Source organism: Suncus etruscus, chromosome 1 (assembly GCF_024139225.1).
Source record: "Suncus etruscus isolate mSunEtr1 chromosome 1, mSunEtr1.pri.cur, whole genome shotgun sequence".
Classification (NCBI taxonomy): Eukaryota; Metazoa; Chordata; class Mammalia; order Eulipotyphla; family Soricidae; genus Suncus; species Suncus etruscus.
Window position 1 is genome coordinate 191,124,100 of NC_064848.1, and position 127,465 is coordinate 191,251,564.

Here is a 127,465-nt window from a genome sequence, read left to right on the forward strand (position 1 = left end):
CTCCTAAGAACCACCAAGATTTTTATGTTTTTATAGTTTCAACTGATTTCTCAGTCACTCAGGAATTTGCTGCAGCTATACTTAATCTGTCCATTCTCATTCTGCCCCCCATTCCGGTGGTGTGGTAAGGTAAATTCCAGGATCAGCCTCAAGATAAGGACCTGGGGGCAGCCAACTTCATTACCAGAGTCCAGACACGGACTTGTCTCCCTGCCCTGGGGGAATTAGGTGGCTATGCTCTCAGTCAGAGTGAAGTTCTACCTTGAGTCTACTGCCTATCATGACTGAGCTTACTTAGCCTCTGGGTAGTTGATCTTTAAAATTATTTGTTCTTAGTCCAAGGTTAGGCTAGCAGTGGTTGTAATTCCTGGCATTTACTTTAGGGAACTGGCTATTCTCTAGGCCTAGTCTTTTTACCTCAAAACTGCAGCCTGCACTTAGGCTCACAGCAAGACCAGGTTTATATAGTAGTTAACTTCCTTAATCAAGCAGAATACAGAAAGTCAAAGAAATGTTATTTCTAATATGATAACATAGCACCCAGCATCCCCTTTTAGTTGTTTATGAGTGATTATACTCATTTAGGCATAGTGTATGCCCAGTTTCCTGGGCCTGCAACCCCTCGGACTGTTATCAGCTGGACAGTATTAACTCTATCCTTCACAAAAGCTACTAATTTGTTCAAAATGCATGGACCAACGTCAAAATAAGCAAAAGCAAAGCTAAAGGACCAACTAAGGTGGGAATTGAGGCAGTGAGCCAAGGGGACTTGTTAAACCACTCCTAAAATCAATGTTATTGTGTCTCCCATTCTCTCTTCCTTTTAGCCAAGTTTTCCTTGAGTTTGGCTATAGATTCCTGCACTACCCCAGTGTAGTTGGTATAATAGCAGCACTCTTCTCCTAAGACTGTACAAAGCTCCACTTGATGCTTAAAGACTAGATCTAAGCACCTCCTATTCTGCACCACCACCTCTTTTTAACACTTACACCTAAGTGGGAGGGGATCTTGTAGAGCATTACCAGAAACCCCAACTAAATCATGTAAGTCAAAGTTTAGGGGAGAGATTCCAAGGGTGACAGTTTGACCCACAAAATCCCCATCCACTGTCTGGATATGAGGGTGTTCAATCTTGCCGGTCATCCTCATCCTGCAGGGGGGTCCTTCCTATTCAGGCTGTGACTCCATGGAGAAAAGAAAGGAGGCTCCTGCTGCTTCTTCAGTCCTGCAACTTAACATCTGTTTGGGTGGAGAGAACAACATAGATCCCTAAAATTCAGTTGCCCTTCCTCTACTGGGTCAGGGAGAGATGAATAATGCCTCCTACGCCTGGTGCTAATATTTTACCCTTAAAATTACCAACGGAAGTCATAATTCTTTTTTTTTTTTTTTGGTTTTTGGGCCACACCCGGTAACGCTCAGGGGTTACTCCTGGCTATGTGCTCAGAAGTTGCTCCTGGCTTGGGGGACCATATGGGACACCGGGGGATCGAACCGCGGTCCGTCCAAAGCTAGCACAGGCAAGGCAGGCACCTTACCTTTAGCGCCACCGCCCGGCCCCGGAAGTCATAATTCTTGCTCTTTTCTTTATACCATCCATCCTCTTTAAATGTCTGGTTAATTCTTGCTACTTGCTACCTCTGGGATAGATAGGCATGATGTAATTTTCAATTGAAGTCAATGGCCTTTGCTCATTGAATTCCCATGGCCCTTCTTTTGCCCTTATTGCCCTGGAAGCTTTTCTGATTACCTTCCTGTTCCATATTTTCCCTAGAAATCTCATCACCTTAGATGTAGGTCCATCTTCTGTAACTTCTTCAGGCGGGCAAAGGACTACGGTCTCTACCTAAGAAGGGGTAAAATCTCATGGTACCTTAGCTCCAAATGAGCAATTAACTGGTTTAACTCTGCAATTTCAACACTTGAAAAGGATCAGATTAATTAGACAGGGGAATATTACTTAAACCAATCAGGTCCTGGAACAGAAAATGTTCCTCCCTATCCTTGTTTTCTTTAATGATAATACAGAAGGTAAACAACAGAAGCCAAAGCATCATAGATTTCTACCTATTCCTCGAACATTTACAGCTTCCAGTTCTTTATTACCTGGTCTATTACAACCAGTAGGGCCCGGAGAGATAGCACAGCGGTGTTTGCCTTGCAAGCAGCCGATCCAGGACCAAAGGTGGTTGGTTCGAATCCCAGTGTCCCATATGGTCCCCCCGTGCCTGCCAGGAGCTATTTCTGAGCAGACAGCCAGGAGTAACCCCTGAGCACCGCCGGGTGTGGCCCAAAAAACAAAAACAAACAAACAAAAAAAAAACAACCAGTAAGCACACTTACACATAGGTTATCCAAGAGGAGTGGGCTTTAAGTTAAGCCCACTAGAATACATTTAATTCAATCAACTACAGAAAAATAGTTTTTCTCTCCACCTTCACCTTGAACTTTGCCAGATAGCTGAATAATCCTGGCTTTTTCCTTTGCATAAACACAGCACTATTGGAGAAATCTCCATTTTGAGGCACCATATTACTTACAGAGAATTTCTGGGGACTGGAAAAAGACAGAGCAGGTGATTTACCACTACAGGCATCAATACTTACATGCCACATCAGGGTTCCCCAGGCTTGGCTGGTGCAAAGATGAGGTCTAGGAGGCAAAGGTCAGATCAACATGGTGAGCCAGAGGTGTCCCTGGTTCTCTCACCCTCTGTAGGAGTTTCCTAAGCCTGCCCCACCTCTTTTGAAGAGTTGGGAGACTCTTGGAGTCTTGGAGCCTGCCCCCCACAAGGGTTGGGAGAGGTTCTGACCTCGGGAAATTTTCTCAATGGTGAGGGAGCAGGGACCAGGCTGGCAGGCATAGATCTTAAACACTCCTAGCTGATCACTGATTTCCTAGGCCAGTCTGCCTTTATAGTCCCCCTAAGGTTAGCAGAGTACTTATGACAGTACCAATTTTTACTGGACCTTTTTCTGTCATTCAACCTCAAGCTCTTTCAACTCTGTTTCGTGAAGAGAGGGCTCTGGATTCTGAGATTTCCTGTCTGCATGAGGAATGATCCCATTACACAGAAAAAAATTACCTGCCTTTGTTTATGCAAAGCAACATAGGGCCAACAAAAATACTGAAGGCGCTAAGAAGAGAGAAAAAGCAAATCCTTCTCAATTTTACAGAACACTCTAAACAATCCTGAGACTATTTGATTAATGTCTAGGAGATTTTTCCACAGTAAGATTTCCTACAATTAGGGGCCGGGTGGTGGCGCTAGAGGTAAGGTGCCTGCCTTCCCTGCGCTAGCCTTGGATGGACCGAGGTTCGATCCCCCGGCGTCCCATACCAGGAGCAACTTCTGAGCGCATAGCCAGGAGTAACCCCTGAGCATCACCAGGTGTGGCCCAAAAACCAAAAAAAAAAAAGATTTCCTACAATTTTATAGATCTAATTTTCTAAACCACGACCATATTCATAAAGCTCTTTGTGGTACACTTATCAATAACCTTGTCAAAAATAATAAAAAAAATATATGGTCAGAGTGGTGGCACAAATGGTAGGGCGTTTGCCTTGCTATGTGCTAACCTAGGATGAACTACAGTTCGATCCCCAGGCGTCCTATATGGTCCTTCAAGCCAGGAGCAATTTCTGAGCACATAGCCAGGAGTAACCCCCGAGTTTCACCAGGTTGGCCCAAAAACCAAAAAAATAAATAAATCTGGCAAGCGGTATTTCAATTAGATTATTTTGAATTTAGAAATAGTGATATAGGGCCCGGAGAGATAGCACAGAGGCATTTGCCTCGCAAGCAGCCGATCCAGGACCAATGGTGGTTGGTTTGAATCCCGGTGTCCCATATGTTCCCCCGTGCCTGCCAGGAGCTATTTCTGAGCAGACAGCCAGGAGTAACCCCTGAGAAACGCCGAGTGTGGCTCAAAAACAAAAACAAAAACAAAAACAAAAAAGAAATAGTGATATAGGAGCCAGAGAGATAGCATGGAGGTAAGGCGTTTGCCTTTCATGCAGAAGTCATCAGTTTGAATCCCGGCGTCCCATATGGTCCCCCTGCCTGCCAGGAGCAATTTCTGAGCCTGGAACCAGGAATAACCCCTGAGCACTGCCAGGTGTGACCCAAAAACCACACACACACACACACACACACACACACACACACACACACACACACACACAGAAATAGTGATATCATAGTTTCTTTCCTTAGTTCACATACTTCAAACCTTCTGCACATTCCTTTATAACTTTCCTCTCACTAACTGACCACACTCTCACAGAATTCCCTTCCTTTTCCCCCAACATTCACAAATGCATTATCTTTTTGTTGTTGTTCTTGGGTCACACCAGGCAGTGCTCAGGGGTTACTCCTGGCTCTGCGATCAGAAATTGCTCCTGGCTGGCTTGGGGGACCATACGGGATGCTGGGATTTGAACTGCCATCTGTTGTGAATTGGCTGCAACAAGTCCATTATTCTTTTGCATAAATCACACACCTGTATTTCTAACCTTCTCTTTTTCATCTTCTGAGAGAAGATGCCAGAGTAATAGCACAGCAGTAAACCATTTGCCTTGCAAGCAGATGACCTGGGACAGACCTGGGTTTGATCTCTGGCATCTTATATGGTCTCCTGTGCCCACCAGAAGTGATATCTTTTTTGTTTGTTTGTTTTTGAGTCACACCTGGCAGCACTCAGGGTTACTCCTGGCTCTATGCTCAGAAATCGCTCCTGGCAGGCTCGGGGGACCATATGGGATGCCGGGATTCGAACCACTGTCCTTCTGCATGCAAGGCAAACGCTTTACCTCCATGCTATGTCTCCGGCTCCCGGGAGCAATTTCTGAGCAAAAAGCCAGGAGTAACTCCTGAGCGCCACCAGGTGTGGCCCCAAAATATAGATAGATAGATAGATAGATAGATAGATAGATAGATAGATAGATAGATAGATAGATAGATAGATAGATAGATAGATAGATAGATAGATAAATTTCTACAGGGGCTGGAACATTTGCCTTGCATGCGGCCAACACAGAACGGATCCCAGTTCAAATCCCGGCAACCCTCAAACCTGCCAGGAGTGACTTCTGAGAACAGAGCCAGGAGGAACCCATGAGCACTGCCAGGTATGGCCCCAAAACCAAAATAAATAAATAAATATATTCCAACAGTAAATAGATATATAATTTTTTGGTATTGGGGGGATCTTGAGGTCACACACAGTGGCCCTCAGGGGTTACTCCTGGCTCTGCACTCAGAAATTCACTCCTGGCAGGTGTGGGGACCATATGGGATGTCAGGAATCGAACCCAGCTTCATTCCAGGTCAGCAGCATGCAAGGCAAATGCCCTACTGCTGTGCTATTGCTCCAGCCCCTGTAATAATTTCTTAAATTTCCAATTATCAAACACAAAAACTGTGAATATAATTATTGAAGGTGACAAAAATTGACTCAAGAGATAAACAAATGTCCCTACTTTTGAAGACCTTAAGTTAATAATTTATGGGGCCAGTGAGGTGGCGCTAGAGATAAGGTGTCTGCCTTCCAAGCACTTGCCAAGGAAGGACCTTGGTTTGATCTCCCGGTGTCCCAATATGGTCCTCCCAAGCCAGGGGCAATTTCTGAGCGCTTAACCAGGAGTAACCCCTGAGCATCAAACGGTGTGGCCCCAAAAACCAAAAAAAAAAAAAAAAAAAAAAGTTAATAATTTGTAAATTAGCAAAAATCCTATTTCTTTCCTTTTAAGTTAAATGCAGCCCATCTTAAATAGCCCAAAACTAATGAGTATTTTTTTAATTCATTTAAGTCACATTTTAAAAGAAAAACTTCTAGTTAAAACACTGAACCAAAATCAATAAATTTAGAAGTTATGGCCTCTTAGTGTAAGGAGGTCGCTTCTTGCACTGACTATAAATATAAATGAGAGGCTTTGATCTGCAAATACTTCTAAACAAGTAATACAATTAAAATTTAGTGTTTGCTAATAAAAATCCAAAATAGTAAACCCTGAGCATCACCAGGTGTGGCCCCAACAACAACAACAACAAAAAAACAATTACTAGGGCCGGAGTGATGGCACAGTGGTAGGGCATTTGCCTTACATGCGGCTGACCTGGGATGGACCATGGATGATCCCCTGGCATCCCATATGTTCCCCCAAGCAATTAGCAATTTCTTAGCGAAGAGCCAGGAGTAGTCCCTGAGCGGAACCGGGGTGGCCCATAAACAAACAAACAAACAAAAACTATTACAGGGGCTGTAGAGAGTACAACAGCGGACCCAGGACAATTCGATTCCTGGCATTCCAAATGGTTCACGGAGCCTGCCAAGAGCGATTTCTGAGTGCAGAGCCAAAAGTAGCCCCTAAACACCGCTGAGTGTGGCCCATAAACAAACAAACAAACAAACAAACCAAAAAAAAAAAAACAATTACTAAGTTACCTAGACTTCACAAGATTAATCACTGAATTTAAGCAAAGGAGAAATAGGTAATGTGCAATAGTTCTTAAATTAACATATCAAAAATAACAAGTGCTTCTCAAATCTAAGCATTATATTAGTTGTAAATCTTCAAAAAAGATGAAATAAGAAATAATTTTATTCTAATTTTAAAAAGTCTGCATTTTAGGGGCCAGAGAGACAGCATAAAGGTAGGGTGTTTGCCTTGCATGCAGAAGAATGGTGGTTTGAATCCTGGCATCCCATATGGTCCCCTGAGCCTGCCAGGAGCGATTTCTGAGCGTAGAACCAGGAGTAACCCCTGAGTACTGCTGGGTGTGACCCAAACCCACCCCCAAAAGTCTGCATTTTATCCAGATACTCAATTTTTAATCTCCTTTCTTCAATTAGAAAACAAATTGCTAGACTTAACTTACATCTGACAGGACCAAATTGTCTTATTTTTGTTTTTGTTTTTGGTTTGGTTTGAATTTTTTTGGGTTGTGTTTGTTTTTTTTTTATTTTGGGGTTACACCCGGCAGCGCTCAGGGGTTACTCCTGGCTCTATGCTCAGAAATTGCTCCTGGCAGGCTCAGGGGACCATATGGGATGTCGGGATTTGAACCACCATCCTTCTGCATGCAAGGCAAATGCCTTACCTCCATACTCTCTCTGGCCCCTTTTGTATATGGTATTTTTTTTTCCCAAATTGTCCTTTGATAGCATTTTTTTTGGGGGGTCACACCCGGCAGTGCTCAGGGATTACTCCTGGCTATCTGCTCAGAAATAGCCCCTGGCAGGCACACGGGACCATCTGGGATGCCAGGATTCGAACCAACCACCTTAGGTCCTGGATCAGCTGCTTGCAAGGCAAATGCCACTGTGCTATTTCTCCGGCCCCTCAGATAGCATTTTTAATATTATTATGACCTATTGATATTTTCACACTTTATAAGACTATCTTATGACCAATATTAATACCTGGTGACAAAATTAAGTTACCTAATTTAACTATTTGTCTAAATTAAACAAATTTAGCTACCTAAACAATATCATACACTTTAAAATTTTAATAACATTGTTTACAAAGTTAACCACAATGATTTGCAACATTTTCCACCAAATTCTTCATTCATAGAAACCTCTAAAGTCAGGGGCCAGAGCGATGGTGCAAGTGGTAGGTCATTTGCTTGCATATGCTAACCTAGGACGGACCAGGGTTTGATCCCACCCCCCCCCCCCCGTGTCCCATATAGTCCCCCAAGCCAGGAACGATTTCTGAGCGCATAGCCAGGAGTAGCCCCTGAGAGTCACCGGGTGTGTTACCGAGTGTGGCCCAAAAACAAAACAAGAAAGAGGGCCCGGAGAGATAGCACAGTGGCATTTGCCTTGCAAGCAGCCGATCCAGGACCAAAGGTGGTTGGTTCGAATCCCGGTGTCCCATATGGTCCCCTGTGCCTGCCAGGAGCTATTTCTGAGCAGACAGCCAGGAGTAACCCCTGAGCACTGCTGGGTGTGGCCCAAAAACCAAAAAAAATAATATAAAATAAAATAAAAATTTTCCCCTTGGACTCCCAGACATTAACAAAACAAAGACATTGTCCTCCCTTAGCCAAATCTCTCCTTTGATACTCTGATATATAAAGGACCCACCTGAATCATTCTATCCTACCCTGCCCAGGTGGAGTTTGTTTTGGGAGTATAGACAATCAACTCTCTGAGGGGAAGGGGGTTCGCTGGGAGAGTTTCCTTTTTCAGATAAACTCCAATAGAAAATTTAGAAAGACCTTAATTTTTATCTCTTTCTTTTCTCTCTCCAGCCAATTTAAACCAAAAATAAATAGGCAAGGCAAAGAGTGACCAGGCTGTTAACTTCCATGATCTTTTCGATTCCATCCTCGACCTCTCTATATACACATTCAGAGAACTTCATCTTCCCCTGCCCTCCTCAACCAAGCATGACAGGAAAGCCACTGAGATTGGTTGCAAAGTCTAGACTTTCTCCAGGACAAATTTAGGTCCTGATGCCATTGAGAAAAATCTGGAGTTTATGATCCTCCCCATTGCTCTCTGCCCTGTTTCTAGTAGAGCAATAACATAAGACTTGCAAATACAAATATACACGCAAAGTCAACATAACACCAACCTTAATGTGGGGGTCATTCTCCCTAGAACTTCTCTCAATGTTCTGACCAGACAAGACAAAGAATAACAAACACAAAAACAGAGTGATGGAGCTTTCACTGGGAGTTAAATCCATGAGGGCACACATCGCACCCAAACCTACATCTCACCCCCAGCGCCGGACACCAAGACAGACACTGGAACCCATAGTGGGACTCAAACCCATGAAATTCCCTGGTGGGACTCAAACCCACATATTACCCCCTGCTCTGGACACAGAGACAGACACACACAGACAGAAGACAGATACAGATCCCACACCAACAACAAAACAAGTTCTCATTCTCACAGGACTTTCTAGCACCCTCCGGCTGGTCCACGCCAACACTCTCACAGGGACAACGCTGTGCTCATTCACAACATCTGATTCACCATATTCAGACATCCCCAACAGATGGTTGACCAGATTTATCAGATTCAGAATGATCCTTAACAGCTAGCCACCCAAATGGCATCCACTGGGACACTGCTGTGATTCCTGATTGGGGACATTTCCTACGACTTCCAGAAGTGGAGTTCCAGGGCCACAACCCTTTCTCTCCACCACAGATGAGAATGCTAAACTAGAACCAGATACTCAGATGAGGACCCATTGTCAGAGACTGCCAGACACCAAACCCTGATATGGAATTCTGCAGGACAAGCTACTTGGTGTGGCCTGAATACATAACCTAGGCATTAGCTATTAACTAGCCCAAGAGCTCAAAGAAATGCTGCAACATCCTATCAGACACACATTCCAGGAAGCGTGAGACATCTTTGAAGCTTTACTTTCTTCGGGTGAAAATCGTTCCTGTGTAAAGATAGCATACAAAGTTTATTCACAGGATGCTCCCTGTGGAGACTGTCTGTAATGCTGGCTGTTCCATTTTGCTTCCTCTCCACCCCCTGTTTAATCGTGCTTAAAAGAGCCTGTACCCTTCAACAAAGCGAGGCCTTGATAAGATACTTTACATGGTCTTCGTCTCTCTTTCCCCCTATTCTCTTTACAGGCTGGGGCCCCTCTATACACCCACGGTATAACAGAGTCCTGCAGGACGGGACAACCCATGTCTTCCTTAATGGATGTGACTAATCGTCCTTCCACAGCTAAGTTTCCTGAAACCTTGCTACCACTACTGTCTGTTCCTCTTGGGAGCCTATCCCGGACAAGACCCTAAAATGTTAAGCCCAGTCTCAGCTTTATTCTAAAAGGAACAGAGGGCACACAGTTATGCAGGTCACATAGCAAGGTTTATTGAGACAGCACGCTAGGGACCAAAATCAGCACTGACACTGTATATTAGGCATTCGAGCTTTTTATATGTTTCAACCAATTACTCAGTCACTCAGGAATTTGCTACAGCTACACAGTTAATCTATCCATTCCCATTCCACCACCACCCCATTCCGGTGGTGTGGTAAAGTAAATTCCACCACCAGACTCAAGATAAGCACCTTATTGGGATAGCCAATGTTATTACCTAAGTCCAGACACAGACTTGTCTCCCTGCCCAGGGAATTAGGTGGCTATGCTCTAAGTCAGAGGTTAAATCTACCTTGAGTCTACTGCCTATCCTGACTGAGTTTACTTAGCCTCTGAACAATTGATCTTTAAAATTATTTGTCTTTAGTCCAAGGTTTGGCTAGCATTGGTTGTAATTCCTGGCATTTACCTTAAGAGAACTGACTAGGGGCCGGGAAGGTGGCGCTATAGGTAAGGTGTCTGCCTTGCAAGCGCTAGCGTAGGACGGACCGCGGTTCGAGGACCGCGGTTCAATCCCCCGGTGTCCCATATGGTCCCCCCAAGCCAGGGGCGATTTCTGAGCACATAGCCAGGAGTAACCCCTGAGCGTCAAACGGGTGTGGCCCAAAAACCAAAAAAAAAAAAAAAAAAAGAGAACTGACTAAATGACTGTTCTCTGGGTCGAGTCTTTATTTTTGGGGCAGGGGAGGGTGGTCCATACTCAGCAGGGCTCAAGGTAATCCTGGCTCTGTGCTCAAAAATAGCTCCTGGCAGGCACAGGGAGCCATATGGGATGCTGGGATCAGAATAACTATCCATCCTGAGTCAGCTGCATGCAAGGCAAACGCCACACCACTGTGCTATCTCTCTGGCCCCTGGGCCTAGTCTTTTCACCTCACTTTAAACTAAGTGAGCACTTAGGCTCATAGCAAGACCAGGTTTACAGTAGTTAACTTCCTTAAGTAAGCAGAATATGGAAAGCCAAAGCAATGTTATTTCTAATATGACAACATAGCACCCAACAGGACAAAGGTGCATAGGAAACTGACTACAGACAAAATCGATTTTCTCAGGCAATGGTGATGAGGTGGCTAAATTTTCAAAGATTATAAAAAAGAACTTCCACCATGCATGGATTGCTCCATTCATAAAAATAAATTCAAATTGATAACATTTCTGAAATTAAAAATGTTAAAATTTTTAAAGAAAAATTTAGGGGTATTTTTGTTTGTTGGTTTGTTTGTGTTAGGGTCACATCTCTCTCTGCTCAGGGCTTACATTTAGGAAACATTCTTAGCTGACTGGGGGGTGAGGCAGGGGGAGACCCACATATACTGACAAGGGTTGAACCTGGGTCAGATGTTTGCGACGCAAATGCCTTAACTACTTGCTATCTTTATAGTTCCAAAAGAAACTTTTAGGAGCCAGAGAGATAGCATAGCAGTAGGCCATGTGCCTTGCATGCAGAAGGATGGTGGTTCAAATCCCGGCATCCCATTTGTCCCCTGAGCCTGCGATTTCTGATCATAGAGCCAGGAGTAACCCCTGAGCGCTGCTGGGTGTGACCCAAAACAAAACAAAACAAAAACAGAAGAAACTTATAGAACTTTTAGGGGAGACAGTGAAATATTCACCACCTCAGGTTAGATTTAAAAAATTGTATATGGGTCTGTACAGTGGGTAGGACACTTGCCTTGCACTTGGTCAACCTGGGTTCAATCCCCAGCATTCCATATAGTCCCCAACCACATCTAGGAGTAACTCCTGAGTACAGAAGCAGAAGTAACCCCTGACCATCATGAGGTTTGATGAAGAAAATAAAAAATAAAGAATTTGAATATATAAAATCAAAAGCACACAGAAGAATAAAAGAATAAACTGTACTTCATCACTTTAATTTCTGCTCTCGGAAAGACAACAAGGATATAACAAGGCAGATCAGGAGAAAATAGTTGCAAGTCCTTTGAGAATCTAATCCTTGGGGCTGGAGAGATAGCACAGCGGCTATAAGGACATAAAGTGGTTGGTTTGAATCCTGGCATCCCATATGGTCTCCTGTGCCTCCCAGGAGCTATTTCTTTTTTTTGGGGGGGGGGCCCACACCCGGCAGTGCTCAGGGGTGACTCCTGGCTGTCTGCTCAGAAATAGCTCCTGGCAGGCACGGGGGACCATATGGGACACTGGGATTCGAACCAACCACCTTTGGTCCTGGATCGGCTGCTTGCAAGGCAAACACCGCTGTGCTATCTCTCCGGGCCCATCAGGAGCTATTTCTGAGCAGATAGCCAGGAGTAACCCCTGAGCACTGCCGGGCGTGGCCCAACAACCCACCTGGCTGGGGAGATGCCCAAAGGGCAGAGCAATTGCTCTGCATGCCTGGGTTTAATTTCTAGCACTGCCTGGACCCACCAGCACTAAGACAGAAGTGGCAAAAGACAGAACAAAAATCAAACAATATGTTTTATGGCTATCAGGGTGAACACAGATTGCCAAAGGGACAAATAAACACATAAGTAGTTGATCAACATCACTACACAAATCTAAGTCCAGAGGAACTGCTGCCCAAGTTGCTGGGACATTTCACACAGAAGATCCTGACCTCAATAGCCAAGAGGACAAGCATTGGGACAGGATGATAGCACAGCAGGTCCGGCACTTGTCATTCATGTGACAATGTGAGTTTGATCCCTGATCCCCCAACTCGTCCCCATATGGTCCCCCAAATTCACCAGGAGTAATCCCTGGGCATCACCATGCGTGGTCCAAAGTAAACCCTAAAAAATGAAAAACAGGGCCTGGAGAGATGGCACAGCAGCGTTTGCCTTGCAAGCATGGACCAAAGGTGGTTGGTTTGAATCCCGGTGTCCCATATAGTCCCCCGTGCCTGCCAGGAGCTATTTCTGAGCAGACAGCCAGGAGTAACCCCTGAGCACCGCCGGTGTGGCCCAAAAAAAAAAGAAAAAAAAGAAAAGAAAAAGAAAAAAAAAACAAAGGTTGTATTCTGAGATTACAGTGTCAGAGCCCATCTGTGGAAGGGAGACCCTGGAAGGATCTTTCACAGGGACTATAGATCCTGAATTCAAATTGGCAGTGTTTCAGAAACCTATACAACTCACAACTGTGTGAGCAGAGAAATAACACAGAGTAAAGGGCTTGCCTTACACACAGACACCCCTAGTTCTATCACTGGCATCACATATGGTCCCCAAACCCACCAGGAGTGATCCCTGAGCATAGAGACAGTTAGTTGTAAGCCTGAAAACCACTAGCTCTGACTCATAAACAAACAAAAAAAAACCTTAAAACTGTCCTAAAATACCATTTAAAGCTCATACTATAGTGAATTATTGATTGATTGATTTTGGTTTTGTTTTGGGGCCATACCTAGCAGTGCTCAGGGCTTTCTTCTAGCTCTTGCTCAGGGATCACTCCTGGAGGAACTTGAATCCAGTTTGATTATGTGTGAGTCAAATGCCCTACTGCTATACTATCTCTTCAGCCCCACAGTGAATTAATTATTTTTTTTGTTTTGTTTTGTTTTTGGGGGGGTCACACCCTGCAGCGCTCAGGATTTACTTCTGGCTCTATTCTCAGAAATTGCTCCTGGAAAGCTTGGGGGACCATATGGGATGCTGGGATTCGAACCATTAACCTTCAGCATGCAAGGCAAATGCCTTACCTCCATGCTATCTCTCCGGCCCCTCAGTGAATTAATTTTAACAATGGACAATTACCATCTCTGAAATGCTTATAGCTGTGCCCAACAAATATCAACCTTCTCAAAGGTGGTCCCTAGAAGAACCCCTGAATTTCCCCTGCCACAGCCCCCCACTACAAGACCTGGGAGAAACCCCATGGCTTAAACACGAGGTAACATTGAGGCTATGCTGTGATGACACCTCCCAGAGTCATCTCCTACTGGTGTCCCCAGACAGTTATATGCAGCAGGAGGGAAGCCACAGGAAGATTTGAGGGAGATCTGCAAAAATAATCCCAAGGGGGTAAACTCAGGGAGATGAGGAGCCCCTAAATCTGGGGGGGCACTTGGAAGTGTGACCCCAAAAAAGCAAGGAGGAGTGAGTCCTGCGTGAGCCCTGCTCAGCCCCTCGGCCCCTCCGTGGGGCAGCATGAGCAAATCCTCTCCGAGTTTCATCAACTGTGAAAAGTGGATCATAAAAGTGTCTGTAAAGGGTGATGAGGATTTAATGATGATTTCTGTAAGATTGGTGCGGGGCTGGCTCCCCGTAAGTGCCCTATAAAATGCTATATTTGGGGCACTGTTTACAATAGGGAGCCTGGCAGGACACACGCGAAGTAAACAGCAGCTTCCTTTTATAGTGGGAGGTTCCACCCCATTTCATTTCATTTTATTTAGTTAGTGAGTTATGGTTCTGGGGATCAAACCCAGGGCTTCACACACTCTCCCTTATAGCCACAGCCAGGCCTGGCCCCAACATTTATGGGGAAAAATTTCCCAAATTATAGTGAGCTGGGAAGACTGTTCAGTGAGAACTGCTAATAAAATTTAGGGGGCTGGGGCCGGGAAGGTGGCGCTAGAGATAAGGTGTCTGCCTTGTAAGCGCTACCAAGGAACGGACCGCGGTTCGATCCCCCGGCGTCCCATATGGTCCCCCCAAGCCAGGGGCGATTTCTGAGCACATAGCCAGGAGTAACCCCTGAGCGTCAAACGGGTGTGGCCCAAAAACCAAAAAAAAAAAAAAAAATTTAGGGGGCTTTCTCTTGCTTTTTGCTTAGCCACAGTATGTATCTGGAGAGAGGTTAAAGCTATAGTCAGCGGTGCTTAGTATATGTACTTTAGACTAAATGCTAAGGACTCCTAGAAGTGCTCAGGGGACCATATGGGATATCAGGGATCAACCCAGGGTCATCTGGCAAAGTGAAGCAAGCACCTTACCTGCTGTCCCATCTCTCCAGCCATTCATATTTTTCTTTTTTTTCTTTTTTTTTTTTTTTTGGTTTTTGGGCCACACCCGGTAACGCTCAGGGGTTACTCCTGGCTATGCGCTCAGAAGTTGCTCCTGGCTTGGGGGACCATATGGGACACTGGGGGATCGAACCGCAGTCCGTCCAAGGCTAGCGCAGGCAAGGCAGGCACCTTACCTTTAGCGCCACCGCCCGGCCCCCTATTCATATTTTTCTAAGACAGATACATGCCAGCCACTTGGGTAATAAAAAATAGGGGAAAGAGGAACTAGAGTAATAATTCAGCAGTAGGGAATTTGCCTTGCATGCAGCTAACCCGGGACAGGCCCGAGTTCGAACCCTGTATCCCTTATGGTCCCCAGAGCCTGCCAGGAGCGATTTCTGAGCACAGAGCCAGGAGTAATCCCTGAGCACTTCCAGATGTGGCCCCCAAAACAAACAAACAAAAACAAAATAAAACAAAAGAATAGGGGAAGAAAGAGAGAATAGAAATTAAACAGGACAGGACCAAGTTGGGGAGATGGCTCAGAAACTTGGCATGTGGGCCCAGAGAGATAGCACAGCAGTGTTTGCCTTGCAAGCAGCCGATCCAGGACCAAAGGTGGTTGGTTCAAATCCCGGTGTCCCATATGGTCCCCTGTGCCTGCCAGGAGCTATTTCTGAGCAGACAGCCAGGAGTAACCCCTGAGCACCACCGGGTGTGGCCCAAAAACCAAAAAAAAAAAAAAAAGAAAGAAACTTTGCATGCAAGTTGGCTGGGTTTGACCATAGACACAAATGGTCCCCAGCACCATGAGGAGTGATCCCTGAACACCCAGCTAGGGGTAGTCACTGAGAACCAACACATAAGTCACTACTGTCTCCCCCCCCCAAAAAAAAAAAGTATACAGGAGAGAACAGAATAGAGCCCCATGTCCAGAGTCACTGTCTCCACGGCTGGCCTTGACTTTGCCACCAGCTTAGAGCGAGCACTACTGAAACATTTCTGCTCCACATAAAGTAGAAGCATTTCTAACGAACACTGAGGTATTTGCTCTCTCGGCGTCTGCTCTCCACAGAATATCAGAACAGCTGGGGCCAGGACCAGAGAGATAGCATGGAGGTAATGCGTTTGCCTTGCATGCAGAAGGTCAATGGTTCTAATCTCGGCATCCCATGTGGTCTCCCGAGCCTGCCAGGAGCAATTTCTGAGCACAGAGCCAGGAGTAATCCCTGAGTACTGCCGGGTGTGACCCAAAAACCAACCAAACAAAAAAAAATAAAAACAGCTGGGGCCAAGCACTGAGCTAAAGTCCAAGCACTAGTTTGCTTACAGCTCCCCTACCAGCCCTGTCATTTCCTCCTAGCAATCTCCATGGTTTCTGACTCCATCCTTCCTGCACACATGGACACCCAGGAGTCTGGAGCCCAATATTCCTGATCTAACTCTCACAGGCATATCTTAGCTGTATGACTTCAGGAACATTGCCTGTTCTCTCTGAGCCTCACTATGAAGAGAGAATAATAAAGTCCACATTACAGGTTCCTTTTGGCAACCAAATCCTGGCTCTCTTCTTCCAAACTATCATCTTTGTAACCCAGTGCTTGGTACCATGGGGCTGGGATAGTCCCCCATCCCTCACTTCGAAAATATTCTTCGTCCTCTCCTTCTCACTGCCTCCTATACCTCCCTGCTTCTCTGCACCCACTGTCTCCTTTTCCGACTTACTTTCCTCACCTCCTCTTCCACACAGTACTTCTTCCAAGTCTTTCTGCCCCCACGGTCTCCACTTCCCTTACCCAATCCCACATTGGGCTCATCCTGCAATCTGTCCTGGGGAGCCCCTGTTGGTGCCTGCACTCTGTGTCCCTGGGGAGGGTGATGAAGCATGTAGACTCTCAGACTCAATCACTGTTAATTCTTTTTTTTTTTTTTTTTTTGGTTTTTGGGCCATACCCTGTGAGGCTCAGGGGTTACTCCTGGCTATACGCTCAGAAGTTGCTCCTGGCTTCTTGGGGGACCATATGGGACGCCGGGGGATCGAACCGCGGTCCGTCCTAGGTTAGCGCAGGCAAGGCAGGCACCTTACCTCCAGCGCCACCGCCCGGCCCCATCAATCACTGTTAATTCTTTTGTCCCCTGGGCTGACTGGGAAAGCCATCACGATGAAAGGGACAGACAGGCAAGGCCTGAATCCACCACCTACCCTCCTGGTACCTCTTGGGATGCACAAGGTCTGAGCCAACTGCATAAAACAAGACCCAGGGTCTCTCCTCCACCCCCTTCAACATTCACAGGCTACAGAGGGACCCTGCCCCCTGGACCACCATCCTGGTGATAGTTCCCACCCAGTTCCCAGGCATGGCAGGCTGCCAAGGTGCCAGCCTCCCTACTATGTATCCTACTGTGTCCCTGTCTGTGTCCCTACTGTGAAACTCTCCTCCAAAGCCATCCTGGTGCCCTGCAGAGCCCAGCATGGAAGTCTGAAAACATCCCAGAGTCTGAGGAGCCTGAAGCTTCCTGCCTCCCCTCACTCCCACCACTGATGGGGACTTTCCCTACATCAGGGGTGGTGAACAAGTTCGACACAAAGAGCCAAAATTTTAAACTGTGAGAGTCAGAGAGCCACACCACACAGTGACTTGCCAAAACAGACAAATACTCACACAAAAGCATATAATTTTAACAATAATCTATGAAACACATATTGTATTTTGCCATTTTGAGTGAAGGTCAAAATCCTGCAGAGATGGTGAGGGTGTGCTGCATCCTCCACACTAAGAACTAACGGCAACTTGGGACCCAACATGTGACACATGGGTCCCCCCGCTCGCTTGCCCGTGCAGTTGTTTCCGCGGGATGGGAAACGGGATGACGCAGCCTGGAATATGGCGGGACTACGCGCTTGGAGATCTCTCCTCAGAGGTCCCTCCTCAGAAGCAGCAGAACAAAAGCCAAACTTGGCAGAGAGCTACAGTATACAAAATAATGATAAGAGTCAAAGAGCCGCATTCATTTTGGCCGGGAGCCGCACGCGTGTTCGACACCCCTGCCCTAGATTAAGCATTATCAGAGACCCTGGTGGGTGTATGGGATCCATGAATTCCTGAAAATGGAAAAATTAGAGACTAGCAAACCTGTTTGTCCTAAGAATCTAGCCCGCACTCACCCAGCTCACCTATGGGGAGAACCTGTGGCATAGGGCTGGGTCAGACACCCCATACACCTAGTGATCTAGGCCTCAGATACAAGACCCAGGAGCTTTCTACAGTTCCATAGATGTGGCTGTTGGTAAGATACACACATGTGTGCACACACAAACACACACACCCCTCCCACGGTTTGCATTTACTCTTAAAGGTAACCAAAAGTGGGAGCTGTTGCTGTCTTCGGGACCACATCCTCCCCAACATAACCCTCACACTCTAGAAATGGACACTCCTTTCCCCCCTAGGCAGTGAATACCCTGTACTCTGAGTGCCCTTGTTCCTAAATTTAGGTGAACAAAGATCTGTGATGCAAAGACATGGGCCAACTTCAAGGGAAGGGAGGGAGGGAGGGAGGGCTTGCAGTTCCTAAAGGCAGCTAGCTGATCATCCACTGGGCTGGCCCTGGGCCAGCAGTAAGGCGTGCTCTTTGGCTCATACTGGTAGTCCCCAATATCTCTTATCCAATTCTTCCTTAACCAGATAACCCCTGACTTCACTGGCACCTGGCCATCCAATGGCAGTCTCCAGCCTGCCTTACAATGAGCCGATCAATACATAGTTCAGTCTTGGTCAATGTATTGCAAATGGAGGTGAATTTATAATTTCTAGGACGTGTCCTAAAGGCACTCGAAGACAATATAACGGTCCAGTTTATTCTGCTTCTTCCTCTTTCCCGTTTGCTGGAGGAAGACCAAATGGCTGGAGCCCAAGCAGCCACTTTGGATTCTGATACAAGAGACACCTTAGATATTTAGTCTCTGAAGATTCACTATAACATCACCCTAGGCTGTCAGCCTTTAAGCTTTGGGCCTGAGAGAATAAACCCTGGATGAATGAGTCAGTGGGGAGTTATTTTTCCAAGCACTTCCCTGAGGGACTGGCTGGGAATAAATAAAAGGGAATGTCCAGGACCTTGTGGAGAAATTGTCACCAGCTTGCACTCACTGTGAATCATGTGGAATAGCAGCGCTGGCACCTGGCAGAAATAGCAAGGGGCCAACTGCAGTCTCTGCTAACTTGCTAGAAAGGCAGTTCATGGGCTGAGCCTGGTGGGGTTCTGGGCTGGGATCTGGGCCTAACCCTGGCTGGTCTGTGCTTGGAGGCCTCCTGGTGCATCCAGGGGTTCACTGGTCTCATCTAAGACACCTGCTTCCCCCAGCCAAACTCCAGTAAGGTGGAGGGGAAGGGCAGGCCCCAAATCTATGCTTTCGAAAGCATGTTGGTGTCCTGAAGGGAGGCGGACGTGGAAAGTAGAGTCCAGCGGTGCTTGAGGCAGTTCAGGGAGAAAGAAAGCAGTGCTGGTGTGTGTGGGGGTGGGAAACCTTCCAGACCCCGCTTCACACAACTCCCACCTCTGGGGCCTGAGCGATAGCACGCAGCCAGCCCAGGACGAACCTGGGTTGGATCCCTGGCATCCCATATGGTCCCGGAGCCTGCTAGGAGCAATTTCTGATAGCAGAGCCAGTAGTCACCATCAGGTGTGGCCCCCAAAACAAAAAAAAAAAAAACACAAACAAACAGCTCCCACCTCTAGGTGGACACCAGCAGCCCTGGTTTCTGGACCCAGAGAAAAGGGGTGTGCTTCAAGGGGAAGAGGTGAGGGCTGCCTGGAAGCAGGGCTAGATCCCGGGGGCCTGTCTAGAGTCTTTGCTGCATAGGAGAGCTATATTCTGGGGGCGCACACGTCCAGGAACAGCCCCTCAAAACGGAGCACCCACTGGTCACCCCCTAAGAACTCAGGGACCCAGTTCCCCCTCACTGACCCTCAACACTCAGCCCTGCACCATTGTGCTCGCTTCCTGCACCCACACCCCCGCACCCCTCCCTGTCCACACATTTCCTCCTCCCACCCCACACGCCGCCCCCGGCGGGTGGGGGTGTCTCCCCAACCTAGGGAGCAAGCCTGGGCTGTTTGCACAGCTAAGTGGTGTCTGTGTACCAAGCGCGTCTCCAGGCTAGGCAAACACGGTGCCCCCATTAGCGCGCCCCGGAACCGGGCTGAAACCGCTGATAAGGGCCGGAGGGAGCCGGGAACAGCACACCCCGCGGGTGAACAGAAATGATGCTGCCCAAGACCCCCAGGAAGCCGGCGCCCTCGGCTGTCTTCAACGGTGGGAGCTGGAGAGCTTATGGGGCCTCGACCAGTCTCCTTTTTGGGGCCTCACCAGGGCGAGCCTGTTACTATCCTTGGGGTTCATTGGGGTTCTGGTAATGGGCCCGGGAGGCAACGATGATCCTATTTCACCGAGAGATTAACTGATTATTAGATCGTGTTGATAGATGATAGATAGATAGATAGATAGATAGATAGATAGATAGATAGATAGATAGATAGATAGATAGATAGATAGATAGATAGATAGATAGATTTTAGTTTGGGGCTACACCCGGTGACACTCAGGGGTCACTCCTAACTATGCACTCAGAAATCGCTCCTGGCTTGGGGGACCATATGGGACGCCAGGAATCGAACCCAGGTTCGTCCTGGATCAGCCGCGTGCAAGGCAATCGCCCTACCGCTGTGCTATCCCTCTGGCCACTGTTAGCTCTTGTATATTGAATGATTATTGAACGATTATTAACTCTTGCATATCATTATCTCATGCAGATTATGCTCATGCACTGTCCGACCCACTGTGTCTGCTCCTAAGAGTCCAAGAGTCGAGCCTCCTGGGTTGATCCACGAAGAAACCAAGGCACAGTGAAGAGGCCAGCTCCCATCTTGTCATATTCTCTGGCACTTCTGCACCTGCCAGCTGCAGGTGGGGTGGGAGTGGGGAGGGGTGTCACGTGGTTGGAATTGATTGTCTGGCGTCTAACTCAATAATTTTTTTTTTGTTTTGTTTTTGGGCCACACCCAGCATTGCTCAGGGGTTACTCCTGGCTGTCTGCTCAGAAATAGCTCCTGGCAGGCACGGGGGACCATATGGGACACCGGGATTCGAACCAACCACCTTTGGTCCTGGATCGGCTGCTTGCAAGGCAAACGCCGCTGTGCTATCTCTCCGGGCCCTAACTCAATAATTTAATCTCTGAACGATTTTGTTCTTAAATTCTGTCTAACCACATGACATGATGGAACCAGACGTGGTTGTGTGTTTCTTCCCAACTTGTGGGAAAGTTACAGGAAATTTTTTTGGGGGGGTTCATACCTGGAGATATTCAGGGGTTACTCCTGGATCTGCACTCAGGATCACTCCTGGTGGGCTTAGGAGACCATATGGGAAGCCGGGGATGGAACCTAGGTTGACTGCATGCAAGGCAAACACCCTAACCGCTGTGCTATCTTTCCATGAAAGGTATCATGAAAAAGGAAAGGTCGGGCTGGAGAGATAGCATGGAGGTGGGCCCAGAGAGATATCACAGCCGTGTTTACCTTGCAAACAGCCGACCCAGGACCTAAGGTGATTGATTCGAACCCCAGTGTCCCATATGGTCCCCCCTGCCTGCCAGGGGCTATTTCTGAGCAGATAGCTAGGAGTAACCCCTGAACACCGCCGGGTGTGGCCCAAAACCAAAACCAAAAAAAAAAAAAAAGAGATAGCATGGAGGTAAGGCATTTGCCTTTCATGAAGAAGGGTGGTGGTTCAAATCCTGGCATCCCATATGGTCCCCCGAGCATAGAGCCATGAGTAACCCCTGAGCCCTGCTGGGTGTGAACCAAAAACCCATCTGCTTCCAGGCCTACATAACACAAACTGGGTTTTGAATCCCAACTCAGGGGCCGGAACCCTAACACAGCAGTAGGGTGTTTGCCTTGGATTTGATCCCCGGCATCCCATATCCTGAACCAGCCAGGAGTGATTGCAGAACGAAGACTCAGAAAGAATCTCTGAGCACCACTGGGTGTGGCCCAAAACCAAACCAAAACAACAACAACAACAAATAGAGGGGCTGGAGAGATAGCATGGAGGTAGGGTGTGTCTTGCATGCAAAAGGACTCCATGTGGTCCCCTGAGCCTGCCAGGAGCGACTTCTGAGCGTAGAGCCAGGAGTAACCCCTGAGCACTGCCGAGTGTAACCCTCCCAAAAAAATAACCCCAAAAAACAAACAAAACAAAAAAAGAATCCCAGATTGACAGAGCACATACTTCATGTCCACTACCCAGTGTTTCATACTGAACTCCCAGAGCTGTCTCCAGGGTCTCTGCTTCTAGCTCCCTTCTATAGCTAAGAAAACTGGGGCTCAGAGAAGGTAAGCAACTGGCCCCGGGTCATAAAGTAGAGAAATAGCAACCCCAGGCCCAATCTTGCCTGGCCAAAACTATATCCTCTCAGTCATTCTCATGAAGCTTGATGCCAAAACATTCCTTAGGAGCTGAAGCAGGTAGGGTACTAACTTTGCACATGACCAATCTGGGTTTGATTCCGGGCACCATACATAGTTCCCCAAACCCCTCCAGAAGTGATCCCTGAGCACAGAGCCAGGAGTAAGCCCTGAGCACCACTGGTATGGTCCCTAAAGAAAACAAAACAAAACAAAAACATTCTTTGGGGCTCCCTTCTTGGGGTCAGCACAGATGGAGTGATTGTGGCCTGAAGCCTGTCTCCCCACCAAGGCCCCAGCCCCGTTCATCATACCAGGTGCCTCCCCGGCCAACCAGGCCTCCCTCTGCCCCACTTGCTCTAGGTTAATTACTCTCCAACCATCTGTAATGAACTTTGCAGAACCCCTGAGACAGGAAATTCATCGGGAGCAGCTGCCTCCACACTCAGCTGTTCCTCACCCCCACGCCCGGTCCCTTTGGGCCCAGACACCCACACTCACCAACAGGGACCTCTGGGGGATGAGCAGACCCAACCCTTTTTTCTTGCCTCCTCCCAGTGGATGACAAGACCGGGGGCTGCCAGGTGCCAGTCCCTGCTCCAAGCACAGGAAATATGAACGGGAGCAAGACCAGGGGCCGCTTTTAGGAACACAGACCCAGAGAAACAAAGGGACAGAGGATCCAGCAGATGGCACAGGGGCAGGGGTACATACACTGATCCCCAGGAGCCCTCAGCACTGCCTAGTGGCCCTGATACTCAGAAGTGGCCCCAGAAACCCTGAGCATTGCGTGAGAGTGTCAATCACCCCCCCCCCACACACACACACACAGAGAACACCCAAAGGTACAGAGATAAAATTATTTGCAAGCAGTTCAGAGAGTGATGGAGGGGTGATGCAGGGAAAAAGTTCGCCCCTCCTCTGGGATCCTCACTGCAGCCTCCCTGGAGCTTCTGCTGTCATTTGGGGGCTTCAAAGACACCCCACTATTAGCTAAGCAACTGCAGTGGGGGAGATCATGCAGACAGCAGAGCCCCAGTGGTCCTATGCTTGGAAGGAGCTTGCACAGTCTTCCCTTTCTGTTCTTTCTCTACTGAGGCCCCTTCCCTTCACCTCCTCACCAATCACCCAAATAACCTGAGGTAAGTCAAAGAGATAAATGTAAAAAAATAGCCTGAACCCATGGAAAGAGGATGAAAAAAGAACGTTTTGATCTTGGGGCCAGAGCAATAACACAGTGGGTAGGTCATTTGCCTTGCACAAGTCTGCCCAAGTTCAACCCCTGGCATCCCATGTGCCCCCCAAACACTTCCAGGAATGATCCCTGAGCACAGAGCTAGGAGTAACCTCAGAGCACCACAGAGTATGGCCCTCCCAAAAAACTGAATGTTCTGATCTCCTGAGCTAAGAGATCTTTGCCCGTGAGCAAAAGTACTGCAAGGTCACAAGGCAAAAAGAGTCAGAAGGACCCATGGGGTGAGATGCACTGACCTCTCCAGCCTAGCTTTAGAGATAATATTGTTCCTTTGCCACTTTTCCCCCTTACTTCTCACTGAGCTGACACTAATGAGAGTTCTTCAATATTTCAATTCTTCCACCTTCTATCAAGTCCAGAAAAAATCAAGCTGATTTGGGGCTGGAGAGACATAGTACAGTGGGTAGGGCACTCGCCTGGCACACACAGACGTGGGTTCGATCTCTGGCATCCCATATGGTTTCCTGAGCACTGCCAGGAGTGATTCTTTTTATTTTATTTTAGTTTAGTGTTTAGTTTTTGAGTCACATCCGGCAGCACTCAGGGGCTACTCCTGGCTCTACGCTCAGAATTCGCCCTCGGCAGGCTTCGGGGACCACATGGGATGCCGGGATTCAAACCACCGTCCTTCTGCATGCAAGGCAAACACCCTACCTCCAGGCTATCTCTCCGGCCCAGGAGTGATTCTTGAGTGCAGAACCAGGAGTAACCTCTGAGCATTGCCGGGTGTGGCCTCAAAACAAAAATAAGCCAAACAAAACAACCCAAAACTGAGTTGATTTCTATTTCAATCCCCACAGTTAGATGCACCTGAAAATCCTTTGTCTATATGGAGTGAGGGTTTGGGTCACACCCAACAGTGCTCAGGGCTCATTCCTGGGTCACTCCTAATGGTGCTCAGGGGACCATATGTGGTGGGTGGACACTGCGTCTCATGAACATACCATACCCACTGGGAAGACCAAAGCCCTTCCTCCAACTCTTGACCCCCGACGAAACCCCCCACTCCTCCCAATGCTTTTGCCCCTGATGTCGTCAGCTTCAGCTTCACTCCCTTAGCCCAGGCTGGATTTTCAGGGAAAGGGGATTGGGTGTCAGATCCAAAAAAGGCGCGAGATTAGGGAGGTTCTGGAGGGATTTGGGGTGGCCAGGATCCCGGGGAAGGAGTCATAAACCTGGGCCCACAGGGACTGGAGTGGATTCCCAGATTCGCCATCTCAGGCACGAACAGAAAGAACCCTGATTTTTTGCAGGCGTGCATTTCGCAGGCAGCCAGGATTCCAGGTCCTCGAACCTTGTGGCCGGGCATCTGTCTCCCCCTTGTGGCAACAGTGTGTAATGACAGTTTCTGCGCAGGCAGAGAAGGATGGAGGCGCCCTTTGGTTTGGTCGGGTTGGGTTGGGTTGGGTTGGGTTGGGTTGGGTTGGTTTTGGGGCCACACCTGGTAACTCTCAAGGGTTAGTCCTGGCTCTGCGCTTAGAAATCGCTCCTGGCTGGGGACCATATGGGACATGGAAATCGAACCCAGGTCCGTCCTGGGTCAGCTGCATGCAAGAAGGAGGCGCTCTTGAGGGATGTAGCCCTGCACTGGTGTTTCCTAAATCCAGAGATAGATTATTTATTTATTCATCCTGAGGAATCTTACTGTGTTGGGGTCCAGAGTCGAAGGACGAGACCACGCAATTGAAACAAAGCAAAGTTTTATTTCAGGCTATACCACACCCCAAGCTGACCAGCCAGGCCACCTCCCACAGTAGGTGACCCCCCGCTCCAATACACACGTTTATATAGGGTTTTGCACAAAAGGCTACTTCATTATGTCATTCTTGAAACTGGCTGACTAATGTTCAGAGAACTTTCCACAGTTCCTGCTATCTTAGCCCTAACAAGGAATCTGCCAGGTGTCCCGGAGGTGGTGTTTATGGTTTCTTTTTGTTTTTGGCTTTTGGGTCACACCCAGCAGTGCTCAGGGGTTACTCCTGGCTCTACACTCAGAAATTGCTCCTGGCAGGCTTGGGGGAATGATATGGGATGCCGGGATTCGAACCCCCATCCTTCTGCATGCAAGGCAAACACCTCACCTCCATGCTATCTCTCCGGCCCCGGTGTTTATGGTTTCTAACAGTCTTGAGAGACCTGAGAGTTAGTAAATGAAAACAAGCCTTGAAGCAGGAAATGAAACCTTTAATATTTGGTGACTTGGTGTCACTTGGTGACACTTGGGACTTGGAGTACCTTCTGCTCTAGGCTCCACGCCTGTACGCCTTCTTTCCACAATATTCCACCAACATCTCCTCTTAACACATGCACACATTAACATGAACCACATTCAGTTTTAGGAATTGACCTTTTCTGGTGGGGGGCCATACCTGGTGATGCTCAGGGGCTACTCCTGGCTCTAAGTTCAGAAATCGCTCCTGGCAGGCACAGGGGACCATATGGGATACTGGAATTTGAACCACCATCTTTCTGCATGCAAAGCAAAAGCCTTACCTCCAGCCTCAGGAACTGACCTTTTAAACACAGAATCCAAAAGGAGTTCAACAGGCTGGTTGCAGGCTTTGCACACGGAGGTCCTGGTTCAATCTCTGGCATCACAGTACTACAAAGAGGAACAGGAGCACAGAGCCCAGAGCAGCCTAATGTGCCCAACGCAAAAACTAAATACCTGCTCTACTCCTCATCCCTACATGTGCCAACACTCACATGAGTATAGAGATACCACATCTATACTCAGGAAAATTTCCATGGGGTCCCTCAGACATACATACCTCCTAGATCACAGACCACACCTCATCATCTCACACCATGTTGAACAGCCTAAAACAAAAAGGTATCCCTTAGGTTTATAATCTTTGGGAACTCGGTTCCTCCCTCGCTTCCCTGCTAATAACCTCAGAAAGATCTCTGCTCTCTCCCAGGTGGTACCAGGTCTGTATTTCTCTCTTAAGTCCCTAATAAACTGGGCCTTTTAGCAAACCCGGCGACGGCCACCTGAAAAGGGGGCTCGGGTGCCCCCTGCTGGACAGGAGCGCGTGGAACACTCGAGTTTTCTTTCCTTTGGGGCCTCACACTCACCCGTTTAGGGGCGGGAGTTGCTTTTATTTTTTCTTTTATTCCAGGGCAATGTGTGGGCCACACCTGACTGTCCTCGGGGATCACTCCTAGAAGGGTTTAGGGGTCCTTATACAGGTCCCAGGAATGCAACTCGGGTCCACTGAGTTATATGCAATCGCCTTACTTATCCGGGTTCTCTCTCCAGCCTCTGCTTTGGTTCCTGCTCTGGCTTCACTTAACCTCCTCCCCTCCTCCTTTTTCTTGATGTTGTTGTTGTGATGACCTTAGCTATGGTGCTCACCGGATTGTAGTTCAAGTGCTCGCAACCATGGCCGGGGTCTCACCTAGGTCCGCACGACTTTAGTTGTGATGTTTCCATGTATGCTCACCAGGGGTGGCACACTCTGACTCGAGCACAGGTTGTGGTTGTGCCAGCAAGTCACACTTTTGGCCCAAGTGCTTCTTTTATTGACAGGAAAAGGAGGGTTAGGCCACACCCAGGGGTCCTTAGGGGTGACACCTCGGTCTGCACTTAGAATTACTCCTGCCGGGCTTGGCGCATATGTGTGGTACTGAGGATTGAACCCTGTTCAACAGAGTGCAAGGAAGCGTCCTACCCACTGTACTATCTCTCAGGCCCCCCTGAGCTTCTTTAATAGTTTTGATGCTCACCAGAGTCACACTCCTTTTTCTGTGGTGCTAACCTGGCTACAGTACTTCTGGAAATTGCTGTCAGTTCAAAGAGGAATAGACAGAGGAGCATCCAAAGTGAGCAACGTAGAGGGAGCCAAGGGGTTCAACTCGTGAACACACGGCTTGCAAAGCAGACTTCTAAGTCCCTGCACTGTTTTCTCCCAGTCCGGAAAATTCAAAATTCACATATCAAGGGACTTTTTTCGTCCACCTTGTCCTGAGCATTTGTGGCGTGTTTAATGTTTTACCTGTTCGTGCCTTGGAGGAAAAATATCTCCAGCAGAAGAAAATTGGTTTTCATTGAGTGTTTACACTAGACACTTGCACAGGTGGGAACTGACATTTCTTTTGTTTTGAAAATGTCCAAGAGCCAAAATAACTCAGTTGGGAGAGTGTCAGACTGAAGATCTAAAAGTCCCTGGTTCGGTCCCAGGTTCTAGTACAACAGGGAGGAGCTGGAGCAATACAGCACGGACTTATACATAGCTGACTGAATTCAATACTCAGCATCCTTGATGGCCTCCCAAACAGTCAGGAGTGTTTCCTAAGTACAGAGCCAGAAGTAACCTCTGAGCATAGCCAGATGTGGCCCAAAAAACAAACAAATAAAAATGTCCAAGAAAGCAAATGAGTAGAGAGAGGATGTAATGTATCTCCTCCCCATCCAGCTCCCTAACTCATGGGAAGCTGCATGGCATCTGTTCTCAACCCATTCCTCCCCTCCAGGGTCACTTTGCAGTAAATTCAATACACATTTTTTTTTCTTTTTGGGCCACACCCGGGGGCACACAGGGGTAACTCCTGGCTCTGTGCTCAAAAATCATTCCTGGCAGGCTCGGTGGACCATGTGGGATGCTGCCAGGGATTGAACCTGCATCTGTCCCAGGTAGGCCTGGGACATGCAAGGCAAACGCCCTAATCACTGTGCCCAAGACCCTTTTATTTTATTTATTTATTTATTTATTTATTTATTTATTTATTTTGGTTTTTGGGTCACACCCGGCAATGCTCAGGAGTTACTCCTGACTCAAAGCTCAGAAATCACTCCTGACAGGCTTGGGGGACCATATGGGACACAGGGATTCCAACCAATGACCTTCTGCATGAAAGGCAAAGGCTTTACCTCCATGCTATCTCTCTGACCCCTAGACCCTTTTATTTTATTGTCTACATTTATGTTAAAAAGATATAGAATCCGGGGCCAGAAAGGGCTGGAGAGATAGCATGGAGGTAGCATGTTTGCTTTGCATGCAGTAGGATGGTGGTTCAAATCCCGGCATCCCATATGGTCCCCCGAGCCTGCCAGGAACTATTTCTGAACGTAGAGCCAAGAGAAACCCCTGAACACCCAAAAACCAAAAAATAAAAAAATAAATAAAATAAAAATAAATTAAAAAAATATATAGAATCCAGTGTATGGACTTATAGTCAGATAATACACTTGCCTTGAACATGACAATTTCTGGCACCCTATTTGGCATCCCCCTTGTTGCAAATCAGCCCTTGATGGGGTTGACTGATGGAGGGATGAAGGATGAGGTCTTTCCCCTCCAGCTCGGAGCACACGTCTGCCACCCTGTTCATCCAGTGGTTCTGAGGTAAAGCGGTGGGTAAACAGTTAGCAGACAGTCAGGCTTGTGAAAATATTAGCTTTATTCGGTGGACAAGACTGAAGCCCAAAACCTCAGCATCAGTTCCAGCCAAAAAGCCCCTCGCCTTCTACAGACCCTTGCTTTTATCTCCAAGAATCAGGTACCACCCAATGGTGGGAGCAGAATCAGGTACCACCCTAGGGTGGGAGCAAAATGCCTGGTCACACCCTAGGGTAGGGCACAATCACCGATCAGGGTAGGGTCAGTAACATAATAATCCCATTGAAATGTTCACATATACAACACCCCTCTCCCCAGTACCAGCAGGAGTAATCCCTGAGTACAGAGATAACAGTAAGCCCCGAACACTGCCAGGTGTGGTTACCTTAAAAAAAAAAAAAAACCTGGGGCCCGGAGAGACAGCACAGCGGCGTTTGCCTTGCAAGCAGCCAATCCAGGACCAAAGGTGGTTGGTTCGAATCCCGGCATCCCATATGGTCCCCAGTGCCTGCCAGGAGCTATTTCTGAGCAGACAGCCAGGAGTAACCCCTGAGCACCGCTGGGTGTGACCCAAACACCCCCCCCCCAAAAAAAGAAAAACCTGAAAAAAAATCAGAAATTCTGCTGGAGAGATAGTACAGCAGGTAGTACTGTACTGTACTGTACTGTACTGCTCGGTCAACCTGGGTTTGATGGCCGGTACCACATTTGGTCCCCCGAGCACCAACAATAGTGATCTCTGAGCACAGAGTTAGGAGGAAGCCCTGAGTATTGCCAGGTGTGGCCCAAACACCCCCTGCTATGAAATTGGTGACACCCAAGGGTGAGGAGGGCGACTTTCTCTGGTGCAGAGAGAGATGGAAGTCGGGGCTCCCGCCCTTTGGGCCTCTCCCAGAGTTTATCTCCTTTGATTGCCTTTTCTCTCTCTTCCCTTCCCCAAGACAATTGTCATTGAAGTCACAGACAATAATTCTCCTGGTTTCCTCCTCCTTTCTCTTTTTTCAGGGAGAGAATTGGGTAATCTCTGGCTGTACTTGAGGTTCACTCCTGGTGAAGCTTATGGGACCATATGCAGTGTCGATGCTGGAAATCAAACCAGGGTCAGCCATGTGCAAGGCAAGTAACTTAACTCCTGTACTATCTCTCCAGCTCCAATTTTCTCATTTCTTGCAACTTTTCACCTCTTCCAGTTCCTCCTCTTTACCTTCTTGGAGCATCTGAGAATTGAGGCCTGGCTGTCACACCAATTTCTCTCTCCTGAGTCCTATCTAGTTTTCTGAGTTACATTCCATTGCTTAGATGATAACACTATTTTTTTAAATTATTTTTTATTTATATTTTGGTTCTTGGGCCACACCCAGTGGCACTCAGGGGTTACTCCTGGCTCTGGTGCTCAGAAATTGCTCCTGGCAGGTTTACTGGACCATATAGGATGCTAGGGATCAAACCGGAGTCTATCTGGGGTTGGCCGCATGCAAGGCAAATGCCCTACTGTTGTGCTATCATTCAGGCCCCAATAACTCTACATATTTTGGGGGGTCACATCGGCAGTGCTTAGAGGTTACTCCTTGCTCTATGCTCAGAAATCCCTCCTGGCAGGCTCAGGGGACCATATGGGATGCCAGGATTCGAACCACCATCCTTCTGCATGCAAGGCAAAGGCTTTACCTCCATGCTATCACTCCAGCCCCTCAATAACTCTATTTTTTAAAATTTATCTTAGCCCTGTCTTTTCTTTTTGTTTTGGGGACAAACCTGCCAGTGTTGGAGTGGGGTAGGGGCTACTCTAGACTCAGCACTTGGGGCACCAAGCAGTGCTGGGGATTGAATTTGGTGCTCATATGCAAAACCTACGTTTCAGTCCTTTGAGCTTTCTCCCCAGTTTTTGAGCTCAGTCTCTGGCTGTCCACGGGGACACTCAGACCTTAAAAAGAGATGGAGAAGTCATCTGAACCAGACCACCAGCCCCTTCTCCCACTTCCCACAGTGGAATCTACTTCAATCTTTTCCATCTCAGCCCAAAGGCACTAGGTTTCCTGTTTGTTCTGTTCTCAAAGTCATGACCACCCACATTTCTCTCCCTCCATTCCTTCCCCCTCCTTTCCTTCCTTCTTTCCTCCCTCTGTCTCTCCTCCCTCCCTTCCTTCCTTCTTTCCTCATTCCCTCCCTCCCTCCTTCCTTTCCTTTCCTTCCTTCCATTCTCAACTTTTCTTTCTTTCTCTCTCTTTTTCTTACTTTTTGGGTCACACCCAGAAGTGTTTAGTGCTGAGGGATCACCCCAGCAGTGCTCAGGGGAACATGAGGATATATCTGGAGGGGACACAACACTAGAGCAAACATCTGTGATAAGTCACACCCAGCCCACATTGACATTTGGTTGCCAGTGGCTGTAGAGCCAGGATGGCTGCATCAGCATTTTCAGGGCGATCAGCCTGTCTGCACATGTGAGCAAGTGGGGAGAGGTCCTCTGAGTCCAGGAAGAGTGGGCTGGTCTCAGGATGGGGGCTGCTATCTGTTTCTAATCCCCTCTCATATAGTGCATGTGAATAAAGGTCTGTGTGTACCATGTCTCCTCATCAAAGTATCTCTGTGGCTGTCAGTGACAATATCAGGTGTGTGTTTGTGTGTGTGTGTGTGTGTGTGTGTGTGTGTGTGTGTGTCCCTGCATCAAAGTATCTCTGTGGCTGTCAGTGGCAATATCAGGTGTGTGAGTTTGTGTGTGTGTTCCTGCTCTATGTCTATCACTTTATGTGTTTCCACCAGAGCTTCTATAGTGTGCACAGTTTTGAATGCAAGTATGCTTGCATACCTGTGTCACACATTTCTCCCTGCATACATTCTGCACAACCATTTCTGCATAGCTGTCTCTGCACACTCATTTCCCTGCACACCTGTCTCTTACATCACTTTCCTCACACTTGACTGCACACTTTCTCTCCTCACACTGTCTCTGCACACCTACCTGTGTGCCAGGGCAGCTCAGCAAATGTATGTCTCCACTTGTCTGTCTCCCCTCACATGCTGTGACTGTGACTGTCAGGTCCAACCTGGCCCCTCACTTTCCTAGGTCACTGTCACCTCTGGCCCACCTAGAGCAAGTAGCACTCAAAAAGCCACCAATGGCTGGAAAACTTTGGTCTTTCACAGCAGCTCCTGAGTGCTTGGGACTGAGGGACGCCCCTGCTATGGGGAAGCCTATGGGGGTGTGGGGGTGAAAGGCTGGGCTGCTTCTGTGACACCACACCCCAGGCCTGGGGAGAAGCCAGTGACTAGGACAGGTGGGTAATAGGCTGGTCTGGAGAACAAAGCGAAAATTCAAGCTAGAAACCAGACACATGGATGCTGACCCCAGACACCTAGACTTGTTGCCAGAGAGCGGGCCCTGATCCTGGTGATGGTGGCCACACAGTGGCCCCAGGGTCACAGGCCTGGAGTTAATCATCTACTACGGGGTATCCCTGGGCCCATTGGTTGTGTGGGGCCACGGCCCTCTGGGCTGGAACCCAAAAGAGTGGGCTGAGCTGGCTGTGGGACAAACCCTGTGCTCAGAGGGTCAGCTGAGAGGAAAGGCTGGGTCGGAGGGGTCTGCTCCCAGGGGTGAGGCCTTCCTGATTCACCAGGAAGGGTACTGGGGTCAGAAGGAGAGAAGAGGCCCCAGCAAACAGAACACCAGAGCAAAGGTGCCACTGGAATGAGAATCAGCAGCTGGGGGAGGTGGGAGCACTTGGATGAGGAGCTGAAGAGTTGGGGGCAGCAGCTAGGGAGAAAACAATAGACATCATGCTCCAAGGGCTGTAGAGAGTGAGGGTGCAGGAGCAAAGAGGGAAGAAAAAGAAGGGAAGGTTCTGTGGGGGCAGCAATGGAGCCCCAGCTTTACTCCTTGCAGGAACCCAGATTGCTCAGAAGGCATGAAACCCTGACCCTAGCGAGGAGGCCCCCAAACCCAAACCAAATGTACAACCACTGATAACAAACCTTAATTTTTTCACTTGAAGAAAGCGGGAGATCAAAACCAGCTGGTGGGCATGAACTGAGAGACTGAGGGAAGCGCTTGGCTCAGTCAGAACCTGGCGCCCAACAGTGCCTGTTACTTACCGGGGGAGTATCACAGGGTCCTGCTGGGATCAAGGCAGGGCAGCGCTGACGCCCCCGCACTTGGTGATGTTCTATGAGTGACACTGGCCAGCTGGATGACAGCAACTGTCCTGTTTTTTTATTAGGGGTCAAAGCCGATGATGTTCAGAGATTACTCCTAGCTCTGCAATCAGTCCGGTGGTGCTTGGGAGACCTTACGAGATGCCAGGGATCGAACCCAGGTCAGCTATGTGTGAGGCTAGTGCCCTACCCACTGTACTATCTCCATTTGGCCCCCCAACTGTTCTGGTTTTGTTTTTAATGTTTTATTCTGTGTGTACACGTGTGTGTAGGAGGTTTGGGATCTATACCTAGAGGTTTTTTTTTTTTTTTTGGGGGGGGGGACTTTTGGGACCACACCCTGTGACTCTAAGAGGTTTTTTGTTGTTGTTTTTTTTTTTTTTTTTTTGGTTTTTTTTTTTTTTTTTTTTTTGGTTTTTGGGCCACACCCGGCGGTGCTCAGGGGTTACTCCTGGCTGTCTGCTCAGAAATAGCTCCTGGCAGGCACGGGGGACCATATGGGACACGGGGATTCGAACCAACCACCTTTGGTCCTGGATCGCCTGCTTGCAAGGCAAACGCCACTGTGCAATCTCTCCAGGCCCTGAAGGTCATTTCTTTTTTTTTTTTTTTTTTTTTTTTGGGTCACACCCGGCATTGCTCAGGGGTTACTCCTGGCTGTCTGCTCAGAAATAGCTCCTGGCAGGCACAGGGGACCATATGGGACACCGGGATTCGAACCAACCACCTTTGGTCCTGGATGGGCTGCTTGCAAGGCAAACGCCGCTGTGCTATCTCTCCGGGCCCGACTCTAAGAGGTTACTCCTGGGTATATGCTCAGAAATTGCTCCTGGCTTAGGGGACCACATGGGACGCTGGGGATAGAACTGCGGTCTGTCTTAGGTCAGCCACGTGCAAGGCAAAAGCCCTACCACTGTGATATCGCTCTGGCCCCTACATCTAGAGATTTTTGTGGACTACTCCTGGCTCTATGCTGGTTTCACTCCTTGCAGTGCTTGCAGTGCTAGAGATGGAACCCAGGCCTCCTGCAATCAAAGCTCAGGAGGCATGTGCTCAATTCACTGTACTGTGCTGTTGCTTTAATTGGGGTTATGGGCCACACCTGGCAGTGCTCAGGGGTTACTCCTGGCTCTGCACTCAGGAAGCACTCCTGGCAGATTTAGAGAACCATATGGTATGCTGGAAATTGAACCAATGTGCTGTACTATACTCTGGCCCCTAATTCTTTATTCTTTTTTTTTTTTTTTTTTTTTTTTTTTTGGTTTTTGGGCCACACCCGGTGACGCTCAGGGGTTACTCCTGGCTATGCGCTCAGAAGTCGCTCCTGGCTTGGGGGACCATATGGGACACCGGGGGATCGAACCGCGGTCCGTCCAAGGTTAGCGCAGGCAAGGCAGGCACCTTACCTTTAGCGCCACCGCCCGGCCCCTAATTCTTTATTCTTTTTTTTTTTTTTTTTTTTTTTTTTTTTTTTTTTTTTTTTTGGTTTTTGGGCCACACCCGTTTGACGCTCAGGGGTTACTCCTGGCTATGTGCTCAGAAATCGCCCCTGGCTTGGGGGGACCATATGGGACGCCGGGGGATCGAACCGTGGTCCTTCCTTGGCTAGCGCTTGCAAGGCAGACACCTTACCTCCAGCGCCACCTACCCGGCCCCTAATTCTTTATTCTTAAGGCTTTCTTCTGTTTATAGCAACTGCTACAGACTTATCTACAGCCCCAAAGGAATAAAATTTTATCAAAAGAAAGATGAGAAGGAAGGAAGGGAGGAAGGAAGAACAGATAAAGGAAGTGAAGGAAAGAAGGAAGTAGAGAGAAGGAAGGAAGGAAAGAAGGAGGAAAGAAGAAAACAAAAAAGTGGAAAAGAAAGAAAGAAAAAGAAAGAAAGAAAGAAAGAAAGAAAGAAAGAAAGAAAGAAAGAAAGAAAGAAAGAGAGAGAGAGAGAAAGAAAGAAAGAAAGAAAGAAAGAAAGAAAGAAAGAAAGAAAGAAAGAAAGAAAGAAAGAAAGAAAGAAAGAAAGAAAGAAAGAAAGAAAGAAAGAAAGAAAGAAAGAAAGAAAGAAAGAAAGAAAGAAAGAAAAAGAAAAAAGAAAAACCTTTGAATCCCAATATGATGATTTGATGCACAAAGGGGAGGAGTTGAGGACAGAGGTTCAAATCCCAGTTCCTGATGACAGGAAGTCACATGGGTGTCTCAGTGGGCAGGGGTCAACTGTTGGCCAAGAAGCAATGGGAGCCGTCCCGGGATCCCCAGAGCAGTACTTGGGTGATCTGCCCCCTACCCCCCAAAATAAAGACATGATTAGAGACTAGGCCAAAATTCTCCAGGAGCTGATCCTCGAGGCCCCCATCTTCTCTGCTCCAAGTGAACTCCCCACCCAGTCGCGGGAGGGCGGGCTCATTAACCTCCCTTTCTTGCGTCCCCAACCCCCTGCAGGCACCTCCCTCAGTCCTGGCACCTCAACTCTCTGCCTCGCCCCTTGTTAGACTCCATTCGATCACCGGAGCCCCAAGGAGAGACCCCAAAGAGAAGCCCCTCCGGGAGGCGGCCTCGAACTTGGGACCCCAGGAGCCTGGGCCCGCTGCAAATCCGGCTCTGAGCTCCCAGCAAGATCGGACCAGCCCCCCGACGTCGCCCTGAGCCTCTGCAAACGCACCCCGGGCGGCTCAGCACCCCCCCCCCAGCCGTCGCCCCGCCCCGGGCCCGCCCCACCCCGCCCCAGGTCGGGTTAAGAGCCCCCCCAGAGCCGGGAGACCCAGACGCTCACCGGTGGGGGGGCGAGCCGCCTCGTTGTTATGGCGACGGCCCGGTTGGCCCGGGCCCTGCGGGCCACCGCTGCGGGCAGCGGGGGGCTGCGTGGTCCCCGGGGCGCCGGGGTCCCCCGGAGGCTGAGCGGCAGCGCGCGGGGCGCCAGCCCGGGCCGGAGGCTCAGCACCGCCTGGGCGCCGGCTCAGCCCGCTCCCGAGGAGGCCGAGGGCGCCGAGGACCGCACCCCCTCGCCGCCCGCCGCCCAGGAGCCGTCCAGGACGCCCGCGCCCGCGCCCACGGGGCCCCCCGAGTCCCCCGCGGCGCCCGCCGGCCGCTCGCTCGTGCAGAGGGACATCCAGGCCTTCCTGAACCAGTGCGGGGCCAGCCCCGGGGAGGCGCGCCACTGGCTCTCGCAGTTCCAGACCTGCCACCACCCGTCGGACAGGCCCTTCGCCGTCATCGAGGTGAGTGGGGCAGCGAGCAGATTTGGGGGGCACGGCGGGATCCGCTGCCCCCGGCGACCAGGAAAGGCCACCCCGGGATGGAGCACGCCAGGGCCTCTCCAAGGCGCGGCCTACCCGATCGAGGACTCTGGGGGAGCTCCGAGAGAAGCCCCCCGCCCAGCAGGGGCTTATCTGGGGGTTCAGACGGCCAGTGGGGAGCCCGGGCAGGAGCCTCCGGCCAGCGTCCCTCCCCTCCCCCCAGGTGTCCCAGAGTCCAAGGTCGCTGGGCGAGGGAGAGGCGGAGGGAGGCACGTTCCACGGGTGTGCGATAAGGGGCATGGCAAGACCCAACGGGGCAAAGGGCGGCGCAGGTGGGCGCCAGAGGCCAGGAACCCGGTGTGACACCCCTGGGCCTGGGCCGGTGTGGGGCTTTCAGGCCAGGAGGGCCAAGATGCGCGGGTAGGGCCGAGTGGGCGCCTGGGGGAGCGGGTCACGACCCTCCCCGACACGCCTGGGTGTCTGCCCAGGTGGAGGAGGACGTGCTCAAGACCCCCGAGGACGTGGCCACCCTGGCCTTCGCGCTCGCCTTCCTGCAGCGCATGGACATGAAGCCGCTGGTGGTCCTGGGCCTGCCGGCTCCCACGGCGCCCTCGGGCTGTCTGTCCTTCTGGGAGGCCAAGGCGCAGCTGGCCCAGAGCTGCAAGGTGCTGGTGGACGCGCTGCGGCACAATGCAGCCCCGGCCGTGCCCTTCTTTGGCGGGGGGTCCGTGCTGAGTGCCGCCGAGCCAGCGCCGCATGCCAGGTCAGTGCAACCGCCCCGCTGGCCCCGATGATGCCCCGATGATGTCGCACGCCTGGAGCGGACGTTCACGAGCACCTCTCCCTGGTTCCCAGCTACGGCGGCATTGTGGCGGTGGAGACCGACCTGCTGCAGTGGTGCCTGGAGTCCGGCAGCGTCCCCATCCTGTGCCCCATCGGGGAGACGGCCGCGCGCCGCTCCGTGCTCCTGGACTCGACGGAGGTGACCGCGTCGCTGGCGAAGGCGCTGCAACCCACCAAAATCATCTTCCTCAACACTACCGGCGGCCTGCGCGACAGCAGTGACACGGTGTGCCCCGGAGTAGAGCCCGCGGGTGGGGTCAGGAATGAGCATCAGAAAGACACTCAGGGCATGGAGTAGGGCGTTTGCCTTGCATGCAGAAGGTCATTGGTTCGAATCCCGGCGTCCCATATGGTCCCCTAAGCCTGCCAGGAGCGATTTCTGAGCATAGAGCCAGGAGGAACCCTTGAGCACTGCCGGGTGTGATCCAAAATCAAACAATAAAAGAAAAAGACACTAAATCCGTGGCACCCCATGAAAGGAAGGGAAAAGGGATGAGCGAGAAGAAGGGTCCGGGGATGGGCAAGGGCCCAACCGAGGCTTGGCTCACCCCCTTTGCCACCCCCTTTGGCAGGTCCTGAGTAAAGTGAACCTGCCGGGTGACCTGGACCTGGTGACCAATGCCGAGTGGATGAGCACCAAGGAGAGGCAGCAGATGCGGCTCATCGTGGATGTGCTCAGCCGCCTGCCCCACCACGCCTCGGCCGTCATCACGGCGGCCAGCTCGCTGCTCACTGAGCTCTTCAGTAACAAGGGTGAGGGTGTCCACATCTGGGTTTGCGTGGACAGGAGAGACGGTCTCCCCGCCGAGCCAGGAGCCTTTGGGGGGATGGATGCCACAGCCCTGGGCCCTTACTCTTGCCCAAACCTGGAGGGAGAGCAGGGAGCAGCCAAGAGGAGGTGGACTGGTGGGCGGGGCTGTGAGAAATGGTGGGCGTGGCCTGCAGCTGGGCGGGCCTATAGCCGAGAGATTTTGCTGATTGGCTAGACTAGGAGAGGTGGGCGGGGCCAGGCCACAGGATTTCGGGCGATAGGCGGGAATAAAGGAAATAGGTAGGATTACAGTTTGGGCACAAACTCAGCCTAAGCATCACTTTGAAAGAGGGTCATTACACAAATCTATATGGGCCGTCTTTTCTTTCTTCGTTCCTTTGTTCTCTCTCTGCGTCTGTCTCTCTCTCTCACCCTTTCAGAGGTGCTCAGGATTGACTCCGAGCTCTGAGCTCGGGTAGACTATGTGGGATCAGGTCAAACCAAGCTTCCTATCCAGTGTACTACTGTTCTGCCCCAAGTGAACCATCTTTATATATGTGTATATATACACATTGTCCCCCACCCTTTCTGGAACCCTCACCCAGCTGCATTTGGGCCAGAGTGGATGCGAGTGGGCTTTGGGCTAAGCTTTGGAGCCAGCCGTTTTTCCATGCCCGTAGGCTCAGGGACCCTGTTCAAGAACGCTGAGCGGATGCTGCGAGTGCACAGCCTGGACAGCCTGGACCAGCACCGCCTGGTGACCCTGGTGAATACCAGCTTCGGCAAGAAGCTCCGGGACGACTACTTGGCCTCGCTGCGCCACCGGCTGCACTCCATCTACTTCTCCGAGGGGTGAGCTGCTTGCCCAGGGGACTGAGGGACAGAGGAGGGGCAGGTTGGACCCGAAAGCGGTACAAGCCTGCCTCGCCTCTCCCCCCCTCCCCCCACCCCGAGACAGATACAACGCAGCCGCCATCCTGACCGTGGAGCCGGTCCTGGGAGGCACCCCATATCTGGACAAGTTTGTGGTGAGCTCCAGCCGCCAGGGCCAAGGCTCGGGGCAGATGCTGTGGGAATGCCTTCGCAGGGACCTGCAGACGCTTTTCTGGCGCTCCAGGGTCACCAACCCCATCAACCCGTGGTATGTCCAGCTTTCTCTCCTATTCGGCCCTTGTCCACCCACCAAGGAGGCTGTTTCCCCTTTATCAACTCTGCCCCCAACACCGGGGAAGGTCTTTTTTTTTTTTTTTTTTTTGGTTTTTGGGCCACACCCGGCAACGCTCAGGGGTTACTCCTGGCTATGTGCTCAGAAGTCGCTCCTGGCTTGGGGGACCATATGGGACACCGGAGGATCGAACCGCGGTCCGTCCAAGGCTAGCGCAGGCAAGGCAGGCACCTTACCTTTAGCGCCACCGCCCGGCCCGGAAAGTCTTTTTTGTAGTGTAGAACACATGTAGAGGACATGAGATGTCCACAGCCACACATCACACCCTGCCCTACTAGGACCCCAGGGGGCAGTGACTACTTGATGCAGGGCACCCAGCCCCTTCCTAGGCTATAGGATGCCCGTTTCCTGTCTTTATATTACTTCCTTCTCTCCTGCTCTGTGGGCACCCAGAAGTGAATCAGGCCCCCTCCCAGGCCAGATCCAAGACCATCCTCAAGCTGACCTTAGTTGTATGCCTTGGGTAAGCTTCCTCTCTTCAGCTAACGACTTGCTGCAGAGAATCAGCCATCAGCACCAGCCCCAGCAGGATTCCGACTAGTGAGCCTTGCCTGAACCCCCGAACTCCCACGTGTTTTTACCTCCAGGTACTTCAAGCATAGCGATGGCAGCTTCTCCAACAAGCAGTGGATCTTCTTCTGGTTTGGCCTATCTGATATCCGGGACTCCTATGAACTGGTCAACCATGCCAAAGGGTTGCCAGACTCCTTCTGCAAGCCAGCTTCTGACCCAGGCAGCTGACCCTCACCCCCAGCCCTGCATATCCTGGGACAGCAGGAGGGATTGAAAGCCATGTCTGATGGAGGCTGTGGCAACTGGTTACACCAGGCGTGCTGAGTGTCTGGAGGAGGCAGCCCTGCTCTGCTCCACCCAGAGGAGAGTACCCAAGTGGAGAACCCAGGAAAGGGGCCCACCCAAACCCACGTGTCCAAAGCCATGACTCTTGGCCTTCAGTTTCTAGTCTAGGGAATGGCTGGGTGAGAAGGGCCCCATTCCTGTGGCCTCTGTGCGATTTTGATGCTTCCTGGCAGTCAGCTTGATAGTCCATCTCTTGTTTTATATCCCAATGAGTCTTACAACTTCTCAGGAGGCTTTGATTAAAAGCTGAAAACCTGTCTAAGAGTCAGCTCACCCTTGGAGGAAATTACCAGCGCCCCTGGGAGCAACATCTCAAGGACTGGGAACCCAGGAACTTGAAAACAGAGGTGCCCAGTAATACAATCTTCCCCTTTGGGAGTCCCTCCCCTTATGCTAGGAGACACTTTGCAACCCACAGTTTTTTTTTGTTTTTGGTTTTGGTTTTTGGTTGTTTGGCCACACCCGGCAGTGCTCAGGGGTTACTCCTGGCTGTCTGTTCAGAAATAGCTCCTGGCAGGCACAGGGGACCATATGGGACACCGGTATTCGAAACAACCACCTTTGGTCCTGGATTGGCTGCTTGCAAGGCAAATGCCGCTGTGCTATCTCTCCAGGCCCAACAATCCACAGTTCTTAACAGCATTCCCAATGCCTTCTCAGGGAGGCTCAGAATCATAGCTAGTTTTGGCCATTCCCCCAAAGTTCTCCCTTGGACTTCTAGTTCAGTCGTTGTGGGAGTGGCACCTGAGATCCAAAGTCGGACATCTCCAACATTTCCAACCCCACAGTGTGACAGGCACTAGACTGGCTGATGGGGCTACTTTCTGGGGAGGTGCGAAGGGGCCCTAGGAGCTGTTGATATTTCTCTTGGGAGAGGGGTAATATCAGGGATACAGCTGGATGGTAGCTACAGACAGGTGTGACCTGGACCCCAGCTCTGTGGTTAAGAGCCAGTTGCTTCCATTCGCTGAGCCTCCACTTGTTCCTTTGTCAAATATTTAACATTTGATAACTCAACCTCAAAGTAGGCAAAGTTCATTCTCTCCTTCTAGCTGCCCTTATCAGAGGTCTTTCTAGTATCCCAAAAGAACTGATACAGTGAGAGGTCAAAGGCTCAGACTCCAGGGAGAACTGGAAGATTCTGGAAGAGAGCCCAGGAACGGTGGGACAATCACATAAGGACTAAGGAGAGGTCTATGATGGTTTCCTGGATCAAAAACAGTCAATGACCCATTGTCTTGTGGGGAAAACAAAGACGCAAAGCCAAATATCTATATAAAATGTTTATTTTCAGAAAACTGTGTGGTCTGGTGTTTGGGGGCACTCACCCCACCAGGATAACCGAAGAACTGAAAATGGTGCCTACAAAGCCAGGAAGCTGGCCACTGGCTGCCCCACCCCTGCGTATCCCAGATCACACTGGGGCCTGCCCTGCTCACAGGGTAGGAGGCAGCAAGTGCTGTGGCTGCTCCTGGCATACCCTGAGAACCTACATGATGTGTACAGACCCTCCCCCAATGGTCCAATCACTCCTCCCAAGCCTAAGTAAGCCACGAGTCAACACACACACTCACTGTTCTGTCCTCCAGAAGCACTGCGGAGCCTGGATGCAGCTTTTAGGGTCAAAGGGGAGGTTTCACATGGGCTCTCTTCTGCTTCTCAGTCCTCTATGCTGTTTCCCTCTCAGCAACCCACCCTTATGCTCCCTTACTCCCGTCTCAGGAACCGGAAACCTAGGGGAAACACCGGCCACAGCTCTCCTCCTAGTAAACAGAAGAGAACCTGTAAGGTTTCATCACCAGGACTCCTACCCAGCCACAGTCATAGGGAGAGCTCTGCCTCATAGCAACTCTAGCAAACATACAGTAGCACACAGACAGTATCAAACATACAGTCTCCCTCTCCCTCTCTCTCACACAAACACATACAGGGATCAATCAACAGCCAAAGCATAAATAACCAGCAACTAGACCAGCGAGGAGGCAGGCACAGAACCTCAGAGACTCCCTGCACCCATCTTAGCTTCTTGCCCTGCAACTCAGCCATCTGTGGCCAGGATGATAGCAGCCCCGAAGATGCCCACGTTCTCTCCCAGGAGTTTCATCTGGTTCCAGAATTCCACACGCCGGGTGTTGTGCCAGTACGCAACATTGCCATCAATAAGCAGCATGACCGGGGGCAGCAGGATGGCCAGGATCTGGGCAGCCAGGGTCACGTAGTAGCCCGAGAGGAAAGCCAGGGCCAGGACGCCGTAGAGCACGAAGAAGAGCTGGATCGTCAGCTCCCCTCCAGGGAGGTGGTTCAGGTAGGCCAGTCGGTCCTCCTTGCTGTGCTGCAGTGAGTAGGCCTGGAAACACAGTGTCTTAGGCTCTCCCTCGGGCCGAGGGGCCTCTCTGGGCTTCTCCCCTTGGGCACAGCACTTGCAAGGCAGGTCTGCAGGCGGCCTCTGACCCCCCTCAGACTCAGGACTCCTGAAAGCAGAGCTAGGGCACTTCATGAAGTCACAATCTAAGGGCTCAGAGGAGGTGTGTCTATGGCCAAACTGGGGCTCCCACTTCTGAATACAGAACCCCACACACGAAGATGGTGCCCAGGAACTCACTGAGGCCATGTGCCTTGGGACATAGGCCTCTCCTACTACTGGGAGGGGGTCAGTCTCAAGAACTCCATGCAGCAGAGTCCTAGCAGGAACCTAAAGCCCCAAACCTCTCCTGTGATTCCTTCCACAGTCCCCTGAGGCTACAGCCATGAGAGAAGCAGTCCCTCGTGTTCTCCTGGTGCTCGGGCTTGGAGGCAGGAAATTGAGAACCACATGCAAGTAAGCCTTGTCCTGTTTGTGTTCTGCCAGTCTCAGGCTTTCAGTGCCCTCCCAAATAAGCATCACCCCCTTGGTGGTCCCCCAACCTACCACGCAGATGAGGTAGATGCCAAGGAACACCTGGCCGGTGGACTGCAGGGAGCGGCTGCGGGGTTTCCGGCGGTACAGCTCCCCAGCACCGCTGGCCAACACCAGGAAGCCACCAATGATGGCTACGGTGCGCGAGTACATACGGACCTAGGCCAAGGCAAGGGGACCTGGTCAGGGCTGCAGCCACTGCCCTGTTTCTGTCTGGGCTCCACACCCAGCCCATTTCCCTCAACAAGCCCACTTCCTTGCATGGGGTCTTAAAGCTGAGACAAAGATAGCCATCAGAAAAGGGCATGATACAGAAGAGCCCTCTGCACCCCTGTATTTATTGCAACACTATCACAATAGAATCAACAGAATCTGGAAATAACCCAAGTGCCCAAAACCAGATGAATGGATAAAGAAATGGTGGTACACAATGGAATACTATGCAGCTGTTAGGAAAAATGAAGTAACAATATTTGATTATACATGGACAGATATGGAGATTATGCTGAGACAAATGAGTCAGAGAGAGAGAGAGATATAGAATAATTGCATTTATTTGTGATATAAAAAAAATAGTATGGTCGGGGCCGGAGAGATAGCACAGCAGTAGGGTGTTTGCCTTGGAAGCCGCTGGCCCAGGATCAACATTGGTTTGAATCCCGGTGTCCCATATGGTCCCCAGAGCCTGCCAGGAGTGATTTCTGAGCACAGAGCCAGGTGTAACCCTTGAGCACCACCGGGTATGACCCAAAAACCAAATAAATAAATTTAAAAAAAAAGGTATAGGTTCATCTCCTTGGGGGATGGCCCTGCTATCCAGTCTGGGGCCTTTGTTGGATTAAAGTATTAAACCTTACAAAAAAAAAAAGTATGGTGGGGCCAGTGAGGTGGCGCTAGAGGTAAGGTGTCTGCCTTACAAGCATTAGCCAAGGAAGAACTGCGGTTCGAATCCCCTGGTGTCTCATCTGGTCCCCCCAAGCCAGGGGCAATTTCTGAGCGCTTAGCCAGGAGTAACCCCTGAGCATCAAATGGGTGTGGCCCCAAAAAAACAAAAAAAACAAAACAAAAGTATGGTAATAATATCCCAAAGATAATAGAGTCAAGGACCAGGAGGATCATTCTATGGTCCACAAATTGTGGAGGAGTGCAGTTAGGGCATAGAAGGGACCAGTATGGCAATTATAGTTGGAAATGATCACTCTGGACAAGAGCTTAGTGCTGTGGGGCTGGAGAGATAGCATGGAAGTAGGGCATTTGCCTTGCATGCAGAAGGATGGTGATCCGGTCCTGTCCCTCCCCCACCCCCAACCTGCCAGGGGCGATTTCTGAGCATAGAGCCAGGAGTAACCCCTGAGCACTACAGGGTGTGACCCAGAAAAACAAAAACAAAAAATAATTGGGTGCTGAAAGGAGATAAAGTGATATGCATGATACCCCTTCAGTAACAATACTGCAGACTAGTGTCTATGGGTTAGAGTGATAGCACAGCGGTAGGGCATTTGCTTTGCACGCAACTCCAGTATCACATATGATCCCCTAAGCCTGCCAGGAGCAATTTCTGAGTACAGAGCCAGGAGTAACCCCTGAGTGCTGCCAGGTGTGGCCCCAAAACAAAACAAAACAGGTGTCTAAAAGAAAAAAAAGAGGGGGGCCCGGAGAGATAGCACACCAGCGTTTGCCTTGCAAGCAGCTGATCCAGGACCAACGGTGGTTGGTTCGAATCCCGGTGTCCCATATGGTCCCCCGTGCCTGCCAGGAGCTACTTCTGAGCAGACAGCCAGGAGTAACCCCTGAGCACCTCCGGGTGTGGCCCAAAAACCAAAAAAAAAAAAAAAAAGAAAAAAAGAGGGGCCGAGCGGTGGCGCTGAAGGTAAGGTGCCTGCCTTGCCTGCGCTAGCCTTGGACGGACCGCGGTTCGATCCCCCGGCGTCCCATATGGTCCCCCAAGAAGCCAGGAGCAACTTCTGAGCGCATAGCCAGGAGTAACCCCTGAGCGTCACAGGGTGTGGCCCAAAAACCAAAAAAAAAGAAAAAGAAAAAAAGAAAGAGAGAGAAAAGAAGAAAAACGTTTGTTACAGAGATAAGCAGAGGCAAAGATTGGATGGAACTGGGGGCCTTAGCTCGAAATTGAATCTCAATCAAACTGAAACTCAATCACAACTTTGTATATCTCATAGTGATTCAATTAAATAATTTATTTTAAAAAATAGAACAAAAGGACATGGTGAATTCAGAGTCATTGTATACTGTACATCAGGAAAATGTTTGCCTTGCACTTGTGGACCTAGTTTAGATCCCTGGCATCCCATATGGACCACGAAGCACAACCAGAAGTAATTCCTGAGTACAAAATGAAAAATAACTAGAACTAGGAGTTTCTTTCAAAAAGAAGAAAAGAAAAAAGGCCACGGACAAGGAGATAGCTAAAAGGCCAAAGCACATGCTTTGCAAAGCAAAGGTCCCAGTCCCTATCCCCAACACTGACTTTCTCTAGTGCCACTGGGAACAAGCAGCATCTCACCACCTGGACAAAACTGAACTAGTTACTCTGCCTTCTGCTCCAAGGCTATCCAGGAGAGCCCCATAAGGATTCGTGGAGAAGTGCTTCCCCCTCAAAAACAAAAGTAGAAATTTCATCAGACTGGAGTGCAAGTTTTGCATACAGAAGCCCTAGGTTCAATCCTTGGCACTCCAGGGTACCTCAAATACTGTCAGGAGCAACTCTTAGGATGCGCTGCCCCTTCCCCCTAAAAAAGGAAAAAGATTTAAAAAAAAAAAAAAAAAAACTCCATGGGGCCCGGAGCGGTGGTGCCAAGTGGTAAGGCGTCTGCCTTGCCCGTGCTAGCCTAGGACGAACTGCAGTTCGATCCCTTGGCATCCCATATGGTCCCCCAAGCCAGGAGCAATTTCTGAGCACATAGCCAGGAATAAGCATCACCGGGTATGGCCGAGAAACACCAAAACACAAAACAAAACAGTTCATGATCCTACAGGAAGTAAAGATCACATCCCAAATAGCAAAGTTGTCCTCTGCAAGCACAGGTTTGCAAAGATCCAGTCCCCTGTTCCAAAACGGTACAAACCCATCCCTACGGGTCTGGGCCGAGTTCGGAGCCTTGCAGTGGGGGCACAATTTCAAGTATTTCTTGGCTCCACAAAGCTAAATGTGACAAAACCGGAGGCCACAAGGTCCGCTAGGCTATTCTCCCCTAGAGTCTGAGATCACGAAACTAAAAAAAAAAGGTTTCAAACTTAAGGTCTGGACCCAAAGTTTGGTTTGAACAGTGACAGATCTCTGATCTTATTTTATTTTTTTAACTTCTAGGCCTCAGTTTCCACATTCTGAAAAGGATTTGCATTGAAGAGCTTTCCTTCCAGAGTTGGCCTGTACTCATCCCCACAAGCGTGGGCTTAATTGCATTTTCGCCCAACCCCATCCCCCGGGTCAGGACAGGAGTCCGAGATCATGAAACTAAAGGTTTCAAACTAAAGGTTCTGGACCCAGAGTTTGGTTTGAACAGGGGTGGATCTTTGATTATTTTTCCTTTACTTCTAGATCTCAGTTTCCACATTCTGAAAAGAAGGGTTTGCACGGAAGAGCTTTCCTTCCATGCTTGGCCTGTACTCGTCCCCACAAACTTGGGCATTGTTACATTTGCCCCCTATCCCCATCCCAAGGGGTCAGGGCAGGCCAGGCCACCTGCACGCCACCCCGAGGCCTTGCGCGCTCACCTTGAGCCAATCCCCGTAGTGGACGTAGCCCCCGACGTAGGCGGCGTAGGTGCTGATGGCCAGCTGCAGGGCGGCCCCCAGCGCAAACCAGCGGCGCTTCACCCCGAAAGACATGAAGCTGGCGCACAGCACGGCCGCCCCGATGTCGAAGTACAGGTAGGGCACCGGGATGTCGGGCTTCCTGCGAGCAAGGACGAGGAGAAGCCACGCGGGTGGGTGTCTGGGGGTGGGGGGCGGGCACGACTCCCACCCTGCAACCCGAGCAGGGGCAGCCCCTTGGGGGGCAGGCGCTGCCCATTGAGCCTGCAGGCCACCCGCGCCCAGGGCTCCCTCCCCTGCCCACCGGTCCGACCTCGCCGCGGGGCCCACTCACCTGCGCGCCTCGGCCCGCTCGGCGTACAGCATGAGCTGGCTGAAGCAGTCCCAGAAGGGGCAGCGCGTGAGCAACGCCGCCCCCGCCTGCATGAGGAGCTGCAGCATCCAGCGCCGCGAGCCCAGCTTGGACGCCATCTTGGCCTCCGCCCCGCCCCGCCGGACCCGGCGCCGGAAGAAGCGCGCCACTTCCGGCCCCTCCCGCACTCGCTGCCGTCGGGAAACCAGCGCCGCTGCTCTCCAGTTCCGGACTTGGCGAGGCGTGATGCGTGCGTGCTCGCTCACGGCCGGTTTCTTGTGGCCTGGGAACTCTGCACCGCGGTAGGGTAGGGTAGGCCGCTTTGCCTTGCACGCCGCAGACTCGGGTCCGATCTTGAGCACTTCGTATGGCATTTCGAGTGAGTCCCGCCGGGAGTGAGCCTTGAGCACAGCAAGATGTGCCCCCTGCACCTCCCCTCTTGCACATGGACACTTAAGGGCCCCAGTTCTATAATTGCCTTTTTTTTTTTACACCCCCCCCCCCATAATTGCTCTTAAAAACTTAAAGGAACAGTGGGTTTAGGTCATCACCTTGAACATCATACTGATGCAAACTAGTCCTTGGATGCTTGAATAGGTTCAAACCTGAAATTGGGTTACATACTTTCCAAAACACATCTGAGATGTGGGGGGACACTGGCTGCTACCTCGTTCAAGAGTTATTGGGAGGTTTAGCCGAGACAGTGTTGTTAGTAACAAGGGTTAAAGAAATTATACAATACACACTTCTCCCTTACACAGGAATTCGGTTTAAATTCTTCTGGTTAAGCCACCTGCAATGGGATAGCACCAATTTCTCCAGCAGGACACTTCCCTTCGCTCAGATTACCACCATCTTTGCTTGCAGCAGCCTTCCAGCTGGTCTCTCGGGCTCTCCTTTGGCTTCTTCCAATTTAATCTGCCCCCACCCACTTTGGGGGGAAGACCACAACCAGCTGAGCTCAAGATTTACTCCAGGCTCTAGGAGCAGGGATCACTCTTGCAGGGACTTGGGTAACCATATCAGATGCTGCTAAGCCCCCCCCCCCTCCTTTTATTTTATTGTTTTGGCGCAAGAACCAGCGATGCCCAGGAGTCACTCCTGGCAGGGATTGCGACCCATATCAGATACCAAGAATTGGACTCAGGTTAGCAGCGTACAAGGCAAGCACCCTACCAACGGTAAGAGCACCCTAAGTACTCTAGCCCGAAGCCCCTTTTAAGAAACATTATCATATCAGGGACCCCTCCCTTTGAACCACATAGCACACTGATTAGTTCTGATACTTTTATTAGTGACTACTTTGCCCTCATTAGACTGACAGCTCCAGCTGGGTCCAGACTTCTGGTCTCTGTTCACTCAGTTCTTCAGTGACTGGTAAACAGGATGCATCTGAGGATGGTGGAGACTGTGTCACAGCTCAGGAGTACAGGGTGTGGGTCATCTTGTCATGAGACTTGGGTCCCATCCCCATACGGTGTGACTAGTGAAAAGATATGACTTGGCTACTATGTCTTGCTCATGGTAGATGCTCGGTAACTGTAACGAAGAGGCAGCAGCTCTAGGCTTCAGGGGGTGGGGGTGTTGCCACCACCGCCACTGCCACTTTGGGACCCACTCCCAGCACTGCAACATGCAGATTCAGTGTCCTTATTGGAACAGACTACAACAAGCACTTCCCTGATCATTTCCATCAGGAAGTGTTTTTCCAGCTCACCTTGCTGACCCCAAAATCAGGTATGCCTGTATGATCACACATTTATAGGCCAGCAGTAATCCTTGAGCAGAGCTAAGAATAAGTCCTGAGCGCTGCTGGTGTGACTTCAAAACCAAACAATTTGCTTTTCTGAAAGTGACCAGGATCAATTCTGGGCATATCCAAAAGAATGAGAGGGCATTATAGCCACATAAATGAAAAAAATGGGAACTTGGACTATGAAAGTGTTCTGGCATTGAGGAAATCTCCACATAGAATGAGAAAAACTGCCCAATAGGTGTGGGAGATGCTTGAAGAGCTGTAGTGGCTTCATCCCTGGCTTTCATCCTGCTACCACACTCCTGGGAGTGACCCCCAAATATCATCCCAGCAATCTTCCCAATCACTAGGTATGAACCCACCTTTTGAATATCCCTGCATTAGTGGAATTTAGGGGTTTGGCTCAGTGGTGGGAGTGCCTATCTTGGGATTTGGGGCTGAAGATCCATCCCAGGTGCCACCCCATACCATAAACATAATCCCCATTGTACTACAGTTGTGAGGTCTCTTGGGATCAGGATCTAGTGTGCAGCACCACTTTGTTTTCCAATCGTGGCTTATTTTTTATAAAGTGAATAATGAAATGAAAATTTTATTATGGGGGGGGTACTTTTAAGCCACACCCAGCAGTGCTCAGGGCTTACTCCTGGCTCTGTGCTCAGAAATCACTCCTGGCAGGCTCTGGACCATATGGAATGCAGGGGGGCAGAACCTGGGTCCATCCTGGGTCGGCCGTGTGCAAGGCAAACACACCCTACCGCTGTGCTATAGCTCCAGCCCCTCCAATGTGTTCCATTCCCCTCTCCTCACCTATTTTCAGCCTCACTCAACAGGACAAGACACACAGCCACTAGGAACTATGGGCAGGCAAAGGAATGGTACCATTTCCCTTAGTCCCAACCCACGGAAACACTGCTGCTCTCCACCAGCACCCTCTCCTGATTTAGCCACCAATCCCTCCATCACCGCCTAAACAAAAGGCAGATCAGGGTGAGGGAAGCCTCTCTGGGCTTCGCCCTTTCCACTTTTACACATGTCCTTTTCCTCAAAGGGGTCCAGGTGAGTCAAGAGACTAGGTGACTGCACCTCCCAATTCCTCTCACAAGTGCCCGGACAGTTGAGCCCTCAGACTTCTTGTGAAGAACATTTCCTTTTTCTCCTTCGTCTGCTCTCAGCTGCCTTCAATTCTTTAGGTAGCACCCCTCACCCACCTCTCCAGAGGCCTCCCTAGTTCTGGAGCCCCATCTGCACTTACACTTTTGACATCCAAACTGCCCATGACAGCCAGTACAGCAGTCATCTTAGTAGGTTGTCATCTTAGTAGGTTGCATGGTAGTGCATGGTAGGTTGGCCCAACTGACCATATGCAAATGCCCTAATCAGTCCTGACGGTCACTGTGTCATGCGCTGTGTCACATGGTGAGCAGCAGTCTCCAGACCACTGTCCGGATGCCCACCACACTTTGAACTTCAGGCTCTGCAGCTGATTGCCTATAAGGTGCATCCAGCTTGCTGTCATTTGTCATTTGTTGAGAGAGGGACTGGCATTGTGATTAGGGCTGCTGTTCTTTGCCAATAAGAACTAGCACAGACAGTAAAGTCCCCCAAGCCCTGCTGGGCCCCGTAGCATTGGTTTCGACTCAGGTGAACTGCTCTGGGTTCCCAGGGCCCTCAGGCACCCAGGTTACTGAGCTGGTAGTGAGGTCCAGGTGAGCCCAGAGTGGCTGAAAAGTCCAAGGCTCGGCAGGTCAGCTGGTTCTGGCTGAGGCCCAGCTGCTCCAGGAAGCCTGTGCCCCCAGGCAACCCACTAACTAGATCCCGAAGGGCACTAGCAGTAGCACTGCAGTCCCCAGGTTCCCACAGAAAAAGGGGGGGAGCCACTTGCAGGAGGCGGAGGTGCTCTGGCTCAGCTCCCACAGGCAAGTAACTGCAAGGCGCCTACACTGGCTGCATCAGACCTGGACAAGTAGTGTGTATGCTGCCAGCAAGAGGGAGGCTGTAGCTATCCTCTGCAGAGTGGTGGGGTGGCACTGGGCTTTGCAGCAGGCACTCAGGAGCGGAGACCACCTTGTCTTGGCTGTACTGGAGAAACAAGTCAGTCCCCACTCAGGGGGTCCCCAAGACTTGTCCTCAAGGACACTTTACCCCTCACAACTGTAGCTACTTCTGGAAAAGCCACAGAAGCCTGACACACACACACCCATTGCCACCACTCTCCTGTCTAGATTTTTGGGCCACACCTAGTAGTACTTGGAAGGGTGGGTAGCTGCTGACCTTTAAACCCTCCAGGTCCCTACTCTCTCCCACAGTCCCAGGAGACAAGGAAGGGATGCAGTCAGACCAAGCTGGAGTATATGAGAACCCTCTGGAAAGCACATCCTCAGAGCAGCAGAGCTCTAGGAAAGCCAGAGCCAGAGGTATGGGACATGTGAGGAAAAGTCCAGGAATTGGTGAACAGACAGGGAAACAAACCTGGCCTGAATAGGTGACTCCACAACTCTATCTGTTGGGATGGCAGGCAGCTGAAGCCCTGCTGAAGTCTATCCTAGAATGGGCAAAAGCCAATGTCACAGTCTTCCCCCCTCGCCCTACCAGAAATTTAAATCACCCGCACATCCCCACGACCATCACATAGTCTAAGAACTCCTACTCTGGTCCTCACAAGACCCTCGTTCTAAATCCTCCACTCAGGTCTCCTAGGAAGAAGCACCCTGCACCAGAAAAGGTTGTTCAGGAACCAGGGTGTGGGGACCTAGGAGGCCAAACAAGTTCCTTTCTCTTTAGGCTCCCACGGGAGTTTGCTGGCCCTCCCCAGGACTCTCGGGAGAGTGATGGTGACATTAAGGAGAGTTGCCAAGGGCCAGACTCTCATTAAAGCTTTCCTCAATCCTCAGCTGAGACTCACTTCGGAGGCCAAGAAACTGATGGAAGCTGCAGACTCACGCTGCTGATTTGTAACAGCACAGCCAGACCCCCAAACCCAAGTCCGCTCTGCTCTAACCATGGAGACACAGAGCCCCCAGACATGTCCTACTCTGTGCCACAGAACATCCCTTCCAGATGTCATGGTCAGGAGCTGGAGCAATAGCACAGTGGGGAGGACATTCACTCTGCATCAGCTGACCTGGGTTCGATATCTGGCATCCCAAATGGCCCTCCAAGCCTGCCAGGAGTGATTCCTGAGCAGAGTTAGGAGTAACCCAAATACCACTGGTCACAGCCCCAGAAAAAGCAAACAAACAGAAGTCATGATCAGATCAGAGCAACAAGACAGTAGGTAGAGTGCTTGCCCCGCATGTGGCTAACTAACCTGGGTTGGACCCCTGGTCCCCCAGTACTACGACACATGATTTCTGGGTGCAGAGCCAGGAGAAAGCCCTGAGCCCAGACATGTGTGCCCCTTCACCCCCAGAAAAAGTCATGAACTATGAATAGATGTCTTTCTCAGAAAAGGAGCAGCAGGTAAGCCAGTATGAATCTAGGATACGAACGAATCCACACCTTTGGTTGATCCCACTTGAGCTCCACTGAATTCAATCAATTGGTTGGAGTGCATCAAGCAGGAGAAAGCTCACCGCCAATGATCCTGGAGAAAATACTACAGCAGAAGGTTGTTACAACCTTCAGCTCAAGGCGCCAACTCATTTATTTCTTTGTTTCCAGGCCACAGCTGGCAGTATTCTGCTCCCAGAATACTTAGGGGTTACTCTAAGGGTAATGGAAATGGCTATGGCAGGAAATGCAGTGCCAGTCCAAAATGCAAGCAAGCCCTTTAACCATAGTCCTGTCTTTCCATCCCTCAAAGTTCCACTTTCCAAAGATGACAAGACTTGTAAATGTTTGGTCTAAGAAAAGTTAATAAAATATACTATTGGTTTACCAAACTCATATAAAGATACTTGTAACATGATACCCTCTGAGTGCCCTTGAGTTCCACTAATACCAAGATTTCCAAAGATCTTTATTTCCTTTTTTTTTTTTTTTCTTTTGGTTTTTGGGTCACATCCAGTGATGCTCAGAGGTTACTCCTGGCTTTGCACTCAGGAATTCCTCCTGGCAGTGCTTGGGAGACCGCATGGGATGCTGGAATCAAACATGGGTTGGATGTTTGCGAGACAAACGCCTTACCTGCGGTTCTATTGCTCCAGTCCCCTTTATTTACCTTTTTGACTGTTACTGGTGTGCTTTGGGAAAAAGGAGCAGCGGGCAGCAGACTTGAGTCACAGCTCTCTTCCACAGCTGAGCTGCTGCTTGAACACAAAGAGACACAAGGCAGCTATCACATGTCTCAGCCACAGCAGTGAGGTTGCTGTTATGAAAGTGTTCAAGCAGGACAGTCTGTGCTGGGTGCTAGTGTGGGGATATGAACAGGGAGATGGAGGCAACCCACAGGGACCCAAGCATCCTTGGCATTTCTGAATTCCAGGGTTTCTGCTGAGCTTCAAGGACACCTCTCACCAGGAGCATCCTGTCCTCACACACAGTGCTGGGATAACGAGACAGCACAGCATTCCTCTAGCCAGCACTAAGGTGTAGGTACCAGAAACCTCTGAACTCAAATGGGAGAGTTCCCTGCTGCATCAACAGAAATGTCTATTCTTACCATCTATAAAACAGACACACACACCCCAAGTTAACTCCAACCACCCCCCTACTGTGTCTGCATCAGTCTACCTGACTCACACAAACATCAGGTTCCCATTCCACTTTAAACACGACAATTTATGCCTCTAAGAGGTACTCAGTAATCTCACAGGGCCTTCTTCACCTCCCTACCAAATCTCAACTTGCCTGTAATTCAACCACCCTCTCCCCTGGCCTCTTTATCATGCCAGAAAGGATGCCCCTATCTAAGGCCAAAACATTTTCTGTGACCGAGGATCTCACCTTCTTCCTAAAGTTCCCAAGATAGGCAACCCTCGAGTCCAGCTCAGTGCTCTCCACCCAACTCCAATTTTTTTTTTTAACTGCCCATTGATCAGCCCCCTTTCACATTCTCATGGCCAAGACAGGAGCAGTGCTGGAGAGCACAGCAGATATGAGAGCTTGCCTTGCATTCAACCAACCCTGATTCAATCCCCAGCGATGCACTAGGTTCCCCCCAAGAGTGGCTCTTGAGGGGCCGGAGAGATAGCATGGAGGTAAGGCGTTTGCCTTTCATGCAGGAGGTCATTGGTTCGAATCCCGGCATCCCATATGGTCCCCCGTGCCTGCCAGGAACAATTTCTGAGCCTGGAGCCAGGAATAATCCCTGAGCACTGCCGGGTGTGACCCAAAAAAAAAAAAAAAAAAAAAGAGTGGCCCTTGAGCACAGAGCCAGAATAAGCCCTAATAATAACAACTAGGTAAGACCCTAGAATAACACAAAACTCTACCTTCAGTCTTCCATCAAATAACTAGAAACTAAAGATATACAAAAAAGAAAGAAAAGAGAGAGAAAGGAAGGGAGGGAGGGAGGGAGGGAGAGAGGGAGGGAGGGAGGGAGGGAGGGAGGAAGGAAGGAAGGAAGGAAGGAAGGAAGGAAGGAAGGAAGGAAGGAAGGAAGGAAGGAAGGAAGGAAGGAAGGAAGGAAGGAAGGAAGGAAGGAGAAAGATACATAAAAATGGAGCAGGAACTGGAAAAATAGAGCAGGTATGACACTTGCCTTGTAGGTCAACTCAGGTTCAATCCTGGAACCAGATATGGTCCCTCAAGCGCTGCACAGATGTGGCCCCCAAATAAAATCAACAACAAAAGCAAAGTATCCTTGCTTTGGACTCAGAATCCCTTTAGACCATTAAGGATAAACTTAAATATATCACCATAATGCAAGCCAGATATATATGCCACAGGGTGACTGACATAGCAAATCAGAGTAACTTCACACTCTGTCCAGGAGGTTTCGTAAGTGACTCTGGAAAAAGACATAGTGGTTAGGAGAAAGTGGTGCTGAAAGGTGGTTAAAGTCTTATGTATGAAATCCTATGAACAACAATACTATATAAACCACAGAGCCAAAGTTTGTATATAAAAAAAAGTGCTTCTTGGGGCTAGAGAGATACACAGCAGTAGGGCATTTGCCTTGCACGCAGATAGATGGTGGTTCGAATCTCAGAATTCCACATGGTCCGGAGCCTGCCAGGGGCAATTTCTGAGTGCAGAGCCAGAAGTAACCCCTGAGCGCTGCTGGGTGTGACTCACAAACAAAACAAAAAAGTGCTTCTTGGACCTGGGTGACAGCATAGCAGTAGGGTGTTTATCTTGCTTGCAGCTGCTGACCGAGACAGACCCAGTTTCAATCCCCGACACTCCATATAGTTCCCCAAGTCTTCGAGGAGCAATTTCTGAGCACGAAGCCAGGAGTAACTCCTAGGCGCTGCTGGGTGTGGGACCCCTCCCAAAAAAGTGCTTCTTGGAGAAGCAGACTGGTGGGAAGCAAAAAGGGATAGGAGACTGATAGAGAACAGTGGGCACTGGTGAAGAGACTGGTGTTGAAACATTGTATACCTGAAACCTAATCATAAATGACTACATATAAAAAATGCTTCTAATTAAAAAAGACATATGGTCTAAGATTAGATAGCTCAAAGACTTTGCACACTGCAGGCCCAGGTTCCATTCGTGTATTGCATGGTCCCTGACCACCACCAGCAGACCCCCGGTCTGCCAAGTGTTCCCTATCCCAACCCCCGAGCTGGGGTGACAGTAGAGCAGGTCCCTGACATCGATATGGTCCCCCAAGCACCACAAAAGTAATTCCTAATTCAGAGACAGGAGTAACTCCTGATCATTGCCCAGTATGTCTTAAAATTTTTTTTGTTGGGGCATTAGAGGTAAGGCATCTGCCTGGCAAGTGCTAGCCTAGGACAGCGGTTTGATCCTCAGGCAACCCAAATGGTCCCCCAAGCCAGAAGCGATTTCTGAGCGCATAGCCAGGAGTAACCCCTGAGTGTCAATGGGTGTGGCCCAAAAAACAAAAAAAAAAAAAAAGAATTTTTTTTTTGTTTAGGGGCCAGAGAGATAGCACAGAGGTAGGGTGTTTGCCTTGAACACAGCCTATCCAGGACTGACAGTGGTTCGAATCCAGGCATTCCCTCAACCCTGCCAGGGGCAATTTCTGAGCGCAGAGCCAGGAGTAATCGGCATGTGTAACACCCCCCAAATTTTGTTTTTAAAGAAAGAGAAGGGAGAATGGCTCAGTTGGAAAGTAATCTTAGCCCAGTCCAATCTCTAAGATAACAACTAGAGTGCTTTGTGAATTCACAATGTCCACGGAAATACAATGCTGCGCATCGTGAAAAGCACTCAACTGCCAGGGTAAATAAGTGTCAGAAAGGACCTTCAGGACACGAAAAACATACACCATATTTTGAGGATTAGAAGATGACTTCTTGGGGCCGGGCGGTGGCGCTGGAGGTAAGGTGCCTGCCTTACCTGCGCTAGCCTAAGGAGACGGACCGCGGTTCGATCCCCCGGCGTCCCATATGGTCCCCCAAGCCAGGAGCGACTTCTGAGCGCATAGCCAGGAGTAACCCCTGAGCGTTACCGGGTGTGGCCCAAAAACCAAAAAAAAAAAAAAGAAGATGACTTCTTTTCTAGTTTTCCTGTCAGGAGTCGTGTGGCTTTATGGTATGAAATAAACTCATCTCAAAGTTCATCCAGCACACAGTGTGAAATGAGGCCCAATATATGAACACAGATTTACTGTCAATTCACTGTGTATAGCGGTTTACACCAAACTGCATGGACATTTCAATACCAGGAAACCAGCAACGGATGCAGCTCTGTAGTGGAGCGAGAAAGAGAGAGCAAGAGAGACCAGAAAATGCAGACAATGGGCCTGAGAAGATAGCATGAAGTTAGGGCATTTGCCTTGCATGCAGAAGGACGGTGGTTCGAATCCCAGCATCCCATATGGTTCCCCGAGCCTGCCAGGAACAATTTCTGAGCATAAAGCCAGGAGTAACCCCTGAGCGCTGCCAGTGTGACCCAAAAGCCAAAAAAAATAAAAAAATAAAAAAACAGACAAATGTTTACTGGCTATGGGGCATATAAAAGTGGGGGGGGGGGATCCATGGGGTCAGAAACAGCAAAGCGGCATGGTTTTTGCCTTGCATTGCAACCAACCCAACCCGGGTTCGATTCCCAGCATCTTATATGGTCCCCCAAGCTTGTCACGAGCAACTTCTGAGCACACAGCCAGGAGTAACCCCTGAGCACAGCCAGGAGTGGCCCAACCCCCCCAAATGTGAGGGGATATAAAAGTGTGTATGCATGTGTGTATGGTATATGTGAATTCAGACAAGTGGTTACTGTGTGTGAGGCATATGAATATGTGTATAAAAGAGTGACTCCCAGGGGCCGGAGCAGTGGTGCAAGGGGTAAGGTGTCTGCCTTGTCCACGCTAGCCTAGGACAGACTGCAGTTCAATCCCCCAGCATCCCATATGGTCCCCCAAGCCAGGAGTATTTCTGAGCACATAGCCAGGAGTAACCCCTGACCGTCGTCAGGTATGCCCCCCCCCCCAAAAAAAAAAAGAATGACCCCCAGCTAGGATACACTGAAAAACTTCTCGTCTATGTGCATACAATTCTCTGCTCACATTAGTTTTCATTTCTGGCCACACTCAGTAGTGCTCAGGGGTGGTGTCAGGGACCAATCCTTAGCCACTATTCATTTCCAATTAATGTTTTTTCAGCTTAGGGACTATTTCTGCATTCTCAATACCACTCTACAGCACACCACCTTGTTCTACTCAAAACTGAGCAAACAAAAGTGAACAGTCCAGAGCTGGAGAGTCAGCACAGTGGTAGGGCATTTGCCTTGCAAGCGGTAGACCCAGGACTGATAGTTTCGAATCCTGGCATCCCATACGGTCCCCATGCCTGTCAGGAGCAATTTCTGAGCACAGAGCCAGGGGTAACCCCTGAGTGCCACCAGGTGTGGCCCAAAAACCAAAAAAAAAAAAAAAGTGGGCAGTCCACATGCTAACTATCTGGAAAATCACAGGACATTATTTCAGAGGGAATAAGAGTGGGATTTGTCCCACACCAGGCAGTGTTCAACCTCAGCTCAGTGCCTGTAGTAGCTCAGGTAGTGTTTAGCAGAGACCCTGCAATGCCAGGGATCAAACCTGGAGACCCCAAATGCAGAGCATATGCTCCAGTCCTTTTTTTTTTTTTTTTTTTTTGGTTTTTGGGCCACACCCATTTGACGCTCAGGGGTTACTACTGGCTATGCGCTCAGAAATCGCCCCTGGCTTGGGGGGACCAAACCGAGGTCCGTCCTACGCTAGCGCTTGCAAGGCAGACACCTTACCTCTAGCACCACCTTCCCGGCCCCATGCTCCAGTCCGTAAGGCATCTCCCAAGCCCATTAACAGATGAGGTCTCAGGCTCTGTTTTAGCTCAGCAATGAAGCTCCCAACAAGTCATTTAGTCCTAGTGTTGAGCCCTAGAGGCTCAACTAAAACACATGATATGTAAAAATGGAAGACATTCCTCAGAAGCCCCAGAGAAGAGGACGGAGTGAGGGCTATGAGAATCTGAGAGGTCGAGGCTGTCTGCTTGAATACTGTTAGACTTGAAGACTCAAAGCTGGCCTGAGGTAAATCTTATTTGCAACACCCTAAGAACCAAATAAGGTGCTAGGGATTGAACCCAGGTTGGCTGCATGCTAGGCAAGTGCCCTACCTGCTGTATCGTCAGGGTGAGAGGTGTGTTTTGGGGCCACCCCCAACATTATTGGGGGGACTACCTGTAAAGCCAGAGCTCTTGTATGGAAAGCAAAAGGTCAAGGCCTCTAATTTATCTCCAAAGCTCTTAGCAACAGTGCACTTGCCTTACATGGAAGAGGCCCTTGGTTACAACAAAAATCAAAACCAAATCCTTTGTTCCGATACACATACATTATTTCAAACACTACAGTTAAGATTCATGTGGCCAAACTGAATTGATTGCCAGCATCCCATATGGCCCCCCAAGTATCACCAAACGTGATTCCTGAGTGTTAAGCCACAAAAAACACCTCATTGTCAGGTGTCCAGAGAGGGGCAGGGGTTAAGGCACTTGCTTTGCATGCAGTCAACTTCTTGGTGCCCAGCATGATATTCAGTCACCCCAGCAATGGTTTGGGAGCAGTCTCTGAGCACTGCCAAATGCGGTTTTTCCCTCTCCCCAAAAAAAATTAAATAAAAGATAAAGTCACTGAACTGAAAGGCACCTCTGGGGACAACTGTAGAAAAGAGCCAGAGCCAAAGCACCTCCAAGAGCACCCTTAAACAGAGCCAGGAGCAGCCCCTGAGCACCACTGGGCATCCCCTCCCCCCCTAAAAAAAGTGTAGTTAAACTACAAAATCCAAGGCTTTAGAACAATACAAGTAGGGTGCTTGCCTTGCACACAGCTGGCTTGGGTTTGATTCCTGGCATCCTGTGTAGTTCCCAGAACCTCATCAGGAGTAATTTCTGAGCACAGAGCCAGGAGTAACCCCAGAGCACTGCCGGGTGTGGTCCCAAAACAAACATAAAAACATAAAAAATGGGAGAGTGAGGGGCTGAGTTCAAACTTGGGCATCATGTGTCCGCCTCCAGCACTGTCAGTGGCGCTCTGGGGGCTCCCAGCTCAGCATGAATCAGCTGGCCCAGTATAGGTTCAGTGGGTCCCAATACTACTTGGGAACTACCCCCTCCCTCACCCCACAAAATAGTGGGCTTCTGTTTTCTTTCCATCCCAGACCAAGAGATTAACTGGGAAGGAAGAGAGATTCCAGGATCATTCCCTGGCTAGCTCAGTCCCCCCACAGGACTTCTTGGCACTGTATATGGGAATGAATTCTTAGGGGCAGAAGGAGACAGATTGGCACAAGGAAGGAAGGAGAGACTCTAAAGGCAAGGGTCAAACCAAATACAAGCATTTCAGACCCCCTTCCCCTGGGGTCTCTACAGCACGCACAAACCCAAGACATGAGTGATGGTTAAAAAAATTTGGGTTTTATTGTTTTTGCTAAACAATACTAAAAAAAAAAAAATTTCAATTTGAAGGCAGGGCTTGAATTATTTAATTTTGATCCATTTATTTAATTAAAAAAAAGAAAGGAAGGGGAAAGAGATCATGGCCAAAAAAAAAAATGTGTAGTTAACCCCCACTTTACCCCCAAGCTCAAGCTGATCCCGTGAGCATCCCCCAAAGCCCACTCAGTGCCAGACAAACAGTGGCACTCTGCCCCATGGCACTGCCCTGCAGGCATAGGAACAACAGGTGCCAAATCTCGGTGGGTTACTCACACCTGACAGACTAGTAGGCTGAAAGCCAGAAAAATCTTTCCAGGTTCTGTCCATCAGCTGAGCACATACAAACTGTCATAAGTTTGTAAGATTTAAGGGGGAGGGGATCATGAAAGGAGTTTGGCAGAAGAGAAATTATAGGGCACCCAAGTTTTCTCCTGGGCCAGAAGCTCTGAATACCAACTTTGAGGCTCGGGTTCGTGTAGTCCAAGTTTCTTCAGAAAGAAAATCACCCCTCATGGAGGATGTGATATGTGCCCTCCAAACATCTCTCCCTGCAGAGGGCAGAGGACCAGGGGGCAACGGGACTCCCAACTTGGGAGACAGGGAGTGGCAAGGAGGGGCTTCTAGTACCATCAAGTAAGACAAAAGGCAGAAAAGGGAATCCTGAGGCTTTGGCTGATGTGAGGCTTGTACACACCGATTCCAACACCATCAGGAACTCTCCCAGCCGAGTCCCATCGCACACACAAAGTGCTGCAGGAGATTCTTGGTGGGAACCAAGTTAAGCTGCCAGGCGAAGGGCGCTGGGGAGGGCAACTTTTTTTACTTTCAGAGGAATGAATTGGGAAGAACGGCCATGATCTAGTTAAAAAGAGACCTGCAAGAAGCAGAAAATATTTAGAGAACATTTTAATATATATTTTCATATATATATTTAAAGTTAAGAAAAATAAAACTAATTCAAGCCATGCCCTGTGCAAAAAGAAAAAGAAAAAGAAAGAAAAAAAAAAGGAAAAAAAAATCCAAAAACTTTCAAGTGAGACTTCTGTCTGCTGCTCTAGTCTCAGTTTAAGTGTCACAGTCAGCTTGTTACTTTTATTTTGGAAGAGATGTAAAAGTGTCTTTCAATCACTCAGAAGGCAAGTAGAGCCACTTATATAAAAACAGAATGCCAGGGAAACAGACTAGGAAAGGAAAGTCAGAGGAGAAAGGGTGGAGCAGAAAAGTTTTCAAAAAAATAAAATTAACAAGGTGACTGTTCCAAGAGGGGACTGTGAAAAGGACATGGTGGACCGAAGTCTGTTAGTCAAGTAATGATTCAACTTTTAAATTATTCTCTTGTTCTTTTTTGTTGGGTGTTTTGTTTGTTCAAGTCTAAGATTTGGAAATGCTGGCCCTCTGTTAACAAGAGCCAACAAGAAATATAGGATCCCTTCCCTCCCCCGGCCTGCCTCCGCCGAAGCCACCACCGCCGCCTCCGTGGCTGGACGCTGGAAGAGTGTCCGTGTGTGTGGACTCAGGATGACAGGGCAGCCTCCTTCTGTGGTTGCTGGGCTTGTGAACGCTGCAGTATCTTTTGGCTTTCCACGTCTCTAAAATGTTTTTCAACCTGCAAAAGACCATGCAGCCAAGTCAGCAAAGAAGATGGTCATGCCAGAAAATGCAGCCAACAGCTCACTCCCTGGGTCAACAGCCCCGTATGGTGTCTAGCCAGGGACTCCTGCCCTGCTGTGTGTCAGCACTCCCAGCCACAGGCAGGCAGGGCTGCTTACCAAGTGTGCAGTCTGAGCTAAAACGGGCTCAAAGAAGATGCATCCATAAACCACAATAAAAGAGGAAAGATTATTAAGGCCCCTTCACAAGTGCAGATGCAAAGCTGATTGGGAATTAAGCTCCATGATGCTGGTTTCTCTGTACTATTTGTTTCTACAAATGCTGTAACTCAGTGGAGAAAGTCACATGTCAGATAGATTAGATGCCACCCAGCCCTTCCTAAAAAGAAGCCAGAGAAGAAAGCTGCTCAGGCCCAATACTGCAGAATCATCTGGCTAATTCCAGAAGCCACAATGCAGAGGACATGGAGCTGAGCACTCTCTCCAATCCTACCCAGTGGTGCAGCCCAAACACCACTGCAGATGCTCCTAGTAAGGAGAAAGGGTCTGCGTGTGGGCAGAGTGTCCTGAGGCTGAGGATGCCCCTTCCCCTAAGTAAAGGTGCACAGCTCTTTCACTTACTATTTTCCGTACATGGCTCAGTGCACTCCCCTCTTTGCCTTTACAGTTTTCCACTTGATACGGGGGTGTAATAACAACTTCTTCCATGACTACGATGTTTTTTTCTTGCCATTTACAGTCTTTAATGCTGGAAGGAAGAGAGAGAAGGTGAAAGTTACCTCTAGCAGCCATCCCACACCTCCTGTCTGATGACTAAATAACTTCAGTTCACAAGATGCCAGCAGGCCACAGAGAGAAATAGCTGAGAAACACTTCCTGGGAATCATTAGCTAGAAAAAGCAATCAGATAGATACACATTTCTTCTGTGGAGGGACCAAAAGAGTTACTGTGAAGCATTAGGACTTGGAAAACAGTAGAAAACTCAGTGGCAAACCAACCTTAGTTATAAATACCACACAATACTTTCCAACCACCATATTCACCTTTAGTTGCAACCTAGAACAAAGACTGGCAAACATTTCTTTCTTTTAAAATTTTTGGGTCATGGGCCGGGAAGGTGGCGCTAGAGGTAAGGTGTCTGCCTTGCAAGCGCTAGCATAGGATGGACCGTGGTTCGATCCCCCGGCGTCCCATATGGTCCCCCCAAGCCAGGAGCAACTTCTGAGCGTATAGCCAGGAGTAACCCCTGAGCATCAAACGGGTGTGGCCCAAAAACCAAAAACCAAAAAAAAAAAAAAAAAAATTTGGGTCATATCCAGCAGTTCAAAGGGGTTACTCCTGGCAAAGTATATGTTCTAGTCCCCCCCTTTTTTTTGGTTTAGGGTCACACCTGGCAGTGCTCAGGGATTACTCCTGGCTCTATGCTCAGAAATCACTCCTGGCAGGCTTGGGGGACCATATGGGATGCCAGGATTTGAATCACCGTCCTTCTGCATGCAAGACAAATGCTTACCTCCATGCTCTCTCTCTGGCCCCCATGTTCTAATCCAGGGGTCCTCAAACTTTTTAAACAGGGGGCCAGTTCACTGTCCCTCAGACCATTGGAGGGTCTGACTATAGTAAAAACAAAACTTATGAACGAATTCTTATGCACACTGCATATATCTTATTTTGCAATGAAGAAACAAAATAAATACAAATACAATATGTGGCCCGTGGGCCATAGTTTGAGGACCACTGTATCTAGTCCTTTTAAGCTAGTTCCCTGATCCTGTACTTTTGATTTTTCAATGCAAGTATTCTACTACTGAGCTATATCCCTAGGGCCTGGCAAATTTTTTCCAGTGCACACACAAGGACCAGAGAGGTATAGAGCCTTGCATACAGCTGATCCAAAGTCAATCGCCAGTAACCATATGGTCTCCCCAAGCTTCACCAGGAGTAAAAAACCAAAAATAGAGACCAGAGCAGTGGTGCAAGGGGTAAGGCGTTTGCCTTGCCCGTGCTAGCCTAAGACAGACCGTGGTTCGATATCCCCCCCCCCCCCCCCCCCCCGTCCTATATGGTCCACCACAGCAGGGGCGATTTCTTTTTGTTTGTTTGTTTTGGGCCACACCCGGCGGTGCTCAGGGGTTACTCCTGGCTGTCTGCTCAGAAATAGCTCCTGGCAGGCACAGGGGACCATATGGGACACCGGGATTCGAACCAACCACCTTTGGTCCTGGATTGGCTGCTTGCAAGGCAAACACCGCTGTGCTATCTCTCCGGGCCCTGTTTTTTGGGGGGGCCACACCCGGCATTGCTCAGGGGTTACTCCTGGATAACTGCTCAGAAATAGCTCCTGGTAGGCACGGGGGACCATACAGGACGCCGGTATTCGAACCAACCACCTTAGGTCCTGGATCGGCTGCTTGCAAGGCAAACGCTGCTGTGCTATCTCTCTGGCCCCGACAATTTCTGAGCATATAGCCAGGAGTAACCCCTGAGCGTCACGATGTATGGCCCAAAAAACAAAAACAAACAAAAAAAATAAGCCAAGAATAAACCAAGCTGGGCCCGGAGAGATAGCACAGCGGTGTTTGCCTTGCAAGCAGCCAATCCAGGACCAAAGGTGGTTGGTTCGAATTCCGGTGTCCCATATGGTCCCCCGTGCCTGCCAGGAGCTATTTCTGAGCAGACAGCCAGGAATAACCCCTGAGCACTGCCGGGTGTGGCCCAAAAACAAAAAACAAAAAACAAAAAAAAAAAAAAGAATAAACCAAGCATAGCTGGGTATGACCCCAACATCCGCCCCTTTCCCATAAAAAGGGAAGAAAAGAAAAGGTAAACCAGAGAGCAGACTCTTCTTCCATCATGGAAGCAGCTCCTCGCATGGCCCCTCTCAATTATCAGACAGCTGGGCACTTGCCAGGAGGGGAAAATCCAGTGCAGTTCACACTCGGGAAGCCCGGGCAGCTGATGTTACTGAGAGTTCCTTCACATACCTGTAAGTGTTCAGATACTCACACCATGGCCTCAAACAGCTCTGATGCCAGCTGCCATCTGTGCACCAGACCCAGGTGGTTAAATAGGGTAACAGAAGGCGCAGGGGAGGGGGTGGAGGAGTAGTGTCAAGTGTTACAGTTTTTCAGCAGCTAGGGAAGCCAGGGGAGAGTCAAATGACTTCTGCTGTGACAAAAATGTCTTTTAGGAAGTGGTAATAAGTGGCCTTCTGCTCTCCCTAATTCCCATGTTCATCCCAGTGGAGTAAGACAGACAAGCTTTCCCTTTATAATCACAGCAGCTTTTAGGAAGAAGTACCAAACAACAAAGGCGAAAGAAAGAAAGAAGTCACTCATTTAAATTATAGAACCTTTGAGGTAAGTAAATCCCACACTTGTTTGCTTTCTGGTTGCAACTGTTTTCGGGGTGCCATGGACTTACTCATGTGAAATGAGCACTCTGTCTCTGAGCCCCCCCCCCAGGGCCTCCACTGAGTCTTATGGATGAAAAATCTAAAGTGCAAGGATAACAACTTATCCACAGCTATACATTCTTTCATATGAAAAGGCAATGAGCATCAGCATCCAAGGATGTCAAGTTATCCTCCAAATCCTGCCCAGTTTCGGGGGAGGGGGGGATTTTCAGATCTACTACCCCCAAAATAAGCCACCAGCCAAGAGCCAAGCTGTACCAGCCTGAAATGAAGCCCCTTTGCTTCCCCAACTCACGTTTTGTGAATGGTCTGGAAGAGCTGCTGGCCCTCTAGGGAGACCCCAGCGCTGATTGCATAGGCCTGGCTCAGCTTCTCCTCCTTCTCTGTTCGTGCTTTGCTGGCAAGCTAGGGCAGGAAGAAAACAGACTCAGAACGACAAACACTTGCATTTCTCAACAGTCAGGCCCTAGGCTCAGGTCAGGAGACTAGAAAAGAATGGGCTAAGTAGAGACCATAAACCAAACCAAACACACACAATATATAACCAAACTTGCAGCAATTGTTGGCAAATATTCCTTTCTTCTAATACTAAATGCGTGCCTAATATGACCAGACACTCACTGTGATGAAGCTAGAGATACAGTTCTAAAGTGGGCAGAGAGGAAAGACCCTGAGACAAAAATACAAACCAGGTAACAAGACCATAATAAATGGCAGCTAGGAAGGAAACAGTAGAGTCAATGCAGGGGGGTAGGGGCATGTCTACTTGGACAGAATGAGTAAACGTCAAAAGTAACACATACGGGGCCGGAGAGATAGCATGGAGGTAAGGCGTTTGCCTTTCATGCAGGAGGTCATCAGTTCGAATCCCGGCGTCCCATATGGTCCCCTGTGCCTGCCAGGAGCAATTTCTGAGCCTGGAGCCAGGAATAACCCCTGAGCACTGCCGGGTGAGACCCAAAAACCACAAAAAAAAAAAAAGTAACACATACAATTCTTGCTGTTTGTTTTGGGCCACAACCAGTGAGGCCAAGGGTTGCTCCTGGGTCTGTATTCAAGAATCATTCCTAAAAGAGCTCGAGTGAGAGAGATGCTGGGGACTGGACTCATGTCGGTATCATGCAAGGTAAGTGCCCTACTGCTACACTATCTCCCAGTGCCCACATGTTTCTATTAAAAGAGAAAATTATTTTAATTCAGCTACTGTGCTAGCACCTCAGGGGGTTAGAAATTAGTATCTACAACTTTATAGGCCAGAATCTGAGGCTCCAAAGACCTTAACACTGCATAAGGAGCTGGAGGAGTTTTGCACATAGGATGCCTGGGAGTATTCCCGGTGTAGCATGACCCCTTAAGGGAGTGCTGAGCTGGGAGCTGCCTGAAGTTCCACTGGGTGTGGTTCAAACCTTGCTCCAAGAAAGAGACCTTCACTTACAGAAGCATTTCCTGTGTTTTCACAGGGGATCTAGACTCTGGCAGACCAACCATGGGCAATGCCCATCTTTCCCTTGGATGAAGAGTCGTTCTGCTCTCTAAAAATAAGGGAGGGGGGCCTGGGGCCAGAGAGATAACACGCAGGTAAGGCATTTGCCTTGCATGCAGAAGGACGGTGGTTCGAATCCCGGCATCCCATATAGTTCCCCAAGCCTGCCAGGAGAGATTTCAGAGTGTAAAGCCAGGAGTAACCCCTGAGCACTGCTGGGTGTAACCCAAAAATAAAAAACAAGGGGGGGACCAAAGTGATTATACAGTGGTAGGGCATTTGCCTTGCAAGCAGACAACCCAGGATGAGCCCCACCGGTATCCTATATGGTTCCCCAAGCCTGCCAGGAGCGATTTCTGAGCGCAGAGCCAAGAAGAACCCCTGAGAGCCGCTGGGTGTGGCTCAAAGAAAGAAAAGAAAAAAGGGCTGGGGGTGGCTCAGTGGCAGAATGTACACTTCGTCTGAGGCCCTAGGTTCCAGCACCAAACAACTAAGAAATGAGCTGGTACCTCCTGACCCTCGAGTGCTCTTTGTCTCTGCAAAGTTCATCCAATCACAAAAAATTATGATCAAGGACAAAAGAGAAAAGGGGGGGGAAGAGTTCAGAAACCCATGGTACAGGCTGGAGTGATAGCACAGTGGGTAGGGCATTTGCCTTGCAAGCGGCAGACCCAGCTTTGATTCCCCAGTATCCCATATGGTCCCCTAAACCAGCCAGGAGTGATTTCAGAGCCAGGACTAACCCTGAGCGCCTCTGTGTGTAGCCCAAAACCAAAAAAGAAAAAAATATAAAAAAAGAAACCTATGCTTGATTATACATATTCTGTAGGAATAATCTTCTAGGATACCACTTGAAGCATTTTCTTCAGAAGAGAAGCAAAGAAAACCAGAAAGACTGAAATACTGGTAAAGAGCGGCTTTACTGAACAGAGAAAGAAGCAGGAGCATTGCTTCTTTTTTTGTTTTTGTTTTTGGGTCACACCCAGCAGCGCTCGGGGACCATATGGGATGTTGGGATTCGAACCACCAACCTTCTGCATGAAAGGCAAATGTTTTACCTCCATGCTCTCTCTCCAGCCCCAGCATTGCTTCTTTTAAGGTGCCTTTTTGTGGAAGGATTTCCTTCTTTTGGGAGAAGGTAGTTTGGAATATATCAGTTATTGTTCACTGGCTCTGTGCTTAGGGTCACTGGGAAACCATGAGATGCAGTGATCAAACCAGGGTCCACTGCACGCATGACAAGCACCTAAACCCTGTGCTCTTTCTCCAACCTCAAAAAAAAAATTTTGTTTTGTTTTTTGGGCCACACCCGGTGGTGCTCAGGGGTTACTCCTGTCTGTCTGCTCAGAAATAGCTCCTGGCAGGCACGAGGGACCATATGGGACACTGGGATTCGAAACAACCCCTTTGGTCCTGGATCAGTTGCTTGCAAGGCAAACGCCTCTGTGCTATCTCTCCAGGCCCTTTGTTTTGTTTTTGGGTTACACCTGGCAGTGCTCAGTGGTTACTCCTAGCTCTACACTCAGAAATCGCTCCTGGCAGGCTCGGGGGAGCATTATGGGATGCCAGGTTTCCAACCACCGTTCTTCTGCATCTAAGGCAAATGCCGTACTGCTATGCTATCTCTCCGGCCCCTCAAAAAAATTTTAAAATATCAACAAAACAAAATCTGAAGACAGTCATTGTGATTGGTTGCAAACAACCGTCTCCAAGTTGCACTATTCAAAATTAACCATGAAGAAGAGGAGGAAGTGAAAATTAAGATTAATTCATCGGGAATGTTTTATATGAGTCATTGAATAAAATCTAGGATTAAAACCAAAAAAAAGAAAGAAAAGAACGGTCTGGGTTCTCCTTCAAGTCTCTTCTTTCACTGCCTTCTACTGGAGCAATCATAAAGTGATTAAAAAAACTTTGAGAGGGGCCGGAGAGATAGCATGGAGGTAAGGCGTTTGCCTTTCATGCAGGAGGTCATCAGTTCGAATCCCGGCACCCCATATGGTCCTCTGTGCCTGCCAGGACAATTTCTGAGCGTGGAGCCAGAAATAACCCCTGCGCACTGCCGGGTGTGACCCAAAAACCACAAAAAAAAAAAAAAAAAAAAAAAACTTTGAGAGAGGCCAGAGAGATAGCACAGTGGTCGGGCATTTGCCTTGCACACGGCTAACCCAGATTCGATCTCTGGCATCCATATGGTTCCCTGAGCCTGCCAAGAGTGATTCCTGAGTGCAGAGCCAGAAATAACCCGAGTGCCGCTGGGTGTCCAAAACCAATCAAGCAATCGATCAATTAAGTTTTAAACCAATCAATCAATTAATAAAGTCTTTAGAATATTTTGAAAAAAGAAAAGACATGGGGCCGAAGCAATAGCACAGCAGGTAGGGTGTTTGCCTTGCACTAGTGGCCAACCCAGGACAGACCCAGGTTTGATCTCCAGCATCCTCTATGGTCCCTTGAGCCTGCCAGAAGAGATTTCTGAGGGCAGAGCCAGGAGTAACCCCTGAATGCCACCAGGTATGGCCCCAAAATAAAACAAAAGATGACACCCATTTCACTGCAGATTGGACAAAACTGGAGAATACCAAGTTAAGCAAAGTCAGTGAGAGGGATAAGGACAAATACCAGATGACCTCCCTCATCTATGAAATAGAGACAAAAAACAAGATAATATACTGTATCAACCCACAAAAAAAACCCTTGGCCTTAGATTACCAAACTGATTACCAAGCAGTGGAAAAAATGAAGAAGAATAAATACTGAATTGCAGATGACAAGGATAGTGATGAAGACAGTAACTTTGTACACCAATTCCATAAATTTAACAGTACTGTAGTCATATTATCTAAAGTACTGCTCACTGCTGGTTTCTAGAACTCCAAATACAAATTAGTATAGTAATGAAATATAAATAATAATAATAATGATAAATGATAATATAAAGTGAATACACCGAGAGCTGGAGCAATAGCACCTCAGGTAAGGTGTTTACCTTCCACGCAGCCAACCTAGGTTTAATATCTGGCATCCCTGATGGTCCCCAAACCTGCCAGAGGTAATTTCTGAGCACAGTCAAGAATAGCCCATGTGGGGCTGGAGAGATAGCATGGAGGTAGGGTGTTTGCCTTGCATGCAGAAGGATGGTGATTTGAATCCCAGCATCCCATGTGGTCCCCCGAGCCTGCCAGGAGCAATTTCTGAGCATAGAGCCAGGAGTAACCCCTGAGCGCTGCCGGTGTGACCCAAAAACAAACAAACAAACAAACAAACAAAAAACCCACAAAAATAAGAGTAGCCCATGAGCCGGAGAGATAGCATGGAGGTAGGGCATTTGCTTTCCATGCAGGACAGTGGTTCCAATCCCAGCATCCCGTATGGTTCCTTGTGCCTGCCAGGGGCGATTTCTGAGCATGGAGCCAGGAATAACCCCTGAGCGCTGCTGAGTGTGACCCAAAAAACAAAAAAAACAAAAAAAAAATCACATCAGGGACCCCTCCCTTTGAACCACATAGCACACTGAGTGCAGAGCCAGGAGTAACCCCTGAGCACTGCCAGGTGTTGTTGAATCAAATAATTAAGGATGGAAAAAAACAGCGAAGATACATTACAGAGTAGCCCGTGAGAACCGCCAAGTATGCCCCCTCCCAAAAATTAAAAGGTAAATACGCTGGATAATGAGTTAATTCAAAAGAAAAGGCAGGGCCGGGAAGGTGGCGCTAGAGATAAGGTGTCTGCCTTGTAAGCGCTACCAAGGAACGGACCGCGGTTCGATCCCCCGGCGTCCCATATGGTCCCCCCAAGCCAGGGGCGATTTCTGAGCACATAGCCAGGAGTAACCCCTGAGCGTCAAACGGGTGTGGCCCAAAAACCAAAAAAAAAAAAAAAAAAAAAAAAAAAAAAAAAAAAAAAAAAGAAAAGGCAGAGAACAGACCTAAAAGTCAAGCTAATGATTAGAGCAATGACACAAACAGCAAACCAATGCTACATGCAGCACACTACAGCCACAAACATACAGACACAGGCACAAACATAGATGTGAATACATGTGTGCCCAGACATAAAAAAGAGCACACCTTCAGCAGGTTCCCAAGTACAAAGATGCTGTAATTCCTCAGTAACCTTCAGGAAAGAACCAAATATACTACTCCAGGGGAAAAACAAACAATGTGTCCAAGTGTATTAAGACTTAGGTTTAGGGGCCGGAGAGATAGCATGGAGATAAGGCATTTGCCTTGCATGCAGAAGGTCGGTGGTTCAAATCCCGGCATCCCATATGGTCCCCCAAGCCTGCCAAGAGCAATTTCTGAGCCAGGAGTAACCCCTGAGCGCCGCCGAGTGTGACCCAAAAATAAAAAAAAAAAAAAAAAAAAGAAAAAAAAACAAAAAAAGACTTAGGTTTGACTACGAAGTACACAAAGTCTTCAATTCAACTGGTTATGGGGAAGCAGGTCCCTCTTCCTTGCCTCAGCCCCAAAGACCAAGAAGATGTGAGCACAAAAGGGCTCAATCATATACAAGGTCTTCCTAGGTCAGAGATCTCAAACTCGGACCTCCGTACAACATTTTGTGGCCCTGCCATAGAGGAATTTTGTTTTGTTTTGTTTTGTTTTAGTTGTTTGGGTCACACCCCCCAATGTTCAAGGCTTACTACTGACTTTGCACTCAAGGATCACCCCGACTTTGCCTCCGGCGGCCCCCAGGTAAAATGAGTTTGAGACCACTGTCCTAGGTTAAAGAGGGAAGCAAGGCCAACCTCATTTGAAACCAATGATTTGAAGCCAGTTCCCTTCTCACATGGTCCAAGGACATGGAGAGATACAGTTAGCAGCACTCCAAAAAAAAAAAAAAAAAGTAATTTGTTTTGGGGCCACACCTGGTGGCACTAGGGATTATTCCTGGCAGGCACAAGAGACTATAAGGGATATTGGTGATCGAACCTGAATTAGTCTGGGTCAGTCATTAGTGCCAGGCAAAAGCTTGCTCCGGCCCCATGTCACCTTTTCTTAAAGCTGCATAGTATTCTGTTGTGTATGTGTTTCACAGCTACTTTATTTCTGTGTTTTTGGACATTTGGTTTGTTGCCAAGAGAGATAGATCAGTGGGCTGAATACATGCCTGGCAAGGCAGAGGCTCAAGGTCAGTCTGGTACACCAGGAGCACCTCCTGAGTACAGCAGTGCTTATAGTCCCCAGTCTGGATGCTCAGAATGAAATCTCCTTGGCACCTAAAAATGGGCTAAATATCATCCATTCAGTGAGAGAAAAAAATTAGCTCAGAAAAAACTAGACATCCACATGAATGTTTAGGACTGAAGCTGATAAATTAGTAGAAGAGGAAGATAAAAGGCCTGAGAAGGCACTTTAGAATCTATCCCAGAGGCAGAATAAAATGGCTATAAATCTCAGCCAGAAATGATTACTTTGTTTGGAATAATCTAAGTAACAGTGACACAATGGCTCGAGAACAATCATTTCAAAATATAGCCTTAGTCCCTCTTCCTCCCCACCAAATACTGGCTGTGCGCTCTCTTCTGAAGGCTCTAAAAGCAGGGAGATAGAAATAGTTAATTCTCCATTTCAACCTCAGGGCAAACAAATCTCAAATAATAAATTATGTGAAAGAAAGAGCCTTAGAAGTCTTTAGAAACCAGCTTAAACTGACTATATTTCAAGTTGCTCCATAACCTCAACTACTGTCTGATTTTTTTTTTGGGGGGGGGGGGCTCCCAAGCAGTGCTCAGGGGGCCCAGGACTACTCCCAGTGATAACCAGGCCAGTGGGTCAATACTAGAGGAGGTGTTGATTTGAGCCCTGGAACACTGGGGCCCACCAGGGCTATCCTAGTGTTCAGGGAACTCCAAGTGATGGAGAGGAAGGCATGAACCTAAACCCTTTATCTATATCCCTTGGCCCCATGACTTTGTTTTGTTTTTTGGAGGAGAGGTAAGACAAAACCCAACAGTGCTGGGAACTACCAAGGCTATCTCCTGGTGCAGAGATTGAACATAAGGGGCTGGAGTAATAACTCAGTATAGGATGTTTGCCTTACATGCAACTAACCCAGATTAGATTCCAGGTTTCACATATGATCCATCAAACAATCCCTCAAATACCTCCAGGAGTGATTCTTGAGTGTAGAAACAGGGACAGGTATGACTGAAAGGAGGGTGGGGGTGGGGTGGACAGAGATCTATCGAACTCAAGGCCCTGTGCATTTGAGATGTGTACTCTGGTCCTTTTGAGCCCTGGCCATGACTACTCTACTTTTTCTTCAGTTGGGGTTGAGTAAACTGGACCCACCTAAAATCTGAAACCTCCAGCTGTCAATTTTGAGATTGTATTTTTTTGTTGTTTTGATTTTTGGGTCCCACCTAGCAGTGCTCAGGGGACGATATGGGATGCCGGGATTCGAACTGGGTCCGTCCTGTGTTGGCCATGTACAAGGCAAATGCCTTACCGCTATGCTATTGCTCCAGCCCCTGAGATTGTATTTTTAAGGCAAAATGAAAAATACTTAAATCTGATATTCAGGAACAGAGTTCTGCTTTTGCCAGGAAGTTGTCCAGATGGGGCCAATCTCTCCCTGAGGACTCTGGTAGGCAAGAGAATGATTATGCCCACACAACCCACAAATGTCACTGCTCTTCAAAACTGGGGTTAAATGGGATAAGCAATAGTATGCTAAGTAGGGCATTTGCTTTGCATGCAGCCAAACCTGGGTTTGATCCTTGGCATCCCATATGGTCCCCAAGCCTGTTGAGAGCGATTTCTGAGCAGAGCCAGGAGTAACCCGAGCACCACCAGGTGTGGCCCAAAAACAAACCAACAAAAAAGTTGCTAGATTCATCTAGAATTCACTGTCTCACATTTTTATAAATTGCTATGTGTCTATAAATGCATGCCTAAGTTAGTGAGTCTATGGATTAGAATCAAACTGCCAGAGGAAACCAGAAAAGCTGCACTCAGGGGGTGTAGGGTATACCACTTTATTCTGGAAGGCCCACTAGAATCACAGTTTTCTGAAATTCACAGATTACCACAACAATATGTTCATTTTCTTTTCTATTCTTTGTGGTGCCAGGGACTGAGCCCAGGACTTCAAACAAGGCAAGTGTTCTGCTCATTATAACCAACTTCAATGCAAACATACTAGCTGCTGACTTCTTCCAATGGAAACTGAAGTATTAGGGGCCGGAGAGATACACAATGGTAGGGTGTTTGCCTTGCAGGTAGCCGAACCTGGGTTCGATTCCCAGCATTCCATATGGTCCCCCACGCCTGCCAGGAGTAACCCCAAAACGCAGCCAGATGTGGCCCAAAAACAAAACAAACAAAAAAACCCTGAAGTATCAGACAGGGGAAAAATGGTACAGCAGTAAAATACTTGTATGCACCAAGTCCTGGGCTGATTCCTGGTACCACAAAATACAAAGCAAACAAAAAACTGAAATACTGGTTAAAATCTCAATGACTACTAAAGGCTTTAAGCAGACAGTATGTTCTCATAAACCAAGAGGCATAAACTTAAAAATATCAGTTGCTGATGCTTATATGTTGTGACTGAAAGGACTGCAGAATAAAAGTGCTTACCTGACTACAAGCCTGCCTGCCAGTGAAGATCCTCCCTTGCCTACTATCCAGTGCTCTTCCTATAACTGTTTATTACAGACTGATATGAACAGCAGAGAAAAGTACATGAACTCAGTGCCAAGACACATAGTTAATTAAGGCTTAGGGGCTGGGGTGATGGTACAGTGGGTAGGGCTCTTCTTGCATACAAGAGACCCGAGTTTGATTCCTAGCAACCCATATGGTCCCACGAGCACTTCCAGGAGAAACTGAAGAGCCATGAGTAACCCTCGAACATTGCCAGATGTGTCCCCCAAATCACAACAAAAGTACATTAACTCAATGCCAAGACACATCAATAGTTAGGGTGGAAGTGATAGTACAGCGGGTATGGCATTTGCCTTACAGGGATCTGATGCAGGTTCGATCCCCATCACCACATCACCAAGGCTGCCAGGAGTGATTCTTGAGCCTAGAAGCATTATTAAGCTCTGAGCAACACTAGGTATGAGTACCATCGCCACCCACCCCTAATCTATCCCCCCCCCCAAAAAAAGTTAAAGCTTCTAGTCACTGAGCCAGTAACCTGATAATCAACATCACAGCCCTCCACATCCATGTCTTCTGACACTTGGTGAGTGACAGAGAAAGAAGCAGCCACAACAAAAACAAAATCCAAGTAAAGCCCTGTGCTCCACATCGTGGTATCTAGCCACCAACTTGGCTGATTTATTTCTACACCCTAGACCCGGGAAGCACAGGTGCAGTGGGAGCATTCGGAGGGATTCCTACTGCAAATTTTTAACAGGCTGTGACAGCTGATACAGCAAGAGAAGCAGAGGCCAGAATGGAACCTGCTGGGTGTGACCTACTGACTCTCGATATGTCCTGTGTCTGGGCACTACAGCTGCAGTCCCTTAACTGCTTGTACGGCCTGGAGGCTGAAGAGGACCTCTGAGAACCACTATTACCCTAAGAGTCATGCCTGTTCCTGTAACTTCATTTTATGAACTACGAGCTAAACCTATAATTCATACTTGGGATGTGGAAAGTTTAGATATAACTATTAAGAAACTTATCCAAGGGGCCAGAGAGATAGCATGGAGGTAAGGCATTTGCCTTTCATGCAGGAGGTCATCGGTTGGAATTCCGCCGTCCCATATGGTCCCCGGTGCCTGCCAGGAGCAATTTCTGAGCTGGAGCCAGGAATAACCCCTGAGCACTGCCGGGTGTGACCCAAAAACAGGAAGGAAGGAAGGAAGGAAGGAAGGAAGGAAGGAAGGAGGGAGGGAAGGAGGGAGGGAGGGAGGGAGGGAGGGAGGAAGGAAGGAAGGAAGGAAGGAAGGAAGGAAGGAAGGAAGGAAGGAAGGAAGGAAGGAAGGAAGGAAGGAAGGAAGGAAGGAAGGAAGGAAGGAAGGAACTTGTCCAAGGGCCCGGAGAGATAGCACAGTGGCGTTTGCCTTGCAAGCAGCCGATCCAGGACCAAAGGTGGTTGGTTCGAATCCTGCTGTCCCATATGGTCCCCCGTGCCTGCCAGGAGCTATTTCTGAGCAGACAGCCAGGAGTCACTCCTGAACACCGCCCCCAAAAAAAAAAAAATAGGTTTTGTTGCTGTTTTGGGGCTACTCAGCAGTGCTCAGGGGTTACTTCTGGCTCTGCACTCAGAAATCACTCCTTGCATCCTCGGGGGACCATTATGGAATGCCAGGAATCGAACCCGGGTCCATCCTGTGTGTGTACAAGGTAAATACCCTACCACTTTGTTATCTCTCTGGCCCAAATGTAGTTTTTAAAAGGGGATGAAAATCTTAGACTGTAGAAGCTGCTCAAATGGTAAAGAATAATTCTAGCATATACAAGTCCCTGTCCAGAGTGATAGCACAGAGGGTAGGGTGTTTCCCTTGCACACAGCCAACCCAGGTTTGATCCCTGGCATCCCATATGGTCCTAAGCCTGCCAGAAGTATTTCTGAGGGCCAGAGCACAGGGGTAGGGTGTTTGCCTTGCATGTGACTGACTCAGGACGAACCTGAGTTCAATCCGAGATGTCCCATATGGTCCCCCAAACCAGGAGCAATTTCTGAGCGCAGAGCCAGGAGTAACCCAAGCGCTACTGAGTATGGCCCCAAAACAAACAAATAAAAAAAGTAATTTCTGAGAGTAGAGCTAGGAGTAACTGCTGAGTGCAGCCAGGTATGACCCTAAAAATAAATAAATAAATAAATAAATAAATAAATAAATAAATAAATGCCCTGAATTTGACCCACAGCACCATGTATCCCATATCCCACCTACCACTACTTTGTGCAGTGGCTATTTTAAAAAGGAGGTAGCTTAGGGGCTGGAGAGATAGCATGGAGGTAAAGGTGTTTGCCTTTCATGCAGAAGGTCATTGGTTCGAATCCCGGCATCCCATATGGTCCCCTGAGCATGCCAGGAGCGATTTCTGAGTGTGGAGCCAAGAGTAACCCCTCAGTGATGCCAAGTGTGACCCAAAAACAAAACAAAACAAAACAAAAAGGAGGTAGCTTAGAGATGCCAAGTGTGACCCAAAAACAAAACAAAACAAAACAAAAAGGAGGTAGCTTAGAATTTGAAGACTCGGGCCCGGAGAGATAGCACAGCGGCATTTGCCTTGCAAACAGCCGATCCAGGACCAAAGTGGTTGGTTCGAATCCCGGTGTCCCATATGGTCCCCCGTGCCTGCCAGGAGCTATTTCTCAGCAGACAGCCAGGAGAAACCCCTGAGCAACGCCGGGTGTGGCCCAAAAACCAAAAAAAAAAAAAAGAATTTGAAGACTCACAATCACCTTCTCTTCTCATCAATGAGCTCTTCCAAGGATGTCCCTCAATATAGAACACCACTACGTAGGGCTGGAGTGATAAGCAGTGGGTTGGACCTTTGCCCTGCACATTACAGACCAGGGTTAGATCCCCAGCATCCCTTATGGTCCCCTGAGCCTACTAGGAGCAATTTTTGAGCAGAGCCAAGAGTAACCCCAGCACTGCCTGCAGGCTATATCCCAAAACAAAAACAAACAAGAGAAAGAACACTGTCTGCAGTATGGTGAAGGCCTCTTCTTTTCTGAAAAAGGTTCAGTCTTACCTAAACTTCAAAGACAATCTTTATTTTGTTTGTTAAAGGTAAACTACAGAAATGCGTTTAGGAAGGGGCTGGAGAGATAGCACAGCGGAAGGGCGTTTGCCTTGCATGCGGACGGTGGTTCAAATCCCAGCATCCCATATGGTCCCCTGAGCCTGCCAGGAGTGATTTCTGAACCTAGAGCCAGGAGTAACCCCTGAGTACTGCCAGGTGTGACCCAAAAAGAAAAAAGGGGCCACCGAAATATAATGGAGGTAAGGTATTTGCCTTCCTAGCAGAAGTCCCGGCATCCCATATGATCCCCCATACCTGCTGGGGGCGATTTCTGAGCGTAGAGCCAGGAGGAACCCCTGAGTGCTGTCAGGTGTGACCCAAAACCCAAACCAAAAAAAAAAAAATGCGTTTAGGAAAAAATGTGAAAACAGAAAATGCATTTTAGGAGCTAGAGCTATAGCACAATAGGGAGGGTGTTTGACTTGCACGTGGCTGACCAGGTTTGATCCCTGGCATCCCATTTAGTCTCCCAAACCGGCCAGGAGTGATTTCTGAGCAGAAAGCCAGGAGTAACCCCCTGAGCGCAGCTGGGTGTGACCCAAAAACAAAAACAGAATACATTTTAGACCAGTATTAGTGCTCCCTTGACCCAACAATTTCTTTCTTTCATTTTTTTTTTTTTTTTAGTTCCCCTACCCCACCCCGGCTACTCCTAGTATGTCTAGGGACCACTCCTGGAGATTCTTAGGGGACGACATAGAGTGACAGACTGAACCCATATTGGCCTCCTGGAAGGCAAGTGCCCTGCTGCTGTACTATATCTCTCTCTCCATCCCCTAAACCAAGAATTTCTGATGTGCCATGTAAGTTTTGTACACTGAATTGTCAGGATATTCTAAGTACTTTGAGCTATAATGAAAAATATTGCAAAATCAGGAACCAGGCTGGTTGTGATTCAGGGGTGGAAAGCATTCCTCTCATGTGAATGGCCCTACATTTAATTTCTAGTAATGGGAGTGGGTTGTAAGGTCTTTTTATGAGCGGCACACAGATTGCTCTGCATGCACCATCAACAGCATCCAGAGGCTAGAGAGATGGAAGGGTCAAAAGGCTGGAGCACATGCTTCACAATCAGAAGGCTAAGTGTGAATGAGCCTCAGCACCAGATGGTAGTCCCCCTCTCGAAGCAGAGTCAAAAGTAGCGCGCGCGCGCGCACACACACACACACACACACACACACACACACACACACACACACACACACACACACACATTTTTGTTTTATGCCTTCTACCCTCCTATAGAAAGATTTTGGAAGCATAATTTTTGCTACTTGGTGTGAGTAGTTCTAGCACCCATAAAAAATTTTAAATTAGGGGCCGGAGAGATAGCATGGAGGTAGGGCATTTGCCTTTCATGCAGGTCATTGGTTCGAATCCTGGCGTCCCATATGGTCCCCCGTGCCTGCCAGGAGCAATTTCTGAGCATGGAGCCAGGAGTAACCCCTGAGCACTGCCGGGTGTGACCCAAAAAAGAAAAAAAAATTTTTTTAATTAAAAACAGGGCCAGGAAATAGTATAGACATTAAGGAACTTGCTCTGCATTCGAAAGACCTTAATTCAAATCCTCAGTACCACATATGGTCCCCAGAGGATTTTTTCCTCTTTTATCTCAGAAGGACACTCCTTAACAGAATAGAACAGCCCCTATGCACTGTTAGTGAAGCCAAAAAAAAAAAAAAAACAAGAAAGCATCAACAAAGAATAAAAAATGTGGAGAGACAGATCAATGTTCTGAACTCATACAGGGCCATGCAAAGGAAAAGTTCAATCCCCCATCATCCCAAGGTGACAAATGATACCAGGAGTGACACCCCTCCACCACTTCCCCCAAGCACAGCACTAGGAGTAGCACCTGAGCACTGTCAGCTGTAGCTCAGAAACAGAAAAAAGAAAAACAGCCTAAGGGCCATAGTGACAACTCACCCTCCAAGCTTTGACAAGCATTTGTTAAATCATTGCACTGCAGTGGGACTGGGAAGACAGCTCAGAGATTCAAGGGTCTGGTGTTCAGCAAATCTGAAGCACAGTCCCAAGCCCTGGCAGGTGAGCCCAAAATTAAGGCAAAAAAAATAGACTACAATGCTATGCTATAATACAGGCTAGTCTTAAGGGTATAGAAAAATTTTCATCTTTCACCTAACTAGTTAAAACAACTATTTGTCAGTAAAGTCAGTAGCTTTTATTGCTTATTTACAATCGCCGTAACACACATAGATACAACATACAATCAGCTCTCTCTGAACATCCAGAGAGTAATTTCTTAGTGGGGAGGCTGGTGAAAGGAATATTGCTGTAAACTCTCCAGGCGGGGCTGTGCTAGAGAAAATTGGCTGAATTCTAAGTTGAAATTGGATCCTGGTAACCTACCCCTGAAGAGTATGTGCTCAAATTAGCCACCTCAATGCCCCCAGGATTAGAGAACTAATGTGAGTGAAAGCACTAGGTGAGCTGTAAAGAACTGCAGCAGATATGAGCTGTTAGCATATTATAACATTATTTTCAGCAGAGAAAATGACTTGCAGGTCAGTTCTGGTCAAAGCATATGCACTGCATGCAGGAGGCCCAGACTTGATCTCCATCACTGCATGGTCCCTCCCCCCCAAATACTGCTGAGAGTGACACACAGCACCGCACAGGAAGTAGTCCCAGTATCATTAGGTGTGCGCCCTCCCCCAAAATATTCAGTCTAATCTTCCTTTACACAATGAGTTCAGATACCCCCTCCTGGCATTCTTGTTTCTCTAAGAGCTGTCAGAGAGGCTGCTCGGATCTAAACATAGGGGCTGGAGAGACGAGAGCAGGGAGGGTGCTTGCAACTTGGTTTTCCTACTCAGCACCCTATATGGACCCCTAAAACTGCCAGGAGTGATCCCTGAGCAGAGTCAGGAGTAAGCCCTGAGCACCACCAGGTATGGCCCAAAAACAAAAACAAAAATAAATATCTAAATACAATTGTCTCTTCTTCAGTGTAATTGGAATAAGCTGGGAGGTTTACTTTCCTTATGGAGAGTGGATTACATTCAGGATGGTGAGAATGAAAGCCACATTTTCTGTCTCCTGGACACTGAAGAGAGCAGAGAAAGTCAAGGGTTTTTTTTGGGGGGGTTGTTTTTGTTTGTTTGCCTGTTTTTGATTTTTGGGTCATACCCGGCGGTGCTCAGTAGTTACTCCTGGCTCTGGGCTCAGAAGTCGTTCCTGGCAGACTCGGTGGATTATACGGGATGCTGGGATTCGAACCGGAGTCCGTCCTGTGTCGGCCACGTGCAAGGCTATTGCTTTTTTTTTTTTTTTTTTTGGTTTTTGGGCCACACCCGGCATTGCTCAGGGGTTACTCCTGGCTATCTGCTCAGAAATAGCTCCTGGCAGGCACGGGGGACCATATGGGACACCGGGATTCGAACCAACCACCTTTGGTCCTGGATTGGCTGCTTGCAAGGCAAACGCTGCTGTGCTATCTCTCCGGGCCCGGCTATTGCTTTTTAAAACAGGATTCAGACCAGAGTTCAATGGGCTGAACACACACCTGAATTTGATTTCAATGGGCTGGAACACACTTAGATTGATCTCAGTACCACATAGTCTCTCAGTATGTTTAGCCAAGCACTACAGAAAAAAAGAATACAACTAAAAATACCTGCCTACCACTCACTAGTTACACAAACCTAAGCAAGATAACCTCACACAAGACCCAACTATTGTTGGCAGTTCAGTAAGATAAACATTTAGGGGATGGAGGGAGATCAGGGGGTTAAGGCTTTTGCCCTGCAAAGCGCTGACCCAGGTTCAATCTCTGACACCCCATATGATCCCCCAAGCACATCAGGAGTGATTTCTGGCACAGAGCTAGAAACCAAGTCATGACCACTGTTCGGTGGGCCCAGAAGGAAAAAAAAAAAAAAAAACTCTAGGATAAGGGCTGGAGCAATCATACAGCTGGAAGAATGTTTACCTTGCATACAGTTGACCCAGGTTTGATTCCTGGTACCACATACAGTCCCCTGAAAACTGTCAGGGCTAATTCCTGTGTGCAGAGCCAGGAGTACCTCTAAATAATCCAAAATAAATAAATATGTAAAACTCCAATTAACAATACTGGAACATACACTAGTACTTTCCTTCAAATGAACTAACTTTAGTTTAGCTCATTGTAACTTAGAAAGAAGTTTCTAAACTACGGCAAAGGACAAATTGAATACGTAATACTCACAAATCAACATTTAACACCACCCCCCCATCTAATTACCAGTTATTCTTTTGTTGTTTTGGATCACACCTGGAGGTGCTCAGGGCTTACTCCAGGTTCTGTACTCAGAAATCGCTCCCAGCCAGGCTCAGGGGACCATATGGGATTGGGGGGGGGGGGGGTGTTTTGGAACCAAGCAAAGCAAATGCCCTGCAATTGTGCTATCTCTCAAGCCTGTAATTACCAATTATTCTTTAAAACCCCACCCAGGAGTCGGGGAAATTGCTCAAAAGGGCTGAAGCACAAGTTTTACATACAAGAAGCCTGGGTTAGATCCCAGAAAGCACATGGGCCCTGAAGCACTGCTGGCAGTGACCTAGTAATGAGTAGGGAGCAGCCCTTGAGCACTGCCAGGTGAGGCTGCAAAACAAATAGACCCCTGTCCACAGTTACAACTAAGAGCTGGAGAGATAGTACAGCAGGGTAGGAAGCTCGCCTTGCACATGGTCAACCCTGGTTCAATCCCAGCTTCCCATTCCCCCAAGCCTGGAGTCATTCCTGACTCCAGAGCCAGAAATAAGCCATAAGCACCTCCAGGTATGGCCCCAAAACAGAAACAAACCCAAAAAATGTCTCTATAGTGTTTTGGGGCCAGAGCGATAGCACAGTGTTTGCCTTGCAAGTGGCCAACCTGGGTTTGATCCCCAGCTTCCCATATGGGAAAAAAAATCTTTATTAAAATGTTCACTGCTCGGGGACGGAGAGATAGCATGGAGGTAAGGCGTTTGCCTTTCATGCAGAAGGTCATCAGTTCAAATCCCGGCATCCCATATGGTCCCCTGTGCCTGCCAGGAGCAATTTCTGAGCATGGAGCCAGGAATAACCCCTGAGCACTGCCAGGTGTGACCCAAAAACCACAAAAAAAAAAAAAAAAATGTTCACTGCTCTATGGTCTATGGACCAAATTTAGCCTGCTCCCTTTTTTCAATGTTATTAACCATGCCATTTGTTTACAACATATAGGACTCTCTCTGATACCAAGTGGGAGAGCAAAACCTTACCACAAAGCCTAGGAGAGCACTCTCGGGGCCTATACAGGAAGCTTTCCCCTCGCACACTCACAGTGAACACACTCTGAAGCTGCTGATCCTGCCATACTGTGATCGCTTAGCTAAGTGCTGCTACTCTCCCTCATCACTTCCCATAGTTCTGGTTTTAGTTTGGACCACACCCAGAGGTTCTGGAGTGGATTTTTTGTTTGTTTGTTTTTTGTTTGGGACCACACCCAGCTGCACTCAGGGGTTACTCCTGAGTCTGTGCTCCTAAATAGCTCCTGGCAGGCTCTGGGGACTATATGGGATGCCAGGGATCTGGTTTGTCCCGGGTCAGCTGCATGCAAGGCAAACGCCCTACTGCTATGCTATCACTCTGGCCCTGCTGGAGTGAAGATGGGAGGATGGGCCTCCACCTGGGGGGTCACTCCCAGCATTGCTAGAGGGCTGTGGCCATTCCGAACAGTGGGGATCAAGCAACCCGAATGAGAAGTTATACTGCTCTTACAGACAATTTGAACCCTGAGCCCTAGCTCATTAAGTCTTTGTAGTATGACGCCAAATATGTCTTGAATGTTGAGCTTAACTTCCTTCAAAAAACTTTGGATTGGACTGAAGTGGGGGCGCACTGGTAAGGTATCTGCTTTGCCCGCACTAGCGTAGGATAAACTGCGGTTCGATCCCCCAGTGTCCCATATAGTCCCCCAAAGCCAGGAGCGATTTCTGAGCACATAGCCAGGAGTAACCCCTGAGCGTCACCAGGTGTGGCCCAAAAAAACAAAACCAAACAAAATAAGAAAAACTTTGGCTTGGGGCTTGAGTGATAGCACACAGGTAGGGCATCTACCTTGCACGGGTTTGTTCCCCAGCATTCCATATGGTCCCTTGAGTCTGCCAGAAGTGGTTGAGTGCAGAGCCAGGAGTAGCCTCTGAGCACCACCAAGTGTAGCCCAGAAGCCAAATCAACCAACCAAAAAAAAAAAAAGAACAAAAACAAAAACCTTAAGCTTGGGATCATACCTGGCAGAGTTCAAAAACTACTGTCTTGATGCTCAGGGATAGGTAGGTTCTGGCAGGTACTACTTGGTGGTAGGAATCTTACCAAAGCCTCCAGTATATAAAGTCTGCAGTCCAGACTACCAAGTCATCTTTTGGTTCAAGACAGTAATTTTTATCTAATTTGGTAGTGGAAGTTGACCATACCCAGTGGCGCTCAAGGTACTATGTGGTGCCAGAGATTGAACTGGGGTTGGTCACAACCAAAACAAGCACCTTAATCCCTGTACAATATCTTTGACATCAACAAAACAAGTATTTGTTGGATTGATTTTTGGGGTTTTTGTTTTGGAGGGATTTAGAGGGGTCAATCCTGACTATGCTAAGGCCTTATTTCTGTCTGTAGGCCAAGGTAACTCCTGCTGGTGCTAGGGATATGTGACACAGGGATTCAAACCAGGGTAACCATATGCAAGACATGTGCCCAAACACTGAACTAACTCTACAACCCTAAGTCATTTTGCCTTTTTCTCTTATTTCGGGGTGGGGGGAGTAAAGTGGGGCACACTTCACTAAGAATCATATGGAATGCCAGAGATCAAACTTAGGTCAGTCACATACAAACACCCTAGCACTGTACTACTGCTCCAGGCCCCCTACAAGTCTTTTTATTTTCTCTCTAGATTTGGGGGCCAAACCAAGCATTTATCAGAAATTACTCCAGTCTCTGCACACAGGAGTCACTCTAGGTGGGCTCAGGGGACCATATGGAAAGCAGGGAATCAAACCTGGGTCCTGTTATGTACAAGGAAAACACCCTACCAACTATATACTTTCACTCTGGCTTCCTCAAGGATTGGGGGAGGTTGGGGGAGGTTGTTGGGTTTGGGTTTTTTGTTTTGTTCTGGGGCTACACCTTGCAGTGCTCAGGCATTATTCCTAGCTCCGCACTCAGAAACTCCTGACAGGCTGGGGGGGGGGGGGGGACAGTAAGGATGTTGGGGTTTGAACCCAGGAGTCATGTGCAAGGCAAGTGACCTAACCACTGTGCTATTGTTTTTGTCCCAACCACATCATTTTTAAAGTGACACTAAATCTCTCTGACTCTGACACTACTTAATGTGTCAGTCACTCAACAATGACATTTTCCCACTCCATTTACATCTTCACACTTCTTTTTTTTTGGGGGGGGGGAGGAGCCACACCTGGCGGTGCTCAGGGGTTACTCCTGGCTGTCTGCTCAGAAATAGCTTCTGGCAGGCACGGGGGACCATATGGGACACCGGGATTCAAACCAACCATCTTTGGTCCTGGATCGGCTGCTTGCAAGGCGCTGTGCTATCTCTCTCTCCGGGCCCACATCTTCACACTTCTATGAGAAAACAGCTATCTGCTCTGAACTAAACCTGGCCTCTAATTTAGCCTTTATTCTTTTGTTGGGGTAATATCAGCCTAGCTCAGGGGTTATGCTACCCTTAAGAATTATTCCTGGAGGGGCCGGGCGGTGGCGCTGGAGGTAAGGTGCCTGCCTTGCCTGCGCTAGCCTAGGACGGACCACGGTTCGATCCCCCTGCGTCCCATATGGTCCCCCAAGAAGCCAGGAGCAACTTCTGAGCGCATAGCCAGGAGTAACCCCTGAGCGTCACAGGGTGTGGCCCAAAAAACCAAAAAACCAAAAAAAAAAAAAAAAAAAAGAATTATTCCTGGGGCTGGAGATAGCACAGCTGGTAAGGAGGGTAAGGAGTCCCGGCTGCCGGGATTCAAACCAATGACCTTCTGCATGAAAGGCAAATGCAGGCCCCGGAGAGATAGGAGAGATAGCACAGCTGCGTTTGCCTTGCAAGCAGTCGATCCAGGGCCAAAGGTGGTTGGTTCGAATCCCGATGTCCCATATGGTCCCCCGTGCCTGCCAGGAGCTATTTCTGAGCAGACCGCCAGGAGTAACCCCTGAGTGCTGCCGGGTGTGACCCAAAAACCAAAATAAATAAATAAGTAAGTAAGTAAGTAAGTAAGTAAGTAAGTAAGTAAGTAAGTAAGTAAGTAAGTAAGTAAGTAAAGAATTATTCCCGGGGGCCAGAGAGAGATAGCATGGAGGTAAGGTGTTGCCTTTCATGCAGAAGGATGGTAGTTCGAATCCAGGCATCCCATATGGTCCCCTGTGCCTGCCAGGGGCGATTTCTGAGCATAGAGCCAGGAGTAACCTCTGAGAGCTGCCAGGTTGACCAAAAACAAAAAACAAAAAAAAAAAGAATTATTCCTGGGGCCGAAGAGATAGCATGGAGGTAAGGCATTTGCCTTGCATGCAGAAGGATGGTGGTTCGAATCCCAGCATCCCATATGGTCCCCCAAGCCTGCCAGGAGCGATTTCTGAGCATAGAGCCAGGAGTAACCCCTGAGCACTGCCGGGTGTGACCCAAAAAACAAACAAACAGGGGCCGGGCGGTGGCGCTGGAGGTAAGGTGCCTGCCTTGCCTGCGCTAGCCTAGGATGGACCGCGGTTCGATCACCCGGCGTCCCATATGGTCCCCCAAGAAGCCAGGAGCAACTTCTGAGCGCATAGCCAGGAGTAACCCCTGAGCGTCACAGGGTGTGGCCCAAAAACAAAAAAAAAAAAAAAAAAAAAGGCATGAGAATAATATCCAAAGACAAAAGAAATGGAGGGGACTGCAGTTTCACTGCACAATAGTTGGATATGATCACTAAAGACAAGAACTGGGTGCTGAAAGGAGGTTAAGTGATATGCATGATACACTTTCAGTAACAATATTACAAATCATGGTGCCTAAATGGAAAAAAAGGAAGGGGAGAAGGAGAAAGAGAAGAAAAGTGTCAGAGGCAAGCTGGGGGTTGTGGGTGAAGAACAGGAGGCAAATTGGGGACACTGGTGATAAGAAATGTGCACTAATGAAAAGATTGTGTAATGGAACATTGTATGACTGAAATTCAACCATCAACAACTTGGTATTTCTGTATCATATTGATTAAATAAAAAAATTAAAACAAAACTACAACAAAAAAAAAATCACGGGCAAGGAGCTGGCTAACAGGCTAGATCCATGAAAACAGGCTGAAATGCAGTATCTCTATCCCAGGAATGCACCAGAACTTGGGAGACTAAATCTCAAATCACCAAAAGATAAAAGTTTATATCATGCTAACACTGGGGTAAGCAAAATAGTACACTGCACGGCACCTGCTTCGCACACCTCCAACCCAGTTGTTCCTCAGCACTATCTCCAGCAAAGCAGTATGGTTCCCCAACCACACCAGGAGTACTCCCTGAATGCAAAGTCAGTAATAAGCCCTGAGTGTGGGTGTGGCCCCAAATAAAAACAAACAAAAAGATCATGCTAAATGTCATCTTTGAAACTGGAAGTTCAAAGCAAACACTGGTTAGTTCTGATGGTGGTTCATTCTTTCCAAAAGGTCAGCTGAGGTGGAGCTGAGACAACTCCCAGGCTGACTTAACAGTGCTCTGGGATTACTCGGGCTGCACTTGGCATTAGTGCCAGAGTCAGGGTTCCCCACATACTGGGCATGTTCTCTACCAAAGACACTGTCTCCCTGGCTCTGCTGTTAGTTTCTTTTGAAAGTGAACTCTGTGACCTCCATTTTCTCAGCCTTATCAGGTCCCTCTAGCCCCAGAACAATCCTAAAGACCATTTTTGGGGGAGGGGGTGACAGAGGACAGGGGATACAGTGCTGGGGAAGGCCATACCTGGCAGCACTCAATTTATTTATTTATTTATTTTTTTGGTTTTTGGGCCACACCCAGCAGTGCTCAGGGGTTACTCCTGGCTGTCTGCTCAGAAATAGCTCCTGGCAGGCTCGGGGGACCATATGGGAGGCCAGGATTCGAACCACCCTCCTTCTGCATGCAAGGCAAACTCCCTAGCTCCATGTTATCTCTCTGGCCCCATCATTAAACATTTTTAAGGTTCAAATCATGAACCATCTACAATTTTTCTTGGTGTATTTTATAGGTTGTTTTTGTTTTGTTTTGTTTTGTTTTTGGGCCACACCCGGCAGCACTCAGGGGTTACTCCTCGCTGTCTGCTCAGAAATAGCTCCTGGCAGGCACGGGGGACCATATGGGACACCGGGATTCGAACCAACCACCTTTGGCCCTGGATCGACTGCTTGCAAGGCAAACGCCGCTGTGCTATCTCTCCGGGTCCCCTCAGTTTACTCTTGACTCCGCACTCAGGGATCACTGTACCAGGGATCAAACCTGTGCCAGCTATATGCACCTTAAGTTTAGTACTATTTTCTGGATATCCAATCACTACTTTTTATTTGTTCTGGGGTCAACCAGGCCATGCTCAATTCTAATTCCTGGCTCTGTATTCAGGGTTCAACCCAGGTTATGTATGATGTGCTGGTAATTGAGCTCAGGTTGTCAGCTTTCACAAGGTTGGCACTTGTCTTAGACACTACACTCTAGATTTTGTTTTGGGGCTACATATGGCAGTGCTCAGGGCTTACATCTGGTTTGCATTCAGAGAAAGGGCTTGAAGACCGTACAGGGTCCTAGGGATGGAACCCAGGTCAGCCACATGCAAGGTAAGCACCCTACCCACTGTACTATTTATCACTCTAGCTCCCATAAAGATTATTGGGGGGGGGGTTGGAGAGAGGGGTTCCACTCAGCGGCGTTCAGGGGTCTCTTGGCTCTGCACTCAGAAATCGCTCTTGGCTGGCTTGGGGGACCATATGGAATCCAAACCACCATCCGTCCTGGATAGGCTGAATGCAAGACCTGCCACTGCTCTCTCTCTAGCCCCCATAAAGACCATTTTTAAAAATCATTCATTTTGAGGCCAGAGAGATAGTTCAGTGAGTTTAATCAGAATTCTGTCTTTTTCCTACTTTGTGCACAACTCAAAGAGCTTATAGAGTAATAGGGTGAAAGGGTACCTAAATACCAGTAAATGGAGAAGCACTGTTATCTGATGAAAAGTAGTGTTCAGGTCCCGGAGAGAGCACAGTGGCGTTTGCCTTACAAGCAGCCGAACCAGGACCAAAGATGGTTGATTCAAATCCCGGTGTCCCATATGGTCCCCATGCCTGCCAGGAGCTATTTCTGAGCAGACAGCCAGGAGTAACCCCTGAGCACCGCCGGGTGTGGCCCAAAAACAAAAACAAAAAAAGAAAAAAGAAAAGTAGTGTGGGGCCCGGAGAGATAGCACAAACCCAGGTCCATGCTGGGCCAGCTACTGCTGTGCTACCACTCTGGCCCACTCAAGAATGATTTCTGGGGGCCGGAGAGATAGCATGGAGGTAAGGCATTTGCCTTTCATGCAGAAGGTCATTGGTTCAAATCCTGGTGTCCCATATGGTGTCCCCCCACCTGTGCCTGCCAGGGGCTATTTCTGAGCAGATAGCCAGGAGTAACACTGGAGCACCACAGGGTGTGGCCCAAAAAAAAGAATGATTTCTGAATACAAATCAGGAGTAAATCCAGCAAAGCTGGGTATAGCACCAAAACAAATAATTAAAATAACAATAGAGGTCAGAGTAATAGGCCAGCATTTATGTGCCTTGCTCCTGGTTAACCAGAGACAGACCCAGGTTCAATCCCTGGCATCCTATAAGGTCCCCGGAGCCTACCAGGAGCAATTTCTATGGGCAGAGCCAGGAGTAACCTCTGACACCACTGGTTGTGGCCAGAATACCAAAATAAAATAAGAAGACAATAAAACCAAGAATATAAGAATTTTAGGATTTGAGGTTAGAGGTGGTATACATGGTAAGGGACTTGCCTTACACCTGACTAATCTGAGTTCAATCACTGGCATCTCTTTGGCCACAAGCTTGGCAGAAGCTTGGCAGAAGTGATTCCTGAGTGCAGAGCTAGTAGTAACTCCTGAGCATCAAAAGAAAAAGTCACCAACTGCTAACTCTTTTTATACTTTTTGGTTTGGGGGTCACATCCAGGTATGGTCCTGTACTACTCCCAGCTTAAGGAAACCATGCAGTGGGGCAGAGGCTCAACCCATGAATGGCAAGCAAAACCATTGAGCTAGGGGTCAGAGCGATAGTACAATGGGGAGGGCAGCATTTGCCTTGCACAGTCAGTTCAAGTTCAATTCCTGCTATGATCCTCCAAGCACAGCCAGAAGTTAACTCCTGAACACTGAGTGTGCCACCACCCAAAAAACAAAAACCATCAAGCTAAATGTCCAGCTCCATAAGCCTGTTTAATGTGTGAAACCACTCTAAATGTCCTGAAAATGCAGTTCTTTGTTAACTGTGGAAGGCACAGTCCCCAGTAAAGCCTACAAACCACATTGTGAAAAATATATTATTGGGGCTGAAGCAGTGGCGCAGAGGTAGGACATTTGCCTTGCACATGGCTGACCTAGGACAGATTGCAGTTCGATCACCCAGTATCCCATATGGTCCCCCAAGCCAGGAGCGATGTCTTTTTTTTGGTTTTGGGGTTTTTTGGGGGTCACACCCAGTGGCGCTCAGGCACTCAGAAATGGCTCCTGGTGGGAGACAGGACGAAGTAGGGTGTTTGCATGCAGAAGGACAGTGGTTCGATGGGCTGGAGAGATAGTATGGACGTAGGGCATTTGCCTTGCATGCAGAAGTGAGGTGGTTCAAATCCCAGCATCCCATGTGGTTCCGAGCCTGCCAGGAGCAATTTCTGAGCATAGAGCCAGAGCACTGCCGGGTGTGACCCAAAAAGAAACAAAACAAAACAAAACAAAAAGTTAAAAAATTAAAGGGGCCAGAGCAATCGCACAGTAGTACTTTGCCTTGCATGTGGCCAAGCTAGGACGAACCTTGGTTCGATCCCCTGGCATCCCATATGGTCCCCCAAGCCAGGAGTGATTTCTGAGCATATAGCAAGGAGTAACCCCTGAACGCCACAGGGTGTGGTCCAAAAAAAAGCAAAAAATAAATACATAAAAAAATACTATTGGATCTTTGCGATGTGTGTGTGTGTGTGTGTGTGTGTGTGTGTGTGTGTGTGTGTGTGTGGTTTTTGGGTCACACCCGGCAGTGCTCAGGGGTTATTCCTGGCTCCATGCTGTGTGTGTGTGTGTGTGTGTGTGTGTGGTTTTTGGGTCACACCCGGCAGTGCTCAGGGGTTATTCCTGGCTCCATGCTCAGAAATTGCTCCTGGCAGGCACGGGGGACCATATGGGATGCCGGGATTCGAACCAATGACCTTCTGCATGAAAGGCAAATGCAGGCCCGGAGAGATAGGAGAGATAGCACAGCTGCGTTTGCCTTGCAAGCAGCCGATCCAGGACCAAAGGTGGTTGGTTCGAATCCTGATGTCCCATATGGTCCCCCATGCCTGCCAGGAGCTATTTCTGAGCAGACAGCCAGGAGTAACCCCTGAGCAATGCCGGGAGGGAGGGAGGGAGGGAGGGAGGGAGGGGGGAGGGAGGGAGGGAGGGAGGGAAGGGAGGGAGGGAGGGAGGGGAGGGAGGGAGGGAGGGGGGAGGGAGGGAGGGAGGGAGGGGGGGAGGGAGGGAGGGAGGGAGGGAGGGAGGGAAGGGAGGGAGGGAGGGAGGGAGGGAGGGAGGGAGGAAGGGAAGAAGGGAGGAAGGGAGGAAGGGAAGAAGGGAGGAAGGAAGGAAGGAAGGAAGGAAGGAAGGAAGGAAGGAAGGAAGGAAGGAAGGAAGGAAGGAAGGAAGGAAGGAAGGAAGGAAGGAGAGAAGAGAAGAGAGAAGAGAGGAGAGAGAGAGAGAGAGAGAGAGAGAGAGAGAGAGAGAGAGAGAGAGAGAGAGAGAGAGAGAGAGAGAGAGAGAAAGGCAAATGCCTTATCTCCATGCTATCTCTCTGGCCCCTTTGCTTTTTTTTTTTTTTTTTTTTTTTGGTTTTTGAGCCACACCCTGCTGTGCTCAGGGGTTACTCCTGGCTGTCTGCTCAGAAATAGCTCCTGGCAGGCACGGGGGACCATATGGGACACCGGATTCAAACCAACCACCTTTGGTCCTGGATCGGCTGCTTGCAAGGCAAACGCCGCTGTGCTATCTCTCCGGGCCCACTTGTTTTTTTTACACATTCTGGAGAAGCCCATGTTCTCTCTTGAGAATTTATTCTCTCTCTCTTTTTTTTTTTTTGTTTTTGTTTTTGGGCCACACCCGGCCAGGCTCAGGGGTGACTCCTGGCTGTCTGCTCAGAAATAGCTCCTGACAGGCATGGGGGACCATATGGGACACCGGGATTTGAACTAACCACCTTTGGTTCTGGATCGGCTGCTTGCAAGGCAAACTCCGGGCCCATGAGAACTTATTCTCTTTTATCTTTTAATATTATTTTTATATAAGCACCTTGATTTACAAACATGACTGTAGTTGGGTTTCAGTCATAAAGAGAATTTCTTCTTTCTTTCCCCTCACATCTAAGTAAGTTTCATTCTTACTATCTAGATCACTAAAAAAACAAAACAAAACAAAAAACTACTACCACCTAAGATCATGCTCTTTGTTGGTTTACAACTTAAAAATCATCCCTGGTTTCTTTGTATTTGTTTGTTTACAACTTTTATTCACCCAAAACAAATTTTCCTACTTACCATTTTGTTCTACTTGTCTTAAGTATACCTGGACAGGACTGGCTCAAGATAAGTCCTTTAACCTTACCCAGGAGTGTATCTCAGTACTTAATAAAAAGAAGTTCTGGTATAGGCATTGCGTTCATCAAGGCAGAAAGCTCCTCCTCTCAAGCTTGCCTGGTGTCTTTCCTGCAGACTCCCTGCTCCAGACCCATTTCCCTGGGTTAGGATTCTGATTATAGTATGTGAAGCCTAACATTCTTAAATGAGATATTTTTGGGTTTTTAGAGGGAAGGTTTTGGGCCTGGGCCATACTCAGAAGTGCTCATGGCTTACTCCTGGCTCTATGCTTAGGAATCACTCCTGATGAGATTCAGGAGGTTATATGCAGTGCCAGGGATCACACTTGGACCAGTCATGTTCTAGGCAAGTGCTTTAATCCCAATACTATCACTCTGGTTCCATGAGATAAATTTTAAAAAGCATTCATGTGTGGCCGGAGAAATAGCACAATGGGTAGGACATTTTGCCTTGCACATGGCCATCCTGGTTTTATCCCCAAGCCCCCAAGAGCGATTTCTGAACACAGAGCCAGGAGTACTACTACAGGGTGTGGCCCAAAACAAACAAAAAAATAAAACATTTACACAACATATAGGGCCAAGAAGACAGTACAAGGCTGGATAGCAGCATATACACTGTGAGAGGCTGGGATTTGATCCTCAGCATAATATCTGAGCACCAAAAGAGACAACCCTTGAGGACTGAATAAAGAGAGCCCTGAGTACTACCAGGTTTGGCCATAAAACAAAAATCAACATAAAAAGCAACATGCAGGGGCCTAAGAGATAGCACAGCAGTAGGGCGTTTGCCTTGCATGCAGCCAAACTGTGGTTCAAATCCTGAGTCCCATTAGGTCACCCAAGCCTGCCAGGAGATGTCTGAGTGCAGAACCAGGATTAACTCCTTAAGTACCACCAGGTGTGACCTACACCCCCCAAAAAAAAAAAAAAAAAAAAAAGGCAGCATGCACTTCCAATTCTAATGAATCCATAAAAAAAAAAAAATCACCAAACTTTCTCAAAGGTTAGTTTTCAAGGGAAAGCTTACTCATTAAACTTCTCCACAAAATATTAAAAATAAAGGGTCAGAGGGATAGCATGGAGGTAAGGCATTCTTGCCTTGCATGCAGGTCAATCCCAGCATCCCACATGGTCCCCTGAGCCTGCCAGGAGCGATTTCTGAGTCTAGAGTCAGGAGGAATCCCTGACCACTGCCGGGTGTGACCCAACCCCTCCAAAAAATATAAATAAATAAATAAATACATAAATAAGTAAATAAATAAATAAAACTTCTCCACAAATGAAAGAATAAATAAAATCCAAAGATAGCCTTCCAACCTAATTTTAGTCTTCAGTTTCTGACTAGTCAGTAAATCTTTTCCAAGACTTGGCAAGTAAACCACAAAGCGAGAAAAGTCAAGATTTTTGGTATTCCCCAATCTATTACTTCTTGCTGCTTCCTTAGAAGAGAGTAAACAACTAGTTTACAAGGCTAATAAACTACTAAAGCCAACCAGCAGAAATCAAATCCCAAAGGCAAAGATAATTGGCAAACAAAATAACCAAGTTATCTGATCTGCAAATACAAGGGAATTGCTCAACAGCTCGCACTTAACACAGTTGTACGCACACTAGCCTGAACTCTCTCTGAGGAATGATGGCACTTGGGGCCAAAAAACTTAATTATCACTTTTATCTGAGAAAATCTGCCCTCTTTCAAACTCTTCTTCCTTCACTCAAGAAGTTATTTCATGCCGGAGAGATAGCATGGAGGTAAAGCATTTGCCTTGCATGCAGAAGGTCGGTGGTTCGAATCCGAGCATCCCATATGGTCCCCTGTGCCTACCAGGGACGATTTCTGAGCATAGAGCCAGGAGTAACCCCTGAGCGCTGCCAGGTGTGACCCCCCCAAAAAAACAAAAATAAATAAGTTATTTCATGTATACCACTTGATAACTGTGTCTGTTTCTCTCAATAAGCTAGGAATAAATTATTCACTTGAATCTTCAAGATCTCTTCAGCATGGAGCCAGAGTGATAGCACAGCCAGTAGGGTGATTGCTTTGTACAAAGCTGACCCAGGTTCAACCTTGGTACTCTATATGGTGCCCTGAGTCTGCCAGGAGTGATCCTTAAGTACATGGGGCCAGTGAGGTGGCGCTAGAGGTAAGGTGTCTTGCAAGAGTTAGCCAAGGAAGGACGAAGGTTCGATCCCCCGGCGTCCCATATGGACCCCCAAGCCAGGGGCAATTTCTGAGCGCTTAGCCAGGAGTAACCCCCAAGCATCAAACGGGTGTGGCCCAAAAAAAAAAAAATTAAGTACAGAACCAGGAGTAAGCCCTGAACACCACTGGGTGTGACCAAAAACAAACAAACAAACAAACAAACAAAATCTCTTCAACTCATCAAAACCATCTAAGTAGGCAAGAAAGAGGTACCAGATTAAGCAAAGTTTTCAGAATTGTAGGTTTCATTCAGGCTGTAGAGGTAGCTAAACAGGCTACCCTGGCACTGCACAGTCCTAAGCAGTGAGCTGGGGTTGCCCCTCCATACAATCAGGTGGCCCAAAAACCAACTCTGGATTTCTAAGAATTCTGTATGCAATAACCTCTAATTTGTATTTGTTTTGGGGTCACACCTGTTATATTCTAGGTCTACTCCTGGCGGTGCTAAGCAAGCCATATGGGATGCAGGAGATGGAACTAGTCAGCAAAGTGCAAGTCAAAAGCCCTACTGTTACACTACCACTCAGGACCCTCTGTACGCAATAACCTTTAATACAAAACCCAGAACTATTCCAAATCTATCCTCATCCATCACTGAAAACCAGGAGGCATTTCCCTGAAGGGAGTTTCAGATCTGTAGTAACTACATTGTTACCCTCCAGTATACATTATTGGTTTTTTTAGCTGCAGCTTTCAGTTTTGCTGAATTGTAGCTAACATACCATGTTTTGAGGTGAAGTAAAAGAATATATGTTACTATACAGAAAAGACTCCCATCACAATTGAATCAAGAAACTGAGAAAGGCAGGCAGGCACCTTCTACTAAAACCAATAGCCTCTAACTTATTAACTACTATGTGTTAATAAGTGATTAAGTACTTCGTGAATCATCAGTAATAAACAAAACATTTATACGTATGATCCTCACATTCAAAGAAACTTGGTGAGAGAGAAAAGTTAACAAATGAGAAGCTAGAGCAATAGTACAGTGGGTAGGGCACTTGCAAGTGGTTAACCCTAGTTCCATCCCACCATCTCATATAGTCCCCTAAGCAGGAGTGATTCCTGAGTGCAGAGCTAGGAGTAACCCCTGAACAGTTCAGGCTATAGCCCAAACCCTCCCCCCAAAAAATGATGGGGTTGGAGCGGTGGCGAAAGCGGTAGGGTGCTTGCTTGCCTTGTACATGCCAACCTAGGATGAACCGTGGTTCGATCTCCCGGCATCCCATATGATCCCCCAAGCAAGGAGCGATCTCTGAGCACATAGCCAGGAGTAGCCCCTGAGTGTCACCGGATGTGGCCCCCCAAAAAAAATGACATATACACATAGATACATATCTATAAGGCGATATAATTACAAAAAAGCTAGTTTAAAAAAAATAAAGCTAAATCGTAACCTTAGGACACAACTTATCCAGGACACACTGATCTGTATTTGTCTCGAGTATAGAGAAAAGCACCTCTCCTTTACTCTCATAAATGTCTCAAAATGGACTCTAAATGATCTATTACCTTAGCTCAGAAGGCTGAGGTACTGAGAGAATTACAGGGCAAATGACTTTAGTCTGGATGAGCAGAGACTTTTTTAGCAGAGAAACTATTTAAGTGAATACTGATGATGCCTGTCATCCTAGAAAGAAGCTAGGGACAGGAAAGGCTTAGGGTATTGTTATCACTGATCAATATGAACTTTGGCCGATCGAACTACTTAGTAAAAGAAAGCTATCTGGGGGGGTCAAAGATAGCTCAAGACACTGAGCACATGTTCGTGCAAGAGGCCAGAATTTTATCCCAGTACCACATGAGTTCCTGAACTACACCAGGTATGGCCCAAAAACAAAACAAGAAAAGGTATCTGGGGATTCGCGAAATCAATTTGTATATGTGACTAAAACATACTAAACCTCTAAGTGTTAGTAAGACTTCAATATTCAAAGCTAAAGACAAAAATGAACCTGTAAGGTAATGATTTTCCAATTTTTGTAGGTCATGGATTCCTCTGAGAATCTGAAAACTATTCCAATATCATCACCAGGAAACATACATTTGTGTGTGCACATGAGAACCACTTCAGGGGCTTCTCAGGCAAACCCCACTACTCTATTCAACCCACCAACATCAGAAGTTCACACATGAAGTTCAAGGTTTTTTTGGTTGTTTTTGTTTTTGGGTCACACCCGCCAGCGCTCTGGGGTTACTCCTGACTCTAGGCTCATAAATCGTTCCTGGCAGGCTCAGGAAACCATATGAAATGCCAGGATTCAAACCACCGTCCTTCTGCGTGCAAGGAAAATGCCCTACCTCCATGCTATATCTCCTGTCCAGAACTTCCAAGTTTTTTTTTGGTTTTTTTTTTTTGGTTTTTGGGCCACAACCGGTGGTGCTCAGGGATTACTCCTGGCTGTCTGCTCAGAAATAGCTCCTGGCAGGCACGGGGGACCATATGGGACACCGGGATTCGAACCAACCACCTTTGGTCCTGGAACAGCTGCTTGCAAGGCAAACACCGCTGTGCTATCTCTCCGGGCCCTCAAGTTTTTTTTTAAAAAAAAATCCTAAAAGGGCCCGGAGAGATAGCACAGCGGCGTTTGCCTTGCAAGCAGCCGATCTAGGACCAAAGGTGGTTGGTTCGAATCCCGGTGTCCCATATGGTTCCCCGTGCCTGCCAGGAGCTATTTCTGAGCAGATAGCCAGGAGTAACCCCTGAGTACTGCCGGGTGTGACCCAAAAACCAAAAAAAAATAAATAAATAAAAAACCTAAAAAAACAAAAACAAAAACAAAACAAAACAAAAAAATCCTTATTGGGGGGCCGGGAAGGTGGCGCTAGAGGTAAGGTGTCTGCCTTACAAGCGCTAGCCAAGGAACGGACCGCAGTTCGATCCCCCGGCGTCCCATATGGTCCCCCCAAGCCAGGGGCGATTTCTGAGCACATAGCCAGGAGTAACCCCTGAGCGTCAAATGGGTGTGGCCCAAAAACCAAAAAAAAAAAAAAAATAAAAATCCTTATTGGGACCAGAGAGATAGCATGGAGGTAGCACGTTTGCCTTAAATGCAGAAGGACAGTAATTCAAATCCCGGCATCCCATATGGTCCCCAGAGCCTGCCAGGTGCAATTTCTGAGCATAGAGCCAGGAGTAACCCCCCCGAGCTCTACTGGGTGTGACCCAAAACAAACAGACAAACCAAAAAATTTCTTATTAACAAAGATGAAAGCAATCTCTCTTCTCTCTTCAGGTATGAGGATACAACCTAAAAATCTTCTAAATATATCCAAGAAAATGAAAAACTAAAAAGATATGGTTTTTGTTTGTTTTTTGCCTTTTTGGGCCACACCTGGTGATGCTCAGGGGTTACTCCTGGCTATGCGCTCAGAAATCGCTCCTGGCTTGGGGGACCATATAGGACTCCAGGGGATCGAATCTCAGTCTGTCCTAGGCTAGCAAGGGCAAGGCCTTACCACTAGCACCACCACTCCAGCCCCTAAAAAGGTATGTTTTTATTTTAAGTTTAGAACAAGCAATTTTAAGTCAAAGAAAAAATGAAAAGCCAACAATGCACAATGTAGAATTTATGAGACTCAATTCTCTAAAACCACTCCCCGTTCTGAGTACTTACCTTACTAAGATTGAGTGAAGCTAGGGGAGGAGGGGTTTCTGTTCGGTCATTAATAATTTCCACTTCTGAAACATACTGTAAGTTTATGAGCAAGATGTCTGCGTGGTTGGGCTTTCCACTGGATGAGGGACATTCTGGTGAGAAAACGAGTTAAGGAAACTAGAGGCAGAGGCTCATCAATCCCAAAAGGAGTGGAGAAACCCAATTCACACAGGGCTTGTGAAAAGTGGGCCCCAAGCAAGAGCAGACGCCTCACTAGGATCCCAGTACTCCTCAGGGAATGTCTGACTGCAACCTTCCTACTCCTACCACTAAGAACTCAAGTTTCTCAAGCTTCAAAAAGCCAAGCATAATCCAACCTTGGAAACTGCAAAAGGGTCTGTCAACTTGGCTTCTGAAGCACATAATGTTATGGTATACTGTTTGCTTTAAAGGTCAGAAAGCACACAGGAAGCAGGACTTTCTGTTCTGGATAGCCTACTCCCTGCCTCTATCTAGTGTTCTTTCTAGTATTCTGTACTTTTTCAGACCTGAGCTTTCCCATTTTGCAGAAAAGAAAAATGATAGCATTTGAAAATGAAATCCTGGGTCGGAGAGATAGCATGGAGGTAAGGCGTTTGCCTTTCATGCAGGAGGTCATCGGTTCGAATCCCGGCGTCCCATATGGTCCCCCGTGCCTGCCAGGAACAATTTCTGAGTCTGGAGCCAGGAATAATCCTTGAGCACTGCCGGGTGTGACCCAAAAAAAAACACAAAAAAAAAAAAAAAAAAAAAGGGGCCGGGCGGTGGCGCTGGAGGTAAGGTGCCTGCCTTACCTGCGCTAGCCTAGGAGACGGACCGCGGTTCGATCCCCCGGCGTCCCATATGGTCCCCCAAGCCAGGAGCGACTTCTGAGCGCATAGCCAGGAGTAACCCCTGAGCGTTACCGGGTGTGGCCCAAAAACCAAAAAAAAAAAAAAAAAAAAAATGAAATCCTGCGAGATCCATGTCTTACCATTGGTAAAGAGCCTACTGCGTGCTGATTAAAAATACCTGTAATTGGGGCTTGAAGGAGCACAGCACGCAGGACGTTTGCCTTGCAGTGCCTGACCTGGGTTCAATCCCTGATGGTCTATGATACAACTTCCCCCACAGCTTTACCAGGAGTGATTCCCTCCTTCCCAAACCATCCCAATAAAACCAGTAAAGTAGAAGGTCTTACTTGATTCAGGTCTCAGTTCTTGTCCATAGAGAAAAAAAAATGAAAGTACTGCTGTTTTTGCTAGGATTACTTTCAGAGGACAGCTTTTCAGGCTAAAATCTACAAGTGGTTAAGTGAATTTAAAAAGACATTAGCCACTCAAAGAAAGCGTACTGGGTAGGCAAATTCCTTTAGGGGCTGCCATGAAAGATTATTTTGAGAAAAGAATTCCAAATAGACCCACCTTGAGCTTAAAATATACAAGGAAGGGGCAGCAGCATATTCATAACCCCAGGTAGCACTTAGATATGAATATGAGTATGTTTGAACTTGAATATGTTCCCAGGAGGAGGGAGGAATTATTTTTCTAGCCCCAAATAATTCAAAGCACCCAGTCAGCTTTATGGACAGCTGTCATTCTGTAAGCAGGGGGTGAAAACTGGGGTCCACACAGGTGCCCAGCAGAACTCGCCCACCTGTAACCCGCAGTGGCCTATAACACCTCCCCAAAAAAGAAAAAAAAGAGAAAAAAAAAACAGAGTCAGTTCCCAGGGAACCAGGTGCCCAAAACACTTACAAAACCAAACCTGCAATCCCTAGGGGCTGACAAGCACCCGCCAAGACCAGCAACAGGGGGACCCCCATTCTCTAATAACTGTCCCCCAGCTACATAACCCCTTAACACCCCCCCCAATTCCTCAGGATCACCACAGCACCGCCCTTCCCAGGTTCCAGCCCCCTTAGCAGACACCCCAGACCCTCCACGCCCCCTCCTCACATCTGACCCGCCCCCCCTTTCCATTTCCCTTTCCATCCGGGCTCCAATCCACCAGCACCCCGTCCACGATCACCCCCTCTTCCCAGCGGCCCCCAGACCCCCGCCCCGTGAGCCAAGCCAGTCGCGTGTCAAGTCCTCCCTCCACCCACCGACTCTCCCTGCACCGGGGAGGGAAAGGCTGGAGACAGGATCCCCCCAGCAGACCGGGGGGAGGGGAGGTCAGCGCCGTGCGCATGCGCTCCGGGCGCCGCGGTAGCCGGTCGCCCCTAGGCCCGGAGAGGCCCCAGGCGCCGCCGCCGCCGTCCCCCACCCCCCACCCCTGCACACGCGCGCGCGCGCCGGCCCGGCCTCGGGCTCCGCACACGGAAGGATACTTAAAGCCAGCATTTTGGACTGGTAGTCGAAGGCGACCACCTCGCCCTGCAGCCGCTGCTCCTGGCACGTCCGGCACGACACCTGGCTCCCGACGCTGAAGTACTCGCCCGGAGGAGCCGCCATCTTGGGAGAGCAGCCGCGGCCGGCGGCGGCGGCGGCAGCAGCGGGCGAAAGCCGGGCCCCCAGTGAGCGCCGCGACGCGACGCGACGCGACGCGACGCGACGCAACGCGACGCAGCGCGACGCACGGGGCTGCGTGCTGACGTCACGCGTCCGGGGCGTGGCCTGGCCTGGGTGGGGCGGGAGCCTAGGTGGAGGCGGAAAGGAAAGGGGGAAAAAAAATCCCAATCCTTCCTATTTGGGTGGGTAGCTTCTCCCAAAGCTCTGATCCCGAGCTTGCAGGGGGTCCGTTTATTTTAAGAGTTAAAGAGACACGGTCTGCGTGCAAGGAGATAGGGGAAGGAGGAGAAAGATGCAGCCTTCGTTTGGTACACACCTTGACCCGAGAGTTGAATGAATGAATGAATGAACTCAGTTATTTTAGAATGAACTCTTATCAAACGTTTGCATAGGAGGACACTGAGGCCTTTGGAAATTCAAGATGATGGTAGAGGTTGTGGAAAAGACATGAGCTGTGGAAGTAACTGAATCACAGAATCACATCTGTGTCTTACCCCCATTTTGTGACCTTGAACAATAACTAAACCACAACCTGTTTTTATTTTCTGCTTTGAAGGAGTCTTCAATGTCCTCATTTTACAGATTAAAAAAGAAAAAAATTTTTTGTAAATTGGGGTAGGGCTACACCCAGCTGGGGGTTGCTCCTGGCAATGCTGGCAACTGCTAGCAGCAGGCAGTGTCAGGGATCTAACCCTGCCTCCTGTTTGCAAAGCATTCCCAGCAGCCAGTTATGTGTTATCTCTCAGGCACAGAAAATCGTGTTAACTAAACTGGTCCGCATTCATACAACTAGCAAGAATTTTTGCTACCGGTTAATAAAGGCTATACTAGGCTGTGCTATTTATTGTTATACTATATAATACTGCTACAGACAGATAGGTGGGGGTTAGGGGACTCTGGAGAAGAAACTGAGGCACCACCCAAATGCTAAATCCAATTAAGAGAAAGGTGAACCTCTCAAAAAAGGAGAAAGGGGCCAGAGCGATTGCATAGCAGTGTAGGGCATTTGCCTTGCACATGGCAGACCCGAGTTCTATCCCCTGCATCCCGTATGGTTCCCCAAAGCCTGCCAGGAGTGATTTCTGAATGCAGAGCCAAGAGTAACCCCTGAGCACAGCTGGGTGTGGCCCAAAAACACACAAAAAACAAAGGAAAAGAGAAACAACGAAGAATCTATGAGATTGTTAAAAGCCATCATTTGCCCGGAGAGATAGATAGCACAGCGGCGTTGGCCTTGCAAGCAGCTGATCCAGGACCAAAGGTGGTTGGTTCGAATCCCAGTGTCCCATATGGTCCCTCATGCCTGCCAGGAACTATTTCTGAGCAGACAGCCAGGAGTAACCCCTGAGCACAGCCGGGTGTGGCCCAAAAACCAAAAAAAAGCCATCATTAATGCAATGAGATTAGTGCAAATAGATTATGAGAAGACCATAAACAGTGCAAGGCTTTCCCCGTACCAGCACCCAGATTAATCTCTATGTATGGCGAGAACTCCAGAAAAAAGAACATTTGGAGAAATAGTATATAACCTGCTCCCAAAAGCCATTCAGTGCTTGCTCTTCAAGCTTATGTTCTCCCTTGAAAACATATCTTTCTTTGCCTCTCTGCTTGTTTGCTCTTTCCAGCTTGTGTTCTCCCTTGAATACTGATTTCTTTCCTTCTCCATACATCTTTCTAAGTAAGTATCATTCAATAAAAACTATCTGGTGTCACTATTTCGCCTTCTCCTGAAATTGTTTCCCAGGAGGAAAGCAACAATAGACTCAGAATGCCTGAGCTGAGATTAGGACTTACTTTCCTTCCTGCAAAGAGCGATTCCACACTTTAGCCTGAGCCCACAGCTCCCTGAGAAATTAGGTGCAGAGATCACCTTACAATACACTGTGCAGAACAAGTGGACTTCAGACAAAGCTTGACAGCTGCCTCAGGCTAACAGGATGTGACTGTCTGTGCTATATAGGTATCCGCAGCAGAATTTACCAGTCCTGATCCATGTCAGACATTTCCCTGAGTGCCAGTGGCCCAGGGGAGTCAGACAGAAAGATGGAAGCACTTTTCTCAAGGTGACCTCCCTTCTTTCCCTCTTTACTGGTCTACCATGTGATATTACATATAAAGTAGTTAGAGAGTTGTATGAAATATGTGTACAAATGTCTTTAATAAGTAATTGTCCTATATCTTTGTTTTTGTTTTTAGGCCACACACAACAGCCATCAGGGGTTATTCCTGGCTCTCTGCTCAGAAATCACTCCTTGGCAGGCATGGGGACCATATGGGATGCCAGGATTTGAACCACCATTGATCCTGGGTCGGTCTCTTGCAACGCAAACGCCCAATCCTCTGTGTTATCTCTCCGGGCCCCTTATCTCAAATAACTAATAGTCCCAGCTGTCCCTTCTCAGAAGAAGCCCATGTTTTCACTTAAAGTATCTCTCACTTTATCTTTTTTTTTTTTTTTTTGCTTTTTTTGTTTTGGTAACACCCAGCAGTTCTCAGGGTTTACTCCTGTTCTGCACTCAGAAATTACTCCTCCTGAAAGCAGAAACAATAGCACAGTGATAGGGCATTTGCCTTGCATGCACTGACCACTGACCAGGGATGAACCCGAGTTTAATTCCTGGCCTTCCATATGGACCCTGAGCTTTCCAGAAGTGATTTCTGAGCACAAAGCCAGGAGTAACCCCTGAGTGCCACTGGGTGTGGCCCAAAAACAAACAAATTACTCCTGACAAACAGATCATATGGAATGCTGGTAATCAAACCCAGGTTGGCTGCATGCGAGGCAAATGCCCTACCCAGTATGCTATCACTCTGGCCCCTCCCCTCACATTTCTCTAAGTAAATTCCTTTAAATAAAACATTTTTACTCCTCTAAAATTAAATGAATAACAGTTCTGATCCCATAATCACCCATTACCCCCGCCCCAACTCCCTGCTTGCCCTAGCTTCTATAAAGCAGAAAAATGAGAAACAGAATAGTGACTATGGAGTCAGGGGCAGAAAACTTATCTACTAATATTTTTATTTTGTTTTTTATGTTTTTGTTTTTGGGCCACACCCGGTGATGCTCAGGGGTTACTCCTGGCTATGCGCTCAGAAATTGCTCCTGGCTTGGGGGACCATATGGAATGCCAGGGATCGATCTGCGGTCAGGCAGACACCTTACTGCTTGCGCCACCACTCCGGCCCCATATACTTATTTTTTTTTGCAGGAGGGAAGAAGTACAGAGTATTCAAGAGACCATGCTGTGCCAGGGAACCTGAAGAGGTTAACTGATGGAGGGATGGAGGATGAGATCTTTCCCCTCCAGCTCGGAGCACGCGTCTGCCACCCTGCCCAGCCGACGGTTCTGAGTTGAAACGGCGGGTAAACAGCTCACAGACAGTCAGGCTTGTAGAAATATTACCTTTATTTGGTGGAAAAGACTGAAGTCCAAAGACTCAGCATAAATTCCAGCCAAAAGCCCCTCGCCTTCCCCAGACCCTTGTTTTTATCCCCCAGAATCAGGTACCACCCAATGGTGGGATCAGATACCACCCAATGGTGGAAGCAGAATCAGGTACCACCCTAGTGTGGGAGCAGAATGCCAGGTCACACCCTAGGGTAGGGCACAATCACCGATCAGGGTAGGCTCAGTAACATAATAATTCCATAAAATATTTACATACACAACAGGATACAACCAGAAACACCTACACAATCATCTTACCTGCTGTACTGTCTCTTAGGGCCTAAAATCATTTTTTGGGAGGTGCACAGCCAGCAGTGTTCAGGGCTGACTCCCAGATCTACACTGGGATCATGTGGAGTGCCAGGGATTTGAATCCAGGTTAGCCGCATGCAAGCACCCTACCTGCTGTACTATCACTCCAACCCCCTAAAACAATTCTTTAAAAGAAATGGAGTGGGGGAGGCTTGGGCCAGAGTAATAGCACAGTGATAGGTAAGTAAGGTAGGTAAGTAAGGTAAGCCTTGCACATGGACGACCTGGGACTGACCTGGGTTTGATCCCCGGCATCCTATGTTGTTCCCGAGCCTGCCAGGAAAGATTTCCGACCGTAGAATCAGGAGTAATCCCTGAGCACCAGGTGGGCCCAAATAACAATTTTTGTTTTGTTTTGTTTGTATCTCTCCAGCCTCCCCCACCTTTTCCTGTTTTTGAGCCACACCTGGAGGCACTCAGGGGTTTCCCCTGACTCTGTGTTCAGAAATCGCTCCTGGCAGGCTCAGGGGACCATATGGGATGCTGGGGCAATCAATCCCGGGTCCTTCCCGGGTTGGCTGCATGCAAGGCAACCATCCTACCACTGGGCTATCACTCCAGCCCCATAAAACAAAAATATTTAAATGCTACACAGAAGCATCTACAAGGCTTTATCACCACCAATTACTATTTCTAATACACTATACTCTAATAGAGGTTTTTTTTTTTTTGGTTTTTTTTTTTGGTTTTTGGGCCACACCCTGTGACGCTCAGGGGTTACTCCTGGCTATGCGCTCAGAAGTTGCTCCTGGCTTCTTGGGGGACCATATGGGACGCCGGGGGATCGAACCGCGGTCCGTCCTAGGCTAGCGCAGGCAAGGCAGGCACCTTACCTCCAGCGCCACCGCCCGGCCCCGAGTTTTTTTTTTCTAATAGAGAAATTTTTTTACTCAATCCTATAGAAAAACTTTGGAACCCCGTAATAATAATTTGGTCTTTCTCTACTCCTAAAGGGGTTAAAAACTAGCCTTGGCACCACTTAACTTACACAAAATTCAAGTGTTTCTTTACAATGAAAAAGACATCATGAGGGGCCGGGTAGGTGGCGCTGGAGGTAAGGTGTCTGCCTTGCAAGCGCTAGCCAAGGAAGGACCGCGGTTTGATCCCCCGGCGTCCCATATGGTCCCCCCAAGCCAGGGGCGATTTCTGAGCGCATAGCCAGGAGTAACCCCTGAGTGTCAAACGGGTGTGGCCCAAAAACCAAAAAAAAAAAAAAGAAAGAAAGAAAAAGACATCATGAAAAAAACACTCAGAAGAGTGTTAGTGTTTTAATACAATCATTGTAGTAGAAATAAAAATACTGCTCTTATAGCTGTTTCTACAGAATATGCACGTCTGCCCCCATAACGAGTCATCAGAAAATGCCATTCTACTTTTAATGTGGCATTGTGATTATAGGTTTTCAGCAATAACTGCCAGGGACTGTTAGGAAAAGCTTCCTGGAGGAAGTAAAATTCTGAGACCTAAAGGATGACTAGAGAGAGGGAGAGGAAACTGTCTGTGCCAGTTCCCCATAAATGTGACAGCTTGGTGATTTCTAGAAACATAAAGTCGCTCAAAGCTCTTTTGAATATTATGAAATGGGGCGTGGAACCAGGTGATGAAGCTTGAGTCTAGAGACAAACTTTTCAGACTTAGAAAATGCAAGCTTTCCCATTGGGACAAACTGAAAGAAAAAAAAAAGTTTAGCAAAGAGAGTAAAACGAGATTTCTATCCAGTTTCCCTTTTTCAGTTAGTAAAATTCAGCACTTTCCAGAACCCAGATTTACATTTTTATTCACCCAATATAAAACTTTCCAGGAACTAAGTTGCTAAAGGCAGGCGAAGGGAGAATTCACCCCAATGATATCCCACCCCACCTCACCCTCTGGTTGCAATGTGGCTGAAATAGTTGAGATTTCTATTTTCTATTACCTGTTCTTCCAGGATTATTCCAAACCTGATCATGTACCCCTCCTCTAGAGGAATCCAGTTACTACCTTCCCATTTATCTGCCCAGCAAGGTTTTGGAAGATGAAAGGAGGGGAAGGAGCCTGCCAAGAGACTTGTCTATCTAATTCCCAAATAAAGCAGATAATGTGGCTGGAGTGATGATAGTACAGCAGGTAGGGCATATTTTGCCTTGCGATCCGGGGTTCGATTCCCAGCAACCAACCCATATGGTCCCCCACTTTGCATGCCCCAGTGTGATCCAAAATAAACACAACCGAAGAAGGAAAATCTGGGTGGGGGTCTTGGAGCCTGGAGAAGAAAACACACGGATCAGCTTATAAGGGTGCAAATTTTTAGGCTCAAATCCGACTTTCTGGGCTCCCCAAGAAAGGAGGGGTTGATCACCCTTTCCCAAAAGAGATGTCAGATTATGTTTTAAAGGATGGCAGTATTAAAAAAAAAAAAAAAAAAAAAAAAGGATGGCAGTATTAAAGATGAGGGAATCCTATTTTAAAAGGCATCCAGGCCTGGGACATCACATGCCCGTGTTCACAGTAGCAACAGCAGCAAAGCAGGCACGCTGAGTACTCGGGCACTTGCAGAGATGTTGTCTCTTTATTCATTCATTCGTTTGTTTGTTTATTTATTTATTTATTTATTTTTGGTTTTTGGGTCACACCCGGAAGCGCTCAGGGGTTACACTCCAGGCTCTCCGCTCAGAAATCGCTCCTGTCAAGCTTGGGGGACCACCTGGGATGCCGGGATTCGAACCCCCCATCTTTCTGCATGCAAGGCAAACGCCCCAATTCCATGCCATCTCTCCGGGAATTGCCGGCGCGAGGCCCACGTGCAGGCAATAGCGGCCACGTGGGGCCCGCGGAAACGCCTTCGCCTAGTTTGTCCCCTGCGCGGCCCAGTAGCGAGGAAGGCCCGGGCCGAGCGCAGGCAGGCAGGCAGGCAGGCAGAGGCCGGCCAGGGTAGGGGCTGGGCTGGGCTGGGCTGGGCTGGGCTCGCGCTCGCCGGCTCGGAGGCGGGGCCTGCGGCGACCGCTGGCGTGGGGCGGGGTCTGAACCGCCCGGCTATTCCCCTTCGGCTTTGCATCCCCCAGGAACCCTGGCCCGGAGTGTCCCTGGGTGGGCACCATGGAGTCCATGCTGAGCCTGGGCATCGTCATGGCCGAGACGCTGCAGAATCAGCTGCCCTGGCTGGAGAATTTCTGGCTGCTTGCTACCACCGTAGGCGACCCCAAGATCCTCTTTCTGTTCTATTTCCCCGCCGTCTACTATACCTCTCGCCGAGTGGGCATCGCCATGCTCTGGACCGGCCTCATCTCCGAATGGCTCAACCTCATCTTCAAGTGGTGAGCCCCTTACGAAGTGCCACCCCCAATCCTCTCCATGGCCCCCCTCTTCCCAGGGCCTAGGCCCTCCTCCTAGCAGGTGCCTCAAATGCCCTAGAGCCTCACCCCACCCCACCCAATTTAAGATTTTTCTGTCCCTACCCTAGGACCCCTGAATTTTCCCCTTTTAGCATCTTGAACCACCCATTAAATCACCCCCAAAGGGTGTGTATTTAACTTAAAGTATTGAACATAATGTATTGAACTCCATGCTGGCTCACACAGACTGGTTTAGACATTTCTAGGGGGGATCTGGAAGCTGCTTTTGACAAGAATCTAGAGTGACTTAAGTAGCAGGAAGTCCCGCTTGTCAACTCACTTTCATTCATCATTCAGGGATTCATCCATTCATGCTTGCGTGTCGGGCATCCCAGGAGCTGCTAAGTGCAAAAGAGTTTCGCAGATTAAACTGTGGGCCCTGGAAGTGAACCAGCATCATAGAGAGTCCTGGAAAACTCGCTAGAAATGCAGGCTGTCAGGCTGCAGGCCAGAGCTGCTGAGTCCGAATTTGCATTTTAACACAGTGCCCAGGGAATTTGGGTATGCATAGTTTCCCCCAGCCTTCCACGGGAGACTTTTCTCCCATTTCTTTTTTTTCATTCACTGGACAATGAGACTCAGAATTTCTTCTTCATTCACTTAACAATAAGACTTAGACATTGGTGATGGGAATGTTGCACTGGTGATGGGTAGTGTTCTTTACATGACTGAAACCCAAACACAATCATGTATGTAATTAAGGTGTTTAAATAAATTTAAAAAAAAACTGTAAAAAAAAAACAATAAGACTTAGAAGCCTTGTGCTGTTAAGAAATATTATAATGTGTTACAATCTGGGGACTTGAGGGACAAAGTAATTACATGGATTTCTGTCTTATTTATCTTAATGTTCTTTGGCTGAAATTTCAAAGTTAAGATATCAGCAAGGGGACTTCTGAGACTTGTGTTATGGGTGATTGTCCTTCCACTGTAACTTTACCTTGTCCTCTTTCTTTGCATCCTTGTTCTCATAATTAAAAATAAAAAAATTAAAAAAATAAAAAGACTTAGAAGCCAGGAAAGCCTGGCAAGAAGTGGTGCCCTGAGGTCTATCTCTTTGTGCCATCTTCTGTTCTCTGGGGTGTAGAAGGGAGATCACTGCCTCCTTCTGGGCATACAGCTGCACACACACACACACACACACACACACACACCTTTAACACACACACACACACACACACACATCCTTGCCTCAACTCTCATTACCAGAACCTTTGCCAGGGTCAGGGAAGGGAGGTGACATCTGAATGGGCTGGAAGGACTTGCTGAAAACACGGAATCTGAATTTCTTTCTCTTGCCCTCTGCTTTGCCAGGTCTTCATGTGTCTGGCAGAGCTGTTGACTCCTCATTTTGTCTTGTTTTACCACCTTTTACACACGCTTTGTGCTCTCCCTCCTCTTACCCTGCAGATGCTTCCCCTCCAGCCTCGCACAGTCTGACCTCATCCTCCATAAGTGCTCAGTGCACCCCATGCTCCACATAGCCGAGCCCCATTTCATCTGCTAGGGAAGTGTGTTGAGCAGAAAGTGTGTGGCCCAGACAGATTTTGATGGAGAAAACTTCCTCCTGCTTCCTCTCCCCTGCACCTGGCTTCCTGCCACAGTCCTCTCTCCTGCCTCTTCTCTTCCTAGCCACTGTGTTCTCTTCACTCTTTACCCTGGGGCCAGCCCTACTAGGCCAGGGGGCTGGTCATGGTTTAGGATCACACTTAACAGCACTAGAGGCTCTTCTTGCTCATTGCTTCAAGTGCCTGGGATAAACCTGGGACTCCTGCAGACCAAGCATGTACTATAGCCCTTTGAGTCATCTTAGAGGAGTGTTGGTGTTTTTGTTTGAGCACTACTTGGTAGTGCTCAGGGTTTACTCCAAGGTTACTCAGGGATCACTCCTTTTTTTTTTTTTTTTTTTTTTGGTTTTTCGGGCTATACCTGTTTGTTGCTCAGGGGTTACTCCTGGCTATGCGCTCAGAAGTCGCTCCTGGCTTGGGGGACCATATGGGACACCAGGGGATTGAACCTCGGTCCATCCTAGGCTAGTGCTGGCAAGGCAGACACCTTACCTCTAGCGCCACTGCCCGGCCCCAGGGATCACTCTTGGCAGAAACTGGGAGACCTGATACTAGGAATTAAAACCAGGAATCACACCTAGGAATAAAACTTACCTTAGCCACATGTAAGGTAAATGCCCTACCATCATACTATATCTCCAATCCAATTGGAGATATTTTGTACTTGTTGAATTCCTTTCTTTCTCAGTATTCTTTGTCCATTTTCTATTACCTTTTTTTGTTTGTTGTTTTGTTTGTTTGTCTGTTTTTGGACCACTCACCGAGATGCTCAGGGGTTACTCCTGGCTCTGCGCTCAGAAATCGCTCCTGGCAGGCTCAGCGCCATAGGGATGCTGAGGATCGAAATCTGGATTCATCCTGGTTCTGCCACGAGCAAGGCAATACTCTACCCCTGTGCCTTCGCCCCGGCCCTTTCAGGTATTCAGGTGTCAGGTATGGTGCCAGGGATTCAAATTCAGATTAGCAAGGCTAAGAAATGCAAGGCTAGTGCTTAATCTTGGTTCTTTCTGGTCTCTCCCAAGCCTCTAAACAAATTTACCCACATTCTGGGGAGAGTAAATCAGATTGGAATTTGGTAAATGAAAAATGGAGGGGCCGGCGAGGTGGTGGTAGAGGTAAGGTGTCTGCTTGCAAACGCTAGCCAAGGTAGGACCACGGTTCGATCCCCTGGTGTCCCATATGGTCCCCCCAAGCCAGGGGCAATTTCTGAGCACTTAGCCAGGAGTAACCCCTGAGCATCAAACGGGTGGCCCAAAAAAAAAAACAAAACAAAAAAAAAAAAGAAGACTGGGGCAAGCTGGAGGAAGAGGGAGAGAACTAGGTCCTGGGCTTTGAGCTGATCCTGCAGTGGAAAGGGCAAGAGTGGAACCTCTGGTATCTCAGGGCATGTGCATGCATGCACACCTTGTACCTCAAACACATCTTGTACCTCCCTATCACTGTGTATGCTTGGTGTGCATGTGTCTGTATGTACAGGTGTACCCAGGACCTCACAGAATCTTGCTCTCTACCACTTAACTATATGCTCGGCCTCCTATCACTTATTTTTTTAGGCGATCACTTCCCAAACAGTGCTCAGGAATTGCTCAACTCATTTTGGTTCATATGCTCTTGCTCAGGGCTTACTCATGCTCAAGGGACCATATGGGTACCAGGGGTTGAACCCTGGGTTAGCTATGTGTAAGGCAAGTATCCTACCTTCTATACACTCACTTTAGCTGCCCCAGATATCAGTAAACATTTTTTCCTATAAATTTATTTTTATTAAGACACCATGATTTAGGGGCTGGAGTGGTTGGGTGTTTGCCTTGCACACGGCCATCCCAGGACAGACCTGGGTTTGATCCCTGGCATCCTCGAGCCTGCTAGGAGCAATTTCTGAGTGCAAAGCCAGGTGTAACCCCTGAGTGTGGCCGGGTGTGGCCTCCTCCAAAAAGACAGTATGATTTATTAAGTTGTTCATAATAGAGTTGTTTCAGGCACACAGTGTTCCACCATCAGTCCCACCACCAGTGTCCTTGTCCCTGCACTAATGTCCCCAAGTTCCCACCCAGCCCCCCAGCCTGTCTTCTTGGCAGAGATAGGACAAATTTATTTTACTGTTACTACTTGCTTTAAGAGGGCCAGGGATGTGACTGAAGTGACACAGTACATGCCTTTTATGTGCAAGGCCCTAGGTTCAATCTCCTTCATTCCACGGTCCTCCAGTACTACCCAATATTCCCACAGCACTACTAGGGAACCATGATGGGGAACCCTGAAAGGATAACAGCACAGAAGCCAAGTCCTGGGTCTGCTCGGGTATCTTTAGACCTGAAATCTCATACTTGTTCTCTTCTAGGCTTCTGTTTGGAGACAGGCCCTATTGGTGGATCTACGAGTCAGGCTACTACGGCAGGTTCCCAGCCCAGGTTCACCAGTACCCCATTTCCTGTGAAACTGGCCCAGGTGCGAAGCTTCCAACCTCCTTTTCCCAAAGGGCTCAGAGTTCTGATGAGGACAGGAGAGTGCTTTTGAACCAGGGTGGCCCCAACCCGGGCCCTTTCTCTCGGGGAACTGGCCCAGAGAATAAAGCAAGGTCCTGGAAGAACCTCAGTGAATGACAGGAGAAGCAGGTTCATGCCTACCATCCACCAGCCTCAGGTGCTGGCAAAGTCTGATGGGGGCTGGGGGTGGGAGGCAGCTAGAGCCCCTCAGGTTTCAGAATTGCTCAGGACAAGAGGGGGCATGGGCCCCGTGCTGGGAGCGCATCTCACCCATCTGCTGACCGGCGTGTCGGCATGCCCTGGCAGGCAGCCCTTCCGGACACTGCATGATCTCAGGAGCTGCACTGTGGCCCATCATGACAGCCATCTCTTCCTATGTGGCCACAAAGACCAACAGGTACCTTGACATCACTCATGTAGGGAATAGGGTGGCTGGGGCTGGGGGTGGTCTCTGGGCCTAGAAAGGTCTGGCAGGAAGGCAACATGGTTGTGGGAGTTCTGGGGTACAAGGGAAACTGGGGAAACCCCACCTGAACATCCATGTCTGTTTCCAGGTACTGGCTGAGAATGATTCCACTCCTGACCTACTGTGTCTTGTTATTGGCCATTGGCATGTCCCGGGTTTTCCTCTTAGCACATTTCCCTCACCAGATTTTGGCTGGCGCAGTCATTGGTGAGTACCAGGGTGATGATAGGATGGACACTAAAGCTGCTTGTGGCAGTGAGGGATTGGGGTCTTCTCTTCCTATTGTGCTGCTAAACCCAGTCTCCTGTGTCTGGTCACTGCACCTCTGTGGGGCCATGTCTCAAACTATTGATGCTGCTTCTCTCTAGGCGCTGTCCTGGGCTGGCTGCTGGCCCCCCAAGTACCTATGGAACGGGAGCTATGCTACTATGGGCTGGCCTCACTGGCCATCTTGCTGGGTGCCAGCCTCTTCTACTGGGTCCTCTTTACATTGGGCTTTGACGTTTCTTGGTAAGTCTTGCTTTGAAGTGTGGGCAGGCCAGGGCCAGCCAGCCTGACCTGCACCCTATCCTGCCTGATCTCAGGTTCCTGGTCACTCATCAAGACAGCACCTGTTTGCCAATGTGTATCATGTGTCTCTCCTCCCTGCAGGTCCATCTCCCTGGCATCCAAATGGTGTGAGCGGCCTGAGTGGGTGCACATCGACACCCGGCCCTTTGCCTCCCTGAGCCGTGATGCAGGGGCCATGCTGGGCCTGGGCATCGCCCTGCACTCTCCCTGCTATGCCCAGATACGGCGTGCATACCTGAGCAATGGGCAGAAGATCGCCTGCCTCCTGCTGACCATGGCGCTGCTTGTTCCGCTTGAATGGCTGGGCTACCCCCCTCAGATCAGTCTTTTCTACATCTTTAATTTCCTCAAGTATACTCTATGGCCCTGCCTTGTCCTTGCCCTGGTGCCCTGGGTTGTGTACTCACTCAATGCCCAGGAATTGCCCCCCATCCGTTCTTCCTGATATCTAGCACCTCTTGCTCTGAAGCCAACACTCCCTCATTTCCACACCCCAAGCAAGAAGCATCGCTTTCCCTGCCAGTCTCCTTCCACCACGAATGCTTCTCCGGCCACCTGGTCTTGGCCTCCTTTCTGAGGAGAGGAGTTTACCCTACCACCCCACCTGGGACACAGAGGCAAATAGAAAGTTCTCAACACTGTGACGGGCTGAGGTCAGCCCCAATAAAGCCCTTTGACATTTCTTATTCTTTTTCTCTTTTTTTAATATGTATCTTTCCCATGGTGCCAATGTGAAGGTCCCATCAAACAGTGAGGGCCCGATGGCAAGGGGTGCTGGGATCCAGCACAAGGCCTCAGACACATGACTGGCATGTGCACTAGGTCCTTGGTTTTGGGATATTCCCCCCCCCCTTGGGATATTTTATTTGTTTGGGGGCCAACACCTGGCATGGTTCAAGGATCATTCCCAGGGCCAGGGATCAAATCTGGGCTCCTGAAGCAAAGTTTGTGCACTAGCCTTTGACCATCTCCTGGCCCTGGGTTTTTGTTTTAGGAGTGCTGGAAATGAAACGCAGGACTCACACATGCAGGGCAAGTTCTCTACCACTGAGCCACATCTCTGGCCCTGACAGATTTGGGGGGCGGGTGCTCCAAGCAGTGATCAGGGCCTCCTGGGGTCACTGTTGGTGATCTCAGCTCACCAGGCTTCTAATTCAATGTGGTGCTCCAACACTTCGGCATCCTTGATGCTGTTGTGCCAAGGACCACCTGGGCCACCCTGGAGGTGCCCAAGGACTCTCAGGGTCACATGGCTGGTGCTAGGAGGCCCTCTAGTGATATACTAGCAATGCTTGGGGGTTGTGTGGTACAAGGGATACACTGGAATCAGCACATATCTAATTCCTGGTACTTTCCCCTGCCCCTTATTTACCTATCTTCCTTCCTTCCTCCCTCCCTTCCTTTTTTGGCCACACCTAGCCACTTTTAAAGGTTACTTCTGGCTCTGTACTCAGAAATTGCTCCTGGCAGGCTCAGGGGACCATAAAGGATGTCAGGGATCAAACCCAGGTCAGTCATGTGCAAGACAAATGCCTTACCCACTGTGCCCGCTCTATTTTTCAAAGGGGTCTCACTGGCAGTGCTGAGGGATCCAGGAACCACTTTCAGCAATACTCAATTCTGTGGTGTGGCTTCTTGGTACTCAGGGCTGGTGATGCCTGTGCTACTTAGGGTGGCAGTGCCCAGTGACCACCTGGTCGTAACTGGCGGTGCTAGGGATCAAGTCCAGAGTCTCCCACATGCCTAGCCTGTGCATCACCCCTGGGGCCACCTCTCCACTCTTGTCAGGTCTTTTGCTCCACATGTGTCCTGGGAGATTCAGTGTATATACACACACATATACATGTGTCCTGGGAGGTTCATTGTAGCTACAAAGAGACACATATGTCCTGGGAGATTCAGTGTATTTACACACATACACACACACACACACACACCTCTCTTCCTTAACAGTCCAGTTCTCTCTCTCTCTCTCTCTCTCTCTCTCTCTCTCTCTCTCTCACACACACACACACACACACACACACACTGTATTTACACACATATACACACACCTCTCTTCCTTAACAGTCCAGTTCACACACACACACACACACACACACACCTCTTCCATAACAGTCCAGTTCCTAACACACACATATCCTGGGAGATTTAATATAACTAGCCTCTCTTCCATAACAGCCCAGTTCCTAAATGGGTGCTGTGAAAACATAAATCCATCTTAAGGGGTCAGGTGGGGGAATAAGAGCCCCGAGAACAGAGACATGTGCTCCAGAAGGCACTGCCAGAAACCAGTTTATTTATACAATGACACACAGTGTAGTGGGTTACAAAACACAGCTGAAATCCATAGCCAGGGAGACAAAGCAAGGAGTTCGGCTTATAAGAGAGGTGGGTGTGATGCGGGGTGCAGGCTGGGGCTCAGCTGGGCAGCGGCTGTGCAGTGGGCCACCCTCATCCGCCCCAGCCAGCCCCCAGGAAGATCTAGAACATAAACAACACACCAGACACTTGCGCACAGTGCTCCAACCGCAGGCCGGACTGGAGGGCCCTGCCCTTTCCCTGGCTCCCTCAGCCCTGCTCAGGCAGGCCCCCATGGAGGAGAATAAATATGTAAACAGAGTAGGGAGGCACGGGGCGGAGCTGGGAAGGAAAGGTCTGTAGACTCAGTGCCCTGGGACCTGCTCCCCATCTTTGGTTCCCTCAGGCTGGACAGGGTCTCCTCCCACCCTAGGGGGCCCCAGCCCAGGAAACAGCTTATGGGACCTCTGGGGCAGGGCAAGGGGCAGTGCCCGCCTTCCCCTGGTTTCTACTAGCTTGGGCCTTGGCCAGAAAGGGAGCCCGGGAGAAATAGCAGGTCCAGTTGAGGCCCCGGATGCTGCCCCTCAAGCCCCAGGCCTAGCTCCAGCTTCCAAGCCAGAAGCCTCAGGAGAGGGGCTGGTGGGTGCCCTCTGCCTGCAGCACACTGAGTAGCTGGGGAAGTCTGGTCCTGAGCAGCAGGGGGGCTCTCACCAGCCCGGAGCCCCCCTGCAGGGACCACCTCCTCCCCCAACCCCCAGGTCCTGCCAGCAGAGGGACAGGGAGGCCCTCAGGATGGAAGAGAGGCTGGTTTCGAGGCCCCTCGGGGCTTCAGCCCCAGGGAGGGAAACAGGCCAAACTGCCCAGCCCATATCCTCTGGCCACAGCCTGGGGCTCACCTGGCACCTGCCTCCCAGGAGAGGAGGAGGAGGAGGAGGAAGGACAACCGAACCGAAAAGGCCAGAGAGACCAAGGGTGGGTGCCCCAAGGCTAGAGGGGGAAGGAGGGTGAAATTAAGGCATTTCTCCCCCCACACACACCCCTAAGACAGCTGACCAAACCAAATCTCCTCAGTCAGGAAGACCCTGGAACAGGAAGGTACCACCTGGGCCCCATGCCCGCCTGGAACTGATCCAGCCTCCAAGGACAAAGGCAGGGTCATGAAAGTGGGCATGGGGTTCCCCATGGGGGAGGGGAGAAAGGGTACCCCGACACCCTCCAGGGTGACAGAATCTAGGGCAGGGGTGGGGGGGGGCTGAGGCAGCTGAGAGGAGCAGGTGGGGGGAGGGCTGAGAGACCCACACGCACACGATGTTGGATGTGTGACTTTTTGTTTTTAATAGAAAAAATAAACAAAATCACAATGATGAAGCCCAGAGGGTCGGGCGGGAGTCACAGCGCCGGCTCCTGCTCCATGGGCTCCTCTGCTGGCCTGGGTGGGGACAAGCACAGGGAGGGGACCTGAGCAAAAGGTGGGTGGGGGCCAGCCAGGCTGAGGGCAGGGACAGCTGTGGGCCCTTACCTGGGGCTGTGCTCCTGGGCTGCTGCCACCTGGGCCTGCTCGGCCCCGACTGACAGCAGGGCCATGGCACTCACAGTCTCGGCCTCCTCCGTCTCCCCTGCCTGGGCCTCGCGCAGGGACCGCCCTAGCCCAGCAGCGAACCTCTGCACGCAGCTCCAGTGTTTGCCTGCAGAAGGGAACAGGGGAGGTTGTCAGGCAGACCCAGACCCTAAAGAGCCCTGAAGGGGAACCCTCACACCCCACCATGGCAAGCTGTCCCCACGCACTCTGGATCTCAATGACTTTCTCGAGTGTGGTCACTGCATTGACATTGGGCTTTTGCTGCAAGACTGCATCATCCAAGGGCGGCAGCTGGAAGGAAAAGGAGGCTGAGGGTGGGCAAAGATGGCAAGGCCTGCCCCTTTTAGCACCCCTAGTCAGCCCCATGTGTCTCTTGTATCAGAGGCAGGCAGTGCTCCTCTGGAGGAGCCCAGGCTACCAGCTGGACTCCACAGACTGCAGCCAAGAAGGATTCCCCCAGCCCCTCCTGCACCCCTTACCTCCACACTCAGCAGAGCTGAGACGCAGGCCTCGGAGGCATCACAGATGGCGGTCAAATCGTGGCCTCCCTCCAGGGCCAGCACCACCCGGCCCCCTGCCAGCGTCATCAGCTGTCTGGTCAAGTGGCCAAAACCTTTGGGGAGAGGAAAAGGGAGGAAGATGGGGTTAAAAAAGATTATGAGAAGCCTGGTGTGATAGTACAGTGGGTAGCACAAGGTAACGCCTTGCACACGGCCACCTGGGCTCAATCTCCTGCATCCCAGATGGTCTCCTGAGACTGCCAGGAGTAATGTCTGAGCACAGAGCCAGAAATATCCCTTAAGTGCTGCTGGGTGTGGCCCAAAACCAAAACAGAAAGGAAGAAAGATTACATGAAGGGGCTGGTGCAATAGTGTCTTCCACACAGCAGCAGCTGACCCAGGATCAATTCCTGGTGTCCCATATGGTCCCCTAAACACTAGAGTAATCAGTAATCAGGAGTAATCCCTGAGCCTCACTGGATCTGACCCAAAACCAAAACCAAAAAGGATCATGAGAAGGGGCTGCAGCAATAGTACAGTAGGTAGGGTGCTTGTTTTGCACAAAGCCAATCTGAGTTTAATCCCTGATACACCATATGGTCCCCTTAGCACAGCTAGGATGAGTCAGGAGTAACCCCTGAGCATCAGTAGGTGTGGGGTCTGGAGTTCAGCCAGCCTGCAGGCCCCAGGATCAATTCCAGCATTCCATGGACTCCTGAGCACTGCTGGGTGTGGCCCCAACATCCGAAAGAAGAGAGAATAAAAAATAAAAGGAATGTGAGCGGTGAAAGAAGCAGCAGAGTAAGATGGTAAATTTATTCCTATCTTTACAGGGGCCACACCTGATGATGTGGGGAGGCAAGTGGTCCAGGGCCATGATTTAGAGGTTCTCTGGGTGCCAAGTAGAATGATAGAGGTTGGGGGGAGGTGTGAAACCCACACTCATGCAAAGCAGATACTCTACCACCTGAATAACAATGAGCCAGAGACTTAGATCCATACATGTTTGTAGAGTTTGCTGTCAAAGGGCAAAATGCCCCACTAACGATAGGACAGAACAGGGCTGAGACACAATACAGGGGTAAAGGTATTGCCTTGCATGGCTGACCTCAGTTCCATTCCTAGTGCTGCATATGGTCTCCAAGTATTAACAGGTGTAGCACACCCCCTGAACAAAAACAAAACGAAACGAAACAGGACAGGAGAGACCAGATCAAAGGAGCTCAATTTCTGTCTTTTTTGGGGAGGAAGGGGCAGGGTTACTCCTGGCTTTACATTCAGGAAGTATTCCTGGTGGTGCTCAGAGGACCATATGGGATGTTGAGGATGTAACCTGGGTCAGCAACAGGAATGGCAAACACCCTCCCCACTGTACTATCATTCCAGCCCCAATTCTCTGTCCTCTAAGAAACATGGCTAAAGCCTGTGAGGCCCACATGCTGCATCACGGGATTCCAGGAGACACAGTCCCTGCCAGCCCACTCTGGCCGCCTGATGACCCTAAAGGCCTAGAGGAGAAGGGGCAAGAGGATGAACAGCCAGGATGGTGCCCTCCTCCAACCTCCGCAGCAAGCAGCTGCTCATGTCCGCTTTGCAACCCTGCTGCTCCCCGGCCCCCTTGGCAGGCTTACATCTGGCGGTGACTGAGTAGCCGCCCAATGGAGACAAGTGTCCTTCGACAGCGTCAAACCCAGCAGAGACCAGGACGACGTCCGGCGAGAACTCGTGGGCGATGGGCATCACCACTGTCCTGCAAGGAGGCGCCCAAGTTGACCCCACTGGCGCCGCCCTGCTGCCCCACCATGCTCCCCCCAACAAGCCCTTCCGCCCAGACCCCACTGAGTGCCTTCTAGCCCTCCCACTGCAGGGCCCGGGGGAGTGGGGGGGTCCTTCACCTGAAGGCCGTTAGGTACTCCACGTCTCCGATGGGGGGGTCCACACCTCCCGTCCATGCCACGTTCACATTGTACCCCACGCCCGGCCCTCCGCCAACCTGGCACCAGGGTGGGGGGAGGGGTTATTCTCACTGCCTGGGGACCCCCGACACTGCCCCCACCCTCAGCCCACCTCCAGCCCTCACTCCACTGACCTCTGCTCTGCATGGAGGGGCAGGTGGCCGGCGTGGTCCTCCCCCAGGAGCCCTGACTCCCCAAGAACCAGCACCACTAGAGGCTCCCTGCCAGGTCCCCTTCTGCTCCCCCCCAGAGGGGCCCTGGGTGGGGCCACCCAGGAGCTGTACCTCTTCGGGAGCCCCGGAGCCTGGAAAGAAGTTCCCGTTGTCATAGCGATGCAGGGAGATGTAGAGCACAGAGGGGTCGTTGTAGAAGGCCTGCTGCGTGCCATTGCCGTGGTGAATGTCCTGGGGGGGGGGGCGAATGGTGCTTCAGGAAGGGGTCCACACTTTCCGAAAGGTGCAAATCTCACTCACTCCCCAGTCCCACCCTATGGTGAGTTCTGGGGGTGCAGCCACTGACAACCTTGTGTTCTGGTCACAATATCATCCCAGCCTATGGAAGTCTATGGGTATGGGCCGGGACAGTTGGGGGATAAGAAGCCCAATGCCAAAAATACTGAATTTCTTCTTGTGGTTGCCACTCTCAACTCCTTGTTTGGTGGCATTTGGGGGAATCATGTGGTGGCATCAAGCCCAGGCATCCTGCATGCAAAACCTGTATTCAGTTTGCTGAACCATCTCTCTGACCCTGTGATGGACTTTATTTTTTTTTTTTTGGGGGGGGGGGGTTCCCATACCTGGACTGACTCTGCATTCAGGAATTATTTCTGGTAGTGCTCTTTGGACCACATAGGGTGTCAGGGATCAAACCTGGGTTGTCTGCATGTAAGACATGTGCCCTACCCTCTGTACTTGGCTCCAGTCCTCCCATGGAATTTATTTATTTTTGGGTTTTGGGCCACACCCAGCGATGCTCAGGGGTTACTCCTCGCTCTGTGCTCAGATATCGCTCCTAGCAGGCTCAGGGGACTAATGGGGTGCCTGAAATGGAACCCGAGTCTGACCCAGGTTATCCGTGTGCAAGGCAAATGCCCTACTGCTGTGCTATCACTCTACTCAACCCCCATGGAATTTTGTTGTTGTTGTTGTTGTTCTGGGGCCACACCCAGTGACACTCAGGGGTTACTCCTGGCTATATGCTTAGAAATCGCCTGTGGCTTGGGGGACCATATGGAATGCCAGAGGATCGAACCTCAGTCCATCCTAGACTAGCGCACACAAGGCAAATGCCTTACGCCCTGCGCCACCGCTCCAGCCCCCTCCTCATGGAATTTTTCTTTATTTTTTGGTTTTTGGGCCACACCCAGCAACCCTCGGGGGTTACTCCTGGCTCTGCGCTCAGAAATTGCTCCTGGCAGGCTCAGGGGACCATATGGGATGCCGGGATTCAAACCAGGGTCTATCTTGGGTCAGCCACATGCAAGGCAAAAGCCCTACCAGTGCGCTATCACTCTGGCCCCTCCCCATGGAATTTTAAACCAAAGCTGGGCTTCAAAGTTACATTTTATTTTTGCCCATAATGGCTCCAGGCTACTTTCCCAACTCCCAGGGAATGGCAGGACCCTTCAGTCTGCTGTGAGATGCAGGGCTTGATAAGCACAGAGGAGCCTAAGCAGAAGCGTTTAGGCCAAAAGGCCTGATCTGAACCCCAGGATAACATCTCATCTTGGCTGGGTTAAGCACCAACAGCCCAGCGCCCTATTTATAGAACAGGAAATTCATTCTCTTTAGGAGGTGGCATAATGGAGAGATCTCACAGCAGGTTGGGTGCTTGTCTTGCACACAGAAGACCCAGGTTGGATAGCCAATATCCTGAGCACCAAGTGTGATTCCTGAGCACAGAGGCAGAAATAACCACTGAGTACTGCCAGGTGTGGCCCAAAACCAAGACAAAAAAACAAACAAACAAAAAAAAGACATGACATTAACAGTATCCTGTATCATGTGTCAATGACTAATGGGATCTTAGCACGAGGGAGCTCAAAGAAGAGAAGGTGCCACCTTTCAAGATCAATGACACCCCCAACAGCCCCAAAATGCCAGCTGGGGGCCTGGGCAGACCAAGGGTGAAAAGCTTTTCTGAGTCCACTTGTGAGGTGGGACTAATTTTAGACCCAGTTCCTTTTTTTTTTTTTTTTTTTTTTTTTTGGTTTTTGGGCCACACCCGGCTGTGCTCAGGGGTTACTCCTGGCTGTCTGCTCAGAAATAGCTCCTGGCAGGCACAGGGGACCATATGGGACACCGGGATTTGAACCAACCACCTTTGGTCCTGGATCGGCTGCTTGCAAGGCAAACGCCGCTGTACTATCTCTCCGGGCCCTAGACCCAGTTCCAATAGAGCCCGAGGAAGGAAAGAGGTACCTGCCAGCTGGTCCTGCCCCTCAGCTCCCAACTCCAACCTACTGCTTACCCAGTCAACGATGAGAACTTTGCCCACGTTCAGCTTCTGCTGCAAGAGTTTGGTTGTGATGGCTACAGAGTTAAAGAAGCAGAATCCCCTGGGGGTGGGGGAGAGAAGGGAGGGGGGGTCAGCTTTAGTGGTGTGGGCTCCAGGGTGGAGAAGGCCAGGAGGACCACAGAGGGTTCGTGGGGGGCACTCACATGGCTGTGGATTCCTCGGCGTGGTGTCCCGGCGGCCGGATGATGGCAAATCCATTCTGAGAACAGACAAGGGAACGGCAGTGAGGGACTGAGTGGCAGGTACAGTGGAGACAGAGGAGGCAGGCGGGGAAGGGTCGCCTGAGAACACGCAGCTGCCAGTAGGCAATCACACCGGCCTGGGGATTCCCCAGAGCACCTAACACTAGTGTTTTACTGTTGGTCCCTTTGTTGTAGGGAACCACGCTTAGCAGTTCTCAGGGGTCACTCTGATGATGCTCTGGGGATAAAAGCTGAGTGTCCCACATGCAATGCATGTACTCCAGCCCTTTGAGTCACATCCCCAATATTTGTTGGTCTCTCTTGTGTTTTGGGCCACACCTGGCAGCATTCAGGGATTATTCCTGGCTCTGTGCTCAGGGATCACTCTTGGTAGTGCCGGGGGACCATATGGAGTGCCCAACAGGGCTGGGGCAATAATACAGCAGGTAGGGCGCTTGCCTTACACTTGCCCCAGCCCTGTTGGTCTTTCTTAACCCCTCATCCCCAGTTAGCCCTGGAGATGTTAATCCCAATCCATGGTGGTGCCTTAACTTCGAGAAAGCCAACACTGTCCTCCCCCTGCCCTGTCCACATTGGTTTCTGAGAACACCTGATGGGACACATGCGTACCTTGAGTTCTCCGGCCGCCACCTTGAAGGCCAGCTCCACCAGGCAGCCCACCGCCATGCGCACAGCACTGGAGGAGTGCATCTCATTCCACACCGTGTCGCTATCTACCTGCAGGGCCAGGAGAGCAGCTTGAGAGTGTCCCCTGCCCTGGGCTAGGTGGCAGGAGGTGGGGAGCAGGGATGGGGAGGAAGGAGGGCCCTACTCACCCCGATGCCCCCACAAGGCAGCATGGCGTACATCTTCTGGCTGATAGGGCCTGCAGGGAGGAGGGACAGAGCTACTCTGGACAGTGCCTCAAATACTGGGGCTACAGCTTGGGGTCTAGAGAGAGCGCTAAATTCAGACCCAGGAGAGAAGGCCAATTTGGGCACGGGACAGGCTCCTGCAGTATGGCTGCCAGAAGAGCTGGCAGGAGGATTGGGGGCATTGGCAGTTGCAAAAGCAAGTGACCATCGCCCAGTCAGACCCTCTTGTTCCCATATGGTCCTCTATGCCTGCCAGGAGTGACTTCTGAGCACAGAGCCAGGAGTAACCCAAGTGCCACTGGGTGTGACCCAAGAACCAAAAACCAAAGGAACAGACCCTCCTGCGGTGCCACTCCACCTAACGCAGATTAAAATCCAATCCTGTGTGAAGGGCGCCCCCTGGAGGTGTGTGGTATGGCAGCAGTCATCTCTGCCTGAGGTTTACGTCCCTGGAGGCAGGACCTGGCCTGGCCCCGGTTCTGCCTCGGCCCTGCCAGCTCACCAAGCAGCTTCTTGCTGTCCAGCTTCTGTCGGTTGAGGGGGCTGGTCCCATAGAGCAGGGTGTGGTACTCCGAATGCACCGTCTGGATCTCGTCCAGCGTGGCTTTTCGCCCCCGGATCCGCTGCCAAGAGAAGCCAATGAGGGAGCGGCCCGGGGGCCCAGCTGGGCCCCCGGGCCGCTCCCCCCAGAGCCCAGACCCTTTCTGGCTCAGAGCCTGGGCACAACAGTCATTTTCTAGCCTTAAAAGTATCCTGGATTTCGGGGCTGGCAAGATAGCATGGAGGTAAGGCGTTTGCCTTCCATGCAGAAGGACAGTGGTTCGAATCCCGGTATCCCATATGGTCCCCCGTGCCTGCCAGGGGTGATTTCTGAGCATAGAGCCAGGAGTAACCCAATCCCGGTATCCCATATGGTCCCCCGTGCCTGCCAGGGGTGATTTCTGAGCATAGAGCCAGGAGTAACCCCTGAGTGTGCTGGGTGTGACCCAAAAACCAAAAAAAAAAAAAAGTATCCTGGATTTCCAAAGGGCAGGCCTGGGTCCTTCGAGTCCCTCCATCTCCCCACACTCAGCTAAGGGGAGCAACTGGGAGGGGCTGGGAGGTGGGCCCTGGGGTCAAAGGTGGGAGACAGGAAGTGACTTGATAGGCGAAGTGGGAGACGTGCAGACCTGGGTCCCGCTGGGAAAGGGGCTCCCTCACCTCACACTTGCTGAGCAGGCCTGTCTCCTGCAGCCGTGACCAGATGCTCTGGATGCGGCCCGCGTGCTCCGGGTGCACATGTGTGTTCCCGCACATGCACTGGTGCTTCAGCATGAACGTGTCATAGACCACACCTGTATGGCCAAGACTCCCATCAGCCCGGACCCCCGCCTCACCTCCTACCCATTTCCCTGCACCTCAAGCCTCAGCAGGGCTGCCCAATGCTGTTTTCCTCCATGGCCATCCCTGGTACCCTCTTCACTGTCCTTCATGCTACTCCCGCACTCCAACTCCCCACTAGAAAGGGGGCATGCCAGACCTCTGTGCCCTCTAGTGGAGCCAGCACAGTGAATGCACTGGGAACGGACGAACCGATGCTTCATTTAAAAAAAAAAATCAGGGGGCTGGAGAGATAGCACAGCGATAGGGCATTTGCCTTGCACATGGCCAACCCTGGACACTCTGGTTTGATTCCCAGCATCCCATATGGTCCCCATCCAGGAGTGATTTCTGAGTAGAGAGCCAGGTTCAGTAACCCGAGTGCCGCCAGGTGTGACCCAAAAACAAACAAATAAATAAATAAATAAATAAATAAATAAATAAATAAATAAAATCATTTTGGGGGCCAGAGTGATAGCACAGCAGTAGGGCATTTGCCTTGCATGCACCTGACCCAGGCCCAACTCAGGTTCGGTTCCTGAGCCTGCCAGGAGCAATTTCTGAGTACAGAGCCAGGAGTAAACTTTGAGCACCACCAGGTGTGGCCCCAAAACCAAAATAATAATAATAATAATTTGAGATGACTGGGGATCGAACCTTGGTCTGTCCTAGGTTAGTGCATGCAAGGCAAACGCCTTACTTCTTGTGCCACCCCTCCAACCCCATTTTTGTTTTGTTTTGGTTTGGTTTTTGGGTCACATTCGGCAGCACTCAAGGGTTACTCCTGGCTCTATGCACAGAAATTGCTCCTGGCAGGCTCGGGGACCATATGGGATGGCAGGATTCGAACCACATCCTTCTGCATGCAAGGCAAATGCCATACCTCCATGCTACCTCTCCAACCCCATATTTTTTCAATTGTTTTGGGGCTACATCTGAAGCTGCTGGGGGCTACTCTGCTCTAAGGATGACTCCTGGCAGTACAAGGGGACCCTTTGCAGTGCCAGAGATCATTTTAGAGTTGGCTGTGTGCAGGTCCTAGTGCCTTCACCCTGGCACTGGGTCTCTAGCTGAGACCTCATTCTTCACTTCAGAAGAAGGAAAAGAAGGGCAGGACCCCACAGAGAGAGGATGAGGGGAGGCATCTTCGTGTAGTGGTGCAAAAATTAATACACTCGGAGCCAGAGAAATAGCATGGAGGTAAGGCGTTTGCCTTGCATGCAGAAGGTCGGTGGTTCAATCCTGGCATCCCATATGGTTCCCCAAGCCTTCCAGGAGCAATTGCTGAGCAGAGAGCCAGGAGTAACCCCTGAGCGCTGCCTTGTGTGACCCAAAAACCAAAAAAAATTAATGCACTCATAAGCCGGAGAGATAACACAGCAGTAGGTGCTTGCCTTGCATGTAGTTGACCCGAGACAGACCCAGGTTCGATTCCCAGCATCTCATATGGCTGTCAGAGCCTGCCAGGAGCAATTCCTGAATGCAGAGCCAGGAGTAACCCCTGAGCACCACCTAGTGTGACCCAAATATCAATAAAAGAAAAAAAATAATAATGCACTCAGTGGAGGGGGACCTATGAAATGAAACTATTGCCCCCGCATCGCCAACACACACACACAATGCCTCTGTTCCTGGAATGCTGCAAGAAGGTATCAGAAGTCAAGGGCAGGGGCAGCCCTTCAAGACAGGGGCCGCATCAATTCCAGCTGTGCCCCCCCACTGTTCCTCTGTGAAATGGATGCGGACATACCTGTAGTGAAGAGGTGCTTGGTGGGCGGGTCTGCTGGGCTCTTCATGCCCCCGGGGGCAGCAGGGGAGGACTGGGTACGGCCCAGGGCCTGATGGGGCACAGTGGCCAGGCTGAGGGGTGCCTGATACACCTGCAGGGGCTGCAGCTGCTGAGCATCTGAGAAGAGCTGGACAGTGGGAAGGACAGAGAGCCCTCGTGAGGCTGTGCCCAGATGGCAGCGAGAGCCTCCTTCCCCCTCCAGCTCTTCCCAACCTCCTCCTCCCTCCAGGGACCTAAAATTCTGCAGTCCTGCAGGCTTCATCTCCAAGGCAATGATGGGGAGGGAAGGGAAGAGAAGGGGGGGACGTGATGAGTCACGGCAGAGTAGCAAGGAGGAAAGCAGTGGCTGGGCTGAGAGGGACGGGGGCGTGGGAGGGGGCGTGATGAGTCAGGCCCCAGGGCTGTGTCCGCAATGAATGGATGCACAGCAGCACAGGGCAGACTGTAGTAGCAGAGGGGGCGTGTGTGTGTATATGTGTGTACACGCACGCAGGTACGCATACACGCACGCACGGCAAGGACGTGCGGCCGGCCCTGCGCAGGCAACACGCGCACATCCACACAGGCCACGTGGACACGCACAAGCAGACAGGCGGGGGCAGTCAGAGACGCAGGGAGGGGCTGGCAGACTGGGGCTCAGAGCCCCACGCACACCCGCCACAGCCCTTCGCCTCCTTCTTGCTCCCCTCTGCTCTCTTCAGAGTGTTTCTAGTGCAGTCTGGAAATGCAGAACTGGGGGGGTGGAGGAAGGACCAAAGCCAGAGGAACAGAGAGCACAGAGGAATGGTGATCAGACTGGGGGAAGTCTGGGCCAAACTCAGCTAAGTTCAGGGGTGACTCCCAGCATGAAGCTCAGAGACCATGCAGTGCTGGAAATGGTACTTGGGCTTGCAGCATGCCAAGCCCCAGCCTGGCTACATATATATATATATATATATATATATATATATATATATATATATATATATTTTGGCCACCCACCCAGCAATGCTCAGGAACTACTCCTGGCCCTGCACTCAGGAATCACTCCCGGCAGGCTTGGTGAACTATATGGGATGCTGAGGATCGAAGCCAGGTTGGTTGCATTCAAGGCAAACACTCTTCCCCTCACTGTACTACCACTCCGCGCCCCCAACCCCACCCCCCGGACACCTTTTTGTAAGCCGTGCTGGACTCCTCCACATCAGGGCCCTCCTCGGCGCCACTCTCGCCTTCATCCTTGACCTGGATGCAGTCCTCCTCCTCCTCTTCCTCTTCTTCCTCCTCCTCCAGGTCTTCCTGCGTGCTCTCGCTCTCCGTGGAGCCTTCTCGAGGGATGGTCAGAGCACTCTCCCCTAGCAAGGCCTCCTGCTGCTCCGTCAGCTCCTCCTCTGTCTCCTCAGGGTGGGTGGTGGGCTGCCGGGACAGCTCCCCTGTTTTGGTGAGGATCTGGGCGCCGAGCAAAAGGGACACATCAGGGGCAGCAGGGTCAACCGCCGCGTGGGTGCAGAGAAGGGAGACTAGCTTCCCTTTCCCGCCCCTGTAGTTTTTGTGACCCAGACAAAGGCCCTGAGCCCCTCAGTGCTACCCCATCCCTCTCTGCCAGCCAGAGTTGGGGAGGCCCCCTAGAGGCTCTCCAGCTCACCTTGCCCAGCTGCAGCTGCTGCTGCTTTTGCTTCTCCAGGAACTGTTGGTGCTGCTGCTGCATGACCAGCTGCTGCAGGGCCTGGGGACTCTGGGGTAGCGGCGAGGACTGCGTGCGGCTCAGGGGCCGGTGCCGGGGGAGCTTGCCCACCGTCCGCATGCTGGTGGCCAAGCGTTCACCCGTCACCAGCGGGGACTGGCCGTGGAGCGGCACTGTGTAGTGAGGGGGCGGGGAATCAGCATCACTGTCCGCATCACCCCACCTGCCTTGTCTGTTCCTACTTCCCTGGGCCTGTTAACACCTCTTCCTACCTATTCAGGAACAGCATTAGAGGGGTCTGGGACATGCTATCCCTAAACTGAATCCCACTCTTCCTCCTTCCCACAACCGGACAGTTTCCCGGCTCAGAAAACATCTTCCAGCAAGCCTGCCAGGATTCTATCCTTTTTTTTTTTTTTGGTTTTTGGGCCACACCCGGCGTTGCTCAG

The 127,465-nt window shown here is 49.3% G+C and overlaps 5 protein-coding genes and 1 long non-coding RNA gene across 10 annotated transcripts in view; 3 read left to right on the forward strand and 3 right to left on the reverse strand.

The window, feature by feature from the left end:
* Positions 1-35,759: 35,759 nt before the first annotated feature.
* On the forward strand, positions 35,760-39,793 carry NAGS (N-acetylglutamate synthase). Its single transcript, XM_049779514.1, has 7 exons — positions 35,760-36,215; positions 36,722-36,996; positions 37,089-37,302; positions 37,649-37,829; positions 38,508-38,679; positions 38,786-38,968; positions 39,640-39,793. The coding sequence occupies exons 1-7, from the start codon at positions 35,799-35,801 to the stop codon at positions 39,791-39,793; spliced, it is 1,596 nt and encodes a 531-aa protein (XP_049635471.1). The 5' UTR covers positions 35,760-35,798.
* A 1,385-nt stretch (positions 39,794-41,178) lies between these two features.
* TMEM101 (transmembrane protein 101) lies at positions 41,179-47,085 on the reverse strand. Of its 2 annotated transcripts, XM_049781096.1 has the most exons (5): positions 46,912-47,085; positions 46,539-46,719; positions 42,819-42,965; positions 41,941-42,257; positions 41,179-41,673 (listed from the first exon to the last, which is right to left on the reverse strand). In XM_049781096.1, the coding sequence occupies exons 1-4, from the start codon at positions 47,046-47,048 to the stop codon at positions 41,949-41,951; spliced, it is 774 nt and encodes a 257-aa protein (XP_049637053.1). In that variant the 5' UTR covers positions 47,049-47,085; the 3' UTR covers positions 41,179-41,673; positions 41,941-41,948. The 2 variants fall into 2 exon arrangements, with proteins under 2 accessions (XP_049637053.1, XP_049637046.1); XM_049781089.1 differs by having other exon boundaries at positions 41,179-42,257.
* Positions 46,657-52,151, forward strand: LOC126020496 (uncharacterized). The gene is made up of 2 exons (XR_007499601.1): positions 46,657-46,694; positions 51,580-52,151. It is a non-coding gene; the product is annotated as an uncharacterized LOC126020496 (long non-coding RNA).
* Positions 52,152-59,630: 7,479 nt separating this feature from the next.
* On the reverse strand, positions 59,631-100,102 carry LSM12 (LSM12 homolog). Its single transcript, XM_049781389.1, has 5 exons — positions 99,891-100,102; positions 97,559-97,692; positions 64,995-65,104; positions 61,905-62,031; positions 59,631-61,279 (listed from the first exon to the last, which is right to left on the reverse strand). Exons 1-5 carry the CDS (start codon positions 100,012-100,014, stop codon positions 61,187-61,189), a joined length of 588 nt encoding a protein of 195 aa, XP_049637346.1. The 5' UTR covers positions 100,015-100,102; the 3' UTR covers positions 59,631-61,186.
* Positions 100,103-106,795: 6,693 nt separating this feature from the next.
* On the forward strand, positions 106,796-112,982 carry G6PC3 (glucose-6-phosphatase catalytic subunit 3). The gene is made up of 6 exons (XM_049780723.1): positions 106,796-107,128; positions 111,116-111,222; positions 111,567-111,657; positions 111,815-111,933; positions 112,095-112,236; positions 112,378-112,982. Exons 1-6 carry the CDS (start codon positions 106,911-106,913, stop codon positions 112,739-112,741), a joined length of 1,041 nt encoding a protein of 346 aa, XP_049636680.1. The 5' UTR covers positions 106,796-106,910; the 3' UTR covers positions 112,742-112,982.
* Positions 112,983-115,908: 2,926 nt separating this feature from the next.
* HDAC5 (histone deacetylase 5) overlaps positions 115,909-127,465 on the reverse strand; it is a 38,339-nt gene continuing 26,782 nt past the window's right edge. For 3 of the 4 annotated variants that reach the window (XM_049778989.1, XM_049778997.1, XM_049778983.1), the window contains exons 11-26: positions 126,978-127,189; positions 126,506-126,781; positions 125,315-125,480; positions 123,406-123,539; positions 122,708-122,828; positions 122,167-122,216; positions 121,961-122,068; positions 121,292-121,347; positions 121,101-121,188; positions 118,916-119,035; positions 118,572-118,669; positions 118,308-118,426; positions 116,656-116,789; positions 116,383-116,467; positions 116,117-116,282; positions 115,909-116,026 (exon numbers count right to left, since the gene is read on the reverse strand). In XM_049778989.1, coding sequence (XP_049634946.1) covers positions 115,987-116,026; positions 116,117-116,282; positions 116,383-116,467; positions 116,656-116,789; positions 118,308-118,426; positions 118,572-118,669; positions 118,916-119,035; positions 121,101-121,188; positions 121,292-121,347; positions 121,961-122,068; positions 122,167-122,216; positions 122,708-122,828; positions 123,406-123,539; positions 125,315-125,480; positions 126,506-126,781; positions 126,978-127,189 — 1,973 coding nt within the window. In that variant the 3' untranslated portion in view covers positions 115,909-115,986. Of the gene's footprint in view, positions 116,027-116,112; positions 116,283-116,382; positions 116,468-116,655; positions 116,790-118,307; positions 118,427-118,571; positions 118,670-118,915; positions 119,036-121,100; positions 121,189-121,291; positions 121,348-121,960; positions 122,069-122,166; positions 122,217-122,707; positions 122,829-123,405; positions 123,540-125,314; positions 125,481-126,505; positions 126,782-126,977; positions 127,190-127,465 lie in introns of those variants that run through there. The other variant, XM_049778979.1, reaches the window with a different exon arrangement.

Coding starts and splice junctions, on each gene's coding strand:
- TMEM101 (XM_049781096.1), bottom strand. CDS start 47,048: ATGGCGTCCAAGCTGGGCTCGCGGCGCTGGATGCTGCAGCTCCTCATG. Junction 42,966..46,538: donor ACTACGGGGATTGGCTCAAG/GTGAGCGCGCAA, acceptor GCCTTGGCCTAG/GTCCGTATGTACTCGCGCAC. Junction 42,258..42,818: donor GCATCTACCTCATCTGCGTG/GTAGGTTGGGGG, acceptor CTGTGTTTCCAG/GCCTACTCACTGCAGCACAG.
- LSM12 (XM_049781389.1), bottom strand. CDS start 100,014: ATGGCGGCTCCTCCGGGCGAGTACTTCAGCGTCGGGAGCCAGGTGTCG. Junction 97,693..99,890: donor GTCCAAAATGCTGGCTTTAA/GTATCCTTCCGT, acceptor TTTTCTCACCAG/AATGTCCCTCATCCAGTGGA. Junction 62,032..64,994: donor TTCCAGACCATTCACAAAAC/GTGAGTTGGGGA, acceptor TCTTCCTTCCAG/CATTAAAGACTGTAAATGGC.
- G6PC3 (XM_049780723.1), top strand. CDS start 106,911: ATGGAGTCCATGCTGAGCCTGGGCATCGTCATGGCCGAGACGCTGCAG. Junction 111,223..111,566: donor TTCCTGTGAAACTGGCCCAG/GTGCGAAGCTTC, acceptor ATGCCCTGGCAG/GCAGCCCTTCCGGACACTGC. Junction 111,934..112,094: donor TTTGGCTGGCGCAGTCATTG/GTGAGTACCAGG, acceptor GCTTCTCTCTAG/GCGCTGTCCTGGGCTGGCTG.
- NAGS (XM_049779514.1), top strand. CDS start 35,799: ATGGCGACGGCCCGGTTGGCCCGGGCCCTGCGGGCCACCGCTGCGGGC. Junction 36,216..36,721: donor GGCCCTTCGCCGTCATCGAG/GTGAGTGGGGCA, acceptor GTGTCTGCCCAG/GTGGAGGAGGACGTGCTCAA. Junction 36,997..37,088: donor GAGCCAGCGCCGCATGCCAG/GTCAGTGCAACC, acceptor CCTGGTTCCCAG/CTACGGCGGCATTGTGGCGG.